Source organism: Bos grunniens, chromosome X (genome assembly GCF_055505025.1).
Source record: "Bos grunniens cultivar Pamir isolate PY7600 chromosome X, Bosgru_T2T1.0, whole genome shotgun sequence".
In the NCBI taxonomy this organism is placed as follows: domain Eukaryota; kingdom Metazoa; phylum Chordata; class Mammalia; order Artiodactyla; family Bovidae; genus Bos; species Bos grunniens.
In genome coordinates this window covers 63,823,037-63,967,215 of record NC_141194.1, presented here as the reverse complement: position 1 = coordinate 63,967,215, position 144,179 = coordinate 63,823,037, and the positions used below count along the sequence as shown (strand labels likewise).

The window sequence follows — 144,179 nt, the reverse complement described above, 5'->3', positions numbered from 1 at the left end:
ATTGGAGGGTCTCAGCCTCTGGATCTAGGAAGAGGTCACTGACATAAACAAAAGGTCTCCCATATACCATCTCATAAGGACTAAGACCAACCTGTTCCTTAGGGACAATATGGGTGCGGAGGAGAGCTATTGGTAAAGCCTCCTTCCATCCTAGGGAGGTCTCCTGGGTTATCTTTTTTATCGCTGATTTTAAGAATTGATTGGCTCTTTCTACTTTTCCTGAAGACTGAGGCCTCCAGGCACAATGGAGATAATAAGTAATGCCCAGTGCTTTCGAGACCCCTTGGGTGACCTTAGAAGTAAATGATGTCCCACTGTCACTTTGTAATGACCTGGGCAGACCAAATCTTGGCATGATTTCATGGAGCAGTTTTTTTACCACCTCCTCAGCATTCTCAGCCTGAGTGGGAAAGCCTTCAATCCATCCTGTGAATATATCTATCACGACTAATAGGTATTTATAACCCTTGAGAAACTGGCATCTGGGTGAAGTCCATCTGCCAGTCCTCTCCTGGGTAGGCCCCGTGTCGCTGGACAGGATGGGCCAGCTGGGGTCTTCGAGCTCCTTGGGGGTTGTTTAATTGGCAAGTGAGACAAGAGGAGACCACCTGTCTTATAGTTGTTTGGAAGCCTGTTCCTCTGAAGGACCTTTCTAGTAATCTTTGGACGGCCTTTTCTCCTAAATGAGTGGTGGCATGTAAGGAGTTAACCAACTTCCATTGGAGGTTCCCAGGCAGAAAAAGGAGTCCCTCCTTTTGGAACCACCCCATATGATCTTCTTGAAAGCCCTCACTCTTAGCTTTAAGAGTCTCACCTTCAGTATGTGAAGGAGTCTCTGGCAAATTAGTCTGTGGAACTAAGGTGGCAACCCCTATTAGGTCATGGTTCTGTAATGCTGCTCTCTTAGCTGCCTAATCAGTTGCTTGGTTTCCTCGTGCCACTTCCGTGCTCTCTTTTTGGTGTCCTTTACAATGGGAGACTGAAACCTCAGTGGGCAGATGGACTGCCTCCAAGAGTCGAAGAATCTGATCACCATATTAGATTGCGGACCCTCGGGTGGTCAAGTGGTCCCTTTCTTTCCAAATAGCAGCATGTGCATGTAGCACCAGAAAGGCATACTTGGAGTCAGTGTAAATGGCTATTCTTTTTCCTTTTCCCAGCTCTAAAGCTCAAGTCAGGGCTATGAGCTCAGCTAATTGGGCTGAAGTACCTGGTGGCAGAGGCTTAGCCTCTATGGTCTCAAAATTGGAGACTACTGCATACCCGGCTCTTCTTTTTCCATCCAAGATAAAGCTGCTTCCATCAGTGTGCCAGATTTCCTCAGGATTGGTCAGAGGATCTTCTGACAATCCCTCTCGGGGTTTTGTCCAGTGGTCCAAGGTTTCTAGACAAGAGTGAAAGGGGAGAGAGCCCTCGAGGGTAGGCAGGAGGGTGGCTGGGTTAAGAACTTCACAAGGCGATATACAGTGAGGCCTGGATTTTCCATCAGCATTACTTGATATTTGAGGATTCTTTGATCAGACATCCATAAATGGCCTCTCTGACTTAGGAGTTGTTTTACTCGGTGGCTGGTAAAAATAGTTAGTTTGCCCCCAAAGGAGAGTTTTAAAGCATTTTCTATCATGATTGCAATAGCTGCAAGATTTCGAAGGCAGAGGGGCCAGCCTCGGGCAGTTGGATCGAGCCTCTTGGATAAGTAAGCTACAGGCTGGGGCTCAGATCCCAACCTTTGAGTTAACACTCCCAAGGCTATTCCCTCTCTTTCAGGGACATAAAGTTAGAATGCTTTTTCTGGGTCTGGCAACCTCAAGGCAGGTGCCTGAGTTAAGGCCTGTTTTAGTGTAGCCTCTGCCTTCTTTTGAGGAGTTTCCCACATTAGTGGGATTGAATCATCTCCTTTTAAGCTTTCATATAAGGGCTGGGCAATTAGACCATAGTTGGGTATCCAGATTCTACAATACCCAGTTAGCCCCAGGAAAGCTCGCAATTGTTTTCGAGTCGTGGGGGAGGGCAACTGGAGGATTCCTTGTACCCGATCAGAGGACAGCCTCCTGGACCCGTGTGTAATCTGAACTCCCAGGTTAGTGACCTTTATCTTGACCATCTGTGCCTTAGCATGGGAGACTTTATATCCCCTTTCTGCCAAGAAGTTTAGAACCTGAACTGCATGTTGTTGGGCACTTTCTCATCTGGAGAGCAGATTAGTAGGTCATCTACGTATTGTGATATTTTCCCATTAGGTCCCAGGTCCAGATTTAGGAGGTCCCGGCTAAGGGCCTGTCCAAACAGGTGGGGGCTATCTCTGAATCCCTGAGGTAATACTGTCCAAGTCGTCTATTTGTGTTTTTCTCCTGGGGCCTCCCACTCAAAGGCAAAAAGATATTGGGATTCTTTAGCCAGTGGTATGCAAAAAAATGCATTTTTGAGATCCAAGACTGTAAACCACTTGGCACTGGGTGGGATTTCTTCCAAACTTACATAGGGGTTGGGTATGTGGGATGGAGGGGGACTACAGCTTCATCTATGATCCGGAGATCTTGAACCATTCACCAGGTTCCATCCTTTTTCTTTACTGAGAGGATTGGGGTGTTACATGGTGAACTATTAGTGGGGACCAATAGCCCACAAGCAAGGAATTCATTTATTAAAGGCTGTAGTCCCTCCCGAGCCTTTCTTTTGAGGGGATATTGTTTCTGGTTAGGAAACCGAGTGGGATCTCAGAGGACAATGATGACCGGTTCAGTTTGGTGGGCTCATCCAGGAATTCCCTAGTCCTACACCTGGGGGTTAATTTTGTCTTCCCATAGTTTTTGGTCCCTCTCTATTGAAGGTGTAATGGGTTCTTCAGTAGTAACCAGGAGCTGTAGAGCTCTAGGGGCTGAAAAACTCCCCATCACAAGGGTGGTCCCCAGTTTAGTGAGTATATCTCTTCCCAATAAGGGGGTAGGACACTCAGGGACCACCAGAAACTGGTGGGAAAATATTTGTCCATCCCAGCAACAAAGAAGTGCTTGGGTGAATCTTTTAGTAGTTGTTTTTTCCTTTAGCACTCAAAATGGTACAGGTTTGGGAGGAGAAGGCTCTGGAGTAGGAGATCAAGACAGAGTAGGTAGCCCCCGTGTCAACCAAGAAATTTTTGGGCCTACCTGCCACATCCAGTTGCACCCTTGGCTTCAGCCCCGTGATGGTTATCTGTGACAGGCGGCTGGCTGGAGTGGGCCGCTTCAGTCCTCTTGAACCATCGTGAGGGAAGGTTTGGTGCTTGACCTTGAGGCTCTTGGGTCCTGAGGGCAGAGTGCCACCCAATGTCCCAGTTGATGGCATTTGTGGCAAGCCATTTTAGGAGACTTGTCATGGTTTGGACACTCTTTGGCCCAATGCCCCGCCTGTCTACAGATTAGGCATTTGCCTAGTGCCTTGTCCTTCAAGGACTCAGGGTTTGCCATAGGGCTTCTCTGGAGGGTGGCCAGCATCTGGGCATGCCTTGTCTCTTCCTTTCTCTCCCTCTCCTGGGCCTTGGCCTCCTTCTCCTGTTCTCTGTTATAAAAGGTATTGGTGGCTGTCTGGACCATTTCTTCTAAAGAGGAAGTAGGGTCCTGCTGCTGTAGCTGTTGTAACTTAATTCTGATATCTGATGCACACTGGGACAGGAATTTGTCCTTTAAAATCACCTGTCCCTCATAAGAGTCTAAGTCCAGATTGGTAAACTTTTGGAGGGCCTCTTTTAGGCTTTCCAGAAAGACAATGGGGTTTTCATTGGGCCCCTGAGTTATTGCTGAGACTGGGCACAGTCCCACAAATAATAGGCTTCCTTCTGATTCCATGGGTGGACTTGCTTAGGGGTGAATCTTTCTGAAGCTTATCCTACTCAGAACTGTTGCAACCTGAGAGCCAGGTGTCGCCAGGTCAGGGTGCAGATCCCCAGGCAGGCTGAGGCATGACAGCCTCCTGAATCCCCGGGCAGGTCGAGGCGTGACGGCCTCCCGAGAATTGGGTCCCCGGGGAGGTCGAGGCGTGACGACCTCCTGGGACCCCTGGGGCTGGCGGATCCCCGAGCAGGTTGAGGCGTGACAACCTTTCGAGGACCAGATCCCTAGGCAGGTCAAGGCGTGATGACCTCCTGGGACCCCCAGACTGGAGTTTGGGCATCCCCAAGGTCTCCAGCATGACCACTGCTGGGTAGAATTAAGGGGTTTATAACTCATTGCTAGCTTGCCCACAGTGGATGGGAATAGATATCATGATGTAAGCTCATCCTACCTAGTACTGTTGCAACCTGAGAGCCAGGCGTCCCCGGGTCAGGGTGCAGATCCCCAGGCAGGCTGAGGCATGACAGCCTCCTGAATCCCTGGGCAGGTCGAGGCATGACGACCTCCTGGGACCCCTGGGACTGGCGGATCCCCGAGCAGGTTGAGGCGTGACAACCTTTCGAGGACCAGATCCCTAGGCAGGTCAAGGCGTGATGACCTCCTGGGACCCCCAGACTGGAGTTTGGGCATCCCCAAGGTCTCCAGCATGACCACTGCTGGGTAGAATTAAGGGGTTTATAACTCATTGCTAGCTTGCCCACAGTGGATGGGAATAGATATCATGATGTAAGCTCATCCTACCTAGTACTGTTGCAACCTGAGAGCCAGGCGTCCCCGGGTCAGGGTGCAGATCCCCAGGCAGGCTGAGGCATGACAGCCTCCTGAATCCCTGGGCAGGTCGAGGCATGACGACCTCCTGGGACCCCTGGGACTGGCGGATCCCCGAGCAGGTTGAGGCGTGACAACCTTTCGAGGACCAGATCCCTAGGCAGGTCAAGGCGTGATGACCTCCTGGGACCCCCAGACTGGAGTTTGGGCATCCCCAAGGTCTCCAGCGTGACCACTGCTGGGTAGAATTAAGGGGTTTGTAACTCATTGCTAGCTTGCCCACAGTGGACGGGAATAGATATCATGATGTAAGCTCATCCAACCTAGTACTGTTGCAACCTGAGAGCCAGGCGTCCCCAGGTCAGGGTGCAGATCCCCAGGCAGGCTGAGGCATGACAGCCTCCTAGAGATTGAATCCCCGGGCAGGTAGAGGTGTGACGGCCTCCCAAGAATTGGGTCCCTGGGGAGGTTGAGGCGTGACGACCTCCTGGGAACCCTGGGACTAGCGGATCCCAGAGCAGGTTGAGGCGTGACAACCTTTTGAGGACCAGATCCCTAGGCAGGTCAAGGCGTGATGACCTCCTGGGACCCCCAGACTGGAGTTGGGCATCCCCACGATCTCCAGTGTGACCAGTACTGGGTAGGATTAGGGGGTTGGATATTACACAGTATTTCCCTCCCAAGGCCAGCTCCAGAAGATTGTAGAGGCAACCTTGTGGGCCTGGATGGGGCTCAGGAAAAGAGCATGAAACAGGAAGGAAGGGGGGCAGAGCACAACCTTTGAAAGAATGACATAGCACAACGGTATAACGTAAACCAATTAAAATCAACTGGGTCCAAGCTGACAGGTCAAATTCAAGTAAACCTTAATCCCCAATCTATAAGCCAACAGACACACCCAGAGGTGGCAGGACAGCTTCAAGGCACTGTCAAAAGATGGAGGAGTGTGGGTGGTTCCCCAATGGCTGGGATGATCTTCCTACTCATTAGCATATGAATTCATCCCCCTCGCAAAACCTAGCCAGGCCGCATTCCATGGCCAGTACCCTGTAGAGTGGGCGCTTCTCTCTGAATCTTAATAAGTCCAATTCTTTACCTATCGCTTTGTCTCAAACTGAATTTTTGCAATGAGACATCAGAGCCTGAGCTTCATTAGGTCCTGAAGCTGGGCATCCTGGGTTTTGGTAGGGCTCAAGTCCTGGGAAAGAGAGCTGAAGGACAGGAGGAAAAAAAAAAAAGCAGTGGGAAAAACATGCCAAGGGATCCCCTTCATAGTGTGCGGGAAAATTTGCTAAATATCTGACCGGTGCTCACAGTTTTCATTGGTCTTATCCTTGGCACAAAGAAAAGTAAGGACAGAAGAACCCCCACCGGCTTGTGTAACATCTACTGGGGCTCAGCAGATAGCGCCTTTAGGACATGCTGAGGAGTAGCCTCTCCAGGGTCCCTCAATTGTGCCCACTGCTGCCCGCCTGTTCACGAGAGGTTCGAGGACACAAGAAATTAAAGATTGTAAAGGAATTAAGATTTTGTTAGGCATGTCCCTCCAGCCATAGGAGCGAGGACCTCCTACCTTAACCGGAGGTCTTCTGGAATCTGAGACTGAGTCGCGTGAGCTTTCTGCTGAGTTCATTTTTCACTGTCCCCGTTTCCAGCACGATGGGCCTTCCCCTGCACTGGGTTTTCTTCGCGTTCAGCTTCTACCACGGAAACTTCGCTGAGTTGGGCTCCTGCTGTGCTTGGCCTCTTCCGCGTGGAGGTTGTTTCAGCCAGGTTAAACCCGAGTCACAGCACCTAGATGTCAGACGACTGTATGCTCCTCTGTTTCTGTCTCATCACAACAAAGATTTGGAGTGACGGACATTAAAGCCCCCTAGGCGTGTCACAGCTCTCAGGTCTTGGACAGACCGTGTTATAGCTCTCATGGCTCAAATGGACCGTGTTATAGCTCTTAGACAAATCAGTGTTACAGCTCAGTGTTACTTACAGCTCTATTTTATATAAAAGATACCAGTAAAACCCATCTTCGAGGCGTGAGGGCACGTCAGTGCAAAAAGAAGAGCGCCCCAGCACGCGGGGGAGAGAGACAGAGAGAGCTAGCTTTGGCTCCTCTTTTTATATGTTTTTCTCTCCGTGGGCCTGTCCTATGTAAATTGGGCCAGCCAGGAGTGTTGTTTGTTTTACCTGAGGTCCTCACTCCGGTCTTCAGACCTTCCTTTGTTCTATTTTCATGGGCTTTTCCCTTCCTTGTCTTTTAGCCACCACCATTTTGGGCTCCTTTTCCCTATTCTACCTACCTAACAGTTCTATGAAGACCTACAAGACCTTTTAGAACTAACATCCAAAAAAGATGTCCTTTTCATTATACGGGACTGGAATGCAAAAGTAGGAAGTCAAGAAACACCTGGAGTAACAGGCAAATTTGGCCTTGGAATACAGAATGAAGCAGGGCAAATGCTAATAGAGCTTTGCCAAGAGAACACACTGGTCATAGCAAACACCCTCTTCCAAGAACACAAGAGAAGACTCTACACATGAACATTACCAGATGGTCAACACTGAAATCAGACTGATTATATTCTTTGCAGCCAAAGATGGAGAAGCTCTATACAGTCAGCAAAAACAAGACCAGGAGCCGACTGTGGCTCAGATCATGAACTCCTTATTGCCAAATTCAGACTGAAATTGAAGAAAGCAGGGAAAACCACTAGACCATTCAGGTATGACCTAAATCAAATCCCTTATGATTATACAGTGGAAGTGAGAAATAGATTTAAGGGACTAGATCTGATAGACAGAGTGCCTGATGAACTATGGATGGAGGTTCATGACATTGTACAGGAGACAGGGATCAAGACCATCCCCATGGAAAAGAAATGCAAAAAAGCAAAATGGCTGTCTGAGGAGGCCTTACAAATAGCTGTGAAAAGAAGAGAAGCAAAAAGCAAAGGAGAAAAGGAAAGATATAAGCATCTGAATGCAGAGTTCCAAAGAATAACAAGGAGAGATAAGAAAGCCTTCCTCAGGGATCAATGCAAAGAAATAGAGGAAAACAACAGAATGGGAAAGACTAGAGATCTCATCAAGAAAATTAGAGATACCAAGGGAACATCTCATGCAAAGATGGACTCGATAAAGGACAGAAATGGTATGGACCTAACAGAAGCAGTAGATATTAAGAAGAGGTGTCAAGAATACACAGAAGAACAAAACATATCTTCATGACCCAGATAATCACGATGGTGGATCACTACCTAGAGCCAGACATCCTGGAATGTAAAGTCAAGTGGGCCTTAGGAAGCATCACTACAAACAAAGCTAGTAGAGGTCAGGGAATTCCAGTTGAGCTATTTCAAATCCTGAAAGATGATGCTGTGAACGTGCTGCACTCAATATGCCAGCAAGTTTGGAAAACTCAGCAGTGGCCACAGGACTGGAAAAGGTCAGTTTTCATTCCAATCCCAAAGAAAGGCAATGCCAAAGAATGCTCAAACTTCCACACAATTGCACTCATCTCACACACTAGTAAAGTAATGCTGAAAATTCTCCAAGCCAGGCTTCAACAATATGTGAACCATGAACTTCCTGATGTTCAAGCTGGATTTAGAAAAGGCAGAGGAACCAGAGATCAAATTGCCAACATCTGTTGGATCATAGAAAAAGCAAGGGAATTCCAGAAAAACATCTATTTCTGCTTTATGGACTACGCCAAAGCCTTTGCCTGTGTGGATCACAATAAACTGTGGAAAATTCTGAAAGAGATGGGAATACCAGACCACCTGACCTGCCTCTTGAGAAACCTATATGCAGGTCAGGAAGCAAGAGTTAGAACTGGACATGGAACAACAGACTGGTTCCAAATAGGAAAAGGAGTACATCAAGGCTGTATATTGTCACCCTGCTTATGTAACTTATATGCAGAGTATATCATGAGAAACGCTGGGCTAGAAGAAGCACAAACTGGAATCAAGATTGCCGGGAGAAATATCAATAACCTCAGATATGCAGATGACACCACCCTTATGGCAGAAAGTGAAGAGGAATTAAAAAGCCTCTTGATGAAAGTGAAAGAGGAGAGTAAAAAAGTTGGCTTAAAGCTCAACATTCAGAAAACTAAGATCATGGCATGTGGTCCCATCACTTCATGGGAAATAGATGGGGAAACAGTGGAAACAGTGTCAGACTTTATTTTTTGGGGCTCCAAAATCACTGCATATGGTGACTGCAGCCATGAAATTAAAAGATGCTTACTCCTTGGAAGGAAAGTTATGACCAACCTAGATAGCATATTCAAAAGCAGAGACATTACTTTGTCAACAAAGGTCCGTCTAGTCAAGGCTATGGTTTTTCCAGTGATCATGTATGGATGTGAGATTTGGTCTGTGAAGAAAGCTGAGCGCCGAAGAATTGATGCTTTTGAACTGTGGTGTTGGAGAAGACTCTTGAGAGTCCTTTGGACTGCAAGGAGATCCAACCAGTTCATCCTAAAGGAGATCAGTCCTGGGTGTTCATTGGAAAGACTGATGCTGAAGCTGAAACTCCAGTACTTTGGCCACCTCATGCAAAGAGTTGACTCATTGGAAAAGACCCTGATGTTGGGAGAGACTGGGGGCAGGAGGAGAAGGGGATGATAGAGGATGAGATGGCTGGATGGCATCACCGACTCGATGGACATGAGTTTGGGTAAACTCCGGGAATTGGTGATGGACAAGGAGGCCTGGCGTGCTGCGATTCATGGGTCGCAAAGAGTTGGACACGACTGAGCAACTGAACTGAACTGAACTGAACTGAACTTCCCAGAACAAGACTTTAAGCACATCTATAAAACCCCTGGTGGCTCAGACGGTAAAGCATCTGTCTACAATGTGGGAGACCTGGGTTCGATCCCTGGGTTGGGAAGGTCCCCTGGAGAAGGAAATGGCAGTCCACTCTAGGACTATTGCTTGGTAAATCCCATGGACAGAGGAGCCTGGTAGGCTAGAGCCCATGGAGTCGCAGAGTCAGACACGACTGAGCGACTTCACTTAACTCACTCACTTAACTATAGTAGTGTAAGAACATCCAGCACTGAACAAGGTAAATTTCACATCTGGCATCCAGTATGGTTAGGACAACAATACTCCCCAATGCAATCTACAGGTCAATTTAATCTCTATCAAAATGCCAGTGGAAGTACTTTCCTGGTGGTCCAGTGGCTGAGACTCCCAGTTTCCACTACAAGGGGTGTGCGTTTGATCCCTGGTCAGGGAACTAAGATCTTGCATGCCACACAGTCAAAAAACAAACAAACAAACAACAAAAGAAAATACCAGTGGAGATTTTGCAGAAATAAAAAAAAAAAACTCACCCTGAAGTTCATATTGAATAGAATAGAAAAAGTCACCCTGAAATTCATATTGAATTAAATAGTGAAATTCATACTGAATGTCAGTATAGTTCAGTCACTTAGTCATGTCCGACTCTTTGTGACCCCATGGACTGTAGCACACCAGGCTTCCCTGTCCATCACCAACTCCCAGAGCTTACTCAAACTCATGTCTATCGCATCAGTGATGCCATTCAACCATCTCATCCTCTGTCGTCCCTTTCTCCTCCTGTCTTCAATCTTTCCCAGCAACAAGGTCTTTTCCAATGAGTCAGTTCTTTGCATCAGGTGGTCAAAGTATCGGAGCTTCAGCTTCAGCATCAGTCCTTCCAATGAATATTCAGGACTGATTTCCTTTAAGATTGACTAGTTTGATCTCCTTGCAGTCCAACGGACTCTCAAGAGTCTTCTCCAACACCACACTTCAAAAGCATCAATTCTTTGGTGCTCAGCTTTCTTTATAGTCCAATTCTCACATCCATACATGACTACTGAAAAACCATAGCTTTGACTAGATGGGCCTTAATATGCTGTCTAGGTTGGTCATAGCTTTTCTTCCAAGGAGCAAGCATTTTTTAATTTCATGGCTGCAGTCACCATCTGCAGTGATTTTGGAGCCCCCCAAAATAAAGTCTCTCATTGAATCTCAAGGAGCTCCCAAAGAGTGAAAATAATCTTGAAAATTAACAAACCTGGAGGTCTCACACTTCCTGGTTTCAAAATTCACTACAAAGCTATACAGGAATCAAAACATTGTGGCACTGTGTAAGGACAGACATAGACCAATGGAGCAGAGTAGAGAGCCCCCCAAACCCCTCACATATATGATCAGTTGATTTTTGACAAGGATGCCAAGACCATTTATTGGGAAAGGACAGTCTCATTAAGAAATAGTGTTGGTTTTCTCCCAGAGCTGGTTCCTCCCTGGGAAGATGACTTCAGGGGTGGCCACTCCCCTGTTCTCCATCCTCAGCTGAAGTTTGATGGAACAACTGGTTATTCACATACAAAAGAATGACATTAGACCCTTACCTTACACTATATACAAAAAGTAACTCAAAATGGATCAAATACCTAAATTATAAAACCCTTAGAAGCTAATAACAACAACAGCAAATTCAAAAATTGGTAAAGGACTGAAATAGGCATTTCTCTAAAGAAGATATAAAAATGGCCAACAAACACATGAGATTTTGCTCAACAGCACTACCCACAAGAGAAATGAAAATCCAAATAACAATGAGATACTACTTCACGTCCATTAGGAAGGCTAATATATATATATACACACATATATATATTTATGTATATATACACACACATATATATTTATGTATATATATATACACACATATATATTTATGTATATATATACACATATATATTTATGTATATATATACACACATATATATTTATATATGTGTGTGTGTGTGTGTGTGTATATATATATGAAACTAACAAGCATGGTTGAAAATGCGGAGAAATTAGAATCCTCATGCATTGCTGGTGGGAATGCAAAATTGTGCAGCTGCTATGGAAAATAGTTTGGCAGTTCCTCGAAAAGTTAAACATAGAATTACCATATGATCCAGAAATTCCATTCCTAGGTATACACTCAAATGAATTGGAAACAAGGACTGAAATAGATAACTTGTACACAAGTATTATTCACAGCATTATTCACAATAGCCAAAAGGTGGAAACAAACCACGTGTCCATCAGTAGAAGAATGGTTAGTAAGTAATATGCGATATATACATACAATGGAATATTTTTCAACCACAAGAAAAGAATGAAGTTCTGATACATGCTACAACATGGATGAATCTTGAAGACATTATGCCAAGTGAGAGAAGCCAGTCAAAACTGGAAAAATACTGTATGATTCCATTCATATGAAATACTTAAGAGTAGTTAAATTCATAGAGTCAAAAAGTAGAATAGAGGTAACTAGGGGCTAGGGGCAAGAGGGAATAGGGAGTTATTGCTGAATGGGTACAAAGTTTCTGTTTGGGTGATAAAGGGTGTCAGAAATAGTAGTGATGGAAGCACAACATTGTGAATGTAGTTAATGCCAGTCAACTATACACTTAAAATGGTTAAAACAGCAAATTTTATGTATGTTTACCACTATTTAAAATACACACACACACACACCACAGCACATCATAATGACATTGTTTACAACTGGTGATAAAGAAAAAATCTTAAAAGCAGCCAGAGAAAAAAATATATCTACAGAGAAATAAAGATAAAAATGACAACAGGTTTCTCGTGAGAAATATAAACTAGATGTAAACCAGCATTCAGCAGAGCAACACCTTTAAAGTACTGAAAGAAAAAAAAAATGTTGCTAACTTAAAGTTCTATGCTCAGGGACTATAAAGGGGTAGCATGAGGGCTTCCCTGGTGGCTCAGTGGTAAAGAATCTGCCTGCCAATGCAGGAGACACAGGTTCGATCCCTGATCTAGGAAGATTCCACATGCAGCGGAGCAACTTAAGTCTGAGCGCCATAACTACTGAGCCTGTGCTCTAGAGCCCAGGAGCGGCAACCACTGAAGTCCAAGCATCCTAGAGTTCTTGCTCCACAAGAGAAGCCACAGCAATGAGAAGCCAACTCACTGCAACAATAGAGTAGCCCCTGATTACCACAACTAAAGAAAAGCCCTCGGAGCAATGAAGACCCAGCACAGCCAAAAAAAAAAAAGTGGGGGGGGAGGGTAGCATGAGCCGTCTTGAGCTGGAACTGCTCTATATTTTGACAGTGGTGGTAGTGGCACAAAACTACATGTGTGAGTGGAGGAAGGAGAGGGTGGGACAAACTGAGAGAACAGCATTGACATATACACTACCACATGTAAAACAGCTAGTGGGAAATTGCTGTATAACACAGGGATCTCAGCCCTGTGCTCTGCAAGGACATAGAGGGGCTGGATGGGGGAGTGGGGAGGAAGGCTCAGAAGGGAGGGGAATATATGTATACTTATGGGTGATTCACACTGTTGTACAGCAGAAACTAACACAACACTGTTAAGCAATTATACTCCAATTAAAAGATAAATTTAAAAAAGAAAGCATTGGTTTGCATTTGCTAATCCCAAACTAGCAGATACAAACTAGTTTATACAGGATGGATAAACAGCAAGTCCTACTGTATAACACAGGGAACTATATTCAGTACCCTGCAATAAACCATAATGGAAAAGAATATAAAAAAGAACATATATGTGTATATCTGAATCACTTTGCTGTACAGCAGACATGAACAGAACATTGTAAATCAAGTATACCTCAATAAAATAAAAAGATTGGTAACTGTAAAACACATGTGATATTGCATAGAACTAAACACACATACAAACACATGCCCAGATGAGCATACGGAAAGCTGGTGCACTATGAAGGTTTATGGATCTATGTCAGTTTCCTGGTTGTGCAGTACACCATAGTTATGCAACATGTTACCACTGGGAGAAACTGCGTGAAGGGTGTTGGGATCTCTGTATTACTTTTTTTTTTTTTTAACAACTGTCTGTGAATCTATACTTACCTCAAATTAAGAAGTTAAAACAAAACCATATATTTAAAAACAAAGAAAGCAAAAAAAATTAAGTTAAAAAAAAAAGAAAAAAATCCCTAAACTGTACATTTATCCTCTCACCGTTTCTCATGGGTCATGAAACTGGGCACTGCTTACCTAAGTTCTACAGCTCAGGGTCTCTCACAAGGCTTTGATCAAAGTGTCAGCCAGGACTGTCTTCATCTCAAGATCTACTTTCACATTCACTCTGTGGTTGTTAGCAGGATTCAGTTCCTTGTGAGCTGTTGGACTGAGGGTCTCAGTTACTTGCCATTTTGGCCTCTCTGCGGGGAAGCTCACAACATGGCAGCTGGCTTCCTCAAAGCAAGCAAGCAACACAGTGCCAGCAAGACACAAGTCATGCCTTTTGTATTTCAGTCCTGGAAGCAACATCCCATCACCTTTGCTGTATTCTGTTAAGTCACAAGGTCCAGGCCACACTCAAGAGGAGGGGATTATACAAACGCATGAATACTAGGAGGAGAGGATCATTGGAAGCCATCAATGCTCCACAGTAGCCAAAGAAAATAATTTGAAGGATGAACAATAAGGTCATTTGACCCCTCAGATAAAATTAAGTGCATAGTAATTAAAAGTTTTATGGTGGTCTAGAAATAAACAAGAAGATTAAACAGAATGGAATAGAGTCCAGGAGACTCGAGCAAAAAATTGGAAAATTAAATGTCTATCAATAGGTTGTTAAAAAATAATGAGGAAAACTGGAGAAATCTGAAAAAGATTAGTGGGTTGTATTACTGTCAATATCCTGGTTGTGATACCATACTAGTTTAGCAAACTGTACAAGAGATCACTGTTATTTTTTACATTTACCTCAATGAAAACTTCAATTAAAAAAGAATGGCTGTGTGGCACAGCCAAAAAAAAAAATATGAATGAGGTGTGTGTATGTGTGTGGAGAGAGAGAGAGTGAGATACGTTCACAATATATTAAGTGTAAAAAGAAAGTATACCTTTCAGACTTGCCAGTGGTTAGGAATCCACCCGCCACTGCAGGGGACATAGGTTTGATCCCTGGTCTGGGAAGATTCCACATGCCAGGGGGCAACTAAGCCTGGGCACCACAACTACTGAAGCACGGGCTCCAGCCACAGGAGAAGTCAACGCAATGAGAAGCCGGCACACCACAACTAGAGAGTAGCCCCTGCTTGCTGCCCATGAATAGCAACAAAGACTCAGAGAAGCCAAAAATCAATGTATTTTTTAAAAAGTATACCTCTCATCTAACACACACACACATGACTTCTAGATCCTCACATCCCCCTTGAGATACTATCTCCCTTCTCTGCTCCCCTTAATAGCAAAACTCAAGTGTCTATTACTCACTGTTGCCACTTCTCTCTTAAAACAACTTTAACTAGGCTTTCGCTACCACTGCTGCATGGAAACGGTTCTTGTCAATAATACAGTTACCTTCATTTATTCAAATCCATTTTGCCTCAGTTCTCAGATAGCATCTTACTGGACCTCTGAGCAGCATTTTATATAGTTGATCATGACTTCCTTTTTTTCTAACTGAAGTATAGTTGATTTACAAAGTTGTGTTAGTTTCTACTATACAGCAACGTGTATATATACATATATATTTACACATACTCTTTTTCTTATTCTTTCCCATTATGGCTTATTATAAGATAGTGAATATAGTTTACTGTGCTATACGTCTTTGTTGTTTATCTATTTTATATATTGTAGTCTGTATCTGCTAATCTCAAACTCCTAATTTATCCCTCGCCCTCTTTCCCTTTTGGTAACTATAAATCTGTCCGTGAGTCTATTTCTGTTTTGTGAGTAAGTTTGTTTGCATCATTTTTTTAGATTCCACATATAAGTGATATCATGATATTCATTTTTCTCTGTCTGACCTGCATTATGTATTATGATAATCTCTAGATGACTTCCTTTTTAAAATTCTTTTCACTTGGCTTCTAGAAATTGTACTCCCACCTCCTAGTTTTCTTTTTACTTCACAGTCTGTTCCTTTTTGACTTCCTTTAATGAGTCCTCTGCATCTTTCTGGACTCTCTATTGTCAGAGGACCTCAAGATTCAGTCCTTTAACCACTTCTCTTCTTTGCATTCAATTCTCAGGCATCAATCTCTCCTAACTCTATGGCTTTAAATACCATCTACATAGTGATGATTCCCAGATGCATATCTCTAGCCCCAACCACTCCCTTCAACCCCAGACTCATAGATCCAATTTCTTGTTCATCTCCACTTGGGTGTCTAAATGGCATCTCACTGGGGAGGGAGGCTCAAGAGGGGTGGGACTATATACGCTTATAAGTCGCTTCAGCCAACTCTGTGCGACCCCATAGATGGCAGCCCACCAGGCTCCCCAGTCCCTGGGATTCTCCAGGCAAGAACACTGGAGTGGGCTGCCATTTCCTTCTCCAATGCATGAAAGTTTAAAGTGAAAGGGAAGTTGCTCAGTCATGTCCGACTCTTTGCGACCCCATGGACTGCCACCTACCAGGCTCCTCCGTCCATGGGATTTTCTAGGCAAGAGTACTGGAGTGGGTTGCCATTGCCTTCTCTGGGATTTTATTTATATATATATATATACACACACACACACATATATATAATTATGACTAAAGTGCATTGTTGTATGGTGGAAAGCAACACAACACTGTAAAGCAATTATCCCCTAATGAAAAAAGAAATAAATACAGAAGTTAAATTTAAAAATTAATGGCATCTCAACCTAATATGTCAAAGGGTGTTAGTTGCTCAGTTGTGTCTGACCCCATGGATTGGGGCCCGGCAGTCTCCTCCATCCATGGGATTTTCCAAGCAAGAATACTAGAATGGGTAGCCATTCCCTTCTCCAGGGGATCTTCCTGACCCAGGGATCAAACCCAGGTCTCCCTCATTGAAGGCAGACTCTTTACCATCTGAGCCACTAGAGAAGACTAATATGTCAAAAATGGAACTCTCTTTTCCCCTCCAAACCTTCTTTTACTTTAGTGTTCTCTACTTCACTAAATAGGATCTCTAGCCTTCCAGTCTCTTAGGCCTGGGAGTCACTCCTGCCTTCTTTCTTTCATACCTCACATCCAATCCATCAGCAAATCCTGTTGGTTCTATCTTCAGAACGCATCCCCACTCTAATCCTTTCTCACCATTTCCGTTACTACCAACCTCATCCAAGCTACCATCATCTCTTGCCTGGATTACTACAACTGCCTACTAACTAGTCTCCCTGCTTCTGCCATTGTCCCCCAATATTTACCACAAAGCTTAAAGTGAAAGTGAAAGTTGCTCAGTCAGGTTCGACTCTCTGCAACCCCATGGACTATACAGTTCATGGAATTCTCCAGGCCAGAATACTGGAATGGGTAGCCTTTCCATTCTCCAGAAATCCAAGATTCCTTTCCAACCCAGGAATTGAACTGGGGTCTCCTGCATTGCAGGCAGATTCACCAACTCAGCTATCAGGGAAGCCCAAAGCCTGAGAGATCCCTTTAAAAAATAAAAATAAAAATAAAAATCATGTCACTCCATGCCTATAATCTTCTAACAGCTTCCCATGCCACATGAACTTACATAATCTGGCACCTGGAAACCTCCCTGACTTCACCCCCTTCCACTCTCTCCCCGTGTTTACACTATAGCAGACATGATGGCCTCCTTGCTGTTCCTTTAACACGCCAAGCACCTCAACTATCTCAGTGTCCTTGTACTTGCTGTTCTCTCTGCCTGGGATGATCTTCCCCCAGATATCCACATGATTTATCTTTTCAGTTCATTAAGTTCTCTGCTCAAATATCACCCTCTCAGAAAGGCCTTCCCTGAACACTGTCTAAAATAGCAACTCACTCCCCTCCACACACACTCTCTCTCTATACCCTTACTTGACTTCAGTTTTTTCATAGTACTTATCACCACCCTCCATATACAGTCATCCCTTGGTATCCTGGGGGAGGGGATTGATTCCAGGACACCCTCTCCAACACCAAAATCCCCGGATGCTCGAGTCTTTTAATTGCATATAACCTATGCACATCCTTCCATATGTTTTAAGTCATCTCTAGATGATTTGTAATACCTGTGTGTGTACTCAGTCACTTCAGTCATGTCCGACTCTTTGCAACCCTTATGGACTGTAGCCTGCCAGGTTTCTCTGTCCATGGGATTCTCCAGGCAAGAATACTGGAGTGGGTTACCATTTCTTCCTCCAGGGGATCTTCCCAACCCAGGGATGGAGCCCACCTCTCCTTTGGCTCCTGCATTGAAGGCGGATTCTTTACCTGCTGAGCCACCTGGGAAGCCCGTTTGTGATACCTGGTACAATGTAATGCTATGTAAATAGTTGCCAGCATGTACCAAGTTCATGTATTGCTTTTGGAAACTCTGAAGTTTTCCCCTCAAATATTTTCAAGCCATGGTTGGTTAAATCCATGGATTTAACACCCGCAGATGTGGAGGGCCAACAGTATTTATTTATTGTCTCTCTCCCCTCAGGAAAAAAAGGGATTTTATTTTGTTCTGTGCTATATTCCCAGCACTGAGATCACAGCCTGGCAGAGTATTCACTCAATAAATATTTGTTGAATGAATAAATCAATTAATGATTTCTAGACTGAGTGACTTCACTTTCACTTTTCACTTTCATGCATTGGAGAAGGAAATGGCAATCCACTCCAGTGTTCTTGCCTGGAGAATCCCAAGGACGGGGGAGCCTGGTGGGCTGCCGTCTATGGGGTCGCACAGGGTCGGACACGACTGAAGCAACTTAGCAGCAGCAGCAGCAGCTCTTAGAATAGGAAGTAACTACATAATTAAATAAATGTATCTCTATACCCCAGGGCCCAGCCTAGTACCCTATACCTAGATGGTATCAACAAACTTTTGTTGAATAAATGAAAAAAGTCTATAAACATGCTATAAGTATTTTAAAAAATCTGATGATCCCATTTCTCCCTCTAGTTATTACTATTATTCTCCTTCCCTTCACAGCCTTCCAATGATCATTTCTTACCCTAAAACTTTTTTAAAATAGGTATTTTTATTTATTTGGCTGTGCCAGATTTCAGTTGCAGCACATGAGATCTTCAATCTTTATTTCAACTTGTGGGATCTTTTTTTTTTTTTTTTTTTTTAGTAGCAGCATGTGGGATCTAGTTCCCTGATCAGGGATGGAAACCCAGCCTCCTGCATTGGGGGTGCGGAGTCTTAGCCACTGGACTACCAGGGAAGTCCCAGCTTAAAATTTTTTTGAAACATATCACAAATACAAAACAATAGATACATATATATTCATATGATTTAATTATTTAAATCATATATATGAAGAATAATAAAATCATATATGTATGTGATTTAAAGAATAATAAAATGAATACCCATGTAACCCACCAATCAGCTTGAGAAACAGAACATTGCCTGAGATTTTTAAGCCCTCTGTATGCCCTTCTGCATTGCATTCTTCTCCTTCCCCGCAAGACAGAACTGCCCTGCAGGAATTTTGTTTTTCTTGATTGCTTTCTCACCTATGGTTTTGAGTTTTACATGGAATCATTCTGTATGAATTTTTTTGAACCTGACTTTTCTGTAGGATGTGTTTGTGGGATTTATCCATGTTGATATTGTAGCTGTAGTAAGTATTCATTTTCACCAATGTGTAGTTTTCCATTTTATGATTATACTGCAATTTATGAAGCCAAATATCCTGCTGAGGGACATTTGAATTGTTTCCAGCTTTTTGCTATTAAGATCACTGCTGTCATGAACACTCTTGAACTCTTGTACATGTTTTCTGGAACTTCAATGCAAGAATTTTTCTAGTGCTCATATCTACGAGTAGAGTTGCTGAGTCAGAGAGCATGATCATTTTCAGATATACTCAATGTCAAAATATATCCAAAGTGATTGTATTAATTGGATTTCCATTGCACAACCTCCTTTACTATGGTGATATTATCAGACTTTTTAAACATTTGTCAGTTTGATGGGTATAAAATGAATCTCTTTGTGGTTAAATTTTGAATTTCGCTGATTACTGATGAACTAGTTCATCTTTTCATTGTTTGTCATTCCTTATTTTTCTGTGAAATGCTTATTCATGTCTTTTGGTCAGTTTTCTATTGTGTGGCTTGTTTTTTTCTTATTGATATATGGTAGTTAAATATACATTTCATACATCCTATATATATATACATTTTACATATTCTTTATATATATATTCAGGAGAGTTATCCTTGAAGTTATCAATGAAGTTAGAATATTCTGTCACACCATACACAAAAATAAACTAAAAATGGCTTAGAAATTTAAATATAAGATATGACACAGACTTCCCCAGTGGTCCAGTGGTTACGACTCTGCCTTCCAAAGCAGGGGGCATGAGTTTGATCCCTGGTTGAGGAACTAAGATCCCACATGCTGTGGGGTGCAGCCAAAAAAAAAAAAATACATGCCACCATAAAACTCCTAGAAGAGGCCATAGACAAAATATTCTCTGACATAAATCATACCAATGTTTTCTTAGATCAGTCTCCCAAGACAATAGAAATAAAAGCAAAAATACACAAGTGGGACCTAATCAAACTAAAAAGCTTTTGCAGAGCAAAGGAAACCATTTACATAAAAAGATAATCCATGGAATGGGAGAAAATACTCTGCAAATGATGCAACCAACAAGGGCTTAATTTTCAAAATATACAAATAGCTCATACAACTCAATAACAACAACAACAAAATTCAATCCAAAAATGGGCAGAAGACCTAAACTGACATTTCTTCAAAGACGACATTTCTCTAACAGGCACATGAAAAGATGCTCAACATCACTAGTTATTAAGAAATGTAAATCAAAACTACCTTGAGGTATCACCTCACACCTGTCAGAGTGGCCATCATCAAAAAGTCTACAAATAAAATTCTGGAGAGGGTGTGGAAAAAAAGGAACCCTCTTACAATGTTGATGGGAATGTAAATTGGTGCAGTCACTATGGAAAACAATATGGTGGTTCCTTAAAAAACTAAAAATAGAGTTACCATATGATCCAGCAATCATACTTATGGGCAAATATCTGGAGAAAACTCTAATTTGCAAAGACACTTGCACCCCAATGTTCAGAGCAGCAGTATTTACAATAGCCAAGACATGGAAGCAACCTAGATTTCCATCAACAGATAAATGAATAAAGATGCAGCATATATATATATATATATATATATGTGTGTGTGTGTGTGTGTGTGTATACACATATACACACCCAGTGGAATATTACTCAGTGATTAAAAAAGAATGAAATGAAATGCCATTCACAGCAACATGGATGGGCCTAGAGATTATTATACTTTATGTACTAAGTCAGAAAAATATCATATGATACCACATATATGTAGAATTGAAAAAAAATGTTTCAAATGAACTTATTTACAAACCAGAAACAGATTCACAGACATACGGTTACCAAAGTGGAAAAGCGGGGGGGGGGGAGAATAGTTAAGATTTTGGGATTAACAGATACAAACTACTATATATAAAATAGATAAACAACAAAGTCCTACTGTAGAGCACAGGGAACTATGCTATATATCTTGTAATAAAGTATAATGGAAAAGAATCTAAAAAAGTACATATATATCCATTTATACATATATATTGTTATATATATATATCCAGTTATATACATATTCAGTTGTATAGATACATTCAGTTATATATAACTGAATCACTTTGCTGTACACCAGAAACTAAAACAACATTGTAAACCAACTATACTTCGATTTTTTAAAAAATTATGTCTTTGGATGAACAGAAGTTTGTCTTAACAATGTTAAATATATCAAACTTTTCTTTCATGGTTTGTGCTTCCTATGTTTTAAGAAATACTTCCTCATACCAAGGTTACAGAAATATTCTCTTATATTTTCTTGTAAAAAGTTGCAAAATTTTGCCTTGTACATCTAGGTCCTTAATCCATCCAGAATTGTTTTTTGCTTGAGGTATGAAGTAGTGATATCATTTCATTTTCTTTTTCCTATATAAATAAGCAACTGTTCCAAAGCTGTTCATCGAACAGTCCATCCTTTCCCTGCTAATCTGCAATGCCGCTTCTATCTTCTAGGCTCTCTTTTCTGTTCTATTGTCACATTGCTGATTCCTGTGTCAATTTCAAAATCTCTTAATTATTGCTTTATAATGCATTTTGATATATGAAAGTTCAGATTCACTCATCTTCTTTGTCTTTTTGGCTATTTTCAGTCTATTCCTCTTCCATACAAAGTTTAGAATTATTTTGTAAAGTTCTATGAAAAACCCTTATAGAATTTTGATGGAAATTGGAATCCATAAATCAATTTAGGACATCTTTACACATTTACAATATTGGATCTTCCTCTTCATGAATCTGGTGTCTATTTATTTAAGTCTTTAATATCTTTTAGTAAAATTTCATTATTTTCTTCATAAAGGTCTTAGAAACCTTTTATTTAAAATTATTCCTGGGCATCTTATTATTTTTGTTATTTTAAGTGGTATATATATATATATATATAAGAATTATATTTCTGTCCAATAATTATTTGAGTCAGTAAAAATCTAGTACTTCCTACTCCTACCACTCCAAATTGGCACTCTGCCAAATTCAATGGGTGCTTTTTAGTTCTTACTTGACTTCTTTTACACATTTGCTCACTGTTCTTTTGCAATCACCTTGCTGACTCCCCTACACACATTAAATATTGGATCTTTTCCCCAGAGTTCTGCCTTTGGCCCTGATCTCATTTCCATCATTTCATCTGCCATCAGTAGGCTAATGGAATGTGAGGGAATTGAAACTTTCCCTTTCCTATATCAAGATGCATTATAAAGCAATAATTAAGAGATTTTGAAATTGGCACAGGAATAGGAAAGTGTGACAAAAGAACAGAAAAGAGAGCTGCAATTCTGGATGCATTAAGGACTTAGTGTGCAAGGCAAAATTTTTCAACTTTTTATAAGAAAATATAAGAGACCATTTCTATAACCTTAGTATGGGGAAGGATTTCTTAGACAAAACATAGGAAGCACAAACCATAGAAGAAAAGTTTGATATATTTAACATTGTTAAAAGTCAAACTTCTGTTCATCAAAAGACATCATTTTTTAAAAATCGAAGTATAGTTGGTTTGCAATGTTGTTTTAGTTTCTGGTGTACAGCAAAGTGATTCAGTTATACATATAAATGAATATATATATAAAACAATACCTATATATGTATATATACATAACTGAATATATATGCATAACTGAATATATATATACTTACTCAGATCTTTTACATTATATTTTATTATAAGATTTTTAAAAATTAAAGTATATAGTTGTATTTCTTTCCAGAGTCTTTCTATACTTATTTTTTTAACAAAAAAATATGGTCATACTTAATTTTGTATACTGCTTGTCTCACTTGACATTGTAGCACAAACATTTTCCCACTGCCCCTGTCCATCTTGTGGCTGTATCTTAATTTAATTCCTTCTTGTTGAACACTCATGGTTTCCTTTTTTTTTTCACCATGCTGTGCAGCTTGTGAAATCTCAGTTCATCTCTGTTCATCAACCAGGGATTGAACCCAGGCCACAGCAGTAAAAGCCCAGAATCTTAATCACTAGACCAGTTTTTAATATTAAAAATAGAATGCTCCAATTTTTAATATTAAAAATAGAATGCTTCGATGAGCATTTTTTATATAAATCTTCGTGTTCATCTCTGATTATTTCCTTAAGATAATGTTTTTAAACTGGAGTTACTCGATGCAAGGAGAAGGCAATGGCACCCCACTCCGGTACTCCTGCCTGGAGAATCCCGTGGACGGAGGAGCCTGGAAGGCTGCAGTCCATGGGGTCGCTGAGGGTCGGACACGACTGAGCGACTTTACTTTCACTTTTCACTTTCATGCATTGGAGAAGGAAATGGCAACCCACTCCAGTGTTCTTGCCTGGAGAATCCCAGGGACGGGGGAGCCTGGTGGCTGCCGTCTATGGGGTCACACACAGTCGGACACGACTGAAGTGACTTAGCAGCAGCAGCAGCACTCAGTAAAAAGGGATGAAAATTCTTAAGGCTCATGGTGCAGTGTCAAATAGCTTTCAGCCAAATTGAACTAAGTTATACTCCCACACACAGTGTGTCAGGGCCTGCTTTATCATATCTTCATTATAACATTTTCTTTAAAGCAGTATTGTGTTCAAAAACATGGGTTTCAGAAACAGATAGTCCTGTATCCAAATCCTGGCTCTACCATTTATAAATATGTGACTTCAAAAGGTCACCTAATTATTCTGATCTTCAGTTTTCTCATCTGTAAAAATGAGTTTACTATCACCAACCCTGAGGGTTATTGTGAGGATTAAAGAAGTTAATGTATTAGGTTGAAACATATTAAATCACCAACATTCAATCCTTTTGACCTACAAAAATGTTTTTCCCATAGTTCAGTCTAATACATAAAATATGCTATCTGGCATATTATGTGATCAATAGATGATAGTTATTGAAATTATTATTACGGAAATAGGATAACAAAAATGAATGGCATCCTTACTAAGCGTTGCCCACCCCCCTACCTCCCTACCCTCCCACCCTCCCACTCCCCACACCCCAGCCTTAGAAGAAATAAGCAGAGATAAACTCCTAAAGAAAAACTTCTGGCCTTTTTGCAAAAGCAATAGAGGCTCCAAGAACAAAAGGGAAAATGGGAAAAAGAGACTAAAACTAGAGGGAAAGAGTGGGGAGACCACCTACCCTTTCCCAACTGGAAATATTTCTCGTCATTTACATTCAAATGTCCTTACTTTGTGAAAGATGGGAAAATACAAATTTCCTAAATTTGAAAAAGGGAAATGAGGAAACAAACTATATAAACAAGGAAGCTATAAACATAAAGAATATGTTCTGAGTCGATGTTTAGCTATTGCAAAACAGGGAGAAGGGAGAAATAGTGTAAGTCAATGTTTCTCAGACTTGGTCTCATAATAAGAATCACGTGGGATGCTTTAAAGCTTGTTTCCAAGCCCACATCCTAGTCAAACTGAACCATACTGTGGAGGAGGGGCTGGGAAACTTGTTAAACAAGCACCCCAGGGCATTATGATAATCAGACAAGTCTAGGAAACTGCTGTACAAATACCTGTAGCTTTCAAGAAGGCAATAACAAATTCATAATTAACTCCTGGGTGAAGAATAAGGAAGTGGTTGGTGGATAGTGTAGGTAATAGGTAATACTGGTAGTAATAAAATTAAGAGGAGTTGAGATGTAAGGAGTCTGGCAGAATTGCCTGTAGTTCTATAGCAATTATCTCAAATTGCAATTCTCTGCTATTCCTGAATGAATCCATTTTTCTGGTAAAATAACTGGCTGTTTTATTTTTAAGGTCAACACCTTCAGTGGACTTTCATACAAAGCAGCCTTTCCCAACTTCCCTTTTTTTTGAAAAGTAATATTCCTCTCCTTGGTTTCTGGTTTGCTATAGTTTGCATGTCCTTATTTACCATTCCTCTGCCACTCCTAAATAAACTCTTATTTCTGGTAAAAAAGAAAAAAGTAAGAAATCTATCACAGGTTCACAACTTCCTTGTTATTTCTCTCCATAGGAGGTGGAACTTCATTTCCCCTCACCTTGAGTGTGAACTAGACTTAGTAACTTGCTTCTAAGGAGCAGTATGTGGGAAAGAACTAGTAATTTTATAGTGGAGAAACCTGGCAGACAGTTCTTTAACCAAGTGATTGAGCTTTTACATCACTGATAAGTTATCTTGATATTCTGTGGACCACCTGGTATGACGTGACGAGAAATGCACGTCACTGCTGTGGCTTTCTTCCTCCACATGCATAACAGCAGGATAATGAGAAAAATATCAGACTAACCCAAATTGAAGGCCATTTTAGAAAATACTGGACCAGTACTTTTCCAAAGCATCAAGATCATAAAAGACAAGAAAAGACCAAGCAATTTTTACAGACTGAAGGAAACTAAAGAGACATAATTATTAACTGCAATGTGGTATCCTGGATTGGATCCTAGGAAAGAAAAAGAGCGTAAGTGAAAAAGCTAGTAAAATTTGAGTGGAGTCACTAGTTTGGTTAATAGAACTGTACCTATGCTAATTTCTTAGTTTTAATAAATGTACCAGAGTAAGATGTTAACATTAGAGGAAATCAGGTAAAGATATGGGGGGAACTCTCTGTACTATATTTGAAACTCTACTATTATTCCAAAGTTATTTTAACTTAAAACTATTGAAGAAAAAATATAATTTCTTATGTGGTACATGCTCAGTCGCTCAGTCATGTCCAATTCTTTGTGACCCCATGGACTATAGCCCTCCAGGTTCTTCTGTCCATGAAATTTTCCAGGCAAAAATACTGAAGTGGGTTGCTATTTTCTTCTCCAGGGGATTATCCCCACCCAGGGATCGAACCCATGTCTCCTGTGTTACAGGCAGATTCTTTACCTCTGAGCCACCAGGGAAGCCCTTATGTGGTTGGTACACATTTAATGGCTTTACTATTCTTTATATCTAATATATCCATTATATTATTTTTTTAAGTATAGTCGATTTACAATGTTGTGTTAATTTCTGCTTTACAGCCAAGTTATTCAGCTATAGAGATATATACATTCTTTTTAATATTCTTTTCCATTATGGTTTATCACAGGATACTGAATATAGTTCCCCATGCTATAAGTAGGACCTTTTTCATCCATTCTCTATATAATAGTTTGCATCTGCTAATCCCAAACTCGCAATCCATCTCTCCCCCACTCTCCATTATATTTTTATACACATGAACTATTTCATAATTTAAAAACCAATAAAGGAAAAATGTAAGGGGTCTAAAATAAGCCATCTGTGAAAGGGATATATGAAAAAAAAATTTAATAATTTTATTTGGCTGTGCTGGGTCTTCTGGATCTTTGTTGCTGTGCGGGCTTTTCTGTAGTTGCAGTGAGCAGGCGGCTACTCTAATTGCAGCATGCATGCTTCTCACTGCAGTGGCTTCTCTTGTTGCAAAGCGCAGGCTTCAGCAGTTGCCTCACTGCTCAATATCTGTGGTTCCCAGGCTCTAGAGCAACAGGCTCAGTAGTTGTGGCGCACAGGCTTAGCTGCTCCACAGCATGTGGGACCTTCCCAGATCAGGGATTTAACCTATGTCTCCTGCATTGGCAGGAGGATTTTTTTTTTTTTTTTTTACTACCGAGCCACCAGGGAAGTCCAGCATATAAAAAATTTTTAATACTACAGATTCAATAAAGTTGATTTGGGAAAAGCACAGGATGGACTGTTTCTGTAGGTAAGAACCTTTTATTTTAGCAAATATACTGAACTCCATCTGATGAAATGAGATACTAACAGAATAAAGATAGTCTGCAAGTCATCAGATAAGACAGTCCAAGGTAGAGGCCAAAGTTATCAATACTCTCCAGCACTGTGTAGGGGGATGTTCTGGTATCAGATCCATTCCTATACAGAAGATGGGTGCATGAGGTTATCAAGCTTGATCCCAGTCACTCAGATCGGCCCATGTAACAACCAGATTTGTTACCTGATTTGTTACCAGATTGCTTCCTGATGTGATGCAATAGGAAGCACACACCATCACTTATGAAACATCTTGTTCCTCCCTCTCCTTCGAAAATAAAAGTCTTTTGAACTTGACTAACTAAACCTCCTGGTCTAACTGCCCAGGATATATTAACAGGATATACAGGGAATAGGAGATTGTTGGGGGTGCAATCAGCCACACTGGAAGAAAGTGAGAGTGACTGGTTTTCTAAACAAATGCCATTTTTTTTTAAAGAGGTGGAACTGTTAACGCTTAGAAACAACTTAAAAGCCATGTGAGGGTTTTCCTGGTGGCTCAGTGGTAAAGAATTTGCCTGCCAATCCAGGAGACATGGGTTCGATCCCTGATCTAGGAAGATTCCATGTGCCATGGAACAACTAAGTGCCCAGGGATGGCAACTACTGAAGCCCATGTGCCCCAGAGCCCAGGCTCCACAATAAGAGAAGCCACTGTGATGAGAAGCCCAAGCACAGCAACAAAGAGTAACCCCAACTCACGGCAGCTAGAGAAAAGCCCGTGCAGCACAGAAGACCCACAAATAAATAAATTTATATATTAAAAAAGGCATGTGAGCCAAATACAATATTTGAATACTGACTTCAACAAGCCAAATGTATACCTTTTTTTGGTGACAAATGGGGACATTGGAACACAGGTGGGGTATCAGATAGTTTGGGGGGATTACTGTTATTTTTGATATATAATAAAGGTAGGGGAGTTCTTAAAGTTTTTATCCATAAGAGATGCATATTGGAGAATTTTCTGGCAAAATACAATATCTAGGATATGTTTTAAAATACTGCAGCACCCCTCCAGGGCTCCCTTGGTGGCTCAGACAGGAAGAATCTGCCTGCAATACAGGAGACCTGGGTTCAAGCCCTTGGTTGGGAAGATCCCCTGGAGAAGGAAATGGCAACACACTCCAGTATTCTTGCCTGGAAAATCCCATGGACAGAGGAGACTGGTGGGCTACAGTCCATGGGGTCACAAAGAGTTGGACATGACTGAACAACTAACACAAACACACACTAAGAACCTCTCCAAGAAAAGGAGGATTAGATGAAAGAAGACTGGCAAGATGTTGATAATTGTTATACTCCTCTTTCTACTTTTAGGTATGTTAGAAAATTTCCATAGTAAAAATTTAAAGGTAAAATCCAACTTACTGCCCTGGTTCTGATTGTCTCCTCACTGAGCAATATTCTTAATACAGTACCTTCTGATGCAGACTTGTCAACTAGTAGAGAACGTACTAATTAGCAAATATGAGTACTTACCTATTTGTTAAATTTCTCATTGCTGGTTGATAAATTAATAAATGTTTACATATTAGTTGGATTTAAGGTTTAGACACAGCTTCTGATTGGTGAGGCAGAGACCATGGGCTAGAATGAATGCTACCAGTAGTCAGCTCATTGGGTAGCCAATTGGTCTTCCTTGAGTGGACATATTACCTCCCAACAGTTCTACATTCACTGTTTTACCAACATGTCTTGCTTTCCTACTTGAACTGCAACACTGGTAGATGGTGATTTAGGAACTGATGAACTGTAGAATTAGAACAAGGGAAGGTCCACCTCTCTTCTTCTACTCATCATTATTATTTATAATAATAAAATAAGAGTTAAGAGTTAACATATACGTACTCTTGCCTGGAGAATCCCATGGACGGAGGAGCCTTGTAGGCTGCAGTCCATGGGGTCGCTAAGAGTTGGACACCACTGAGCGACTTCACTTTCACTTTTCACTTTCATGCATTGGAGGAGGAAATGGCAACCCACTCCAGTGTTCTTGCCTGGAGAATCCCAGGGATGGCGGGGCCTGGTGGGCTGCCGTCTATGGGGTTGCACAGAGTCGGACATGACTGAAGCGACTTAGCAGCAGCAGCAGACATTATTCAAAGCACTTCACAACGTATTTTTCATTTAATCTTTAGGATTATCCTTCTATCCTGCATTTACAAATGAGGAAACTAAGGCCCAGGCCCATTGCCTAAAGAGCCATATGAGTTTAACTTAAAAGCACTAGAACACGTTATCTTCATCTGAAAACAATGCTGAAGTCATCTGGTTTACTTTGTAAATCACATCCAGGAATGTCTCTCTATTATCTCGAGGCTCTGAAGAAGCATATCACAGAGACTCAGCAAGTAAATATCTCCCTGGCAAAACGCACAAGGGTAGTATATGTTGGAGAACAGAAGAGTTAATGGAAATTCAGTTATTATTGTGTAATGAGTACTGAGGGAAGGGGACAGGGCAGTATAGCCTCAATCTATCTGTATACTGAGAGACTGTCTTCTAAGTCTTGGGCACTATCTGTGGTAGGACATGACACCTAGGGAAAGTGCCAGGCTGTCCTCTTTACACAGCTTCCACTGAATCAAAAGCAGTTTAACTGCTTGAAATTTGAATAATTAAAAAAAAAAAGAAATTTGAATAATTAGAGGTTTGCATGGAAAAGCTTAGAATTTGTATGTTATAAAATGAAGAGCCCTTGAAACTAGAAATTAATTGACTAAACTGGTATGTAAAATGTGTATAAACTGAGTGGATGTATTACTGTGTAACTTACTTTGAAATAATAATTTAAAAAATCATCATGCTAGGATGGAGTTAAAGGGAACAACTTCTCATTTAGTTGCAAGAAATTTCTCATCTCACCTTTTATTGTTTGCCTTTTATATTTATTTATTTTTGTACTTTATTGTTCAGTTATACATTTTAATATGAAGGCAGTTGGATTTTAGTTTGGGTAAGTTGATCTGGTAGAGTAACCCTCAGCTTTTTTAAGAATTTATATTTTCTGGCAAATTCTGCCCAGTCTGATATTTACTGCTTACAGTTAGGAGAAGCCATACTTACTTGCTGACCTGAGAGTTAAATATGATAACTTATAGTTTGATTCTAAAGTAAAAAAAAAATGAAATCATAAGAGAAAATGAAATGAGAAGCAGAAGTTTTAAAACCCCAAGTTTTGGGAATTCCCTGGTGGTTCAGTGGTTAGGATTCAGTGTTTTCACTGCTGCTGCCCAAGTTCAATCCCTGGTGGGAGAATTAAGATTCTGCAAGCCTCATGGCCAAAAAAAGAAAAAACAAGTGTAAATTTTTATTTTAAACTTGAATTTCTGAAACACATCCAGAAACTTAGAAGAAAAGCTAAAATAATATTTAAATTACTAAAGATAGTGGTGAATAAATTCTTATGCTTTTTTCATATTTCCAATACTTTGGCTTTATTATAGTACTTGGAGCTATCTAGACCAGGGGTCCCCAACACTGGATCAGTAGTGGTCTGTGACCTGTTAGGAATTGGGCTGCACAGCAGGAGGTGAATGGCAGACAAGCAAGAAGAGCTTCATCTGTATTTACGGCTGCTCCCTATCGCTGACGTTACTGCCTGAGCTCCGCCTCCTGTTAGATCAATGACATTAGATTCTCATAGAAGCGTGAACCCTACAGTGAACTGTGCATGTGAGTGATCTAGGTTGCGTACTCCTTATAAGAATCATCCTGAAACCATCCCCCGACCCTGCCCTATTCCATGGACAATTTTTCTTCCATGAAACTGGTCCCTAGTGCCAAAAAGGTTGGGGACCCCTAGTCTAGAGCCATCAGGTATTTGTTTTACTTTAAATATATTTAGTGATTTGGCTGTGCTGGGTCTTAGTTACACATGTGGAATCTCAGTTTCCTGACCAGGGGTTGAATCCATGCCCCCTGCATTGGGAGCATGGAGTCTTAGCCACTGAACCACCAGGGAAGTCCCTTGTATTTTACTTTTATTTGACTGCGTCATTAAGAGTTGTTTATTTGAAATAAAGGAGAGTCAAGTACACTGAAATGTTGTTTTCTGACCCTGCCAGAAAGAGAGATGAAGTCAATACATGGTTCTGAAGCTTTCCCCTCTGTCGGTGTATATTCTTATCTAACAGTGACTCACCAAGGCACTGATTTTCAGCCAAGGGGATAATAAAACTGTAGGTGTAAGTGAAAGTAACTCTCCATGTGGGGGGAGAAGACTAACAGGGAATGGGAGTTTGAAAATGCCTCAAGCAATTCTAACAAGCCCTCCTCTCCAGAGTATTTCTACTTAGTCTGGAATATGACTAACTGGTGTTTGCAATTTCACATTAAGATCAAGATTTCACTTTAAGTAGCTAAAATAATTTAAACTGGTCTAAATGTGTGAACTACTGTCTATTCAGAAGAGATAATAACCACAGCTAATACTTACTGGGTGTGAACCATGTGCCAGGCACTGTGCTGAGCACTTCATCAGCACTATCTCATTTAACTATCACCACAACCTTAGGAAACTGAATGTTACTTAATTGCTAGTAAGCTGTGGAAGCCACACACACACACAAAAAAGACTGTATTTCAAACCACTACAAACACTATTTCTAAGACACTTGGATCTGAAATGTGGGATTTTGTTGAATTTTTTTTTCTTCCTTGTAGTCCACAAAGAAATTCTACTGGAATCTGGAGTTACAGCTGGCAATTAGAAAGTTGCAGGAAGTGAAATGACACGTAAATTTCCCTTAAGAGAATGAAAATGCATTGCCCCAATTTTTCTATTGTAAATTGGCTATCCAGCCTATAACTAGCTCATGATTTGCAACTTAGATACTTTTGGAGAGTAAATTACATGAAATCTCAGACTACACCTCTTTTTAGTTTCTTAACCAGGAGTCTAAGAAGCACCTGATATTATACACAAAACTTACGCACACACTGCTATATTTAAAATAACTGACAAGAACCTATAGTACAGCGCAGTGAACTCTGCTCAATATTCTGTAATAACCTAAATGGGAAAAGAATTTGAAAAAGGATACATATATATGTATAACTGGATCACTATGTTGCACACCTGAAACTAACACAACACTGTTAACATATTCCAATATAAAACTTTAAAAATTCTTTAAATAAAAAAACTTTATGCGTAGTCATATTTTTTGTGGAGGGAAAATTCAGTTTTTACCCTATTTTCAAAATTGTCCATACTCCAAAAACTGGGTAAGATCCATTGTTTTAACCATTGTTTGATAGAGAACAACGGAAAAAGGCTGAAAATTCCTTACTGATAAGAAATCAATTAGTTTTTTTTTTTTAATTTTTTATTTTTAAACTTTACATAATTGTAGTTTTAAGTTTACATATTGAGGCCTAGGAATTTTTGTAATGTATCAGTAATATTGGGAAAGCTTTATCAAATTATCTAAATCAGGGATTAGAGAAGGATGGGGCAGGGGGTTGGAACAAGTCTCCCTATCACTTGTTTTTTTGATTAAGTGATGTCCAACTCTTTGTGATCCCATGGACTGTAGCCTGCCAGGCTCCTCTGTCCACGGGATTTTCCAGGCAAGAATACTGGAGTGGGTTGCCATTTCCTTCTCCAGGAGATATTCCTGACCCAGGATCAAACCCATGTCTCCTGCATTGGCAGGCAGATTCTTTACCACTGAGCAACCAGGGAAGCCCACCTGGGAGGCTTTAAAAAAAAATTCTCCTTCTAGACTGGTGAGCTTCACCACTACATACCTAGGAGTTACCTCACACACCCCTCCCAAAATCTAGAACCTTTGTTTACTAATAAAAGTTTATCTTAGTTCAGTTCAGTTGCTCAGTCGTGTCCGACTCTCTGCGACCCCACGAATCAGAGCACGCCAGGCCTCCCTGTCCATCACGAACTCCCGGAGTTCACTCAAACTCATGTCCATCAAGTCGGTGATGCCATCCAGCCATCTCATCCTCTGTTGTCCCCTTCTCCTCCTGCCCCCAATCCCCCCCAGCATCAGGGTCTTTTCCAATGAGTCAACTCTTCGCATGAGGTGGCCAAAGTACTGGAGTTTCAGCTTCAGCATTAGTCCTTCCAATGAACACCCAAGACTGATCTCCTTTAGGATGGACTGGTGGGTCTCCTTGCAGTCCAAGGGACTCTCAAGAGTCTTCTCCAACACCACAGTTCAAAAGCATCAATTCTTCGGTGTTCAGCTTTCTTCACAGTCCAACTCTCACATCCATACATGACCACTGGAAAAACCACAGCCTTGACTAGACGGACCTTTGTTGGCAAAGTAATATCTCTGCTTTTCAATATGCTTTCTAGGTTGGTCGTAACTTTCCTTCCAAGGAGTAAGTGTCTTTTAATTTCATGGCTGCAATCACCATTTGCAGTGATTTTGGAGCCCCCCAAAATAAAGTCTGACACTGTTTCCACTGTTTCCCCATCTATTTCCCATGAAGTGATGGGACCAGATGCCATGATCTTCGTTTTCTGAATGTTGAGCTTTAAGCCAACTTTTTCACTCTCCACTTTCACTTTCATCAACAGGCTTTTTAGTTCCTCTTCACTTTCTGCCATAAGGGTGGTGTCATCTGCATATCTGAGGTTATTGATATTTCTCCTGGCAATCTTGATTCCAGCTTGTACCTCATCCAGCCCAGTGTTTCTCATGATGGACTCTGCATATAAGTTAAATAAGCAGGGCGACAATATACAGCCTTGATGTACTCCTTTTCCTATTTGGAACCAGTCTGTTGTTCCATGTCCAGTTCTAACTTGCTTCCTGACCTGCATATAGGTTTCTTAAGAGGCAGGTCAGGTGGTCTGGTATTCCCAGCTCTTTCAGAATTTTCCACAGTTTATTGTGATCCACACAGTCAAAGGCTTTGGCATAGTCCATAAAGCAGAAATAGATGTTTTTCTGGAATTCTCATGCTTTTGCGATGATCCAATGGATGTTGGCAATTTGATCTCTGGTTCCTCTGCCTTTTCTAAATCCAGCTTGAACATCAGGAAGTTCATGGTTCACATATTGTTGAAGCCTGGCTTGGAGAATTTTCAGCATTACTTTACTGGTGTGTGAGATGAGTGCAATTGTGTGGAAGTTTGAGCATTCTTTGGCATTGCCTTTCTTTGGGATTGGAATGAAAACTGACCTTTTCCAGTCCTGTGGCCACTGCTGAGTTTTCCAAATAAAAGCTTATCTTAACTCCCACTATATTTGAGGAAGAAACAAAGAAACAAAAAGACTGGTTTAAACTCTTGTCTTCAGGGTCATATGTGCCCAGCACTAAACTGATGTTATTTTCAAAGATAGGCAGACTGTCATAATTTGGCATAAAGAAATTTAGGAAGTGAGTTGTCTAAAATAAAGTTTCTAATATACTTTCTCCAGATACAGTTGTCAAAACTGAAGCAAAATGTATCTGGCACCCAACCAATCTTCACTTCTCATTGACAAATTCTTTTTCCTTTCTAAGTATTTAACTATTTCTCCAGTTTTGAGCATTTATTTGCTCCCAGGTTTCCCACATAACCATTTCCTCCCTTTAAAGTATTCTTGATTTCAAAAGAAGGAAGCATGCAAAAAGTGAGTAGTTTTGCAATCATTAATATGACATACCCTCTGCCTACTAAAATGTGATTTAATTCTGCTTATTCTGTTATTTGACCACTTTTAAAGATAACTGAGTCAAAAGTTTGGTTGATACAAGGTCTTATTTGTACTATGTAAGTGACAGAGTCACAAGGACAGGATATAATCGTACATTTCTGTTCTATAAATCAGGATGAATGGATATTTAAAAGCTGTAATATAGAGTTGATGGAAAAATACAGTACTTCGAGATCCCCAAATGTGGAAAATCCAAACCTATACAGGCAAAATTTTAAAGAAATGATTTTGAAAGTCTCACATCTATTTAAACCAACTTGCAGAATTTATAGTTTATATGTAATATAAACTGTCACTTTATGCATGACGTTTATAAATGATAGATTGAATGCATACCATTAAGGGTAATTTACTATTTTTAAAAAACCTTGACTATTAAGTTATTATGAACCAAAAAGCAAATTTGTAATACTATGTACCTGATAATTCAGTTTAGTTCAGTTTAGTTCAGTTCAGTCATTCAGTCATGTCCAACTCTTTGCAACCCTATGGACTACGGCACAACAGGCCTCCCTGTCCATCACCAACTCTCGCAGCCTACTCAAACTCATGTCCATCATGTCGGTGATGCCATTGAACCATCTCATCCTCTGTCGTCCCCTTCTCCTCCTGCCTTCAATCTTTCCCAGCATCAGGGTCTTTTTAAATTAGTCAGCTCTTCGCATCGGGTGGCCAAAGTATTGGAGTTTCAGCTTCAACATCAGTCCTTCCAATGAATATTCAGGACTGATTTCCTTTAGGATGGACTGGTTGGATCTCCTCGCAGTCCAAGGGATTCTCAAGAGTCTTCTCCAATACCACAGTTTAAAACCATCAATTCTTCGGTACTCAGCTTTCTTTATAGTCCAACTCTCACATGCATACATGACTACTGGAAAAACCACAGCCTTGACTGGATGCACCTTTGCTGGCAAAGTAATGTCTCTGCCTTTTTTTTTTTTGTCTCTGTTTTTTAATATGCTATCTAGGTTGGTCGTAACTTTTCATCCAGGGAGCAAGCGTCTTTTAATTTCATGGCTGCAGTTACCATCTGCAGTGATTTTGAAGGCCCCCAAAATAAAGTCTGTCACTGTTTCCATTTTTTCCCCATCTATTTGCCATGAAGTGATGGGGCTGGATGCCATGATCTTAGTTTTCTGAATGTTGAGTTTTAAGCCAACTTTTTCACTCTCTTCTTTCACTTTCATCAGGAGGCTCTTTAGTTCTTCTTCACTTTCTGCTATAAGGGTGGTGTCATCTGCATATCTGAGGTTATTGATATTTCTCCTGGCAATCTTGATTCCAGCTTGTACCTCATCCAGCCCAGTGTTTCTCATGATGGACTCTGCATATAAGTTAAATAAGCAGGGTGACAATATACAGCCTCGATGTACTCCTTTTCCTATTTGGAACCAGTCTGTTGTTCCATGTCCAGTTCTAACTCTTGCTTCCTGACCTGCATATAGGTTTCTCAAGAGGCAGGTCAGGTGGTCTGGTATTCCCATCTCTTTCAGAATTTTCCACGGTTTATTGTGATCCACACAGTCAAAGGCTTTGGCATAGTCCATAAAGCAGAAATAGATGTTTTTCTGGAATTCTTATGCTTTTTCGATGATCCAATGGATATTGGCAATTTGATCTCTGGTTCCTCTGCCTTTTCTAAATCCAGCTTGAATATCAGGAAGTTCATGGTTCACGTATTGTTGAAGCCTGGCTTGGAGAATTTTCAGCATTACTTTACTGGTGTGTGAGATGAGTGCAATTGTGTGGAAGTTTGAGTATTCTTTGGCATTGCCTTTCTTTGGGATTGGAATGAAAACTGACCTTTTCCAGTCCTGTGGCCACTGCTGAGTTTTCCAAATTTGCTGGCATATTGAGTGCAGCACTTTCACAGCATCATCTTTTAAGATTTGAAATAGCTCAACTGGAATTCCATTACCTCCACTAGCTTTGTTCATAGACACGCTTCCTAAGGGCCCACTTGACTTTACATTCCAGGATGTCTGGCTCTAGGTAAGTGATCACACCATTGTGATCATCTGGGTCATGAAGATCTTTTTTGTATAGTTCTGTGTATTCTGGCCACCTCTTCTTAATATCTTCTACTTCTGTTAGGTTCATATCATTTCTTTCCTTTATTGTGCCCATCTTTGCATGAAATATTCCCTTGGTATCTCCAATTTTCTTGAAGTGATCTCTATTCTTTCCCATTCTATTGTTTTCCTCTATTTCTTGCACTGATCACTGAGGAAGGCTTTCTTATCTCTCCAAGAGTTCTTGGAACTCTGCATTCAAATGGGTATATCTTTCCTTTTCTCCTTTGCTTTTTGCTTCTCTTCTTTTCACAGATATTTCTAAGGCCTCCTCAGACAGCCATTTTGCTTTTTCGCATTTCTTTTTCTTGGGGATGGTCTTGATCCCTGTCTCCTCTACAATGTCACAAACCTCCATCCATATTTCATCAGGCACTGTCTATCACATCTAGCCCCTTAAATCTATTTGTCACTTCCACTCTGTAATTGTAAGGGATTTGATTTAGGTCATACCTGAATGGTCTATTTCCCTACTTTCTTCAATTTAAGTCCGAATTTGGCAATAAGGAATTCGTGATCTGAGCCATAGTCAGCTCCTGGTCTTGTTTTTGCTGACTGTATAGTTTCTCCATCTTTGGCTGCAAAGAATATAATCAGTCTGATTTCGGTATTGACCATATGGTAATGTCCATGTGTAGGGTCTTCTCTTGTGTTGCTGGAAGAGGGTGTTTGCTGTGACCAGTGCGTTCTCTTGGCAAAACTCTATTAGCCTTTGCTCTGCTTCATTCTGTACTCTAAGGCCAAATTTGCCTGTTACTCCAGGTGTTTCTTAACTTCCTACTTTTGCATTCCAGTTCCCTATAATGTAAAGAACATCGTTTTTGGGTATTAATTCTAAAAGGTCTTGAAGGTCTTCATAGAACCGTTCAACTTCAGCTTCTTCAGCAGTACTGGTCAGGGAATAAACTTGGATTATCATGATATTGAATGGTTTGCCTTGGAAACAAAGAGATCATTTTGTTGTTTTTGAGACTACATCTAAGTACTGCATTTCCGACTCTCTTGTTGACTATGAAGGCTACTCCATTTCTTCTAAGGGTTTCTTGCCCACAGTAGTAGACATAATGGTAATCTGAGTTAAATTCACCCATTCTAGTCCATTTTAGTTTGCTGATTCCTAAAATGTCGACTTTTACTCTTGCCATCTCCTGTTTGACCACTTCCAATTTGCCTTGATTCGTGGACCTGACATTCCAGGTTCCTATGCAATATTGCTCTTTACAGCATCGGACCTTGCTTCCATCACCAGTCACATCCACAACTTGGTGTTGTTTTTGCTTTGGCTCCGTCCATTCATTCTTTCTGAAGTTATTTCTCCACTGATCTCCAGTAGCATACTGGGTACCTACCGACCTGGGGAGTTCATCTCTCAGTATCCTATCTTTTTGCCTTTTCATACTGTTCATGGGGTTCTCAAGGCAAGAATACTGAAGTGGTTTGCCATTCACTTCTCCAATATCCTGATAATTAAAAATTTGCAATTCTCTATTTTTTCTAAAGCGCTTATGTTTACCAAAGGATCATTGTGAATACTGTTACAAGGACTATGTGCATCAGAATTATAGGTATGCATATTAAAAATGCACATTTCAAGCCCAGGAATTTAAATTTACAATAAGCAACCCCTATTTCCATTGATGTAACACTTGTTTTAAAAACAGCTGATACAGAGGATAGCATTAATTTGGGAATGTTGCTGCTTATTTAACTTATATGCAGAGTTCATCATGCGAAATGCTGGGCTGGATGAATCACTAGATGGAATGAAGACTGCCGGGAGAAATATCAACAACCTCAGATATACAGACGACATCACTCTAATGGCAGAAAGTAAAGAAGAACTAAAGAGCCTCTTGTTGAAGGTAAAAGAGGAAAGTGAAAAAGCTGGCTTAAAACTGAACATTCAGAAAACTAAGAACATGGCATCTGGTCCCATCAGTTCATGGCAAATAGATGGGGATAAAGTGGAAACAGTGGCAGATTTTGTTTTCTTGGGATCCAAGTCACAAAATTGAAAGACACTTGCTCCCCAGAAGAAAAGCTATGACAAACCTAGCAACGTATTAAAAAGCAGAGACTTCACTTTGCTGACAAAGGTCCATCTAGTCAAAGGTATGGTTTCTCCAGCTGTCATGTATGGATGGGAGAGTTGGACCATAAAGAAAGCTGAGCACTGAAGAACTGATGCTTTTAAACTGTGGTGTTGGAGAAGACTCTTGAGAGTTTGTCCCTTGGATTGCAAGGAGATCAAATCAGTCAGTCCTAAAGGAAATCAGTCCTGAATATTCACTGGAAGGACTGATGCTGAAGCTGAAGCTCCAATACTTTGGCCACCTGATGCAAAGAGCTGACTTATGGAAAAGACCCTGATACTAGGAAAGATTGAAGGCAGGAGAAGGGGGCGACAGAGAGTATGAGATGGTTGGATGGCATCTCCAACATAATGGACATGAGTTTGAGCAAACTGGGAGATAGTGAAAGACAGAGAACCCTGGCATGCTACAGTCCCTGGGGTCACAAAAAGTCGTACATGACTTAGCGACTCAATGACAGGGAACTAAGATCTCTCAAGCCACGTGGTGTGGGGGAAAAATCACTTGGAAAGAAAAGAATCACTTGGGGTATCTGTAAAATATACAGACCACCAATCTTCCCTAGGCATTGTGACTCAAGAAGGTTGAACTGGGGCCTAGGAATCAGTGTTCCTGAAGCACATCAGTGATTTATCTTCAAAGTCAGGGGGGAATATTAGATTATTATATTCAGCAAATATTTGCAACATAATTCCTAAAACCCTGGAGTTGCCAAAGAAGCTTAACTAAACTACCAATAGGAAAAGATTGGCTATTTTTACACTGATATGGAGCTCATGTTTTGGAAACACAATCCTGAGGTCACCTTTTCAAGCTCAATTCTAGTCCCACTGAAAAATTTCCCACTACTTTCAGGATATAGACAAAACTTCTTACCAGGGTCTACAAATGCCCAGAGGTATGGTTTCCTTCTTAGCTGCTTCTCTATCCAATACTCATCTTTCTGGTCTTAAAGGTGACCCTTCTCCAGTCCAGTTTCCCCATTAGTAAAACAGGAATAGTAACACCTATCTCAGATGGTTCAGGATCAAATGAAATCAGGTAAGAGCTCTCTGTACAGAAGCTGGCAAAGTGAATGACAACAATTATTTAATCAAACCAAGCTCTGTTTCTACTTCTTCACATTGAGTTCTTCAACCCACCTGCCATCTGGTTTTTGTACCCACCATTACAAGGAAACTATTTTCACAAGGCTCACCAACTGCCAAGTTCAAATGACAAATTTCAGTCTTTATTTGATTGACCTTTCTGCAAGTAAGGGGGAGACAGAGGATGAGATGGTTGGATGACATTACTGACTCAATGGACATGAGTTTGAGCAAACTCTGGGAGATAGCGAAGGACAGGGAAGCCTGGTGTGCTGCAGTCCATTAGGTCACAAAGAGCTGGACACACCTTAGCAACTGAACAACAACAAAAACAGTGTATCCTGGTTTCCTCATACTTCTGGCCAGTCTTTCAAAGTAACTTTCTTGGTTCTTTCATTGCTTCCTTTTTCAGACTTTTAAAAAATATTTTATCACAGCAACACATGCTTATTTACACACCAATGACAGCTACTCAGCAAGGTCTTCCTTGACCATTAAATTAGAACCCTCACCCCAAACCCTCTCATATCACTTTGTCTTCAGAGTACTTCTCTCACTCTCATTCACTTATCTGTCTTCCTCTCCCACTAGATCCTGAACTCTATGAGGGAAGGGGGTATGTTTTATTCACTGCTATATTCAGAGCACCAACAATAATGCCTGGTACTCACTAGGCTCAATCAATGTTTCTTCACTAATTAACTGAAATATCCCTCACATTTAATCACCTGTAGATTTTACCTCCCCTCAATTCTCTCAAATCTTTGCCTGTTCTTGCATAAGAACAACTGACTCGTACTTTGCTTAAATGACTCACAACCATATCCAGTCCTATTCTATAGTCCATAGCCCAAACTGCTGCTAAAATTATCCAAATCCTTCAATAGATTCTTACTGCCTTTAGGATTAAGTCCAGATTCTTTTGCCTACAGAGCTCTCTGTGACCTTCGTGTGTGCTCAGTGGCTCAGTTGTGCCAGACTCTTTGCAACCCCATGGACTGTAGCCTGCCAAGCTCCTCTGTCCATGGGATTCTCCAGGCAAGAATACTGGAGTGGATTGCCATGTCCTCCTCCTGGGGATCTTCCTGATCCAGGGACCAAACCTGTGGGTTTCTTATGTCTCCTGCATTGACAGGCAGGCTCTTTATCACTAGCGCCACCTGGGAAGCCCGGTGGCTCAATAAATGCTGAATGAATGAATGAATACCATGTACCCATCCAATCTCCTAAACCAAAATTCTGGAAGTCATCTTCCATTTTTCCTTCTCCACTCCCAAATGCCAACTGGTCACCAAGTCCTGTTGATCTGTCCCCTAAATCTCTCTCAAATTCACCCCCTTCCTCCCTATCCTAATGCCACAGTCCTAGTTCAACTATATTTGCCACCCTCCAAACCATTCTCCACACTACCACTGGAATTTTTTTTTTAATTTTTATTACAAAAATAATATGTTCTTATAAAAATTCAAATACAGAAATAAAAGCACAGTGCCCCACCCAGTATACAAATAAACATATAGCCCCTTCCCTTCCAATCTCATTGCCTAGAGGTTATCACTGTCAATCATTTTGTGTAAATCCTTTCAGACTTTTTCCTTTGCATATACAAGTATATGTAAACACATATAAATATATACATGTGGTTTTATCATTTACAAAAATGGGATCACACTTGTTACACATGACTCTTCAATTTATTTCTTCATTCAATATACTGAGAATTTCTAAAACACAAATCATATTTTATCACTCCACTAGCACATTTCATTTCTAATTAATATAAAATTCACATTCATTAGCATCAATTCAAAGCTCTTGATGATATGCCTCCTGTCCATCTTTCAGTCTCACCTAGAGCCATTCCAGCATGGAGGGACTGGAACATAAACCACCTTAAATCCTTTCTGGAACAAGGCAGGTACAAACAAACAAACAAGGAACACACTCTGCTATTTGCCATTTCTGGAGTTTGGCCTTTTCATTTCATGTGACACTCTGCCTAGACTTTTCCATCTGGCAAGCTCCTACTGATTCTTCAACAGTCAGCTTAAAAAGTATGTCTAAGAAGACTTCCCTGACTTTTTCAGACATGACTGCTCCTCTATTTTCTCCTATGTTTTATACCTAGCTTAATTGCACTTATCTTACAGTACTGTAATGATTTATTAACATGTTTTGAATTTCCCTCCCCCTCCCCCAACTTAATGGTGAGATCTTTCAATAAAAGGAATGTGTCTTATTTAATTTTGCATCCCAAGGAGCTGATAGAACGCTTATCATGGAGCAGATGCTTAATAACAAATCTGTTGAGGATTTTATGATTCTAGGAACATTTACTGAGTACCTATTCTGCACAGAACCATATCCTAAGCATGAAAAGAAACAGAAGACACAGTCTTTGCCCTAAAGAACTTACCATTTCCCTACCATTTCCCCTGGGGGTGGGGGAAGGACAGAACACATTTACATGGCGACATATCATTTCTGACAAATATGCTGTTTCAAAGATTTATAATTTATTTGCCTCCAATCCACTTAGGAACAAGGCATTGTATAATCAAATAAATAATAAATAATGGGCAGTTCAGTTTGTCCATTAGGTTTATGGTTTTAGTGTGGCACAGAGTCCACCAGAACGCAATTCTCTGTCCCAACAGGGGGCTGTCAATGGTTACAGCCTGCAAATTAGAAAACTGAGGTGATATCATGCTTGGAAATTTTCTAATACATCAAGAGGACATAAAGTTATTAGCTATTTCATAATTTCTCTTCCTTCCCCAGGAACAAAATGATACCAAAAGCAATTAATAGAGTTAAGGAGAGTACTGCAGAAGGAGGAGAGTGCTCTCTTTTTGTTAGTGGTGGGGAAAGGGGGTTGCCTGGTTTTAAATCAAAGGGTGGCACTGCCCCAGAAAAATCAGAAGAGTTAATTTATTATCATTTACTTATTATTTTTTAAAAAGCTACAGTATTAATTAATTTGGTATTTTCAGGATCAGACACTGTAACAAATAAATATAAACAAATGGGGGAAAGGTGAGCCACCTAGGCTGGAGAACAGGGAAGGCGGACCAAGGAGGCCGAAAGGAAGCCTCATTCATCAGAGTCCAAGTCACTGTCCCCAGCAATGGAGTGGAAATCCTCACTGTCCTCCTCGTCCTCTGACAGCTGGACCTGGCTTAGTACGCTCGGCCCAGAGCGTTGCTCTTCCTCCTCATCTTCTTCCTCCTCTGATACCTCATACCCACCGATGCTGCTGAAGCTTGTGTCTTGGGTGTTCGACTTGGGATCAGGCTCCTCATAGCTCCCATAACTGAGAAAAGAAACATGTCATCTCTCAAGCTCGGACACCATCCTCTAGCTGACCAGTCCCGTTCTCAGTGCCACCAAGGGATCAGCCCATCTCACCTCCCCTGGCCACTAAAATGATGGCTCTGGACTATTCTACGGGTACCTGAGAGAAAAATGATCCTATTCTAAAACATCAACTTGCCAACTTCATATACGCAAGAATCTGAATGAAACTCCCCTACACCTGAACAACACACTGCTAGCTTACGTGACCATAAATGCTCTGATAAGCCTCGTAGGTTTGTCGACCACTTATAGCCTCACTCATCTACATATCCAATTAGTCAACAGTCCTAAAGATTCTACCTCTTCAATATATCTCACCTTTATCTCCATCTTTCCAGCCCTACTCTGCCTGCTCTGGCTTCATTCTTCGAGATCTCTGGCCTGCACCACTGCCATCAGTCTTCTTCCAGTCTTGCTCTCCCCAATTAATTTCTTCACATTTCTGCCAGAGTGCTCTTTATTTTTGTTTGTTTGTTTATTCTTAATTTTACTTAAAAAAAATCACACAAGTAATGCACGTTTACTGGTTTAAAAAAATTAGAATATACAGCAGAAAAAAAAGAAAAAAATCACCAATAACTCTACTACCCAGAGATAATCTTTCGGTAAATGACCTTCCAAATTTTTTTCTATGCCGTTTACTTTGATGCTTAAACATTTTTTTTTTAATTTACAAAATTGGAATGCTCTATATACTCTTCAGGAATCTGCTTTTTCACTAACGTTTATAATGAACATCTTTCCATGTCAATAAACATACATCGATAGCATCATTTTAACAGCTGTGTGGTATTCCACTGTGTGGCTGTAACATGATTTATTTCACAGTCTCTCACTAGAACATTTAACCTGTCTTCAATTATTCCACTATTAGAAACAATGCTGTGATGAACATCCTTGTACAAACATCTTGATGAAGGTTATTTTATTATTCCCATGGAATAACTCCCTAGATATGGAATTGGGAGGCCAAAGAGAATATACATTTTTTAAGCTTCTGATTTGTAAGATAAATTGCTATACCTCTCTCACCTACCCCATTTTTTCAATTTCTATTACCAACCAGTGGTTTCTGAACGTCCTTTTACGCATGTCTTTTCCAACACTGGGCATTATTATTCATTTTAATCTTTGCCCATCTGATAGGAAAAAAATTGCATTTGGTTGTTTTATTGCATTTCTTTGATTCTTAGGGAAGCTAAGTTTTCATAATTTATTGGCCATTTGCATTTCTTCTGTGAATTAATTCATGGCTTCTGCCCATCTTTCTTCTGGGGTACAGAGCAATCTTTTAAAATACAGATCTGATCATACTACTCTCATTCAATGTCTGCCCCAAATTCTCAGGCCCTTCATGATTTGGTCCTTACTTACCTACCTCTTTAAACTGTCTCTATTACACCAATCATGATGAAAAGCACCAACCACACTGAGCTACTTGTATTCTTGAGAAGTGTTTCATGTCTCTGTGTGTTCATATATGCTCTTCTTGGTCTCTGGAATGCCTTTCCCTTTCTTCTTCATTTAGCTAACTCCTACTCTGATTCAGCTCAGTTTCTCTAACCAGCTCCCCTACTCCACTCCTACCCAAGCCCCAGAAAAATCCTGTGGTTTCCTATCACAGCACTTTTCATGTTACACTGTGATCATCATCTGTTTGCCTGTTTTAGACTTCCCACTAAACTGAACTCCCTGAAGGAAGGGATAACATCCTAGTTGCTTTTGTATTTGTGACAAATATTTGCTCGATGAATTAAGGCTCTTAACTGCTTGCCTGATGTGTGCTTAGTCGCTCAGTCACGTCTGATTCTTTGTGACTCCATGAACTGTAGCCTGCCAGGCTCCTCTGTCCATTCTCCAGGCAAGAATACTGGAGTGGGCTGCCATGCCCTCCTCCAGGGGCTCTTGCCAACCCAGGGATTGAACCCCGGGTCTCCCTCATTGCAGGTGGATTCTTTACCGTCTGAGCCACCAGGCTTGCTGGTGGCTTGCTGGATACCTTTGGCTTAGATGTATCATATGTATCTTAACATATCCAAAGACAAATTCATTTTTTGCCTCCTTTCCCACTCCATCTAATACCTGTTTTCCCTCTTTCTTATGTCAGTGACATTCCCATTCATTACGTATCTAATCTCCTTACCTCTTAAATCCAAATGATCTATCCTCTAAACAGCTCTTAAATATGTCCCTTCCCTTTCCTCCACTCCTAACAGATCCTAGTTGAATTTCTTATTATTGCCCTGAAAGTGAAAGTGAAGGCTGCTCAGTCATGTCTGACTCTTTGTGACCCCATGGAGTCCATGGCATTCTCTAGGCCAGAATACTGGAGTGGTTAGCCTTTTCCTTCTCCAGGGGATCGTTCCAACCCAGGGATCGAACCCAGGTCTCCCACACTGCAGGAGGATTCTTTACCAACTGAGCCACAAGGGAAGCCCAAGAATAGTGGAATGGGTATCCTATCCCTTCTCCAGCGGATCTTCTGAACCCAGGAATTGAACCAGGGTCTCCTGCATTGCAGGTGAATTCTTTACCAACTGAGCTATCAGGGAAGCCCAATCATTGCCCTAGAGTTATTTAGCACATAAACTTGATGTTACTTTCTTTTCCTTAAAGTGATGATTCTCATTAACCATAATCCACATGTTTTAGCACGCCAGTTAAGGTCCTCTAACAACATAATCCCTTGCTGCTTCTAGAGTCACAACTCCCAACAACTTCCCTTTGGTCTGGAATTTCTTTGCTATATTTCTGTGCCTTTGAACATACTGTTTCACCTCTAAGAATCTCCTCACCTGCTGCCACTTATATACTTAGTAGACTTCTATTCATCCTGTAAGGCCCAGTTCAAATGTCCCCTCATTTGTGATACTCCCTGATTACTCCAAGCAGAGTGAGACACTTCCTCCTCCTCAGTGTGACTTGGCACTTTGTACTAAACTTATGCTATATAGCTCTTCTCACACTGTATTGCAATGATTTTGTATCAGTCTCTTCCACTAGACTGTGAGCTCCTCAAGGGCAGGATATGTCTTGCTCCTTTGTGTATCCCCAAGGGCCTAGCATAGTGCCTGGCCCTAGTAGGTGCTCAAGCAACGTTTGATGGATGAAAGTAATATGATGCTGGGCCCTCTGACATCATAGCTGAGCACTGATGCCACAGCCCCCGTACGTAGCATGTTGCTATCGATTACCTGATATTGCTATCCTCCAAACCACGAGAAGCCTCCCCACCGTCTCCCTCATAGGACATCATGCTTTCTTCATTTTCCATGCCCATCCTTGTGTTTTCTTGAAGCATGCGGGGCTGTTTGGGTCTTATCCCACCAGATCCTACATCCGAGTCACTTCCACTTTCACTCAGCTGGATAGCTATGAAAAGAGAAATCCTGAGATAAGCTTGACAGAATTAACATCTTTGGCTTAGTCTTCCAGAACTAGTTAATCCCATGCATCTACACAGGTATCTTGCCTGGACTCTCCACCTCAGAGGACTGCCTAGGGTCAACATTGACAAGATGTATAGTTTGGAAAATGAATTAAAAAACCATTTCAGTGCAATCTGGTTTTTTTCCCCTATCATCTCCTTCTATATTCTTCCCCTACCACTGCAATTAATTCACAAAACATCTCTTTTTCTTAATTTTCTTTCCCTTTTGCCACATATAACACATCTTTCTCATTTTTATCCAAGTATTCAAATCAAACTTGCTGCTTTGGCATTGCTTTTCTGACTATCATCTTTTTCTACCTATGCTGTATTTTTTCACCTCTTCTAAGACCAATGAATTTAATCATCCTATGAGTGAATGCTCAGCACCTTGAGGTCTATTAATGGGACTTCAATAAAAGAACAGCTTTTGGTAACAGCATATGTGGCCCAGAGCTTCCTCTGAGCCCTGAGTGTGCTATGGTGAGCTATGTACCAGAGAAAGGATTATCTCCTTCTTCATCACTCCCAGCATCTTCCTCATCATCTTCTCCTTCAGACATAAGCAAATCCTCATACAGGACACTGGCTTGAGGCTGTTGCACAGTTCCTTCCTCTTCATCTGCAAGATCACCATCTGCATCTTCACCTTCCTAAAGGAGACCAGTTGAGACCATTAACTGACCAACTAAGAGACCAGAAGCCACCACCAGCCGCCCCCTTGCTGCCTTACAAGATATAATTTTGGTGGATAGATTTGGTCAGCTGGTTCCAAGGATTAAAGTCATACTGGGCCTCACTATAGAGACCCTATGGTATTGCCTGGGGACTTGGCCTATCCTGTACTTCTGGGGCACCTACCATATAAAGGTATAATGAAACCATAAGCTTTCTGTAAGCATACTCACTGGGGCTGGTGTCTTAGGTTTCCCATCCTCCTCCTCATCATCATACCCTTCAATATCTACATCAGAGTCTTCCTCGCCCAGCCTACCTCGGCCCTGGTGCATCTGAGTAAGGAACACAAATAGTACATCATTGAGGGACATGCCGGTAGGAGGAGTTAACCAGGGGCTCTCACCCAGGACAGATGCTCCTCCCTGATATCCCGGCCAACCCCACAGCTAGTGGGGGCTGTTACACAGCTCAAAGCATGTGCATTTTCCCCCATTCATTCTTTGGAAATCACAGGTAGGGTAAAAATTAAACCCAAAGAATAGGAAGGTCCTTGGTCTGTTATTAGTATAGCATCACAAGGAGACTTCCTTCTAAACAAGCTTTTCCTAGCTTGTGTTGGACTCTTTGGGACAGAAAAACCCTCCTGGATTTTGCACTCGCCAGTGGAACCTTGACCGAGATCAGCTGATAAGATTTCTGGCTTCAGATCAGGAGTATCTGCTGATACCTCTAGAAAAGGCCAATTTAAAAAGCTTAATTTTAAAAACAACTTTGATAACACATGTACAGTTAAGGTAGCAGGGCAATTATTTTGAACTATGTCTCTGAATGCAGCTGGTCTTTCCAGTCAGGATACTCTGATGCCTCACACACTTTTCACACTTGTGTCTTAAGTTCTGCTGTGCCTGACTCTGCCCATCATGACAGAAGACAAGCCAGTCACGTGACCTGCCACCATCCCACCTTGAAATCACATTTCCAGGCTTTCACTCCCAGGGCCAAGGGGTCTGATCATCATCCTTGACACATGTCATATATCACCACCATTACTCACCCATCCCCTACCCCTAAGCATACTACCAATCTCACTAAGAGAAAAAGACTATCCTACCTGTGTCACCTGCTTTTCTGGAGTGGCAGTGGGAATATCCAGGACAGACATATTGCTCTCATCTTGAAATACAGAAGCATCTCGAGACATACTGAGGGATGTGTTGGTATCATACAAATCAGGAGGCTGTGGCACAAATCATACAACTTAGCTTCTATTTAGTAAAGGGAGTAAAAAATTCAGAGAACTCCCCTTTAGTGCATTCACTGAAGAAAAGGTCATGCACAACAATCCATTTAAGGAAAAAAAAAAACATAGTTTTGACACAGTTTTATGGGCAAGTTTTGGGGGCTCTCACAAATATTGCTCATTCTATCAAAGAGGCATCCGATGTATGTGATCAGAAGCCTGAAGCAGAAAAGCATCCAAGCTATGGGACAATTCTATGTCCTAATAGCCTCTCTGGTCAATAACCTAATTTCTTCTAAGTGTGGTCTTATTGCTTTTAGGCCCAGGGCTCCACACCACTGCTATTCTGACTGTTTTGGTGTAGAGACATCTAAAATGGGATAAAGAAATGTCAATTCCAACCAGAACATGGAAAGGGGTAATAGCTTATGAGCTCACTAGAGGATAATATGAGGCAAAATAGCATGGTGAAAAACCACGGACTTTGGAGTAAACTGCCCTAGGTTTGAGTCCTGGCTCCACCATTTGCTAGCTGAGTAACTTAAACAAATAACTTAATGTCTCTAAGTCTTAGTTTCAACTTTAAAACATGGATGGTAATGTCCACCTCACATGGTTGTTGGGAAAATTAAGAGATGTGTATACATGCTCCTTACCCCATGCCTGGCAGTCAAAAAATTATAGCTCCCTTCCCTCTTCCTTCTCCTAAAGTGAAGAGGGATTTAGCAAATGGACTATTCAGTGAAAGGAGGGTGTGCAAAGTAGCTTCAGTCGTGTCTGACTCTTTGAGATCCTACTCTGTCCCTAGGGATTCTCCAGGCAAGAATACTGGAGTTGGTTGCCATGCCCTCCTCCAGGGGATCTTCCTGATACAGGGACTGAACCCGAGTCTCTTGTGTCTCCTACATTGACAGGTGGGTTCTTAACCACTAGCACCACCTGGGAAAGGAGGGCAGGAGGGACTAAAAATTAACAGGCTAGCAAAGCCTGCTCATTTAGGAAAGGGCTCTCTAAAAAGTTGGCTGAGGGTAGAAATATCACACAGTTATTAAAAATGTCTTCAAAGACCATTTAATGAAATAAAATGCTCATAATATAATGTGAAGTGAAAACAAGACACAAAATAATAATGACCAATTTCACGTTATAAATGCACACACACGCACATTACAGATTTGAAGAAACACACCAAAATGTTCACAGTGGTTTGGTTCTTTCTCAGTGGTGGACTTGATTTTTAAGTAATTTATTTATTCTGTATGTTTCCCAATTTGTCACAATGAACATGTACTTTTATCAACAAAGAACCCACATATGTGTTACTTTGCTCTTGGTTTTGTTTTTAAAGCAAACAAACAAGGCTGAATGGGAACAGGGTTCTGGAGAAAGGAAAAACTGAATTCAAAAGGATTACAAGTGCAGATAAAGTAGTTGTGGAACAAAAGAAGAGGAAATTAGGGAATGAAACACTATGTGGAAAAATATAAAGCAAGCAATTTTAGAGAACATGTCAAGCTGAATGTATAGTGCAATATAAGCTGGGTAGAAATAGTTGAGTGAAAATACATTGATTACCACCCATTTAGAGGTGGCAGTAAAGTATGATTACTGTCATATTTCTACACAACAAAATTGTATTAAAAAGGCAAAGGCAAAGCACTCGCTCAGTCGTGTCCGACTCTTTGCGACCCCGTGGACTGTAGCCTACCAGGCTCCTCTGTCCGTGGGATTCTCCAGGCAAGAGTACTGGAGTAGGGTGCCATTGCCTTCTCTAGGAGATCTTCCCAACCCAGGGATTGAACCCGGGTCTCCCGCATTGCAGACAGACGCTTTACCGTCTGAGCCACCAGGGAAACTTACACACATTTTAATATTTAATAGCATTTGGGTTTGAGAGTAATATTAAGTAAGGACAATCACTCACATGCATCTTCCTCAGGTTCAGAGGTAATGAACTGGGCTTACTAAATGTGTATATATGAGTGAAGGCAATGATAAGAGAGTGAACTGGAATAATGAAGAGGCAATACCTACACCCTACTCTTACCAGGAGATCCTCTAACTGCACCAAACAGTTACTGCTCAGGAGGGAGCACAGTTGCCAGGTTTTCCTCAGCTATTTTTGAGACAGTATGGGAGGGGAAGGACTCACCACAGGGCTAGACTGATGCTGTCATAGACCAGAGCAAACCATGTGCCGCTCAGTAGTTAGACTCTCCTGAGGAATGATGGCTAAACTTTAACTTACCAGAAAGGGTCTGTGGAAGCTGTTGGGCCTATTAGCAAATAGGACCTTCCTGGGGAACATCACTCACCCAAGCCCCCTTGACCCAATCTGCCCACATACTCCTAGAGCTTTTCCTTGTTCTGGGCCTGGAGGAAGTATCTTAGGGCTCTTTGTATTTGGCCCCTCAGTGACCTAGGTTTTAGGGTAAAAGAGAGAGTAAAAGATAGATAGGGAGACTGTATGAATGAGATACAGACAGCAATTATCCAACAAAGATCACAAAGGCTGCATTTATTAGTTCAGAGTGAAACCTGAGCAGAATGAAAAAGTTTTCCAGTGGGAATTGGGAGAAACTTGTATTAGAATATTTGGTTAAATTCGAAAGAACCTCTGAGAACCCTGTAGATGACTTTCATACGCATAAGGAAATAAACATTTACTGAATGTCTACTGTGTGCTAGGCAAATGGCCTCATTTAATGTTTACAACAATCCTGAAAAGTACATTTTAGAGAAATGGAAACTGGATTAGAGGGGTCAACTTCCCAAGTTCACAAAGCTAGATAGCAGCAGAGCTAAGACTCAAAGCCAGGACTGTTTTATACCAAACTTCATGTATTTTCCACTTTACCACAGTGCCTCCAACAGTTATAGTCTGGTTAAGTCCTAGTCTTCAAATATGCTGGCCCTCTAAGAGTACAGTATAGATGAAATACTCTCAGTATATTCAAGGGTCAGATCAGAAAGACTAAAAATTTCTTATTAATCTTGCTCTCTAGTCTTTGACATGGAAATTTAAGAACATTATAAACATTACCTTCTTCATTTACAGGGAGAGAAAGTCAATCCAGGAAAATGGGTGACGTCTGAGCTACACTAAGATAATTCAGAGGGAATAATGTGGCCCATGTCTATACTCTTGGGATGTCACAGAACCCTAATGGGGCTTCCCAGGTGGTGCTAGTGGTAAAGAACCGCCTGGCAACACAGGAGATGTAGAGATGCGGGTTCGATACCTGGGTGAGAAAGATCCCCTGGAGGAGGAAATAGCCACCCACTCCAGTATTCCTGCCTGGAGAATCCCATGGATAGAAGAGCCTGGCGGGTTACAGTCCAAAGGTTCGCAAAGAGTTGGACACGACTAAAGCGACTTAGCACAGCATATACAGAACCCCAATGCTGGGGACAAAGGAACTCCAGGGATTCAAGAGGATGCCTTTGGCCATGGTAGTCAGGAGTCTGGTACTCCTAAATACTGCCTAAACGACTAAGACCCCACCCCATTCATACATCCCACGCCTGTCTCTTTTGGATCCAACAAGGCTACCAAGACCCATGGCCCTCACTCACCTTAGCCTTTGAGAAGACAAGAAAGCACACGAAAGGCATATGAAGAGGAAGGACAGAGAAGAAGGGTATCTCAGTAAATACATCTGTTAACATGCTCCCAATTTCCAAAATCAATAAGAAAACTGTAAGAGGAAGTTTCTAGTCCTCAGACTTACCTGAGGTGTGTAAGGCCCTGGGGTCATTGGGTCCAAGCTTTCTAATTCTGCTTCCTCCAAAGCTGCTTCTTTAGCTGTACAAATATCCTTCTCAAGTTGAGTCAAATGCTCATCATACTGAGGAAGAAAAGCAGTGAATTCATTCAACATGTGTTTTAGACATTGAGAAGCAAACAAAAATCCCTGTCTTCGTGGGAGGGAGGTTCAAGAGGGAGGGGACCATGTACATCTATGGCTAATTCATGTTGATGTATGGCAGAAATTAAACCAATATTATAAAGTAATCATCAGTCAATTAAAGATAAATATAATTTAAAAAGCTAAAAGATGAGCACAGAAAAATAAGTTTATAAAAACCACTTTCTGATGAACTTACTAAAGTGATGTCAGCCTGTGAAAAAAATCCCTGTCTTCATGAAGCTTGTATTCTCGTGGCAGGATACAAGGATACATATGGTAATAAAGTAAATAATTATACAGCTTATTAAAAACATTTAGTGCTGGGTAAGAAAATAAAGAAGGGAAGAATACAGACTGTGGGTTGAAGGCTGGGGTGGGATATTACATTTTAAAAAAGGATAGGCAGAGAAGGCCTCCCTCAGCCCTAGGGAACAAAAGGATTCCAAAAAGTTAGATCCTACAGGGACGTCCTCTTTTTCACTTACTTCAGTCAGTGTCTGGTAACAGACGTTCACAATCTCCTGAGCAGTCTTAGTATACTGACTTTCAGGCCCTATAAATGAAAAAAGAGAATGCCATTGCTTCAGCTCCAGAAATGCACTTTCTGTCATCAGCAGTGGTGTCCTCTTGTCCTAGGTCCAAAAAATCATGCTTCAGCTTTAACTTGGACTCTTGCTCTAATTTTGGAGGGGGGAAATTTCAAACACATACAAAACCAGAGGCACTAACATAATGAACTCCCATGTACCTCTTACCCATCTTTAACGATTATCAATAAATGGTCAATCCTGTTTCATTTACACACCAACTTTCACACTCTTCCCAAATTATTCTGAAGCAAATTCTACCATTTCATCCATAAATTGTTCACTATGTGTCTTAAAGGACTCTTTAAAAGAAATGAACATGGACGACTGTATAATGGTATGTCATTAAACATGTCATTAAACATGTCAAACCCATAAAATGTACAATACCCAGAGTGAACTCTAATGCAAACTATGGACTTTGGGTGCTAATGATGTAGATTCATCAGTTGCAACAAATGTATCCCTCTAGTGGGGGATGTGGATAACAGGGGAGGCTGTGCATGTGTAGGGATACAGGGTTCATGGGAATACTCTGTACCTTCTGTTCAATTTTGCTCTAACTGCTCTAAAAAATAAAACACAGTAACAACTATTAAAAAAAACAACTACTGAGGATTTCCCTGGTGGTCCAGCGGCTAAGACTCCATGTTCCCAAAGCATGGGGCCTGGGTTTGATCCCTGGTCGGGGAACTAGACCCACGTGCTGCAACAAAGAGCCTGCATGCCACAACTAAGACCCAGTGCAGCCAAATAAATAAATAAAATTTTTTTTAATTAAAAAAAAACCATATTACACCTAAGGTAGCTAACAATAATTCTTTAATATTATTAAATGGCCAGTCAACATTCACATTTCCCCAATTGTTTTATAAATGCTCTTTTACATTTGATTTTTTTTGGGGGGGAATTATAATCCAAATAAGGTCCACACACTGCATTTGACAGATGTGTCTCTTTAAGATAGTTAACCTATTGGGTGATTCTTAACCAAACTACACAGTTCCCCATATAGATTTTGTTATAAGTTGTAAATTGGTGGCTTGCAGGTCAATCAGTTTTATTTGGCTCACAAAAAATCAGTTCAGGTGGTGATCAGTTTGTGATGTGAAGAAATACCAAATTATTGTATTATATACCTGGAACTGTATGTATATATTATATATATATATATACATATATATACAGTTATATATATGTTATATACAGCGTAATATATATGTGTCTATATATATACATATATATAATATATTGTTGTAGGTCAATTATACTTCAATTTAAAAATCACTTCAGTCTGTGAAAATGGATTGAGCTGTGTACTCATACACTTCTGTATGTAAATTACACCTCAATTAAAAGCTTAAAAAGAGCTTAATTAGTTGGCAACATTTATCAATCAAGAGATTTCATATAAAAACCCAAATGTCTGGCTTCTCTCAAAAAATTAAAAGGTGGCAACACACGGTCAGCATTCTCGTGAAGCACCAATGGGCTGGATCTGAGTAGCATCTGCCCCTTTTAGATAAGGCATGTGTTTCACACAGTTCCTACCAGGTCTGCTTGTTTATGCCTGGAGCCTGAAAGCATCTGAGTTGTTATTCCCAACTTAACTGAGTTGTTAAGTGCTTTATAATATTCTTTAATATACTAATTATTCACCTCCTCATTTGTAAAATATTTTTGAGTACCTCTAGGTGCCAGGCATAATACACAGACATGAGTAAGATACAGACGATATCCTCAAGAAGCTTATGGTCTTAGCACAGTGTATGTGTTAGTCACTCAGTCGTGTCCAACTCTTTGCAACCCCATGGACTGTCACCCTGCCAGGCTCCTCTATCAATGGAATTCTCCAGGAGATCTTCCCAAGCCAGGGATCAAACCCAGGTCTCCTGAAATGAAGACAGATTCTTTACTGTCTGAGCTACCAGGGAGCCCAGTGAGACAGACTATAAACAAATGAGGTGATACAACGCAGTGAAAAAATACATAAGAGGGTTTAGTAGAGGCATAGAGGAGGAAGTGACCGATGCTGGGATGGAAGAGGGAAAGAAGAATTAGGAAAGGCTTCATAGAGGAGGTGATCCTTGAATTAAACCTACTATTTATCAGGATGTAAAGTATAAAAAATATACCCCATGTGACATTTTTGTGCCATAACTACATAACTACTCTGAGTATTGTTATTAAGCTATTCTTCCCTGGTGGCTCAGCTGGTAAAGAATATGCTTGCAATGAGGAAGACCCAGGTTCGATCCCTGGATTGGGAAGATCCCCTGGAGAATGAAATGGCAACCCACTCCAGTATTCTTGCCTGGAGAATCCCATGGACAGAAGTGCATGGTGGGCTACAGTTCACAGAGTTGCAAAGAGCTGGACATGACTGAGCGACTAACACTTTATACTTTTTATACAAACAAATAAGTTCATTTCAGATTAAATTTTTCACAAGCAAAGGTCCATCTATTCTTCATAAAAGATGTAAAATAAAGTTGTGTCCTCACACAAGCTGCCAGGGCCAAACCAGAAGGAAAACTTAAGTCAACTAAAAGATATTCAGGACATAAAGACAGCCAGAGCTGGCTCACAGTCAGGAACAGTTTTGAGAGATAGGCGTCCACAGCTGAAGTTTCTGAGTTCTAATCTCCTAAAGCCACCAGGAGGTTGGTCCTCAAAGTACTGATGGAGACAGACGGCAAAAGTTATCATATAAGGTTTCATGCTGATTAGAAATGCATGATGCTAGAGAAAATAGGCTGCATACAAGTCACAGTCTTCCTTTACTGAGCAAGTACATCAGCAGCTTATGGCAGTATCCTGGCTCATACACCTACAAGAACCTGACTCATCGCTAAAATTCCAGCCTACAGATTAAGAATTCAGCTCTTCAGTTCTGAAACTGAAACATAAACCAACCCTTTCAATATCTCAATCTTCTCATTTATAATGCAGGGGAAAATTAATTTTATACATTTGCAAAGTTTTCTCCCTTAAACCATTTTACCAATATTGTAAAGTAAAATAATAATAATAATATTTTTAAAAAGATGTGTCTTCATTCCCCATTTTCTTTGCAACACATAACTCTAAAGAAATATCCACTAATAATACTCCAGAATATAAAAAATATACTTATTTATATAGCAAATACAATTCTCTATGTGTTTTGATTACTAGCTGTGTCTGTTCTCAGTTTTTGACAGTCCATGCTCTCAGGAGTTACAAGTGTTTCAGCTACTTAACTCTACATATATGAAAAGTAACACTGAAGTATTTTTTTAATGTGTTTTTTTTGGTATCCTTTTATTGTAACCTTTTATTTTGTATTGGTGTATAGCCAATTAGCAATATTGTGATAGTTTCAGGTGAACACTGAAGGGACCCAGTCATACATATACATGTATCCATTCTCCCCCAAACTTCCCTCCCATCCAAGCTGCCACGTAACATTGAGCAGAGCTCCACAGCACTGAAGTATTTTTGATGAAAGATGGTGGCGGAGTTGGCAAACCACTGTTAACACCACTGAAAAAGGATAAAAATACCCAGATATCTATACCTATACCAGAAATTCTTGAATGGGGTGGTAATGAGAGATCCATGAACCCCCTGAAACTGCAAACAGAATTTTGTATGTAATATGTATTTTTTTGAGTAGAAGATCCACGCTTTTCCATCAGATTCTCAAAGGGGTCCATAACCACCTCCATAAAACTAAAAATTGTGCTCTATATTCTGCAGTAATCAGGTGCTTACTAAAAGTAGGATGATCAGCTTTAGGTTTCACAGCTAAGGAAGAAAAGAGTCATCCAGTGAAAAGACATACACAGACAACAAGGCCTCTGTGGGAATAATAAAGAAGCTGGGGCTATTGTGGGGGAGAAGAGAGTAAATAGAAACTAAGTTTCAATTTCCCAGTCCCTAAAGAATTACTATACAGAAAATCAGAATTTAGAATAATTTCTGGAATGGCATGAAAATGAATATGAAAGATAAGGCTGTCTATGAATTACCACTGTGCCTTACAAGAGAACAAGTGACCCATTTGCAAAAAAGAAATGTTTTTGTTTGCAAAAATGAAAATTTTTGTTTTTCTTCTCTCCTTATTTAGTAAATCATGGCAAAGCAGCTGCAAATGTAAAAAAAATATATTTATATTTATACTTTGCCTCATTCATAAGGACTGGCAGTGGCCTACAGAATCATATGTAATTCAAATTCAAATATCCCTAAATAGTGATAATTTCAGTGACAGCTTTGGAAAGTTGATACTTTACTAAAATCAAAGAAAATTCCTTTTTTCATTTCTAAGTTAATTTCGCTCTTTAGTAATGTCAGGAGAAGAAAGGAAAGCTACAAGCTTTGTAGTTCTAGTAGTGAGACAGCAAACAAGTATTAATGCTATCTAAAAGGTTTCAGAGAAAAAATAGCATTAAAATTAAAAAATAAAATCTCAGTAGCAGTAGAAAGCTTTAAAAAAATCAGTGCCAGATTTAATATACATATAGACACTCACATATTTTTTATTGAGGCATAGTTGATTTATATCAGTTTCAAGTGTACAACATAGTAATTCAAAATTTTTATACATTATATTCCCTTTAGTTATAAAATACTGGCTAATATTCCCTGTGCTATACAATATATCCTTGTACCTTTTTTATACATAGTAGAAGCCACAGTATTTGTTTAATTGAAGTATAGTTGATTTACAGCATTGTGATAGTTTTAGGTATACAGCAAAGTGATTCATTTATTTATATACATTCTTTTTCAGGTTCTTTTTCATTATTGGTTTTTATAAGATATTGAATATATTAATAGTTTCCGATATTTAGCTATTTTACATATAGCAATGTGTATCAATTTCAAACACCTAATTTACCCTTCTTCCACCTTTCCCCTTTGGTAATTGTAAGTTTGTTTTCTTTATTCAATGTTTTATTTATTTATTGACTGCACTGAGTCTTTGCTGCTGCGAGAGGCTTTCTCTATTCATGGTGCATGGGCTTCTCGTTGTGGTGGGTTCTTTATTGCAGAGCACAGGGTCCAGAGCATGCAGCCTCGGTAGTTGTGGTGCACAGGCTTAGTTGCCCCATGGCATGTAGGATCTTCCTGGACCAGGGATTGAACTCGTGTGCCCTGCATTGGCAGGCTGATTCTTAACCATTGGGCTACCAGGGAAGCCCTGTAAGTTTGTTTTCTATGTCTGTGAGTCTATTCTATTTTGTAAATAAGTTCTTTTGTATCACTTTAGATTTCACATAAAGTAGTATCATAAGATTCTTTTTTATGGTTGAGTGATATTCCATTGTGCGTGTGTGTGTGCATTCTTTTTTTATTCATTCATCTGTTGATGGACATTTCGGTTGCTTCCATATCTTGGCTGTTGTAAACAGTGCTACTATAAACACTGGGGTGCATATATCTTTTTGAATTAGAGTTTTCACCTTTTCCAGACAAATGCCTAGGAGTACAACTGCTGGATCATATGGTAACTCTATTCTTATTTATTTTTTCTTTTTTTTAAAAAAAAATTTTATTGGAGTATAGCTGCTTTACAATGTTGTGTTAGTTTCTGCTGTACAACAAAATGAATCAGCTATATGTATACATATATGTCCTCTTTTTTGTATTTCCTTCCCATTTAAGGTCACCACTGAACATTGAGTAGAATTCCCTGTGCTATACAGGTTCTCATTAGTTATTTTATACATAGCATCAATACTATATATATGTCAATCCCAATCTCCCAATTCATCCCACCTCGCCCTTCCCCCCATTCCTCTCTGGTATCCATGTTTGTTCTCTAAGTCTGTGTTTCTATTTCTGCTTTGCAAACAGGTTTATTTTTAGTTTTTAAGGAATCTCCATACTGTTATCCATAATCAGTAGCCACAGCAGTTTTAAAACAAAGTAGAAATTCAATTTTTTTCTGAAGCATTCATAATGCTATACAGTTCATTCTTTTGCCTTTTTGAGTCATATAGAAACAGAATTTACTTAAACAATATCACATACTTAGATGAATGAAAAATTGTCCATAACAATGTCAGGTGAAAACTGTATAACCAAATATATGCTTTCATTTGTTAAAAAAAAAAAATACATGGTATGTATAAAAAAGGCCCAGATACTTCACACCAAACCCAATGGTACTCTGGAGAACAGGATGGGTAAAGGGGAAGGACAGGGAGATTTTTCTTTTTCACTTTATACAATTTTATATGGTTTGATTTTTTTAATGCGCATGTAACTTTTTACGATGGAAAATTTCAGTTTAAGTTATATACTTGAATTTTACAGACACAATTTGGCAAAGACTTTAAAACACTGATAATCCCAGAGTTGGAGAGGTTGTAGGGAAACAGACATTCTCCTTCACTGTCATTTTTATTATAAACAGGTACAACCCTCTTAGAATACAATTTTAGAACATCTATCAAAATTTCCTACAAATGTACAAGGATATCAATTATGATACAAATATACATGCTATGGAATACATTAAAAAGAATGATAGAGATTTCTATGTACCAACAATAAGACAGGATCAGTAAAGATGTTAATTTTCTCTAAATTGATCTATAGGTTTAACTCAATTCCTATTAAAATTCCAGCAAGACTTTTTTTTTATAGATATAGACAAAATACTTCTAAAATTTATGTGGAAAGGCAAAAGAACACAATTTATAAAAAGAATAAAGTGAGAGGAATCACTCTACCTGATGTTAACACTTACAGTAGCTTAGCTACAGTAATCACGGCAGTATGCAGAGGGATAGGTCAGTGGAACAAAATAAACCCAGAAACAGACCCATGCACTTAGCTGATTTTTCACAAAGACGCTCAGAACAATTTACTGAAGTAAGAATAGTCTTCTCAACAAACAGTAATGGAACAGTAGAACATCCATTGGCAAAAAGAAAACAAACCTCAAGCTAAATCTCATATTGTATATAAATTCAAAATGGATCATGGATTTAAATGTACAACACTAAAACTATAAACTTTTAGAAAAGAAAATATAAAAGGGCTTTCCTGGTGGCTCAGAGGTAAATAATCCACCTGCCAATGCAGGAGACACGGGTTCGATCCCCAATCTGGGAAGATCCCACATGCTGCAGAGCAGCTAAGCCCATGTACCGCAACTACTGAGCCTGTGCTCTCGAGTCTGGGAACCCCAACTACAGAGCCCATGTGCTGCAACTACTGAAGCCCAAGAGCCCCAGAGCCTTTTGCTCTGCAACAAGAGAAGCCACCGCAATGAGAAGCTTGCACACTGCAACTAGAGAGCTGCCCCCACTAGCCACAACTAGAGAAAAGCTTGCACAGCAATGAAGACCTAGCAGAGCCAGAAATAAATAAGTAAATAAATAATAAAATTTTTTTAAAAAAGAAAATATAAGACAAAACCTTTGTGATCCTGGGTAAAGCAACAACTCCTTAGAGACGTACCAAGAGTACAATGCAAAAAGAAAGACCTGATAAATTGGATTTCACCAAAATTAAGCATTTCTGTTCTCCCAAAAATACTGTCCAAAGACTGAAAAGATACAGACTAGAAAAATTCTTTGTAAATCACATATCTAATAAAGGAAGCATACCTAGAATACATAAAGAAACCTTAAAACTCATTAATCATAAGAAAACAATGCAATTAAAACTGGGGCAGGACTTCTCTTGTGGCTCAGTGGTAAAGAATCCACCTGCCAATGCAGGAGACATGTGTTTGATCCCAAGTCCCAGAAGATCTCACATGCAGTGGAGCAACTAAGCCAATACACCATAACTACTGAGCCCACGTGCTGAAACTAAAGAAGCCCACACACTCCAGAGCCTGTGCTCCACAAGAGAAGCCACCACAATGAGAAGCCTGCACACCACAACTAGACAGTGGCCCCCACTCGCCATCACTGGAGAAAAGCCTGAGCAGCAACAAAGACCCAGTACAGCCAAAAAAAAAAAACCTGGGGCAAAGAAACAGACACTTCACTGAAGAAAATACATGGGTGGTAAATATGCACATGAAAAGATATTTAATATCAATAGCCATTAGGGGAATGCAAAGTAAAAACACAATGAAAAAGATGAACAGATACAATTTATTTAAATAGTGGTAATACTAATACTGCAGAGAAACTGTATGATTAGTTCATTGCTGGAGAAAATGCAAAATGGTACAGGCATTCTGGAAAAGAGTATAGCAGTTTCTCACGGAACTACACATATATCTACCACCTCATTCTTGGGCATTTATCTCAGAGAAAGGACAATTTACATTCATACAAAATCTTATACACGAATGTTCATACCAGCTTTATTCACAATGGCAAAATATTGGAGAACTGAGTATCTTTCAATGACTGAACGGCTGAACAAACTTCTGGTACGATGAACACTACTCAACAACTTAAAACATGAACTACTGACACATACAATAAATTGAATTGATCTCGAGAATTATGCTTAGTGAAAAAAAAGTCAATCTCAAAAATATTGTACTATTCTTTGTATAAGATGCTCAAGTATCAAAAGTACAGAGATGGAGAACAGCTAGGTGGTTGCCAGGGAACAAGGAGAAAGGTGTGTGCACGTGGAGGGACAGGAATACAAAAGGTATCATCAGGGAGTTCTTCTGTGATGACAGACCAGTTCTAAACCTTGATTGTGGTGGTTAGGTGATGGCATAAAACTGCATAAAAAATACACATGCACAGATGAATATAGATTTTTTTCAAGGTGCAAACTGAATAAGGTCTGTAATCTAGTTAATGATAATGCATCAATTTCCTGATTTTGATATTGAACCACAGCTATCTAAGATGTTGCCACTGGAGGAAGGTACATAAAGGGTATACAGGTCTCTATAGACTATTTTTGTAATTTCTTGAGTCTAAAATTATTTCAAAATAGAAGCTTAAAAAAAGAGGATCAGGATATATTCATGAACAAAGAGAGCAAATTACAGAATAATTATCTATAAAAATGTCCACTGTTGCCAAAAGAAAAAAAAAGACAAAAAGTTAAAAACTAATGTGTAATTATTTACCATGTTTTGAGTCAAGTACAGAAAAAAGTATAAAAGGATATACACCAAACTGTTACCTCTAGGGAATAAAACCATAGAAATAGGAGTGTGCGGGTAGAAAGAAGCTTTTCTCTTCTTTTTCAGGAGAAGGAAAGATTTATTACTTGCAGCAAGTAAGAACACTAGGGATCTTTCCCAAAGCAGTGTCTCCGGAAGTGTTAATATTTAATTCTATCTATTTCTCTATCATTTGACTTTTTTTATAAGAAGTATGAATTATTAAAGAAGTCTGTTGTTTAGTCGCTCAGTCATTCCAGCTCTTCATGACCCCATGGACCATCCACCAGGCTCCTCTGTCCATGGGATTTTCCAGGCAAGAATACTGGAGTGGGTTGCCATTTCCCTCTCCAATTAAAGAGGTCTATCTGACAAAAATGCAAATGATAGGTGAGAAGTCTAGGCTGGGATATTGGCCAGGTGACTATTTATTGTAATAATTTAGGCAAAATATAATGAGGGTTTTAGTGATATGCTGGAAGTCAGGGATTTATTCAACAGGAAGAATCAAAAATAACTGTGAGGTTTCCAGCTGCTACTCAGTGATGCTCAGTTCAGTCGCTCAGTCGTGTCTGACTCTTTGCAACCCCATGGACTGCAGCACGCCAGGCTTCCCTGTGATCACCAACTCACCCAAACTCATGTCCATCGGTCGGTGATGCCATCCAGCCATCTCATCCTCTGTCATCCTCTTCTCCTCCTGCCCACAATCTCTCCCAGCATCAGAGTCTTTTCCAATGAGTCAACTCTTCGCATGAGGTGGCCAAAGTATTGGAGTTTCAGCTTTAGCATCAGTCCTTCCAATGAACACCTAGGACTGATCTCCTTTAGAATGGACTGGTTGGATGTCCTTGCAGTCCAAGGGACTCTCAAGAGTCTTCTCCAACACCACAGTTCAAAAGCATCAATTCTTCGGCGCTCAGCTTTCTTTATAGTCCAACTCTCGCATTCATACACGACCACTGGAAAAACCACAGCCTCGACTAGATGGACCTTTGTTGGCAAAGTAATCGCTCTGCTTTTTAATATGCTGTCTAGGTTGGTCATAACTTTACTTCCAAGGAGCAAGGGTCTTTTAATTTCATGGCTGCAGTCACCATCTGCAGTGATTTTGGAGCCCAGAAAAATAAAGTCAGCCAATGTTTCCATTGTTTCCCCATCCATTTGCCATGAAGTGATGGGACCAGATGCCATGATCTTAGTTTTCTGAATGTTGAGCTTTAAGCCAACTTTGTCACTCTCCTCTTTCACTTTCATCAAGAGGCTTTTTAGTTCCTCTTCACTTTCTGCCGTAAGGGTGGTGTCATCTGCATATCTGAGGTTATTGATATTTCTCCCGGCAAGATGCTAGTAACCCATTAAATCCAGACTGGAAACAGTAAAGGAGTGAGTCCAGTAAAGGACAGAGGGAGAAAGTTGGAATAGAGAAGGATAGTAGAATATTCAGATTGAAGCATGTTTCAAGTTCCACTGGGACATCCAAGAGGGAATGTTCAGCAGGTGGTTGGGATATATATAGATCTTTGCCCAGAATAGAGTTGAGAGTCATCAGAAAGAGGTGGTGGTTAAACTTGTAGTAACAGGCAGAATAACATTCAGTAAAGGAGACTGAAAAGTAATGGTCTAAGAGGTAAGAGGCAAGTAAGAGCTGAAAGTTGTCATGAAGCCAATCATACTATAATTTCAAGGAAGAAATGCTCAATGATGTCAAAGAGTGGGGTGAGGTAAAGATAAGGACTGAAAAGTGCCCACTATACCTGGCAATTATGTGATCCTGTTCATTTGGTATGCTTGGCAGGGTAGAAACTAGATTAAAGCTGAGTGAGACATGAATGGCAGGTAAAGAATAGGAGAGACACATTACATGTTCATTAAAAAAGAAAAAAGAAATTCTGACCCATGCTACAACATGGATGGTTGAACCTTGGAAGCATTATGCAAAGTGAAATAAAAGCCAGATACAAAAGGACAAATATTCTATTTATTGTATGAGTCTACTCATATGAGGTACCTAGAAGAGGCAAATTCATTGAAAGAAAGTAGAATAGAGTTTACTAAGAACTGGGGGAATGGGAGAATGGGGATACTGAGTTTCTGTTTGGGATAAAGAAATGGTTCTGGGAACCGATAGTGGTGATGGCTGCACAACATTATGAATGTACTTAATGCCAGTGAACTGTAAACTTAAAAATGGTTGAAAAGGTAAATTTTTATTTCATGTATATTTTACCACAATAAAAACAAAAAGTCAGCTATGAAAAGAATGGATGGCAGCAAGGGGCTGAAGTGATATCAAAAGAGATTTTATTCTCTTTAATGATGTGAGACTCAACCTCTACGTAGGAATACTTATACCTTGGCCCCAATTCAAGGAAAGTTATTAACAGAAAAAAAGAACCTTAATATTTATTAATGGCCAAACTTACAGACTTAGAAACTAGTATACAAAAATACTTTAAGCATTATATTAACCTGTTAACAATACTATTCTTCAAACTGATTGAAACCTTTAGATTTAATAACCACTTTGCAGGAGGGGAGCACATGTACAACAGTAGCAAAACTTTTAAATTAGCCAGGAATAAACTCAACAACAAAAAAAGTAGATGCTCAATAGCAATAAAAACTATAAAATATATAGAAATAAACAAAAGATGCCTAGAAATTATACAACATAACCTAAAAGTCTTTATTGACAAAGGTAAAAGAACATGCGAATAAATGAAGAAACATGAGCTTCTAGATGGAGAAACATATTACAAAGATACACATTGTCTTCAAATTAATCCATAAATTAAAATAAGATTTCAAAATTATCTGTCACTGACAAGTTAGAATTTAACAAAAATGATCCTAGAGTTTATTTAGGCTAATAGAGGAAAGATAGTCACATCAGAGGAATTTAAAATTATAAAGTCTGAATGATAATCAGAGACACTATCTGGTGATAATAGTACAGATTAGATAAACAAATAAATAAAACGGAAAGCTCCAAACTAGGTTAAAGAATATATAAGAATCTACTACATGATAAAGGTAGCATTTTGTACTAATGTACAAAAGGACAGACCATTCCATAAGTACAACTTGGACACTTTGGCTAATTCTTTGGAAGAGAAAATAAGTTAGATATTTACCTTATATCTTAGATTCTATTTTTAAAAATCAGTAAATGTTTAAATACTATACATATTAGAAGAAAATATAGTTAGCTATCTCAGAGTAGGGAAGGTCTTTTAAACAATTATACAGAAATCTAAACAGCAAAGACTGATAAATATAACTACATAAAAATGAAATTTCTATGTCAGAAAATACAGTAAACCTAAAGACCTTCTTGGGCACAATAGAGTAACTGCTATTGAATTAGTCTTCCCACTGTAACCAGAAAACTGCAAAAAAACAAATGAAACAACTGTTTCCAACCAGGAAGTATAGGACTGTCATTCTTGAGAGAAAGGAAATAAAGGAAGTAAGCCCTACAATTGTCCTTGGCTTTCTGCTGAATCCAACACAAGCACAGCAGTCTGACTAAGCCATAGAAACAGATACTGGAGTCTGAAGAGGCTAGAACAGTTAGAAATTGCAGGACAGAACTGGAGAGGTGGGAACTCCACAAGACAATCTAAGATCTGCAGAAAAGCTCTCTTAAATCTTCAGCTGAATGCTAAGCTGCACATGTGTATATGATGAGCTCCATAAAAGAGTCCTATACACAGAACTATTAGAGATCACACAGGGTTGGGAGTTACTCAAACAAAAGTGTAGAAAAAACTTCCCTGGAGATTTTTTGGGTAAATTTATTGTTTTATCTAATCTAGATTGTAGGGTCCTGCTGAGCATTCTAAAACTTCAGGCACTGAGATTTTATGATGTGTGATCTACTTATCATAGGTAAGATGGCTTCTTATTAATTTTTGGTTTGAAGAACACTGGAGGAGGAACTTGTTAGGAAATTCTTTGGGAAAAGGGGTTTCATCACGAATAGTTTGGCATCATCTATTGGTACAGACTATGCGGGCATGCGTGCATGCTCAGTCACGTCCAACTCTCTGCAGTCCCATTGACTGTAGTCCGCCAGGCTCCTCTGTTCATGGGATTCTCCAGGCAAGGATATTGGGAGTGGGTTGCCATGCCCTCCTCCAGGGGATCTTCCCAACCCAAGGATCAAACTTGTGTCTCCTGTCTCCTGCATTGGCAGGTGGATTCTTTACCACTGAGCCACCTGGGAAGCCCACAGACTATGCAGTTTATCTTAAATTTAATCAAACATTAAGTATTAAGGCCTCTGCCAACTACTTTATGGTTTTGCTAAGACTGGTATAAAGTTTGGGTTGTGTTTTTCAGACAGGATTTCTTTATCTATATCATTCTCACTGACATGGAATGTTATGTGACTTTTAAGACTATTGCGAATAGTTCTAATCCCAAGTTTTGGGTTTCTCTGATTATTAATATTCCTTCAAATGTAATCTGAACATGAACAGAGGCTCTGCAATTGATTTAGCACCTATGTGGTAGGTGAACAGACCTAGAGGCTTGAACACTAGTGTGCAGTCTATCACCACCTCTAGTACAAGACCTGAGTCCTCCAACGTGTACTGCATACTTCTGGGTGAAGTATTACTTATCTTTCACTTGTTGCCCAATGACCCTAACCTTAGTGCTAAGCATTCTAGCTATGTACAACTTAGCTCATATGTTACATACATGATAATCAAAGTATGTAAAATGCTATAGAAATATGCCATATGCAGAATGATATGTGTGAAGAATTTGAATGGAAAGGGTCAAAATAATGTTAATCAGAGATACCATTCTACTAACTTTGCTAGAAAATTTTTTTGAAATAAAAATGTTAAAGCAGGGAATAGATTCCACATGGACTTTATTACTATTAATTAGAAATAGAGGCAGGTTCATATCTGGCCAGACCAACACAGTTTCAAATAAAAGTATTATTTTGTATATAGTACCTGATGGTAGGAAACATCTCATATGTGCCTTCAACTCCATAATGGATATCCTTTTAGCACAAAACAAAGATCACATTTCTTATCTCATGACACCACTAACCCTTTCTGCCCTATTCAGAGGTTTCTTATACTCTCACCCACTGATTAAGGATGAGGGGAAGACAGCCTTCTAGGCTGTCTACTGCTGCTACCAAATTATTATTTACTTCCCCTTGGGGAAAAAAAATTCCTCCTACTTTTAGGCTTGTTCTCTACCATGCCAGAGGTTGAAAACGAGCTGCCTTGGAGCTAGATTGGGCCGGCAGATAGATGTTTTTATTTGGCTTTCAGAGTTCAATCCACACTTGGCCCACCTCAACTCATTTACATTACTAGCCTGGCCCCTATAGGCCACTTGAGTTTGAGATCTCTGCTCTTCAGTTTTACTCGCCATCATTAACCAACTCACATTACCAAGGACTTACACACCTGGCACAATCTTCTTGGCTCCAAATCCCTCTCCACTATGATGGGTTACTCTAATGTTCATATGTACCACCTATCCAAAATCCTTGTAAATCTTCATGCCAATGGTTTGCACCTCCATTCCAGCCAAACATATCCATGGCTATATCTAGAATGCTGTCTTTACTGCTAACTGTTAAGCAGATTTTACTGCTTAACCTCTGAAAGTTTCAATTCCAATATCCTACATTTCCTTATCTCAGCCTTGTATCTGTCCAGTCTCTTCATTCTCTCTCTGATCCAAAGGAAACTTGCATCCCCATTAAATCCTGTCTCTATCAGGCCTCTCCTAACTTTAGTTCAAAAACTAAGGCAATGTACAGCAGTATACCAAAGTAAGCTATAGGACTGCTGTTATTTATCTTTCTTCATCAGGAGGTGGGGGTGGGGGGATTTAAAATAACTTGGTAAGAAATTTGAAACATGTTAAACTATAAACAGATTTTCCCTAATACAAAATTTGTATTAATTCAAACCTTTATCTACATTTCTCTTCAAATTCTCTCTCCCACCACCTCACTCATTCTTAGCAAAAGGCCCTATTTGCTATTTTGCAGAGAAAATGAGAGGCTACTGGGCAGAAACATTCTCAATGTTTATATTCCCATTCTCACAGGGATCTTATCTCATATTCTTTATTTTCTTCTCTTTCATCTATACAAAGATACCCTCTGTCCAACTGACTCATCCCTTCTAACACACTGATTAGAGTCTTCCTTCTTCCCTTCTTAGGCAAATTTCAGCCTCCACTTTTTAAATTCTCATTCACTCATATCCTCTGTAGTCTGGCTTTTGATTCTACCACTGTACTAAACTAGCTCTTCTAATGACCATTCTCTTTGGTCTTCTCTGTAGCACTTGATCTGCTGGCCATTTTCCTATTCTCTTGGTTTCTAGAGCATTACTCTCTTCTGGTTTTCCTTTTTTTCATCCTGGTCACTCCCCAGTATTCTCCACCCTATCCCTTAAATGCTGGTTTGGTATCTGTCAAATATATTCTCATCCTACATTCTCTCTTAACAGTGGTTCTTAACCTTTTTGGGTCACATATAACTTTGATAATCTGATAAAGCTATGGTCTTTCTACCCAGAAAAACATACAAGTGTATTTCAGCTATAGCATCAGAGGGTTCAAGGAATGTACCTGACTCCCTATTTGAACTCATCCACTTATATTTTTATATGCTGATGATTTGAAAAAATATCCATATATACAAACAGTACAGACTTCTCTTCTGAGCTCTGGACCTCTATTATCTACTCAAAGTCTTTACTTGGATATCCTACCTCAATACAACACAGCCCAAATTGAACTCTACCACTTTTCCTCCAAAACTACTCCTCCTTTATTTCCTATTATAGTCAGCCCTCTGTATCCATCCATGGGTTCCACAATGATGGAATCATTGGGCAAAAACATTTGTGAAAAAAATTTCAGAAAGTTCCAAATTGCAAAACTTGATTTTTCTGCACACTGGAAACTATTTACATTGTATTTATAACTATTTACATAGCATTTACATTGTATAGGTATCGTAAGTAATCTAGAGATGATTTAAAGTAATCTAGAGAATGTGTGACAGTTAGATGCAGATACTATGCCATTTTACAAGTGACTTGAGCATCTACAGATTTGGTATTCCTGGGAGTTGTGGACATCGAGGGACAACTATATTAGTCAATGATACCACCAGTTTGCCCAAGTCAGAATTCTGAATGTCATCTGACTTATCCGCCCTTCTAAAAACCAGATTTTTTAAATTAACAAAAGTACTTCATGCTCAATTAAAAAAATTCAAACATCTAAGTACAAAAAAGCATAAAGTGAAGATTATCCTCCACCTCTCCCTTTAGTAATTCTTCCTTATGACAACAATTGAACTAGTGACTGAGCCCTTTAGATGGGCTCTTCAGTTCATCATTACTACTGAGCCCATTTCACTCATTTATGTTACCTGTCTGGCCTCCATAGGATCTAAATGTACAAATCCTTCTGTATATACTGTTGAGTGATCTAGTTTTCATCAATACATATCTTGGATATATTTGGGTATCAGCATATACAAGATACAGCTTTATTTGTTAGCTAATCTACCATTCTGATGGCTAAACAGTATTCTATCATATAGATGTACCATAGTTTAACTATTAATAATTTCTTATTGTTGGATATTTTAGAATGCTGTTTCCTTAATTACAAAGTTGCAATTACAAACATATGTACATTTGCACATATGCCTTTGCAAACTTGTATGAAATATTCCTTTGAGATGAACTTGCTTAGTCAAAGGGAATACACATTTATAGTCCTCTAAAAAGTTTGTACCAATTTCTGTTTTCACCAAAAGAACAGGAGTACTTGGCATCATTTTTAATTCTCTCTGTCCTTTACCTTGGAGAAGGCGATGGCACCCCACTCCAGTACTCTTGCCTGGAAAATCCCATGGACGGAGGAGCCTGGTAGAGTGCAGTCCATGGGGTCGCAAAGAGTCGGACATGACTGAGCGACTTCATTTTCACTTTTCACTTTCATGCATTGGAGAAGGAAATGGCAACCCACTCCAGTGTTCTTGCCTGGGGAATCCCAGGGACAGGGGAGCCTGGTGGGCTGCCATCCATGGCATCGCACAGAGTCGGACACGACTGAAGTGACTTAGCAGTAGTCCTTTACCTATACCCTCAATTTCTAGCCATTTATGAAGGTTATCAATTCTACTTCCTCAATATCTCTACCATCTATCCCCATCTTTCCATTTTTATCGCTTCGTAACTTAGTTCAAGCTCTCAGTGCTTTAACTTGGATGGTTGTCAATAGTTTCTTTATTGGTGATTTGTCCTTTTAAAGGCTTAGTAAGACATACTAGGTGCCTTTCATGATTTGGGCCCACCTAACTTCATTGGATGCTGGGAGGGATTGGGGGCAGGAGGAGAAGGGGACGACAGAGAATGAGATGGCTGGATGGCATCACTGACTCGATGGACGTGACTCTGAGTGAACTCCGGGAGTTGGTGATGGACAGGGAGGCCTGGCGTGCTGCGATTCATGGGGTCGCAAAGAGTCGGACACGACTGAGCGACTGATCTAATCTGAACTTCATTGGAAGGATTGATGCTAAAGCTGAAACTCCCAATACTTTGGCCACCTGATGCGAAGAGCTGACTCACTGGAAAAGACCCTGATGCTGGGAGGGATTGGGGGCAGGAGGAGAAGGGGACGACAGAGGATGACATGGCTGGATGGCATCACTGACTCGATGGACAGGAGTTTGAATAGACTCTGGAAGTTGGTGATGGACAGGGAGACCTGGCGTGCTGTGATGCATGGGGTCACAGAGTCGGACACGACTGAACGACTGAACTGAACTGAACTTTAAAAACTCCTTTATTAACACCAAAACTAGCTCCCACTCTGCACCACAGCCAAACTCAACTGTTTGCACTTCCCTGTCCAAGGTGCTCTCATCTTTCTAGCATTTGCACTCTCTATCTGGAACTTCTTCCCTACCTTTCTCCACTTGACTATCTGCTCAGCACAGCAGGTGCTCAATAAAGAATTAGCTGCAATAATCATCATCCTTTAAATTTTAGCTCAAAAACGACCTCCTCTTGAAAGAGTTTCCTGCTTTCCATACCAGTAGAAAACTTGGAAAACTATAAAAGATGAACATGAAGATAATCCTAACCTTACATCTCAGAAATAACCACTATTACCATCATTTTTTTTTAATGTATGTATCTTTTCATAAAAAGCATAACTGAGATGAAATTAAAGTTATGTGTTTTACTTTTCTCACTTAACATTCTAAGCACTCTTGTCATTAGTTTTTTTAGAATAAGCTTTCAATCTTTATACAATAATCTATCATGCAGGTGGCACACTAACTAGTCATTCCCTTTACATTAACCGTTCCAAAGTTATTTCTCATTAATATAAATGACATTTTTGTGAATAGTTTTTTCTGTATCTCTGATTAGGACAGATTATCTTACTACATGCTAAGCACTTACACTCATTATTTCCTGTAATCCTCACAATAGCCATCTGAGGAGGGTATTATTATTTCCCCCATTTTACAGATGAGAAAGCAGAGTCTAAGTTGCTTGTCCAAAGTCATACTGCTATGAAGTGGGGCGGGGGGGGCAATATTCAAATTCAAGTCTACCTGACTATAAGATCTGTTCACTTAACTATTTTTAAGTCACAGTGCTATCAAAGAGCTTTCTAGAAATGTCTCATAATTTTATACTGCATATGTAAGAGTACCTACCTCACTAGCATTTTGAATACTTCCATTAAAAAGGAAACCAAGCTCATCTAATAGGCAAAAAACAGATGGTTTATCTGCTTCAATTTTTATTTCTTTGATTACCAGATACAACCGAATATTTATTCATTTTCATTTTGCATTTGATTTTTGTCTTGTGATCTGTCTACTGCCCTCTGCTCATTCCAATTACCATCTTCTGGGTTTTTCTCCTTATTGCCTTACCTAAGCTCCTCATAAACCTGCCCTCTATCTTAAGGCAGCTATCCCCAGGCCAAGCATCATCTCTGTAACATTCCTGCTAGCTTATTACTTGTTATATTCATTTTAAGACACCTGTGAGGCTGCTAACTTCTATTACCAGAATTTGGGCTGATTAGCTTTAGGTATTTTCAGGGAACAATAATGGAAAGATAAATGACCTGCATTTCCACTTTACAATCAGCAATAAGAAGGATACAAGGGACAAAGTAGATTCTTTTAACCCAACCTAGATGGAATAAACTAGAAGGCTCATCTCATCTCCTACCACTTCTCTTAATGAAATATATAGGTTCTAGCCAAGTACAGTTCCCTGAACTTGCCCTGTTCTTTCATTCCTCCATGATATTCTATCCTCTATACCCAGAATATCCATTTTCTCATCTGTCTTTCCAGTTGTCCCCTCCTTCACCTCCTCCTCCTAATTCTCTGTCCCTTCTGATGAACTTAACAGCCACACTACTTGGGCTGCTGAATACTGTAGGAGAAAAGTCATATAGACATGTAGATTTTTAGTTGAGACCTCAGTATGCTAGGCAATGCTCTTAAATTCCCTTAGCTCCCTCTTCTTTTTTGCTTCACAAGCTACGTGGGATTGTCATTTTACCGCTTAATTCTTTCAGCGTTCTTCCATTTAGGATAAAGTAAAGGAAATCAGTTCTGAATATTCATTGGAAAGACTGATGCTGAAGCTGAAGCTCCAATACTTTAGCCATCTGATGCCAAGAAGCTGACTCACTGGAAAAGACCCTGATGCTGGGCAAGACTGAAGGCAGGAGGAAAAGGGGACAACAGATGGTGAGATGGTTGGATGGCATCACCAACTCAATGGACATGAGTTTGAGAAGCTCTGCGAGTTGGTGATGGACAGGGAAGCCTGGCGTGCTACAGTCCATGGGGTCGCAAACAGTCAAATATGACTGAGCGACTGAACTGAAAAACTTTTTTTTTTTTTTTGCTGTACCATGTGGCATGTGGTATCTTAATTCCCTGACCAGGGACTGAACCCCTGCCCCCTGCATTAGAAGTGTGGAGTCTTAACCACTGGACCACCAGAGAAGTCCCTGAAAAACTCTTAAGTATGGCATATGGCATACACTAGGTCCTCTTATGGAGAAGGCAATGGCAACCCACTCCTATACTCTTGCCTGGAAAATCCCATGGATGGAGGAGCCTGATAGGCTGCAGTCCATGGGGTCGCTAAGAGTCGGGCACGACTGAGCGACTTCACTTTCACTTTTCACTTTCATGCACTGGAGAAGGAAATGGCAACCCACTCCAGTATTCTTGCCTGGAGAATCCCAGGGACAGAGGAGCCTATTGGGCTGCTATCTGCGGGGTCGCACAGAGTCGGACATGACTGAAGCGACTTAGCAGCAGCAGCAGCAGGTCTTCTTATGATTTGACATCTACTTCTCTACATATAACCAGTCATTCACTACATTTAACTCTACACTTAACTGCAACCCCAATAACTCATTTCTTGAACCCAAGATGTAATTTCAGGCTTCTGTGCCTTCACATATGCTATTCTCTCTGCCTATAATGCTGTCTCCTCCACATCCTTTGCTTAGTAAACTCCACTGATCCTTTAGAACTCAGCTTAAGAAAATTCTATTATAGGAAGCTTCCTCTCATCCCACTCTGATTAAGATATTTTGTTTCTGCTTTACTTTGGCACTCTGTGCATGCATCTAGCATTACAACAAGTTCTGTGATTTTTCTTTTGTTTTCCCAACTAAACTATAGCCAATTTGGGGGCAGAGAACATATCTAATTTGATTTTATACCTGTAATATCTATCAGTGCCAGCACATACTAGGTGCTCAATAGATGTTTATTTAACAAGTAAGTTGTTCAAAACTGAAATTTATTAACTTGTTTACAAAGCCTTCCTAACCCTTAGGTGAAGGTGCTCCTTCATCTCCTCTAGGGCACTCTGTACATCCTTCTAATATAGTCCCTGATAAGCTGCATTTTAACTGTTTCTCTTCACTGACTGGACTGTGAATTACATGAGGACAGTGATGTCTTTCCCATCAGTAGACGGGAGTAGCTAGCACAGAACCTGACACATATCATTCAATCAGTTCATATACTGAGCAGGAATTCCATGCTCTGAGGAAGCACACGATTGTCTATGTTAACACATTTCCCTAAGTTCCATCAAAGGGCCTGGGGAATAGGTAAGCTTTCACAACTCATGGAAAGTAGTGATGGCCCAAAGTGACATCCATATGATTTTTATTCTCATTTCATTTGTCTGTGCTTTTGAAGTTTAGAAAATAAATGTACATTGCTTTGTCATCATTAAACATTATTAGCAAACTTTACAGAACACACTAAAATATGTCTTTTTAAAAAAATGCAGTTAAGTCATTTGATTGACTCTGCTGACTATCACAGCTCAAGCCTGCTTTATGCACTTAACTTTTAATAATGCTAACTAATGTTGGGTGGATATACTGATGGAAAGAGAAAAAAAGGAGAAATACTCACCATTGTATTTAACACTGTTGGCCAGAATAAGGTTGACATCGTCTAGAAAGCTCTCCCGGCTCTGATACTTGTGCTTGGAGATATTCTGTGATTAAAAGAAATCAAGGGACTCAGATACACATATAAAGTTACTTGCTTCCAAAAAGATATTTTAGACCAAATCACTCACTTTACGTATGGTCTCTAAATCCATTGGACTGACAATTACTTTGTAATAATCTGGAACAAACTTCTTATTAACTGGGTGATGAAACGGCCAAGACTTGTAAAAAGAAAGCATGAGAAATTAAATGGAAACCATTCTTTATACCAGAGCTTCTCAACCTTCACTGCGTCATAATGTTAAGACCCTGACAAAAGCTATGGACCCTTTTCCCAGAAAGACACATAATCATACAAAACTTTGCATATAATTTAAGGGGTTCACGGATTCTTTTAAGAGTTCATGTGCCCTGACAGGGTAAGGACCCCTGCTCTATATTCACAATTAAAATCTCGCATCCCCTAGTCCCATTGCAGAGGGTTCACAGCATTATTGCATACACAACATATGCCTATAACACAAAAGGAAACTCAGTTCAGAATTCCCTAGGGAAGATCATTATAACAAAATGATATAGAGACCCAACATGGTAGCCCTGTCATAAAGTTGCAAAAGGGAAAAACTGAAACAAAAGACAACAAATGCTGGGTAATTATCAAACTCTCCTTTGTTAAGAAGCACCTCTAAATCCAAAGCCTCCCATATTACCTGGCATCCTAATTTCTCTCCTGAGCTACTCAGAAGCATTAAATACTGAATGTCAACAACAGGAATAAAGACCCTCTCTATATCACAGATTCCTGGCCTCTTTGATTTCAATGATAATGCACTCATATAGCAAAAAGGTTTCTTTTTAAAATTATATACCAGTTTGAAAAAAAGAAAAAAATTACATACCAGTTTGAATTGACAAACACCACACTCCAGACTCCCCAGTGATACACACACATGCAGACACTCTTTTGTCCTTTTCTTTCCTTTGTACTATCTTCACAATATTCAACATACAGACCACTTACATCTGGAACTGCCATCATTTTCTGGGTGACAATGTTGTCCAGAATAAAAGAAAATGCCACTTGGTCATCATCATCCAGCAAGGGGTTGATTGCTTTCTCTAAACGAGCCAATTTATCTTCTTTCTGACATGAAACAAAGCAAAGGAAACATAAAGGCTTTCCTGAGGTATAATCATCATAGAGTATTAAGGACAATTAATATTTCTCTTGTCCTAAAAAGTCTAACTTTGAATTGTAAACTCATCTGTTCCAGACAAAAATTCAGATAAGAAATAATACTCCAGTAAAAGGATCAAAAGAGATATGTCAACCATTCTTATAGGTATTCTATCTTCTAGTCTTGTAGATCATCAAAAATATACACCCTTGGGCAACAACAGCTTAGTTCCCACAACAAAAACATCTTCACCAAATTAAGTTTTAATATCACACTGTTTTTGCTGTAAAACTATCACTGAAAACACTGAACACATTATTGTTGATTAGTAACTTTTATACAAGGGAATCTAACCCAATAAATTCATTTTAGACTACACTACGAAAAAGTCTGTATATCAATTGCTCCATGTCTTAACCCACTAAAAATCTTCTTAAAAATTATTTTTGGCTGCACTGGGTCTCTGTTGCTGTGCATGGGCTTCTCATTGCAATGGCTTCTCCTGTTGTGGAGCACGGGCTCTAGAGCTTGGGCTCAGCAGCTGAGGTACACAGGCTTAGTTGCCCTGTGGCATGTGGAATCTTCCCCCTCTAGGGATCGAACCTGTGTCCCCTGCATTGACAGTTGGATTCTTAACCACTGGACCACCAGGGAAGACCATGCCTTTTGTTTAAGTTTTTTTTTTTTTTTTTTTTAGCCTTTCTAAGTGGGTATGAAGTATTAACTGGTTTAACTGGTTTAAATTTTTATTTCCACAATGATCAACCAAACTTATAATCTTTTCATGTTTATTGGCCATTTGGCAATCTTCTTTTATGAAATTTCTACTTCAATATTAACATCATCACATTTATATTTTTTAGGCCTGTACAGCTGCCATATTTTGTTGTTGTTAAGAAGATAAAATACAGATTATCTTTTAAAAATTAAAATTTATCCCTGCCAAAACAGTCTCTTAGCTTCAGCTGGCTTTCCAGGAAGTCAATTTCCTTAGCCCTTTCTAAAGTGTTATGTGGATTTTAGATTTTAATCCTAGCTCTACTATTTAACAGCCACGATGCCCAAGACAAGTTAGTTTCTCCTATGGACCTCAGTTTTTCCATCAACAAAAGGGAGGTAATTAGACTATATGATTTCTAAGGTCCCTTCCAGACTCTAATGTACAAAAGACCTGCTTCTCCCTCATTTCTCTAATCTTCTGTTACATTCCCTACTTCCTCAATTCTGGTACCTGCCAGCTTCAAATTCTACCGCCTTTCTCTCATTTTAAATGTCTTACCTCTTTAAGTTTTTCATCACAGAGATCCAGCATTGATTGAGAGATCTGGGTCAGTGAGTGCTTTGGCCCTAGATTACAGAGAAACAAACAGGAAGAGATGAGACCACGGACACAGGAGGCAAGAGTACCAACACCTTTCCAGACTTGCACCAACCTAGCTGCTGAGTCAGACAGATGTTCAGTCTTACCTCTATTTTTCAGTGCCTAACACATACCAGATGAATAATATGGATGAATACACTAATTTTAATTCTCTCCCTTATTGTGTATATCCACACACAGCAGACTACCTTTGATACTGCTGCCTTTAATACCTTGAAAATAATACTATGGATAGGGAAATGACAATTTATTTAAGGATGACTAAGGAGATCATCTTTAGCATTCAAAATTTGTGACTGCAATTTTCATTTGCAGAACTCATGGTTTGTGATGTCTGCCCAACACATGGCTAATCCAAAGCCTTTGTCAGAAAACAATCTCCATCCTAGCTCAGACTACTACTTTAGTTTCCCTGAAGTCCCTAACAAGAGTTTCACAAAATCCTCCAACTATCACCTACATTCCCTGCTTATGGCTACCCTAGTTTAAGCTCATCATAGGGATAGTCAAAACATTTTCTTCTAAACAGTAATTCTATTTCCTTGCAGTATCCTTTGTTTATCTTCCTGTCAGTTCTTTCAAAGTAAGTGCTCCCCAGAGCCTAAACCTTAGCTCTATTCTCAACTACTTATTAATTAATTAGCTGGCATTTATTTGTTCATTCAGCAATTTTTTAATGACTGTGATATGTTCAATGATGAGATTAAAGGGAAAATAAGACACAAGTCCTACCTTAGAGAGTTCTTGGTTTAGTCAAAGAAAATGACATGAAAATAAATTGCTATACAACAAGGTATAAGTGCTGGAAGTATCTATGAGTGAAATGATATGATATCTGGAAATATAAATAATGAACAAGACTGGCCATATGCTGGTAAGTCCTGAACTGGGTGAATAGGTGTACTGAAGTTTATTTACCTTCTCTCTACTTCTGTATATGCCTAACAATTTCCATAATAAAAGTTTTTAAAAAGTGAGTGTAAGTGCAAATAGAGGAATATACTGATTACTATGAACTGTGGAGGGTTTGCAACAGTTTTAAAACAATTAAATCTGAGTACCAGGAAAGGCTTGTTGTGACTGATACTTGAGCAATGTCATTAATGAAGAGAAGTCCACCAGGTAGATAGTATTGTAGAAAAACATTCCAGAGGGAAGAAGAAGTGTGCAAAAACATTTAACTAAGCAAATTCATGGAAACATGAAGCAACACATTTCACAACAGGAATCACAAGTAGTTCTGTACAACTGGAATACAGGTACGTGTGAGGAAGAGAAACCAGAAATGGAACTTGGAAAGGCTGGACGGGACATATTACAGTGGTCTAATAGGAGATACAAAGGCACTGAAGATTTTAAGCTAGAGAGTAATTTTTCAAACTTGTATATCAGAAAAAAATACCCTGTCAACAGTATGAAGAACTAAGGCAAGCAGCAGAGAGAAAGTCTGGAAGCAACTGCAAGAGGTCAAAGAAGAGATGACAAGGGCTTCAACTAAGACAGTTGCAATGGAGACCAAAAGGAAGGGAATTTGTTCTACCAAAATTTAGAAGGTACAATTTATGGAACTTAGTGATCTATGAGTGCGGGAGAGGGAGAGTGAATCAACGATGACTCATATTTCTAGGTTGTATAACTGGAAGGATAGTAATACCACTGATGGTGGTATCATTACTATTATCATCATTTGGGTATAAGGAAAAAAGAAGATTGAGCTAGAGGGGGATGTAAGGAGAAAATCATTTCCAAATTTTTACTAACATTGCCCCTAAATGACCCACAGGTACCTCAAGCTCTGCATTTTCAATGTCAGCTCTTAGCTACCCATTTTTTTTTACGCAATTATGCTTGCCAACTTAAATGATAGTTGGACCTAACAAATTTATTCTTCCTTTGTATGTGTCTGGTACTCTGCTAGGCCCTTGGAATACAAAGATGAATGGTCTCTCTAGGAGGTCACAAAGTGGTAGGAAAATCAAATATATAATCAATTATATGTAACATAATAAGAGCTATAAAAGTTGATTTAATTGTGCTAAGGGGCACAGATGATTGAAAAATGGGTACCGTGAGCAATGTGAATACATCTTCATGAAGCGAGGATATGAGCTAGGCTGGAAATATGAATGGAAAGAGAATAAAGGGCATTCCTTACAAAGGGCAAAGACTGTGCAAAGGAATGAAGACATGGGATAGGATATTTAGTGAAATACAATGCTGAGTGTGGCAGGAATCTATATCTATAGTAGGTATGGGAGCCAGTCATTGGAAATGAGACTAGATAAACGGGTCAGGGCTGCTTGTGAAAGGTATTAAAATCTAGGTACAACTATTGTCGCATGCGTACAGGTGAAAAAACGGAAAAGGTTATAAGATGCTAAATAAGTCATCTAAGGTAATTCAATTATTAAGTGCCATGGTTAATCTGTACCCTTCCTTAATCTCTATACTTCGAGATGAATCTGTGCTCAAGGATACAACTGGAAATCAGAAAATTTTATCCTTTACATGGGCAAAAGCTGTATGTACTATATCTTGAACTCTTTAAGACTCAGAAAACAGATTTCTTCCTCCTTATATTTTCAGTTTTTGAGCAAAGCAGAAATATAACAGCCCCTATAACGTATTTGTAGATCAAATCAAAGACAAATACAGTCACAAGCACATACTCTGTGGGGGTTCCATCCACAGCAAATGCCTCTTCTATTTACCTAGGCTCACTTCTTCCTCCCATACTCCCCATCCAATTGTTTCAACAGATAGACTCCAAATTCTCCAGAGGATACATTAAAAAGTGGGAATAAAAAGCAGCAATATCTATTAAATGACTAAAAACACACGTTACCTGATTTTCATAACCCTCAAATTCACTAATACATTGTAGGTCCTTTTGATCAGTCCAATCTACTTTGAATTTAGGACTAGTAAGGAATTAAGTAAGGATCTGAAAGGTCACCTTTGCAGTCAAAGACAGGTGATTCTTACCATTGTAGGTTGCACTATTTTTCACAATTAGCTCCAAATGCTCCCTGAACTCTTCCCGAGATGGGTAGAGGCGTTTACGCACATTTTCACGGAGTGTCTGTAAGTCCATTGGCCGGGTGATGATCTTGTAGTAGTCCTTTACGACCTTTGCATTGACTGGAGTGTGGAAAGGGTATGTCTGTGCAAACAAGAGCCAGCACCATCCATGAGCAAAGAACATTTGCCATAACCAATTCCTCAAGACTCTCTCACATCTTACCTGTCTCTATCTGGCCATCAATTCTCAAAGGAATCTCTCTAGATGGAGCAGGTCTGACTGTTTCCTCTACTAACTGTTAAAAAATAAATAAAAAACTATATCCCAAAGAATAAGGAGTTTGAGGTTCTTATGATCTCTGTTCATTTCCAAGGCAAACCACTCAATATCACAGTAATCCAAGTCTATGAGCCAACCAGTAGTGCTGAAGAAGCTGAAGTTGAACGGTTCTATGAAGACCTAAAAGACCTTTTAGAACTAACACCCAAAAAAGATGTCCTTTTCATTATAGGGGACTGGAATGCAAAAGTAGGAAGTCAAGAAACACCTGGAGTAACAGGCAAATTTGGCCTTGGAATACGGAATGAAGCAGGGCAAAGGCTAATAGAGTTTTGCCAAGAAAATGCACTGGTCATAGCAAACACCCTCTTCCAACAACACAAGAGAAGACTCTACACATGGACATCACCATATGGTCAACACCAAAATCAGATTGGTTATATTCTTTGCAGCCAAAGATGGAGAAGCTCTATACAGTCAGCAAAAACAAGACCAGGACCTGACTGTGGCTCAGATCATGAACTCCTTATTGCCAAATTCAGACTTAAATTGAAGAAAGTAGGGAAAACCACTAGACCATTCAGATATGACCTAAATCAAATCCCTTATGATTATACAGTGGAAGTAAGAAATAGATTTAAGGGCCTAGATCTGATAGATAGAGTGCCTGATGAACTATGGACGGAGGTTCATGACATTGTACAGGAGACAGGGATCAAGACCATCCCCATGGAAAAGAAATGCAAAAAAGCAAAATGGCTGTCTGAGGAGGCCTTACAAATAGCTGTGAAAAGAAGAGAAGCAAAAAGCAAAGGAGAAAAGGAAAGATATAAGCATTTAAATGCAGAGTTCCAAAGAATAGCAAGAAGAGTAAGAAAGCCTTCCTCAGCGATCAATGCAAAGAAATAGAGGAAAACAACAGAATGGGAAAGACTAGAGATCTCATCAAGAAAATTAGAGACACCAAGGGAACATTTCATGCAAAGATGGGCTTGATAAAGGACAGAAACGGTATGGACCTAACAGAAGCAGAAGATATTAAGAAGAGGTGTCAAGAATACACAGAAGAACTGTACAAAAAAGATCTTCATGACCCAGATAATCACGATGGTGTGATCACTCACCTAGAGCCAGACATCCTGGAATGCAAAGTCAAGTGGGCCTCAAAGTGCTGCACTCAGTATGCCAGCAAATTTGGAAAACTCAGCAGTGGCCACAGGACTGGAAAAGGTCAGTTTTCATTCCAATCCCAAAGAAAGGCAATGCCAAAGAATGCTCAAACTACCACACAATTGCACTCATCTCACACACTAGTAAAGTAATGCTCAAAATTCTCCAAGCCAGGCTTCAGCAATACGTGAACCATGAACTTCCTGATGTTCAAGCTGATTTTAGGAAAGGCAGAGGAACCAGAGACCAAATTGCCAACATCCGCTGGATCATCGAAAAAGCAAGAGAGTTCCAAAAAACCATCTATTTCTGCTTTACTGACTATGCCAAAGCCTTTGACTGTGTGGATCACAATAAACTGTGGAAAATTCTGAAAGAGATGGGAATACCAGACCACCTGACCTGCCTCTTGAGAAATTTGTATGCAGGTCAGGAAGCAACAGTTAGAACTGGACATGGAACAACAGACTGGTTCCAAATAGGAAAAGGAGTACATGAAGGTTGTATTGTCACCTTGCTTATTTAACTTATATGCAGAGTACATCATGAGAGACGCTGGGTTGGAAGAAGCACAAGCTGGAATCAAGATTGCCGGAAGAAATATCAATAACCTCAGATATGCAGATGACATCACCCTTATGGCAGAAAGTGAAGAGGAACTAAAAAGCCTCTTGATGAAAGTGAAAGAGGAGAGTGAAAAAGTTGGCTTAAAGCTCAACATTCAGAAAACGAAGATCATGGCATCTGGTCCCATCACTTCATGGGAAATAGATGGGGAAACAGTGGAAACATTGGCTGACTTTATATTTTTGGGCTCCAAAATCACTGCAGATGGTGACTGCAGCCATGAAATTAAAAGATGCTTACTCCTTGGAAGGAACGTTATGACCAACCTAGATAGCATATTCAAAACCAGAGACATTACTTTGCCAACAAAGGTCCGTCTAATCAAGGCTATGGTTTTTCCAGTGGTCATGTATGGATGTGAGAGTTGGACTGTGAAGAAGGCTGAGCGCCGAAGAATTGATGCTTTTGAACTGTGGTGTTGGAGAAGACTCTTGAGAGTCCCTTGGACTGCAAGGAGATCCCACCAGTCCATTCTGAAGATCAGCCCTGGGATTTCTTTGGAAGGAATGACGCTAAAGCTGAAACTCCAGTACTTTGGCCACCTCATGCAAAGAGTTGACTCACTGGAAAAGACTCTGATGATGAGAGGGATTGGGGGCAGGAGGAGAAGGGGATGGCAGAGAATGAGATGGCTGGATGGCATCACTGACTCGATGGACGTGAGTCTGAGTGAACTCCAGGAGTTGGTGATGGACAGGGAGGCGTGGCGTGCTGCGATTCATGGGGTCGCAAAGAGTCAGACACGACTGAGCAACTGAACTGAACTCAACTGAGGACTATACTGCCCTCTATCTGAAATCAGACAGAACAAAGGGCCTTGCAATCCATACTGCAGACCTGAATGCGGTGAACTCACATTCGGAAGATCTCTCATGTCATTGATGATAGACTCCAAAATGGATGACAATGTCACCATGGGGTCTGTCCGGCGCCGGTGAATGGACTTATGAGGTCTCTAAGGAGAAACAAAATATCAGAATGCTTCTTTAAATTAAAGAAAGAATACATTTGGAAACCTTGTAATGAGCAGTACATGTAATTCTCAGGGCAACGCCACAGTGAGAATTTAAGGCTGTATCAGGGCCACGGCTTAGAGGACTGGGGGAGTTAATGAGAATCCCATCTGGTCAGAAAGCAGCAATGCAGATACTCACATTCAGATAGTCACAGTGAACAGTAGTTCCAACTCGCCGTTTCTTCTTGGGAGGAAGTTGCTGCTTAGGGAATTTGAGAACCAGAGATTTTCTGCGAACCTCATCTGCACTGTAATAATCACAACACTTTCATAGCATGCAGTCCGTATTTCTAGCCCCCAGAAAAAAATCAACCACAAAGAAAAAGCCCAAAGTACCCGAGCATGAGTCTGGGGGGTAAAAAGCCAAACTAAATGCCAGACATCCACATCCTAAGGCTCAGATTGGGCAAGACCTCATAGTATCTCCAAATTAATAAAGAACTAGGCAAGCCACAAGTTCACCTCAGTTTCCTACTTAGAAGATAAAGGAACTAGGCTAAAGGAATTTCAAAAATCTTTCTATCTCGAACATTCTATCTCAGGATAAAAGGGCTAGGAAATTTAACTTATTCAGAATAGAAACAAGGGAAGAAATTAAAGCTTGTTTGAAAAGAAAAACTAGGGACTTCCTTAATGGTCCAGTGGTTAGGACTCCATGCTTTCACTACAGGAGGCATGGGTTCAATCCTTGGTTGGGGAACTAGGATCCCGGATGCCACACGGAGTGGCCGAAAAGAAGAGAAAAAACTAGTTTGAGTTTCCCTCAATTATTAAAAGCCCAACTACCTACTTCCCTTTAATCATATATCAAGATACTATATTTTCTTTTTCTAAGGTGCTTCAAAACATTACTATAGATGTTGATAAATTAACTAGGAAAAAACTCTCAAATCTAAACAGAATAAATGAGTATAATTACATATTAAATTAAAAATTCATACTCAAAAAATAAATATATTTTGAATGTAATACCCTGACTGTACAACGTCAGTGGCATATAATCCAAGGACAACAAATTACAGAAAATATCTTGAATCTACTTTACATGTTTGTTGTTGGTAGTAGTATGTGTGCTCAGTTGCTCAGTCATGTCTGACTCTTTGCGACCCCATGAACCGTAGCCTGCTAGGCTGCTCTGTGCATGGGATTTTCCAAGCAAGAATACTGGAGTAGGTTGCCATTTCCTTCTCCAAATTCTCAAATTATGTTGCACATATCACAGGATGGGCAAATGTATAAATACACTGATGCTGGGAACCAAACAGGATATAAATATAAAACAGAAAAAGAATAAAACTTAATGATGTACAAATAGAGGTGATATAATGTTTTCATTTTTTTAGTTAAATCAAGAACCTAAAAAGTGTAAGCTAAAAGTAAAATGCAAACTATAGCTAAAAAACAGAAAAAGACAAAGAATCTATAGATATAATTTGTATTGGAAGTATTGAATGAGGTTGTGACTTACAATATTTATATATTTCCTAGTTCTATCTACTAAGAACCTAGAAGCAGTGACATCTCAGTGCCAGTGAGCATACCTAACACCTAGATATTGGTTCCAAAATACTATTCCCCAATAAAAGGAACCAGGACTCTCTGAGAAAGGGCTGATTCTGGGTCTGGGACAGAGAAATTTCAAGGAAAGCCTGACATCTAGTGCCAGAAAGCAAAGAAGTTTGCAAAATTTATAGGTTCATTTCAAAAGGACACAGGTTCTGGCTTGAAGGGATCAAATCTGGGACAATCTGGGCATTCAAATTAATAATGATGTTAACAAATTTTAATATAGTTTACAAAAGGAAGAATTTCAGAATCCATAGTAATATTCAAAAAAAGAGGGAGAAGTCCCGCTTTACAGAATGTCAGTTAGTATAAAGAATGATAGAATTAGCAAAAAAAAAAAAAACAACTAATTTCTAAGAATGATAGAATTAGAAAAACAATTAAGCAACCCTCTATGTAATAACTGAGTTAGGTAATGATCATCAATGGATGTTAAAACTATTGAGAGAAATATTGTAAGAGAACAGGATATTCACCCACAAATTAATTACAATGGGAAAAAAATATCTTTATTATAGAGGAATCTGAGTATTACCACTTTAATGAAATGATCAAAATACTGAGGAAACCTGACATCATATGCTTTTCATGTGGTGCAGTAAATGCATAATATTACTTCTGCTGTAATCTTGCCAAATATAATCAATACAAAAACAGACATATCTAGAATGTGGAATATTTTATGAGACCATTGACCTGGACTCTTCAAAAAATTCAATGTCATGAAAAACAACATGGGGAAGACAGTTTTACATTAAGACAGATTCAAAATACTTAATGTTTGAACTGGAACTGGATCCTGAATGGAAGTAGGGTGTAGGCAATAAATAATATTGAGACAACTGGGGAAATTTGAATAAGGACTGAATATTAGATACTACTGAATTAATGTTAAATTTCTTAGGTGTAGTATCATGTTTGTGCATGCTAGGTCACTTCAGTCATGTCTGACTCTTTGTGACCCCATGGACTACAGCCTGCCAGGCTCTACTATCTATGGGATTTTCCAGGCAAGAATATTGGAATGGGTTGTCATTTCCTTCTCCAAGTATCATGCTTGTTATGTCCTTATTCTTTGGAGATGTGTGCTAAAGAATTTGAGAGCAATGTCATGATGCCTACAACTTCCAAATGTTTCAGCAAAAAAGAAAATGTTTTAGATGTATAAAGATGAAACAAATGTGACAAATGTTAATGGTTGGTGAATTTAGAGAAAAAACATACTATATTATTACTTCAGCTTTTCTGTAGGTTTGCAATTTTCAAACTAAAAAGTTGGGGGTCATAAAAAAATAAATAAAATAAAATGCCTGGAAAAAAAAAGTTGGGAGGATTTTTTTTTAATTTAAAAACTTTTCTCATTGTACAGCAGAAACCAATACAACATTGTAAAAAATGAATTAAAAAAAATAAAAACTTTTCTACTTGATTATCAAATTCTCTGACGACAAGGGCTAGGTAAGTATAAGTATAGTCTGTCTCCTCAATCTTTTTGGCTGGTCCATTATCAGAACATCTGAGATCAGGAACCTTACAGATATTACAAGTGCCTGGAATTAGAACAGGAAGAGCATCTACTATATACCAGGTACTGTACTACTTGCTTTATATAGTCTCCTTCATTTTATCTTCATAGTTACCCTTGAAAGGGTGATTTTATTTTGTAAATAAGGAAACTAAGACTCAGAAAAGTTGAACAGCATGCCCAAGGGCAAGTAGGTGGTGGAGCCTAATGAGTGCTTTACAAGACTGTAATTTCCATTACTGGCAACAATTACTGAGGAAAGTCCATTAAAGTTCCTGTGTCCTCAGTTCCACTTCAGAGAATACATCACATCCACCCCTGCCCCCCACCAATATCACCAACCTCCAACAGATCTCTCCTACCGCTCTTACCTCTCAATTAGCTGTTTCCCTAGGACAATCTTGGTCCCTTCAACCTTGATAAGTTCCTCATTATCATTATGAATGACTGTCTTTTCCAACTCCTCCTCCTGCTCCTCTGTCATGGCAACAGGGTTGGAAGGGGGAGCATTTGTTTGATAATAAAGAGGGCAGAATTTGTTTGTTCTCATGTGCCCAATGGCACCACAAGCCCCACATTTCAGCTGTAAAAGGAAAAGTATCAACATGTCAGAGGTAAGCAGGCTTCTCATGTTAGCTTTAAGAAATAACACAGAAGGCAGAAGAGAAACAAAGGCAGGCCCAGAACTTTTATTCTCACACACCTTTCAACCAGAAGCCACCGAACGAAAGTATATGTATGGAAGTGACACGTTAAAAACAAAATGAAATCCAGAGACTGAACATTACTTTAAAAATCAAGTGAGGAAGAAAAGGCAGAGGATTTTTAACCCAACTTAAGTTGTAAACTATGAAAACATTAAAAATGCAGAAGAAAGGCTATTGAAAGCCCAAGGTTGCATTCAGCAGCACAGGTAGCCAGAATGAGTATATTCTCAGTCTCAAGGAAAAGGCTTAATAATACTAAGTCTCTTGAAATTCCCTGGCAGTCAGTGGTTAGGACTCTGTGTTCTCACTGCAGAGGGCCTGGGTTCAATCCCTGGTCAGGGAACTAAGATCCCACAGGCAGTGAGTGCAGTGCAGCCAAAAAAAAAAAAAACACTCCACACACAAAACAGCCAAAACAACAACAAAACAAGTCTCCATCTTAGTTGTGCAATTGCCCTCACTGTCATCTGTAAAATGGAATCAATACTGTATCATATAATATCACATACAAGAAACATTAGAATACTTAATGAGCTCAGTACATGTTAATAGTTCACATTTGTTGAGAATTTTACCAGGTATAAAGTGCTTCCCATGTATTACATTCCTTAATACAATACCACTGTGATATAGGTATCATTTTAAAGAAGAAAAAACAGGTTGGAGAGGCTATGGTCACAGTTACTAAATGGCAGAACAAGAACCTGAACCCAGATTCTCTGTTTCCAAGTCCACGGCTCTTTCCACTGAACCACAGTTGCCCCATTTTGTGCTGCACGTTACATTGCACAGTGATACCTAAACTATGCAAAGCAACCTGTATTGTATGTTTTCTCAGTCACTGCTTTTAACACATGCAATTTAAAAACAAGATGTGTCTACATATGTACATAAATATACATGTCAAAAAAATCCACCACACCTGTCTCAACTCACAGAAAATATTTTCAATGGATGAAGCATAAAATGACACCCAATGACACCAAATTAAATCTGGTATTGTCAGTTCCAGTTGTAATAGCATTTATAACACCAAAGTGGCCACATCAGTTCAAACTAGCTTTCCATAATACTGCCTTCATTCCCAGTAAGGGAGGATGCCAAAAGCTAAGGGAAAAGGTATGCTTTCTTTCTCTGCTTTGTTAGTTATGATCATATTACACTATACTTACTTTTAGGTCAGGACGCTCCTTCATTTTTTTGGGCTTCTTCTCAGGAGGACCCTTAAGCTTCTCCTTTTCCTGGTTTCGCTTAAGTCGTCTCAGTTGCTCTTGAATCCTCCGCCGTTCTTTTCGCATCTCTTCTCGATGTTGTTCATCAAAAAGGGCAAATTTTCGACTATATAAAGGGGAAAAAAATTCACGGATCCATAAGCGAACTTAAAACCAAGAAGACTGTCCTGATAGCAAACATCTCAGAACTAAAGTAATACTAAAACAAAAGGGGCTACATTGTATTCCTACTTACCCTGCTCATCAGTCTTCCATGTGCAGAGGGGTACCTCTCTCAGAATGAGGAGCCCTGAGGAGTCCCTAAGATTTTTGCCAACCAACCAACAAAAACACAAAGGACCCAGCAAACTGGGGATTCTCCCTGTGATCTGGCTCTGTTCAAACCCAAAGTTCTAAAGGCAAGATGGTTCGCAGTTAACACAGATTTCCAGGGACAACTGTGCAGAATCTTGTCACTAAAATTCAAGTATCCATCCTCACCCACTTCCCCATCATTATCATTCTCCTTATCACACTGGCAAGTGGGGAGTCAAACTCACATGAATTCCTCGTCTTTTGTGGTCCGTATGCGCACATAGGCATCAATGACAGCTGGCTTTCGGACCGTCTCACAGCGAACATATTCTTTCCCCTCCTCATCTCGAAACGTGCGATAAATCTTGAGACAACGGCCAGTGGCAGAAGAATTAAGGCTTGTCACAGAAGCAGTGTCATCATCTCTGTGATTGTTTCCTGATGCTGCTGAGCCTGCTGCTGCAAGGAGAAAAAGATTTCCACACAGTCCCCCTACCACCTAAATGGCTATTTTCTTAGGGTTGAGTGGAGACCCCAAAACTCAACATGCCACAGAACTATTGTTCTATAGAAAGCATCAAAGTCACCACCAGCCCCAAGGATACACTAGTTGTCCTTTCCTGACTTCATTTTATCACTGTCAATGTTCCCATTTTTATAAGTACAGAAAGTTCTGAGAGGATCTCAAAGAAACACGTTTGTCATATGGAGGACAGCAGAGCAATAGCTGTATTCTGATTTCTTTGAACCAATGCACAAAAGGAAAGTCCAAGTAGGAAGTACTTGATGATCACACTATAGAAAAGCACCCAAGCACTGGGGATGACGGGGGTGGGGGCTAGGGTGCGGCAGGCAGAAATGACACCACAGAAAAACTCCAGGGTCTTAAGGCCTAGAGTATGCTTCTCAAACTTTAATATGAATGAACAGGAATCATCTGAGGATCATGTTAAAATACAGATTCTAATTCAGTAGGTTTGGAGTGAAACCTGATACTGCATTTCTAACAAGCTTCCATATGATGTAGACATTGCTGGTCCAAGACCACATTCAAGGAAAGGCTTTATCATATTTTTACAAAGTAGTCAGAACAACCGAATCACACAAAGCTTTTACAAAGGGAAAACAAAGGAAAGACTACTGTGAGTGTAGTCATTTAAAGCGTTCATCTTCAGCCTTTATCCTCTCTCAGTATCTACATCCAAGTTCTCAATTGCCTGTTTGACATCTATACTGGGGAGTGTCATAAGGACCTCAAAATCCACATATTATACCTTTCCTTCTTAAACCTGCTTCTTTTTCTGAAATGTACTACCCTAATCAAGGGTACCACCATCTTTACAGCAAGCCAGAGTGAAACCTTAACTTTGATCTCTCTCCTTTTTTCATTCCCAATGACCACATCTCAAACCAGTTCAGGCCTTCCTCATCCCCACCCTCAATTTATGCAATTTAGGGTTGGTGAGTTTAAACTCTTTTTAGAATCCAAGACTCCTCTGAGAATCTTCCAAAAGCCATGGATCTTCTCCTCAGAAAAAGTACACCTGTACAGACTTCTACATGTGATTTCAGAGGGTTCATGAACAACCCCCAAATTCATCCACGGATTTTGTATTAAAAACTCTTACCCTCTAGGATGAATGCCCAGAAAGCTCAAGTGATGTAGAGCACTGATAGCCCTGGTTTGGCCAGGCCTGATACAAACAAAGGCAGTAGCAGACTGGCAGCATCTCTTCAATTTGTGCCCCACAGACACACCTAGAGTCCAGTTTGCAGAATCTCTCTAATTCATCTATGGGCTTTTCTATACTCATGTCCTACTTCTCCTGCCTCCATCTTTATCTTAGTTATCAGTGAGCAGTTATTTACAATTTTTTGATCTTTCTTTTTTTTGTCTGTGTATCTGTAAAGTCACTACCCTTACCCAGTATCATCCTCTGTAGTTCCTTCCGTTCCTGCTCCTCCCGTTCACGTGACAGCTGAGAGCTGGTTTTCTTATTCTGCAACATGTTCTCTATGTTTTTTCCCATTTCCTCAAAGTCACTGTCTTCAGCTGAGCTGCTGTCTGTGTCAGTTGATAAGATTTCAGTTGATGATAAAACCCTAAAAAGACAAAATAATGTTAAATTAAAAAGGAGGGGAAACATAAGTTTTAAAAAAAGCTGAAAAAACAATTTTAGTTTAGGCAAGAGTAGGAAATTGAGAAATCAACCTTAAAAGAGAAATATTCAAAATCCACTAAAACATGGAACCCTGAACAGAAAAGCTCTACAAGTTTTCCTAGAAATTTAGTCAACGAGGCAAGTTCAAAATATGAAATAGTATAGCAACTCTTTCAGAATTCTTGGAAAAAGCCTGAGAAACAACAAATCAGCATAGTAGTCATTTTTTATAGGGCATTATCATCCTCTAAACACTAAGCCTCCAAAAAACTCCCACAATCCCCTATTACCACTGTAATGGCTGCCAGGCTCAAGCAGGCCACAAGATTTGCCATGGAACCTAGCACTTCTCGCCACTGAAAACCTCTGCCAGGCCTGGATGGGAGTGGAGTTTGGGGAAGAATGGATACATGTATATGTATGGCTGAGTCCTTTTGCTGTTCACCTGAAACTATCACAACATTGTTAATTAGCTATATCCCAATACAAAATTTAAAAAAGCAAAAAAACAGAACAAAAAAAAACAAAAAAACAAAAACTTTGCCTATTGTTTTGAAGGGAGTAGGTACCACAGCACTATCATGAATAGATATCACCTGAAATCTCAGATACCTGACCACCTAGTCACATTTTTAGGTGACCTTCTCTCCCCTACAAAATAATGTCTGAGATCCCCTCCCCTTTCCAGCTTAGATCTTCTGCAGTACTAAAACAACACACTTGTTCTGCAGGTCAAAGATGCGCTGACATTCCTCTTTGTAACGCTCTTGATGCTCAGCCACAGAAAACCTTGATCCACGGGCAAATTTACTCATGGGTCCCTCTCCAGAGCGGGCTTGTTCTGTTGACATTGTGCGTACTACATCGATCACTTCCCAGCGGGACAACTTCTTAATCTACGAGAGACACACACACAAATCATTTGGAGATTTCAAAGGAAAAAACCAGTGCACATGGTTAGAAATCATATATGAAACGAGTCGCCAGTCCAGGTTCGATGCATGATACTGGATGCTTGGGGCTGGTGCACTGGGACGACCCAGAGGGATGATATGGGGAGGAGGAGGGAGGAGGGTTCAGGATGGGGAACACATGTATACCTGTGGCGGATTCATTTTGATATATGGCAAAACCAATACAATATTGTAAAGTTATAAAATAAAAAAAAAAACTAACCATATCAGAAAAAAAAATAAAAATATAACTGAAGAGAAATCAGAAAAAAAAAAAAAAATCACCCAAAGCAGGTTAGACAGAAAGCTTTGAGAAAGCTAACTCCTGAAGAAGTCTCTAAGATTCAGTCTACCACAACCTAAATGACAAAATCCTCCAGATAGTTCTTAATATCTGCCTCTAAGCTTTCCCCTCTCTATAAAGAGCCCCAGGGAGCCTCTAAGTTTTTCTCTTCCATGCCCACCTCTTCCTCAGGCACACCAAATTTACGGAGAAGTTGCTTGGCATTTTTCAGTGAAAGGCGACGGAGGTCTGCGTCTGTTCCTGTCACTGTCTTCTTCACTGGCTGAGGCTCCTTATCATCCTACCTCAGAAACAAAACAAGAAAGAATCCTAGTAAGCTGAACTCTTTATAGTAGGCACCTAAGATATACTGTTAACATTTCCATGGCTTCCCAGATCCCCATCCATTCATCTCCATTCTTTAACCTCTATTTCTTCCTCCCCTGATTTTTCACCTTCCAGATATTCAGTCTCACCTTCTGCTGTGTTGGTTTGTTTGGAATCTTCACATAGGAGAATCCTTCACCACACCCTGTGGGATCTGCCACCCCAGTCACCTCCAGGAGACACTTGCCCTTCATGGCAGCAATGAAAGCCCGTGTGGTGTTCCAAGGAGCAGTGCGAACCTGAAGTATGAAAAAGATTCAGGGGGTGGTGAAAAACATTTGCTCTATGTCTAGCCACACTTAGAAGGTGGGGATAATAACAATAATGTACAATCTGATGCTTTCTTAAACTGTTCACAGAGATCAATAGCTACATAAAGCTGCCCAGGACACAGCCTGTTCTTTTCTATGGTACTTAAATCATGATAATAAGTAAGAGGCCAAAGTCTCAGTCAGTGTAAGTAGGAATATGTGGAAAAGTGGTACTGCCCTCTTCAGCTCCATATCACTTGGGTTTGACTGAGAGTTCTCAAAGACAGTGTTGTCCTCACCCTCATGATTTTCAAAGAGTTAAGTTAGACTGATGACCACATTTGATTGTCTAATTGCTCAAATACCTTCTTTAAAATGACCCATATACATACTTTCCCAATTAGATGATAAACATGCTCTACAAAGTACTGGCCCCAGTCTCAGTAGCAATAAACCAAAGTGTATTCCACCTCTGCCACAGGTTTGGTCAAAAAGACCTGTCCTCTCCTAGAACCCTAAATGGTGTTTATTGATCACATAAAATAAGCAGGCAATTAAGAAAAGGGGAATGTGCTTGTCTAAACAGACCAGAAAAGGTATATGTAATTAGCTTAGCTATAAAGTGGCCAATTCTCTATTCGAGATTCAATCTTGAAGGCCGTTCAAAAGAATCTTTCATTTCGGAAATTCTGACATCCACTCATTGTTCACTCCAACCTCAAAAGTACAGTACATACAACAATGATTCTTTACTCACTCTGCCTGACCTCACTGACAAGCATTCACTCATTTAACAAATATTTATTGAATATCTACACATCAAGCACTACTTTCTCAAGGGCCTAATGTCAGTGAGGGAGAGACAAATAAACCAACCAAATTCAATACTGCCATGATAGGAAAGTAAAAAGTGCTATATGTATACAAAGAAGGAAAGGATGGTGATCCAATCTGAATGAAGGGTGGGAGTGAGGGCAAGAGTCAGGGAAAGCTTCCAAAAGAATATAACTTGCAGATGAAGGTCAGATGATAGAGGAGGGGAGAGGAAAATATTCTAGGCAGAGGGAATAACAGTTGCAAAATCCTAGAAAGCAGCAGAAATAAATTTAGGGAACTGAATGAACTTTAGTATGTTTGGAGCTTAAGAGTATAAGATGGTCAGTGACAGATGAGAGGAGATGAGAGCTATATTACAAGACCAAAATCACACAGAGCCTTGTGAATCATGTTACGGATTACTTCCTAAAACAAATGAGGACCCATAGGAAGTCCTTGAGCAAGAGTGATATGATCAAACTTTTGTTTTAAAAGATCAATTAATTTTTTGACAAACGGTACTAGAATAACTGGACATTCATATGCAAAAAGATGAACCTTACTCTAAACATCTTGCACCCTAAACAAAAATTAACTCAAAATGGATCTAAACCTAAAATCTAAAACAATAAAACTTTTAGAAGAAAATAATAAATCTTTGCAACTTTGAATTAGATAAAATTTTTGACCTGACACAAAATCCGTAAGCATCAAAGGAGAAGGTTTACAAGTTAGACTTCTGCTCTTCATAAGACACTGCTAAGATAATTAAAAGACAAGCCTTAGATTGGGAGAAAATCTTTGTAAATCATATACCTGATAAAGGACTGGGACCCAGAATATATAAAGAACTCTCAAAATTCAAGAAGAAAACAAGTAACTAATTAAAAATAAGAATGGGCAAGAGATAAATAGATCCTCAACCAAAGAAGATTACTGGATGATAAGCACATAGAAAGATGCTCAACATCTTTAGCTATTTGGGAATGCAAATTAAAACTGCAATGACACACCCACTATAGTTGGGCAATAATATAATAAATGGAAAATAACAAGTGTCGACAAGGATGTGGAAAAACTGGAATGCTCATACACTGCTAGTAGGAATGTAAATGGTGTAGCCACTGTGGAAAAGTCTGGTAGTTCCTCCAAAGGTAAAACAGAGCTACCATACAATCCAGCAATTCCACTTCTAAATATTTACCCAAGGAAAGAAAAAAGAAACATATGTCCATATAAAGATTTATACATGGATATTCATAGGAGTTTTATTCACAATAGCCAAAATCTGGGAACAACCAAAATGTCCTTCAACAGGTGATTAACAAACTGTGGTACATCCATACTATGCAATATTATACAGCAATAAGAGTGAAAGTGAAAGTGAAGTCGCTCAGTCGTGTCCGGCTCTTTGCGACCCCATGGATTGTAGCCTACCAGGCTCCTCCCTCCATGGGATTCTTCAGGCAAGAGTACTGGAGTGGGTTGCCATTTCCTTCTCCAGGGGATCTTCCCAATCCAGGGATCGAACCCGGGCCTCCTGCATTCCAGGCAGACGCTTTAACCTCTGAGCCACCAGGGAAGCCCAGCTTTAATACACACAACCACCTGGATGAATCTCAGCATAATTAGAGTGAAGAACACAGACAAGAAAGAATGTACACTTTTAACAAATGGTACTGGGAAAACAGAATACTCACACACAAAATAATAAAGATGAACCTTTACACCATATACAAAAATTAATTCAAAATGAGTCAAAGACTGAAATGTAAGAACTAAAAATGTAAAACTCTTAGAAGAAGAAAAAAAAACAGAGAAAAAGCTTCCTGACGCTGGATTTGGCAGTGATTTCTTAGATGTGGAACCAAGAGCATAGGGACAAAAGTAAAATTAGGTAAACTGGACTAGACTACATCAAAATGTAAAATTTCTCTGCATCAAAGCACATGACAAAGTGAAAGGCAACCTACACAATGAGAGAAAATATTTGTATAACATACACCTGAAAAGATGTTAACATCTAGAATATGTAACTCCTACAACTAACTCAATCACAAAAACCAAACAACCCAATTCAAAAATGAGCAAAGGACTTGAATACACATTTCTCAAAATAAGACATACAAACTGCCAACAAGCACATGAAAAGATTCTATCAGGGAAATGCAAATTGAAACACCACCAAGATACTACCTCACACCCATTGAGATGAGTACTTTTCAAAAAAAACAATAAATAACAAATGCTGCTTAAAGTGTGAGAAAACTGGAACCCTTATACATCATTGACAAGATGTAAAACAGTGCAGATGCTTTGGAAAACATTATGGAGGCTCCTCGAAACACTGAAAATAGAACCACCATATGATCCAGTAATTCCATTTCTGGGTAGATATGCAAAAGAATTGAAAGCAGGGTCTTGAAGAGATATTTGCATGCCCTTGTTCACAGCAGCACTATTTACAACAGCCAAGATGTGGAAATAATACAAATGTCCATCAACGGACAAATGGATAACCAAAACAATATTCCATGGTTTGTGTGTGTGTACATATATACCAGAGAATATTACTCAGCGTAAAAGAGGAAAGAAATTCTGATATATGCTACAACATGAATGAGTATTAAGAATATTATGCCAAATGAAATAAATCAGTGACATAAAAACAAATACTGTATGATTCCACTTAGGCGAAGTACCTAGAGTAGTAAAATTCATAGGGACACAAAGTAGAATGGTGGTTGCAGGGGGTTGGGGGAGGGAAAAAGGGGGAATTACTATTTAATGAGTAATCAAGTTTCAGTTTTGCAAGATGAAAAGAGTTCTGGAAATTGGCTGAATAGTGTGAATGTACTTTAACACCATTGACTATACACATAAAGGTTTGATGATAAATTTTATGTTACGTGTATTTTACCACAATTAAAAAAAGAATACATAATATAACTGTATGATTCCATTTATCTAAAACACTAAAAAATACAAACTAATCTGTGACAGAAAGCAGATCAATGGGTGTCAGGGGACAGGGAGAGTTAGAGAGAAAGGAGGAGAGGGGAGAAAGGGATTTTAAAGAGGCACAAACTTGTGGAGGTGACAGATACACTCATTATCTTGTCATGACAATTTCACAGGTATAAACATGCATCAAAACGCACCAAATAGTACCCTTTAAACATGTGCCATTTACTGTATGTCAATCATCTCAATAAGCCTGTTTTTTTTTAAGGATAAATGGGATGTACTAATAAAGATTAAAATCTCACCTCATCATCAATCTTCATCTGGAAATCTTCCTCATTTTCCTCTTCTGGAGCAAAAAAGGACTTCTCACCATAGCCAGCATCCTGGAAGAGGACAAATCCGTGTGTAAGTCAATCGATAAATTGGAAAATGCAAAGCACAAGTTTCACCAAATACCAAGCACAGAACACCAATGCACAGTTTTGCATAGAGAATGGAGTCTGTAAAGTCTTAGGTATACCTATCACCACCCTACACCCTTAAGCTAACATATGTGGATAGTTCGGGCCCATGAGGAAGCTGAATAGAGATGCTCATTAACTCAGTGGGACACAACTGTGCTGTCCCACCCCAGCTAGATCTTTCCTATTTTGGCCTAATAAGGACATTATCCTTCTCCAAACCACATGTCCAGCACCATCAGCATCTCTGCCCACCTGGAAGGCTATGGAAAACAACTAAGAAGCACTTTCCTTGCTTATACACCTGTCTTACAAAGAATAGAGATTAAAGCCATCACCCAAATGAATGAGCAACCATTTTCAAAGCAAAACAATATTCCCCAAGTCCCTCACTAAGCCTTCCCACTGGTATTTATCTACAATGTAGTTTACCCCAGAACTGGTATTCATGAAGTACCTTATACAGTTTGACTTTTGAAATAATTAGTAATAATCTAGTATGCATCATTCCTAAGCTAGTGAGGAAAGTTCTTCACCCTCATCTCTCTGAAAAACACCCACAGGCATAGGTGGTGCCTAAAAGGAAAGTGTTCACCTTCAGTCGCTGCTCTGCAGCTATCATGCTGTAATAAGCACAGCATTGCTCTGGAGACACCATAGCCCTGATCTCCTCTTCAGTTGGTAAACGAAAATCAGACTTCAGAACCCACCAGTTTGAATCCATGCCTAGAACAGATAAGAGAAAATGAGACCATTCGGAACTCCAAAGGCCCTTTCATTGCCATTAACAGGGATACCAAACCAAGACTGAACCAGGCAATGTCCCAGAAGGTATCAGGCTTAGCCAGTTTGAATGTCTGGCCAAGAAAAGTCCTGCTGCTAGGTTTCCTACATCTAAGACATCAACAATCAAACTGAATTTCCTGACTGGCAAAATTAAATTACCAATCAGAGCCTCCATAATCAGAAGATTTGCTACCTCCTTTTGATGACTTCAATTTTTTTTCTATTTTATTAGTTGTATGCTTATCCTTTAACTGGAAGCCTTAATCCTTTCTTGGAAAGAGGCAGAGAAACATAATCAGTCAACTGAGGACCTGTGCGTTTGAAGTCAGCGCAGAGCTTTAGCCTCTTCCGAATGCTGCTTTCTGAGTGAGAAGGAAAGGCTTTTTTTATATCTTCCATTCGGATCCGTCGTGGGCGATCTTTACTCTTCCAGAACAGGCGATAAATAAAAACCTGCTCAACATACCAAATTTTTTTTATTTGGCAAAATAAGGATAAAATTCCTCACCAGGGTCCCTTCCCCTGCTAAGCCCATAATATGTTTTATCTTCCCTGATATGACCCCAAATCCAAATATCCTTTTATGTACATCCAGACCCCCTCCGTATCCTCTCATTCTTACCTGGAGAAAGTCTCGAATATGAGTATTGGCCCTTTTGGAGTTGGGCCCAGGAACTTCAAACAAAGGGCACTGCTGGCCAACCACAAAAATATCCACTAATTCCCGAATATAGTAACCTTGTCTTGTGCGAATAATAAGGAAGTCAGTTTCTGGCATCTTATGAAGATAAATTGGAGCACGAAAAAGGTTGTTCTCAAATGCCTAACAAAAATAAAAACACAAAAGTAATATAAGAGAAGCCCTGGAAATTTAGTAAACTCATGAGAATGGAAAATCAAGCTTGGTGGCTCTCCATCCCCATTATGCCATCTAAGGTCTATTGAGTAACATAAATTAAAATATGGAATATCAAATGGGATTAGACAGATAATTTTTTACCCATTGGTCACCTTTAAGAGTCAGTAGTGGGGAAACTATAGGATTTGACACTATAGATGACACTGGCTGTGCTAGCTCACTGTATGATGTCAGATAAGTTACTTAATATCTATGAGCTCAATTTTCCTCATCTACAAAATGGAGATACTTAAAACTCCTATACTCACAGGATTACTATGAAGATTACATCTGAAAATCACTTTATAATCTAAAAAGTACCATACTGCTTATCTTAGATCCCAGCAGAGCCCCTGACATAATATGTGAAATCAAAACATTTGTTAAGTAAATTAATTTAAAAAACAACTAATGAATTAGAAACTATGCTTAAAAAAGACAAACTAAAGATGCAGGACAGAAACATTTGAGCTTGTTTAAGTGGCAGCCGGATGAGGATCAAACTGTCATTAAGAACCTGTCGTTAAGATTCTAAAGAAAGACTTCTCAAAAAAATACGAAAAGTAGACAGAAAGAGGGAGGATCCAATACGTAGGTGTGGAAAGAAAATTCTAAATGTGGAAAAAGAGTCACAGGGGAAGATGAAAAAGGATATCTGAGAGACTACAAAAGTAGCCACAAAAGGGTAGGAACTGGTAGAAAACTTCCACAGAAAGTTATAGGGACAGGAACTCTAGCAACAGTATGAAGGTGATACTCAAAATCTGGTGGAAATGGACTATAGATGCAAAGGATTAAAAAAAATGTGCTTTGTAGATGCTTTAAGAGAATAAGCAATAGAAACAATGGGATAAACTAGGTATAAGAACAGTTAAATTGGTTAAGATTGCCAAGGGAAATAAACTGGGGAGGGGGTGAGGGGGAAACAAGGTAGTAGAGTGCTAAAGATTTCCTCACATCATTCGTGGACCTCTATACCTTCCCTTAACAAAGTATGTAAAAGCTAGGTTACCAGAAGGCATTTCTATACCCATCAGAACAGAGAGGGGAAAAACCATTTCACTATAGCTGGGGTGTAGTTCAATACTCAAAACACACCAATCTTACACATACAAATTAAACATTCATAAATTAACTATAGTAAATTATTAATCCAGTTGACTTCCCTATGCTACCCAGATGTTTTTGGACTTCTTACCACCATGTATTTCCAAAAGACTATTTAAAATTTAACTTATAGAATAACCTAATAAGGAGCCAGTTTTAATAAAAAGATGCAAAAACAGATTTTTGGATTATAATAATTTTTAGCTTTTATTGTTCTTTCCCATACTTTAGTTAAACAGTGTCTCAATCAAACAGAATTGGTTCTTTCTGGGCTGACTAGCTCATCTGTCAATTTCCTTAGGAAAAAGTTATAGCAGGAAATAATTCCTCACCTGCAGCAATTGTCCAGGATGGAGTGAGCCTAGAAAAGGAGATGTATGGCAGTAAACAGTTTCTCCATATTTACAATCTGGGGCTCCAGGATCTTTTCCGGGTTTCTATAAGGAATGCAACAGACCCAGTTACTATCCCAGAACATAATCAATAAGCCTAAATAAAACATTCCATGAGCATAGCATTCTACTAATACTACTAACTGCAAAACAGATACCATTCCTTTCTCCCAATAAATTTCTAGTATTAAAAAAATATATGTATGTTCACATATGGCTGCTGAATATTTAACTACAATTATTTATTAACAACAAAGATTTTTCTGAGAAGACTCACCCGCTTATAGTAGTTTTTTATCTTGGTTGCCATGCCAACTTGCATCATTAATGGTCCGTTTTCCTCACTATATTCTGCAAGAATAAGATCTCCATCTTTGCCTGTGAGGTCCTGAGGTGTGCGCATGAAAAACATCTCTCCACCACCTGAAGCTTGCCTCTCTTGTTCTCTCATCTGCCGAGAACAAGGAGAATACAGTACAGCTACTGACAGGACAATAATTACATACAGTGATATTGTTCACTGAGACATCAAAAACTTTACTTGCTTTTTTTTCCTATTTTATTGCAAAAATGTTTATGCATAAAGTCAAAACTATGAACACTTATTATCCCACCACTTATATATTACTTTATATTTTACCATATTTGTTTTAGCTATAACTATCAATAGATTTTGCTGAAACCTTTTTCCTTTTTTTCTTTTTGGCTAAGCTGGGTCTTGGTTGCTGTACACAGGCTTTCTCTAGCTACAGTGAGTGGGGACTACTCCTTCACTGTGGTGTGTGGGCTTCTCATTGTGGGTGACTTCTCTTGTTGCAGAACACTGGCCCTAGAACATGCAGGCTTCAGTAGTTGTGCACAGGCTTAGCAACTCTGTGGGATATGGTATCTTTCCAGACCAGGGATTCAACCCATGTCCCCTGCATTGGCAGGTGGATTCTTAACTACTGGACCATCAGGGTAGTCCATGAACCATTTTTTAAAGTTGAAGTTATCATGACATTTTACTTTATTTTCACATGCCATGCATCTCCCAAGAATAAGGACATTCTCCTAAATAACCACAATAATATTTTATCACTTCTAAGAAAATAGACGATTTCCTAAAAGCATCTAATATCCAGTCCATCTCCCCCATTTGTATTCCAATGCCTTTTATAGCTCTTTTTTTTTTCCTAACCAAGATTCAATCATACCTTTGCCTTCTTTTTGATGTGCTTTAGCAAGGGCTGGACTGAGTGGGGACCTGGCTGAGATAGTGCCCCAAAAGAGTACTTCTTCAGAGGTGGGCGATGGAACTGCCGGAGTTTGATGGGCCCCATGTGGGTAGGAAAGAAGGGCTGCCGTAATTCCACAGCAGGAATTGAATGCTAAGATAGAAATATAAGGGTTCAAATTGAACTCCAGTCAAAGAAAGATTTACTCATGTCTACACCAAAACAAAGGAGTGGTTCACATTCACCACAGAAAAAAAAACACTACTTTTACCTGAATAATATTTCCTCCAAAGGTGCCTCGAAGACCCTGTTGCTTAGGGTAGTAATATTCATCATTGGAGAGATTCCATGGATCTTTCACTTCTGGTTGAGACATGTTCTAATGACAGGTTATCAAATAAACCTTAGTCAGACTACCCTTCTTCATTACCTTTCTTTGTTCTTCTAAACACCAAATCCCTTTTCCCTTCACAGACCTGCTGTGGTTCCTCCTTGATGACTCCTGTTTTCCCTAACAGAATTCGACTCTTCTTCAGAGATGATTCCTTCTTACTCTCCTTGGAGGGAGAGTTAGAAGTAGCCTCTTCCTTCTCATCTGGAATTTCTAAGGAGGAAACAAGTCACCCTGGAGTTGTTATCCCTGAAGATTCAACTTTCCTACTGACACCTTTGCAATTCCTAACCAGATTTTCATCTCCCCCAAGACCACTTCTAGTCCAACCAATCAAACTATACTCCTGACATCTCCAAGGTACTACTTTCCAACATTTCTACATTATGAGTTTTCCCTAAAACAATACACAATATTAGAAACTGAGAGCCACAACTTTGCTGTCTCAAACTGCTATCTAGAAGCTTCCAGTCTTGACCTTCCCAACCCTTCTGATTTCCTCTTGCCCGCTGACATTAGGACAGCAAGCTATCAGTTATGGGGAAGGAACACTGACCCAGCCAGTACCATACCCAAAATGAGGTTCTCATCATTGGGATCAAGTGTCAAAATAGGAGGCTCCAAGAACCGGGGCATGGCCTGAGCATCCCAAATGATATTGTCCTCCCAACGTCCATATACCAGCTCCTCATTGTCAATGGGAAAAATGGAGTACCAAGGCTTGTCATCATCCAGCGTTGCTGCAAAACCTAGTCAAAACAGGAGGAAAGAATAAACAAAACATTTCATGCTCCCTTCAATTCTAGCAAAGGGAAAAGGAGTAAACGCTAGTAGTTACTCATGTAGCTACTGAAAAAGAACCTATTGGAAACAATGTATTTCTCACTGTTAAAAAATGTTGCAGACAACAAATGTTCACTGCAGTATTTTTTATAATAGTCAAAATTTAAACAACCAAATATTTAACATAGGACTGATTAAACAAATTATGGTAATAATACGATAAGATATGCTAACAATAAATGTAACAAAGTATATTTAAAATACAATAGTAACTAAAAATTATGAAGATATCCATATATGACTACTATGTAACCAATAGTGTTTCTAGATAGAATGGAAGGAAAAAAGAAAAAAATTATTTGTTATATTTAAAAAATAAGACATTTTTGGTTTTCCACTGAATTACAAAAGAAATCCAGATTAAGACAAGAAAATTTGGAAAAGACAGAAAAGATATAAAGAAAACTGCACAGCTATCTGTGATCTTACAAACTAGAAAGAACCACTGTGAATCTCATGGTATTTTCCCTTTCAGGAAATTTTCTGTTTATATAGTGTGCATATCTAGGCTTTTTTTTTCCATTTAAAATGAGTTTCCCATGTCATTAAACATTTTTATGAAGAATTTTAAATGACATAAAATAACATTAAGTAAAAAGCACAACACATAGAACTGTACCTCTAGGAATAAGCTCAGCTACATACACATACAGGATAGAACACTGAAAGCATAGTACACCAAAAAGGTAGAGCTGATAGTCTCTAGAATTACCAGTTATTTTTGATACTGCATTGTATTTTCAAAGTTTTCTACATTAAGCATAGCATACCTTTTTTTGTGTGTGCATGTGTATTTAAGGAGGGAAAAAGCAAATTCTAGAATGATAAAGGGGCCTTTGGAAACAAAAGTAGACTATAAAGATAAAAGCATTATTATATCTCAGAAATATTTTTAACTTTAAAGTACTTTTCACATTTTTTTAATGAGAAATCAGAGTCCATCCTAGCTCATTAACAGTGTAAAAAAACTACGGACTAGAATCAGGGCTCAGATCTAAAACATTTCACTGTCCCTCGGCAGCAAAGATCACAGCTAAGCTTACTTAAGATGACTGAGGTGAAGGGCAGGGTGCTGGACACAGTGGGCACATATGCAAACCTTGTTGAACATTGTAAGCCATGGCATTCCTAGTCATGCTGGAAGGAAGCCAGCCTGCCAGGCTAGCACGCTGTGGTTTTGTCCCTTTGTGTTTAACATCCTCCCCATCCCAGATGATATCATCTTCCCAATGCAGCTGTGTCACCATCAGGAAGTTTTCATCAGCCAGAAGATCGGTGCCACTGCTTTCCTCAGGTATCCTGTATTCCTACAGAAGTAGGGGAAGAACAACAAATCCCTGAATGGTCACTGGTCAGAGTTCCCATTTCAAATCCCACAGCAGATAAATCAGATACATCAAATGTGGTCCTGACTTGAGAGACACACACCTGATAATGAAGGAATACCTGCCTCCTCCCACTCCTAGTCTGGCACAACACTCATTTCACAAACAAGAATCCTTGCAATAGGGCCAAGTTGCCAGGGCGATATACCACACCAAACAAAAGGTTTAGACACCTCAATCTCCCACCAAAGAAACCCTACTCAGTGTCTCCCCAATTGAAAAGTAAAGTAATACTGATAGGGCTCTGGGCACAGTGATTCCTTTCTTACATACCGTGTTGCTTACATCCGCCATTCTACATTTCATCACAGGTTCCTGTTCCATCTTTCTTAGTTTGAAGCCATAGTCAAACCCACTGCCATCTTCAGGGACACCCAGCATATCATACCACAGTCGAGCAGGCCCATAACGCCACTCAGCCACTCTTGGTTTGGTGTCTGTCACTTTATCTGTATCTCCAGTTGACTGGGAAAACTTGGATTCCACAGGTGCCATCATTGTGATCTGTAACAGAACAAAGTAGAAGGGGAGGTAGACATCCTGATCCCAGATGCCCTAAGGCTATAGGGAGTTAATGGGCAGGAGGGGGAACTTAGAGAATCCATAAGGACTGAGGTTAAAATGCAAACAATGGAGGTGTATCATGTCACACTCTGCCTATCATTCAACTTTCCTATTCACCAGTATATCACCATCTGCCTGCCCAAAATACTTCTCTATTACAACAGGGAAGGGATAGCTACTGGGACTGAAATCATGACTACTTAATGATAATAGGCACAGGACACTAAGGTGTTACTTTCAATTTAGACCTAAGCTAGGAAGAACTCATTTGTTGCCCTCCTGGGTCTTAATTCCAGATCTCTATTTTGCCTACTTCATCATCAGAGAGACACTGCTCTGGAGGTGGTGGTGGGGCATAGTCATAGTTCCACAAAGATTTCTGGTTGACTTCTGATTCTACTGAGCACTCCGTCTCCTGGATCTGCTCTTCCTGTATCAGTTCACGGTGTTTCTTCTTCCTCTTTCTCCGAGCACTGCGCCAAACAGATGGGACATTCTTTCCTGGTCCAAAAAGACGTAGGAAGCGTAACACCTAGAACACAAAACATGTTTCTATGTAAGAGACCCAATGTCAGATAAGACGACAGTAGCTCTGAGCTAGAACTCCTTTGAGAAGTCTACTCAACTGTGAGGGAGGGATCAAGAAATGCCGAACTCAGATTTACAACACCAACCAAGAAAGTAAAGTATTCCTTAATAATTTGGACTAGTTCTTTTAAGAGGGAAAGGACAATTCCTAATGAGAACTATATAAATCACATGTATTAATATGATCAAGGCATAAAACTTAAAAAAAGACCCAATACAATATCACTGAATAAGGAAACCTTTACTTTCTGCTCATTCTATATTCAATATCTCAACAAAACTCAGTATTTACAAGAGGGCAGTGGTTTGGAATGCAGGCATTCTCCACCAAAAGTACCTTCCCAGGACGAAATTCTGGGAAAAGTTCCGTGACACTCGGCAACAGCTTGGTGGCATCGTGCTGCATAATCCCAGCCAATGGTAGGGTCAGCTTTCCATCCTCAGATTCTGTCTGTGCTGCTTCCTGAGGTCCCATCTCAGATTCTGAGTCAGAGGAACTACTGAAGTCCACTTTCTCTGAGGCCAAAGAGGAAGGGGCAATGATGGAGGGCAAGATGATGCCTTCTCCATCTTCAGACACTGCAACAAGGAAGAGAAACCCCTTTGGCATGTAACTGTGAGCATATTTCCTCAAATTCAGCCAACACCCACTCTAGGCTTAAGCATGGCTCAATGGCAGGGGATACAGTTCTAAGCACCCAGATTACTAGGTATGCAACCCGGAAAACTCATTCCAACGCATTATCTCCCACCATCCACAACTCACCTTGTACCTGGTACCCTGGGGTTGTGATGAGAGAAAACAAACACTATTACTACATTTACTACTTTCTATATTAGGTTAAAGAAATGTGACCAATAGAAAAATTACATAACACTTTTAAACCAATCAGGCCTTTTCATGCCCGATTCAGGAACCCATAAACTGGAAACATTTAAGCCCACAGGGTAACCATGAAATTATTTAGCATAAAACAAGATCTAAGACACAAAGTTACCAAATGCTATTTAGCCTGCAGACTAAAAAGGAAAGGGCTTAAAACTCTACTAGGAGACATGTAGGTTGACATAAGCCTCAAAACACTAGAGATCAAAGACACTGCTCTTCCCCAACCTTCTAGCCTAGAACAGGATGACTTACCACAGTTGCAGACATAGGAATAGGTGAGATAAGTCCCTGACTTTGAAATCTCTGAATCTGACAGCTGGCTGTAAATGATTTATACCCATTCTAGGTACCTTCTCATTTAATCATTTTTTTAAAGAGAATCATCTAGACAGGTAGTTTCCAAATACCAGTACAGATCAGTTGCATCAGAAATTACTTGAGGAAATTCTGTGAAATCCCTGGGCTCTACCCCAGATCTTCTGGATCAGATAGATTCTCCAGGAGTGAGAGCCAGAAACCTGCAATTTTTTGAAGACTTGAGGTGCCTATGATGGGCAGTCAGATTTGAGAACCACATCAACCTAAACTACTTTTTCTTGAGCCCATGTTAAAATACTGTTGTCAAATGTTTTAAATTTTACCTTTAACACTGAAATTTTAAAATTGTATGAATTGCTTATAGAAGTTGTATCATTTCCTAGCGGCTTAATCTGAATAGCCCCCTATGAGCATGCCAAAAATCTGGACCAGAAATAGAACTTGCTCCTTAGATAAAAGTAAGTAAGTCTCTACTTACCACCAGCAATTGCATCCTGGTCCTTATCCTTTTTCACTGGTCCTGGAGGTGGAGGTGGAGGAGGCATCAACTTGCAATCAATGTCTTCACAATCAGCATCATAGTCATCCTCATCATAATCTAATAAAACCAAGAAAGTGAGTTCAATATCCAGAATGACACACAACAACCTTGAGCTCCTTTGTCACTCAATATTTTAAAGCATCATATGAAGAACTATGCAGATTCCTTGAGAACACACAAGAGGTACAGCTTCTGCCTTCAGAAAGAGATGACAATGTATCGCCAAATGCTGTAACACTATGTATATCTCATACAGGAATTTAGGGAGCCCCCAAGAACTGTTTATTAATAAAACCTCTGCTCTTTCTTCTGGTCAAACACTGTTTCTTTTCAACCTGCTCAACCTCATAATTAAATTTAACAATCTTCTTTCTCTGTCAGTTTAAAACTGGACTTTCTTCTCACCTTCCAAGTCTTTGACACTTTTTCTGTCTGACTTCTGTAGCCTGTTATTCCTTCCACTAACCTTCAACCACTGAATTCTTCATTCCCTTTCTCAAGAATCGTCTTTATCTAGACTAAATCCAAACCTCTATGTCTTGCCCTGACTTAGCCCCTCTACAATTGTACTGCATGTTCTGCTGCCTAAAGAGGTTTTCCATTCAGCTATTCAACAATTATACTTCACTATCACACTGAAATATCCTTCAACTCTTTTAAATTCCCTTTTGTTACTATCAATACCACCTCCATCCTCATTTTCCCAGCTTATGATTTTAGCCTCCTGTCTCCTTCATCAATCTCTTACACCCAACACATCTTTTCCAATAAATCATTAATAGCAGTCATTAGGCAACTTCTATTCATTGAGCTCCAGGTATTATGTGCCAGGTATTTTTAGTTATCTATAATCCTCCCAGTAACGCTACAAAGCAGAAATTATTCTGAGCTACAGAAGTTAAGTGACTTCCTTAGGGTCATATAATTTTAAGTGACAAAGTCAGAATTTAAGCCTAGTTTAACAACAGTGTCTTTCCAACACACTTTCTCACTTACCAAGTCCTACTGATGTTTTATCAGGAACTCTAAAGTCTGACCCTGCCTATCATTTTCCACAACTGTCACCCTACTCTAGACCTTGGTAACTTTTGGTAACTTTACATCTAGCTCACAAAAACAGTCTCTCAGTTAGTTGGCCTCTTTAACCTTTTCCTTTATTATTTTCGGCTGCACTGAGTGTGATGCTTTGTGTGGGCCTTCTCTAGTTGCAGCACACGGGCTTATCACTGTGGTAGCTTTTCTCATCCTGAAGCAGGCTCTAGGCATGCAGGCCCCAGAGAAAGACGGCTTCAATAGCTGTGGCATGTGGGCTTACTTGCCCCAAGGCATGTGGGATCTTAGTTCCCTGACTGGGGATCAAACCCATGTTCCCTGAATTGGCAGGTGGATTCTTCATTGCTGAACCACCAGGGAAGTCCCCCTCTACCCTTTTCCTAATCAAAATCCCAAAGCAACAAGTATCCATTTTCATTTTCATTTAGGAAGGGAAGACAAGCAACATTTAAGGAGCTCCTACCATGACACTGTTCTATGTAGGTGATTTCATACCATGTGATAATGAACTTAAATTCCCACCAAAGTCTTATTAATGAGGTAAATATTAACACACATAAGCAGACAAGAAAATTGAGGGATTATTACAGCATGAAACTCCAAGTAATGTGTACATAAAGGTGCTGTCTAACTGCTTCATGGGCGACTTCCCTGGTGGTACGGTGGTTAAGAAACCTGCCTTCCTAGATCAGAAGATTCAATATAGTGAAAATGAGTATACTACCCAAAGCAATCTATAGATTCAATGCAATCCCTATCAAGCTACCATTGGTATTTTTCACAGAACTAGATCAAATAATTTCACAATTTGAATGGAAATACAAAAAAACTCGAATAGCCAAAGCAATCTTGAGAAAGAAGAATGGAACTGGAGGAATCAACCTGCCTGACTTCAGCTCTGATTTTCAGGGAATGTTATAATTTTCAGATTTGGATTTGTTGTCATGGCTAGGGATAGTAAGGAAGAAGCTAGATACGGGGTTCTTAATTGGATTGTATGAATTGACTTCCTGGAAAAGGAGGACGCTATATTTGATAGTGTTGGTGCTCTGGAAGCTCATTTCCAAGTTATCTTGTCTTCTGAGGGTGCCTTCATCTATGCCCTTAGCTTCCTCCTTCCCTGGCATTGGCCCCTTCACACAGCTTGATTTACAAGGGTGTTTCTTTGGAATAATTAGAAGTAGGTATAAGGCATTCTAGAGGCTTCATGGAGGTGAATTTTGAAAGATAAGGTTTGACAGAGAGGAGCAGCAGGAGCAGCATGACATTTTGGTTTGGTAACATGGCTTCGTAAAGGTTTGGAGATAGAAATAAGTAGTATGAAGGTAATTGGCCAGCAGATTTTCTTTTTTTTTTTGGTATTTATTTTATTTATTTATTTTTAGCTGTATCAGGTCTTAGTTGTGGTGCATAGGCTTAGTTGCTCTGTGGCATGTGGGATCTTAGTTCCCTGACCAGGGCTTGAACCCACTTCCCTGCATTGAAAGGTGGATTCTATGGTGCATGGACTTATTTCTGGATTTTCTGTCCTGATCCATTGATCTATATTTTTATTTTTGTGCTGGTACCATACTATATTGATGACTGTAGCTCTGTAGTATATAGTCTGAAGTCAGGGAGTCTGATTTCTCCAGCTCCCTTTTTCTTTTTCAAGATTCCTTTAGCTATTCAGGGTCTTTAATGTCTCCATACAAATTGTGAGATTTGTTTAGCATTCGTTTATTTTGCCTTTTCCAAATGATAATAATATCCCTGAAAGTAAAGCTTGTATTTTCTGTTTTTCTAAGTTACTTCTTGTGTATACAGTGTAGTTTATCTCTTTATATAAGAAGCACCCAGGGACTTCCCTGGTGGTCCAGTGGCAAAGACTCTGTGCTCCCAATTTAGGGGGCCCAGGTTTGATCCCTGGTTAGGGAACTAGATCCTACGTGCTGCAACTAAATATCAACTAAAAATCTTGCATGCTTCAACAAAGACTGAAGATCTCAAGTGCTGCAACTAAGATCTGGCAGTCAAATAAGTAAATAAAAATAAATATATTAAAAAAAGAAGCACTCAAATCCATTAACTGACTCTGAAGAAACTTAAGTTCAGCTATTTACCAAGGTTTTACTTACATTTCTCCACAAGCTGAAATCTAATTCAAAGAAATGGATAATGAATAAACAATGAACAACTTCATACAAAAGTCCCAAGATGGTATAGGGCAGTGGAAAGAATGAACTATGACCAGAATGGAGCTCCTCAAAAATCAGAAAATGGATTTTATTATCTTTGTACAATACTATTTCAGTTTATAGTATATAATGGGTGCTCAATGTTTAATAAACTGAAATGTTTAATTAGTCAAGGCCTGCCACTAGCTAATTATAGAACTTTTAATAAAGTTTCACATTTTATTAAAGTTCTCTGAAGTTCAAGTCTATCTATGATGAGGTTAAGAATAAATAATCACTAAAACCCCTTCGAGCTCTAACATTCTGATTCTATAATGTAGCACCTTATACCAGGAAGGAAAACCAATGTTGTGAGCATGCATTAAGTGCACTGTGTTAACATACAGGTAGTGAGTGATCAACAGAAGCTGAACCAATAAATACATGTGCTCATTTATATATGAACTGGATACTTAATTTTTCTTGAATTCCTTGAGGGCAAAGACTGAGTTCAAATAGCATCTAAATTAGTACTGTGAACCCCACAGGAACTCAAATACCAGATGATAAGGAGGAAAGCATTATCATTCTTATTTGGCATTCACCAAGAATTTGGGACTAACCAGTATAAGGAATAAAAGCCTAAGTATAAAAATGCTGCCCCAGAACACAAAAAAGGATAGCAGCTACTTGGAACTGAGCTGACAAAGGGAGAGAAGCAAAGACATAAAAAGCAGGTACAATGACAGAAAGCTTGGATAAAAACAAACTGAACTACACAGCAAGAAAATATACTAGGGGCTTCCCTGGTAGTCCAGTGGTTAAGAATCCATCTGCCAACCCAGGGGACTCAAGTTGAATCCCTGGTCTGGAAAGATTCCATATGCCTCAGAGCAACTAAGCCTGTGTGCCACAACTACTGAGCCCTTGCTCTAGAGCCCGTGAGCCACAATTATTGAGCCCATGCACCACAACTACTGAAGCCTGTGACTAGAGCCTGTGTTCTGCAACAGGAGAAGCCACCACAATGAGAAGCTGGTGCACCATAACTAAGAGTAGCCACTGTTGACCACAACCAAAGAAAGTATGCAGCAACGAAGATGCAGCACAGACAAAAAATAATAAATAAATAAATCTTTTTTGAAAAAAAAGAAAAAAAAGTACTAGAATGCTCTTATTGATGGCACTGACGAATCACCTGCATGGCAAAGAGGCTGCAAGCTCCCCATTGTCTGCTGGTATCTTCGGCTTTCATCTTCTGCTACCTCGTTGATGTCTGAATAGTCAACAGCATCTTCTGTACTCCTGACCCATCCTATAAATAAAAGTGGGGGGGTAGATCTAAATAAAGTGCCAGGAACTCTCACTCCCTTAGATAATTCCCACTGAAAAGTACATGTACAGTAAGTGGCTAGCTTCCTCCCCCACCATACTCCCCATGACCCAGACTTCACCTTCATCATTTACCAGGGCAGCATCAGTACCAGTCAATTCTTCATTTGCTGTGAGTTCAGTTATCAGGCTGCCCAGCCCCAAAGCCCCCAAGCCTGCCAAGTGCTTCTTACACTCCTGAAAAAGGGACAGCACCAGAGTCAAAAACAATAACTAAACCTAAGTTTCCCACACCACAAGGTTTACTTCCAGATCCACAACAAAGTTTAAACCCATATAAATGACTCCACAGCATGCTAAAAGAAGCATCACATTTGAGAACTGTGAAGTACATCTTCGACGTCCACATTGATCAGATATAACACATCATATTCAATTTCATCACCATCCTTTAAAGTAACGTAAGGAAAAATTATTCAAGGAACCACCACCAAGACTAAATTAAATAGCATATCAGTGAATAAAGTCTAAGAAAACAGGTAATTCCGACTAGAGAAAACAAATCAAGAACTTTATTGTTATCTTTACTGTGTGTTGCAGCGAAGGAGGAATACTGGTCAGTATTTTCTCCTTGAGAAAATGAACTTTAAATGAAGATAGGTTTAAGAGTCGACTGGGCACAGGAAACAATTTCATGAATGTCAGTGAATGGTGGAAAAACTATGTAAGCAAGTGTGCACTGGGACCAGAAGAGGCCTGCAATGGATGGTCTTAACACTGGCTGTTTTAAGAACTGGGGCCCGAACCACAGGATTTGGTGCCGGTCTGCCCTCTCGCTCTAGCTAATTAGAGCCATCTCCAGTCAGTGATGTCAAAAATGCAGACAGTTTCAAGAATCTCCAAGGTTCTCATAGCAACGATTTGAAAGTAATCTCAGTAGCTTAGGCTATTTTTCCGCCAAAGCCACCCATCTCAGCGCCACTTGGCTTACCGTTCACCTCTTGTCCCCACCCTCGCCCAGAACTGAGCCCCCTCACTCTCTTGCTAGTAGATTGTTACTACACAACCTACTAGCAAGGCAACCGCTTCTCTCTTCGCGTACGTTAAGTGCGCCCTCTCACTAAGGGAGGGCCACATCTTCCTCTCTTCTAGTTTCCTAAGCACTCTCAACTCTCCAAGCATCCTAAACTCTGCTCACGCCACCTTTTCCTCAGCCGATATACCCTCTAGCTCTATGCCCACGCCCACCCCCTCACATCGTCCAAGACGCTTTCTCCCTCCAACTGCCCGGCTCCATTGATGTTGCCGAAAAGGAAACCAGCTAAAGAAAATGGGCCGCCTCCAGCGGAATCTTCATCGCTATCCGTGTCTGACATGATGGCGGCGGCGGCAGCGCTGCCTCAGCGGCTACAGGAGGCTAAACGGCACTGTCTTGTCCCATAGCCCGGAAATAAAAACCATTCGCCCAGAAGTAATTCACTGAGTTCCTGGCTACGATAAGCTCCCACCGGAAGCCGAATAAGGAACCGGAAAGACCGCCCGTCCTATGAGAAAAGGAGAATTGGTAACACTACGTTACTAAGGGCTTTTGATTGGACAATACGCGATCAGGAGGCTGGATCTGTGAAAAACCGTTGGTCGAAGAGACTGTTTGGCCCCTCCCCCCTCTGCTAATCTGCGCAGGCGCTGTCTCAGTACCTTGGGGAAGAGCGACGGATCTTCCTCCAATCAGAAGGCGATTCGTGGATCACGTGACCCACTTCCTCGTTGCCACGGAAATGAGCGTTAGAACCGTTTCTTCGGTTCTGTGGGCTTCTGGGATGGCTCTAGTGGTAAAGAATGTTCTGACTGCAATGCAGAGACACAGGAAACGTGGGTTCGATCCCCGGGTTGGGAAGATTCCCTGGAGGAGGAAACGGTAACCCGCTCCAGTATACTTGCCTGGAATGAACAGAAGAGGCTGGCGGGATACAGCCCATAGAATTTGCAGAGTCGGGCACGACTGAGCACGCACGTTCACGTTCTTCCCGTCTGCTCTGTTGGCGCCTTTATTGCACCGTCCCAAAGAGAAACTGGCTGTGTATCGCACTGTGCCGAAGGCACTAGTGCAAGTTAGTTGTTTTGAATTGACATTCCCTTATAAAAATAGATTTCCTTCCCTCCTTTTTTGGAAAAAAAGATGGTAAGAGATGAGAAAAATGAACAGCCGAACCTTCACCTAGATTCACGATTTTAATATTTTGCTAGTTTTTTTTTTCTCCTGAACCATTTGAATGTGGGTTACAGATACTGTGATTCTTCACCCCTAAAAATAGTCTTCCCTAGTGGCTCAGACGGTAAAGAGTCTGCCTACAATGCGGAAGACCAGGTTTTGATCCCTGGGTCGGGAAGGTTCCCCTGGAGAAAGGAACAGTAACCCACTCCAGTATTCTTGCCTGGAAAATCTCATAGATGGAGAAGCCTGGTGGATCCCAATCCATGGGCTTGCAGAGTCGGACTTGACTGAGTGACTAACACTTTTCTACATAGTTCAGTTCAGTTTAGTTGCTCAGTCGTGTCCGACTCTTTGCGACCCCATCACAGCACGCCAGGCCTCCCTGTCCATCACCAACTCCCGGAGTTCACTCAAACTCATGTCCTTAGAGTTGGTAATGCCATCCAGCCATCTCATCCTCTGTCATTAACCATAATACTATTAGCACATCTTTAAAACTTAACGTTAAGTCAATATCATTTAACATAAAATCCACATTTAAATTTCCTCAGTTGTCTTAACTGGAGCATTTTACATTTCAATCCGAGATCAACTCAAGGTTCATGCATTGCATTAATCTTTAGCCTCTGAATTCAGAATCCACCAGTATTTTTCTTTGTATTGCATGACACTACCTATTTGAAAGAATCCAGGGAAATTGTCTTGAAAATATGCTATACTATGAATTCATGTAGTCTTTTCTTCCAAGTGATTCTGGTTAAATATCTTACTGGCTATCAGAAGGCACAATGTCAGGTTGTCCCAATGTTGATAATGCTAAACTTGAGCACTTCAAGAAAGTGGTGCCCAACAGATCTCTCCATTGCAATGGGACATTTTGCCTTTTGTAATTAGTAAATAATCTATGGGGGTGATACTTTGAAATCGTATGAACGTTCTGTTCCCCATTGTCCTTACACCCAAAGGTTGTAGCATCTGTCGATGATCCTTTCCTGAATCAATTATATTAGGAGAGTGTTCAGGCAGTTGGAACACAGTTGTTAGAGAATTTCCAGACAAAGCATTTATGAAGGGAGTGAGTTTATTAAGAACAAAGAGAGATAAAAGTGGGCACTATGAGTGAAGCAGGCCGACCTCCTGACAGAGACCAAGGAGAGTTGACGGTGTTCATGGGTTAATAACCAATTTATATAGCCTTAAGACAAAATTCTGGCTGGAAGGTTGATGTTAGGTGATTGGCTGGGATGCTATAGGGTATTTACTGGAGTGGGCATCTTTGCTTAATTGGGAGTCAGGAAGCTTGTTACTGATGATCAGGGGGCTTTTGGCAAGGTTACAAAGGGGCTCAGTCAGCTTCAGAGGTGACTGGTTCTGGGCTCTGCTTCTGAGGCCTTGGTGCAAGGCCTCATACCTATGGCCTAGGGCAGGATTCAGCATTCCCCCCTTCTTATTAATGGGCCAGATCTTTGGCCCCTTAACACCCTGCTCATGTCTAACTACCTGCCTATCTCCGCGGGACATGGGGACACAGGTCATTGGGAAAAGGGGTGGAGACTGCTCTGGCTTCTTCCTGCTGGACAGGGGCATCATGGGGTCTGGGTCCTGATGCCCACTCTCTGTCAGGGTGCACATATGGAGGAAGATGAGAGTCCATGGAATGACAAGACCACTTGTTCCAACATAATCCATATGTCAGCCAGCTTATATCCTTGTAGTACCATCTGGAGATTTATTTACCATTTTTTAGAAGAAACAAACTTAACAGGAAGTTAGAGATACATAGCCCCAAGATGAATAGAAGTAGAAAAGCTGCTAAGGGGCCTAGAAGAGGGGCTAGCCAGGAGAACCAGGGCTAGATGTTGGCTTGTGATGTTGGTATTTCTCTAGGTATGAGAAGATGCAAGAATTTGGGCTCATGAAAATCTTTTCTTGAAAATATATAACAATCTGAGGCCTGTTCTGCCAGTTTTCCCCAGAGCACAGAATGCCTCATTCATGATTTCTACCCTGAACTCCTTTGAGGGGGTGTTGAAAGTCAGCAACTGGAGTGGCTCCTGATTTACTCTTTGTAGAGGCAGATGGCAAGTGCCAGTTTTCAGTTGGCAGGGCCCCTTCATTGCCTTAAATTTGACCACTGGTTTAGGGGCATTTTATGATCATTTTGTCCCACGTTGCTAGGAAGGCACATTCCCAAGTCTAGTGAAGACATTTTGATTGGCCACTCAATGTTCTGTTACTGGACTAAGCCATGAAAGTAGCAAAAGTCCTGGACCTTATCTGTGTTACTAATGGTCTGTTACAGTCCAGGAAAATACTCCCTCTTGTTACTTCTTCCCATCTAGAGTTACATTATTACAATCATTGATTTCATATGGAACTATGTATCATTATTTTATTAGAGGCTCAGTCACACATTTGGTAATGTAAGAGAATAGTCTTATAAAACTGGCAATATAGAAAATAATATAGTTTGCAGTAATAGTAAGTTCACAAGTAAGAATTAAAGAACTTTTTTTAGGTGTAGTCCAGTATATACCATGTGGTCTGACTTAGTCTGATGTTAATCTGCTGGTTGTAGATCATGAAGCATCTGAGTTTTATCTTGTAACAGTATAACATAACAGCAAGGGACTAAATGAGAAGTGAATTTTCAGTAAACACAGACCTTAACTAACAAAACTAGAATTTAATATTCAGTGAAATATTTTTTTTTCTAAAATTATTCCCATTTTTTTTAAACACAGCCAAAACTAATTTGTTTTTAAAAGAAATTTGGTCCATTGACTACAGATGCCACAGGCCTGTCATCAGTTTTTGTCGAGGTGGAGTTTTTTCTTCTAGAGGTCCCCACTATACTTTGAGATGTCTATATTTGTCAGGAGACAATCTTTTTATTTACCTGATAAATCTATTCAGAACTCAAGTGTCTCCAATTTCTAGAGGGCCAAGGCAGAGAGAAAAGAAAAATGTTTTAATTTTACCCACAGGTGTAGATTACCAAATTGTTTTAAACCATAAGTAGCTTGAGGAGAAAAGCTTCTTGATATCTGAAACAAAGATCAGAAGCTAGTAATATGTCAGACAAAAAGTCATGAATTGTAATCATATTTAGCAGTTTATTTAATCCCATGTAATTAGTTTTCCTTCTGTTGTCCTTGCCTAATGATTGAGGTTGATAGTGACAGTGATAGTTTTCAGAAGTTTGAAAAGTTTTTGTTAATGATGATATGATTTGTCCAGTGAAGTGTGTGCCTTGATCACTGGAGATTGTAGAAAGTATACCCAAAGTGCAAAGCACATTTTTAAACATTTTTTCCTCTTTTGTGAGAGCATTAACCCCGAAGTTAGGAAAGACTTTATCCCATCAAATATAAGTGAGGTATGTCAGGGAGCCAGGAAAAGCCAAGCGGATTTCCCATAACTCTGATTTACGGCCATTGTTTATCCATTTTAAATTCCCTAATTTAGCAGTCGATGAGGGATTAATTTTTGTAGAAGTGGAATGAGCTTTGTCTATGTGTGCCATAGTCTTCATAGATCATTGTGAAATAATAGTTTACCAAAGTAACAAAAGATTTTAAAAACAAATATAAATCACTTAAAGGCAAGGGAATTTACATAGTCTGTTATCAAAAAGCTGCATTCTAAGAAAACTTTATTCATTTAACAAGGAGAGAAACCAAATTCCAGTTTGGTACCAGCTTATATTCACTGTGAAATAATAGTTATTCACTTAGGCACAGTAACAATAAAAGATTTCAAAGGCAGTTTAATGTCTTAAGAAACTTGTACCATGCACAAAACTCTCTTCTCGGGGTCCACTTCTCACAAAACTTTCTTTCACTTTCTGTATTTATCACTTTATTTGCCCATTCAGAGAACAGCCACCAGTAAGTTCAGACTTACTTCCTTTTTCCCTTCAGTCAGTTCAGTTCAGTCGCTCAGTCGTGTCCGACTCTGCAACACCACGAACTGCACCATGCCAGGCTTCCCTGTCCATCACCAACTCCCAGAGTTTACTCAAACTCATGTCCATTGAGTCAGTGATGCCATTCAACCATCTCATCCTCTGTCATTCCCTTCTCCCACCTTCAGTCTTTCCCAACATCAGGGTCTTTTCAAATGAGTCAGTTTTCAGCATCAGTCCTTCCAATGAATATTCAGGACTGATTTCCTTTAGGATGGACTGGGTGGATCTCCTTGCTGTCCGAGGGACTCGCAAGAGTCTTCTCCAACACCACAGTTCAAAACCATCAATTCTTCGGCACTCAGCTTTTTTTATAGTCCAACTCTCACATCCATACATGACTACTGGATAAACCATAGCTTTGACTAGATGGACCTTTGTTGGCAAAGTAATGTCTCTGCTTTTTAATATGCTGTCTAGGTTAGTCATAACTTTTCTTCCAGGGAGCAAGCATCTTTTAATTTCATGGCTGCAGTCACCATCTGCAGTGATTTTGAAGCCCCCCAAAATAAAGTCTGTCACTGTTTCCATTGTTTCCCCATCTATTTGCCATGAAGTGATAGGACGAGATGCCATGATCTTCGTTTTCTGAATGTTGAGCTTTAAGCCAACTTTTTCACTCCTCTCTCACTTTCATCAAGAGGCTTTTTAGTTCCTCTTCACTTTCTGCCATAAGTGTGATGTCATCTGCATATCTGAGGTTATTGATATTTCTCCCGGCAATCTTGATTCTAGCTTGTGTTTCTTCCAGTCCAGCATTTCTCATGATGTACTCTGCATGTAAGTTAAATAAGCAGGGTGACAATATACAGCCTTGATGTATTCCTTTCCTGATTTGGAACAAGTCTGTTACTCCATGTCCAGTTCTAACTGTTGCTTCCTGACCTTCATACAGATTTCTCAGGAGGCAGGTCAGGTGGTCTGGTATTCACATCTCTTTCAGAATTTTCCATACTTTGTTGTGATCCACACAGTCAAAGGCTTTGGCGTAGTCAATAAAGCAGAAGTAGATATTTGTCTGGAACTCTCTCGCTTTTTCTATGATCCAACAGATGTTGGCAATTTGATCTCTGGTTCCTCTGCCTTTTCTAAATCCAGCTTGAACATCTGGAAGTTCACAGTTCATGTTCTGTTGAAGCCTGGCTTGGAGAATTTTGAGCATTACTTTGGTAGCATGTGGGATGAGTGCAATTGTGCGGTAGTTTGAGCATTCTTTGGCATTGCCCTTCTTTGGTATTGAAATGAAAACTGACCTTTTCCAGTCCTGTGGCCACTGCTGAGTTTTCCAAATTTGCTGGCATGTTGAGTGCAGCACTTTCACAGCATCATCTTTTAAGACTTGAAATAGCTCAACTGGAATTCCATCACTTCCACTAGCTTTGTTCGTAGTGATGCTTCCTAAGGCCCACTTGACTTTGCATTCCAGGATGTCTGGCTCTAGGTAACTGATCACACCATCCTGATTATCTGGGTCGTGATGATCTTTTTTGTATAGCTCTTTTGTGTATTCTTGCCGCCTCCTAATATCTTCTGCTTCTGTTAGGTCCATACCATTTCTGTCTTTTAGTGTGCCCATCTTTGCATGAAATGTTCCCTTGGTATCTCTAATTTTCTTGAAGAGATCTCTAGTCTTTCCCATTCTATTGTCTTCCTCTATTTCTTTGCACTGATCATGGAGGAAGGCTTTATCTCTCCTTGCTATTCTTTGCAACTCTGCATTCAAATGGGTATATCTTTCCTTTTATCCTTTGTCTTTAGCTTATCTTTTCTCAGCTATTTGTAAGGCCTCCTCAGACAAGCATTTTGCCTTTGCATTTCTTTTTCTTGTGGATGGTCTTGATCCCTGCCTCCTATACAATGTCACAAACCTCTGTCCATAGTTTTTCAGGCACTCTATCATATCTAATCCCTTTAATCTATTTGTCACTTCCACTGTATAATTGTAAGGGATTTGATTTAGGTCATACCTGAATGGTCTAGTGGTTTTCCCTACTTTCTTAAATTTAAGTCTGAATTTGGCAATAAAGAGTTCATGATCTGAGCCACAGTCAGCTCCCAGTCTTGTTTTTGCTGACTATATAGAGCTTCTCTATCTTTGGCTACAAAGAATATAATCAATATGATTTCAGTATTGACCATCTGGTGATGTCCATGTGTAGAGTATTCTCTTGTGTTGCTGGAAGAGGGTGTTTGCTATGACCAGTGCGTTCTCTTGGCAAAACTATTAGCCTTTGCCCTGCTTGATTTTCCCTTAATAGAATGAAATTCCATTCATTATACCTTTTTCTTAAAAATACACATCATACTTTCCTTCAGCAACCATGAATTCTCCTTTATATCATCATTTTGTAGATTGGTAAACATAAATCACCCAAAGCTCTTACATTATTTGCATTTTCTTTCCTTAAAAGTTTCTTCACAGTGAGTTCTTAAGATACATCTATATTAATCACATTAACAAATGTTAATACCAGGTATTAATTTAATAGTGAATATTTCCCAGTTCACATGAATCTGAAATTCATTTAGTTTCATTTTTCTTGAATTTAGAATTATTTTATTTATAAGCACTTACTTGTCTTTAGGCCAATTAAATAGAGCTCATTGACAAAATAACCTCAGCCGTATTATTCAAAGACAGACACACACTGAGACATACATAAATCTGGACTGAGATCTCACAGTTTCGCTTCAGATTTAAAATGTCTCTTTGCCCTTTTTTCTCCTTGGCTTGAAGTTCTACTAATTTGCTCACAGCTGGAGTCTCAGGCAGAGTGGGCTCTGTTTCTCAAGGACATGATAGGCGTTAACCTCAGGTTTTTTTTCCTAGGCATGTTTCTGTTTTCTCAGGTAGGGTCAAAGCTCTAAAAAAAAAAAAAGGTATTTTAATAAGCCAGCTTTTTCCTAATTAATTGCACATACAAAAAGAACCAGTTTTATAATTTCAAAAAGATTTCATTTTAACCAGTTTTTTCCCCGGGTCTAAAGAATATCATGGCCATCCAGTGTCAAAAATGTCATCTCTCCTTTTTGTAGTCATAGTTTCATAGCTAAATTTAAATTAGAATTCTCAAATTGGCTCTGATGACAGGGGCAGACTGACTGATAAGATGGTGTCCCCGCAGGGACTCTTTTCTCTGGGGAGGTGGGATCTTAGTTTGATCAGAAGATTCTGAAGGAGTAAGAGAACTTGAAGGATTAGGGGAAGCTTGTTTCTTTTCCCACTTTCTTCTCCCCCGCCCACCCCCACCCCTAGAGATAGGAGGAGTTAGAAAGGGATTCTTTAGAATGTTAGGAGAATTTTTTCCTGGCTTTTGATTTTAGGAGAAAGTCCTGAGCTAGGAGATCTGATGGAGAGGGAAAGACAGAGGGGGAATGAGGGGATAGGGCAGCAACAGAAAGACATGTGGCATGAATCCCTTAGGTCCAGATTCTGACTGAGTACCATAAAGGTTTGAGCATAAGGAACAGCAAAAGAGGTCAAGGTGGAGCATTATGTTATAATTTAAGCGTGCCATTCAGAGGCCATTTTTCTTGCTTCCCCAATTTGTACTGGCTCCAAGTTTTGTTGCAAAAGAATGTGAGCCTTTTCTTTTTTAGGATTTTCGGGTCAAATTTTTTCCAGGTCCTAAGAACACAACCCAGAGGTGAGTCTGAAGGTGGTTCTTGAGACATACCTGAGCCCATTCTTGGAATGGGGGTACTGAGAGTTCACCGGCCACAGAAAGAGTCCTGCATGTCCCAATGAACCCTCTGCATGCAACAAGGCACCATGTGGCTAATGGCCAACTGTCCTAACAATTGTGTCTGATAGTTAGAGGTGACCCCTGAACATGTGACAGAGAGTGGCACAAAACCCTGTGGCTAGGAACAAGCCTAGGCACAAACAGTGTGAAAATGCACGTGGTGACTAGGGCCAGAAAGGACAGAAAAGACTTTCCCGGAACCAACAGTGACTCACCTTTTAGCAATTCCCTGAAACATGGAAGGCACTCTCTAGGATGATTCAGAGGTTGCTCCTAGGTTCCTGTAAATTAATCCTGACAGAGAGAAGAAAGTGAGAGACAGAGAAAACAGGCTGAGGAATCCACCTTATAGTCCTGCCAGGAAGGCGGTGGCCTGGGGAATGGGCTGTGTTTTGCTTGAACCAATACGTGCCTAATGTGGTGCATAGAAATGGTCTTGCTGAGGGCAGATGCTCTGGTAGCCTGGTCTGTTCTATGACCCCCTTATCCTGCCATGGGAGTCTTTTCTAGTGGCTTTTAAGTGCCTGACCTGTGCCTGCACAGTTTTATTGGCCTGGTCCTCAGCTCAAGGGAGAAGGAGGAAAAAGGAAAAGAGAGCCCTCACCCACTTGGGTGGTAGCTACTGGGGTACTGTGGGCAGTGGAGCGTTTGGAACACACCAGAGAGTAATTCTGGCAGAGTTCTTTAATTGCTTCCACAGCCACTTGCCTGTTGGCAGAGGGCTCAAGGCAAAAGAAAAGAAAGAGGAAAGGAGAGTGGGGGCTCTCTCACGGGGACAGCAGTCCCTGTACGGGCCACCAAATGTTGAGACAGTCCAAGTGCGGGTTGGAAAAGAATTTCAGAAGGGAGTGAATTTATTAACAAAGAACAGAGATAAAGTGGGCACTGCAAGTGAAGCAGGCAGACCTCCTGACAGACCAGGGAGAGTTGACGGTTTTTTCATAGGTTAATAGCCAATTTGTACAGATAGCCTCAAGACAAAATTCCTGCTAGAAGATTGACGTTAGGTGATTGATTGGAACACTATAGAGTATTTACTGGAGTGGGCATCTTTGCTTAACTGGGAGTCAGAAAGCTTGTTAGTGATGATCAGGGGGCTCTTGGCAAGGTTACAAAGGGGTTCAGTCAGCTTTGGAGGTGACCTTGATTCTGGGCTCTGCTGTGGCCTGGGGCAGGACTCAACAGAGAGTGCGAGTGCCAAAGGGTGATTTTTCTAATTCTTAATTCCTTCTACATTTATTAATCAGACTTACTCAGTAAAGCAGAACTTTCCCTTTTCTTACCTCCTTTCTTGCATTTTTATTTTAATGTGTTACAGTCTAACACCATCATGTTCCTTTTTTGATCCTCAAACTGTTCCAAATTTGTCACTCTGGCTCCTGTGTCCTTTGGACATGACTCCATTAGTCTTTGAGCACTTCTTTGCTTTTTGACACAAGATGTTCCAGGATCACTCTGCATTCCCTGTCCTGGACCTGGTACACGTTATTTGTCCAAGGAGCCCTGGTTCCTTTTAGTGGGGAATGGTGTTTAGAAACTGGGGCATCATCGCTTTTAGGCCCTTTCAGTGGAGAGAGCTAAAAAAAAAAAATGACTTTATAATAATACCTTCAATTCAAATCTAACACCACAGGGTCCTCCCTTGTCTTCCCCCATTTCATATTTGTATCTTGCTTCTCTTACAATGAAAACTCTGGTCCCCAACACCAATATATATATATATATATATATACATACTCTTCAGAATTATAAGACCAATACCACTACCAAAAATTAGCCTAAGTAAAGTTCAGAAGTTCTTTGCAGTCTTCTGTCCTTAGACTATATCCTATTAAGGATATACAGTGTACTATGCTTAAAAATTACGTGAATCAGGGCCTTCCCTGGCAGTCCAGTGGTTAAGACTCCATGCTTCCACTGCAGGGGGCACAGGTGCAATCCTGGTCAGGGAAGTAAGATCCCACATGCCTTGCATCCTGGCCAGAAATAGGAAAGAAATTTTTTTAAATTACATGAATCATTTTTTTTCCTCTGTGGAGTTTTTTCCATTTATATTCAAGTTTAGGATTTGCTTTTATCATCCTTTTTAGTAAAAATGATACATTATTTTTAAAATATGTAAACTTTCATGTGGATCAAAGTCAAAACTATATAAAAAGCTATTGCCAGACAAGTCTTGCTCCCATGCCCTGTGCCCCATTGCCACCCACTCCCTGTAAGTACCCATTTTCATTAATTTCTTATTTATCCTTCCTGTTTTTTTTTTTTTTCAGTTGAAGTATAATTGACACTAACACATTAGTTTCAGGTGTACAGCATAATTCACTATTTATACTTTCTGTGTTTCTTTCGGCAAATATATGCAAATGAGTGTATATATTCTTTTTTTTTGTTAAACACAAAAGATAGCATACTACATATATTCTTTTCACCTTGCTTCTTTTTTCACTTACTAATATAGTCTGGAAACCACACTGTACCACTTAATAGCACTCTTCCTCGGTTTTTTTATGTCTATGTATTACTTCATTGTATGAATATTCCGTGGAATTTTTCTTTTTCAGAGACAAATGTTGGTCTGGTTCAGAACAAGAGAGGAAAACAGAAAATAAACCCAGGAGGAGACTGGAATATTTTAATAGTAGTTGTATTTCTAGACCAGATGACAAGTCTGCCAAAACCTGCATGTAGCTGAAATGCATTTTGGTAATGAAAAGTTAATAGAATACTATTGCCTAACTAATAAGACAAAAAAGCAAAGTGGAATGCTTTTTAATGTATCTTATATAGTCTCTTGAATCTTGTGCTTATGGAAAAGCAGGTTCAATGAGGTAGAGACTTGTAGAATGTGGAAGGGGATTTCAGTTACTATAAATATTAAAGATGCCATTCTTGACTCAAAATGTGATTTGCATTAATTTACTATATGACTTTATTTTTCTGGGCTCCAAAATCACTGCAGATGGTGATTGCATCCATGAAATTAAAAGACGCTTGCTCCTTGGAAGGAAAGTTATGACCAACCTAGACAGCATATTAAAAAGCAGAGACATTACTTTGTCAACAAAGGTCCGTCTAGTCAAGGCTATGGTTTTTCCAATGGTCATGTATGGATGTGAGAGTTGGACTATAAAGAAGGCTGAGAGCCGAAAAATTGATGCTTTTGAACTGTGGTGTTGGAGAAGACTCTTGAGAGTCTGTTGGACTGCAAGGAGATCCAACCAGTCCATCATAAAGGAGATCAGTCCTGGGTGTTCATTGGAAGGACTGATGTTGAAGCTGAAACTCCAATACTTTGGCTACCTGATGCAAAGAGCTGACTCATTTGAAAAGACCCTGATGCTGGGAAAGATTGAGGGCAGGAGGAGAAAGGGATGACAGAGAATGAGACGGTTGGATGGCATCACCAGCTCAATGGACATGGGTTTGGGTGGACTCCAGGAGTTGGTGATGGACAGGGAGGCCTGGCATGCTGCAGTTCATGGGGTTGCAAAGAGTAGGACACTACTGAGTGACTGAACTGAACTGAACTATATGACCCAGCAATTCCACTCCCAGGTATACACCCGAGACAGTGGAAAACACACCCACACAAAACCTATATGAAGGTTCACAGCAGCATTATTTGTAACAGCCAAAGGGTAGAAACAATCCAAACGTCCCTCAACTATGAGTAGATAAAATATGGTGTACCCCATACAGTAGAATATTATTCAGTAATAAAAAGAAATGACTACCCATATTTGCTACAAAATGGATGAAACTTGAGAAGATTTTGCTAAATGAAAGAAGAGTTTCAAGTGGCCACATATTTGATTCCATTTATATGAAAGGCTGGGGATGGGAACGGGATTAACCACATGAGTGATCTCTTTGCAGTGATGGAAATGTTGTCAAACTGAATTTTGGTAATGGTTGCATGACTCAGTAACTTTACTCAAAATTGTTACATTGTACAGTTAAAATGGGTGAATTGTACAGTATGTAAATTATACCTCAATAAAGTGGCTTTTAAAAACAAAAAACATGGTTTTGCTCTTCCTGTGCACTTACTAGTATACCAGCATTATTTACAGTTGCCAGCCAAGATTAGGTATTTTGGTGGGAGGAGGGAGGGTCAAACCCGTGCCCTCAGTAGTGAAAGCACAGTCTTAACCACTGGACCACCAGGGAATTCCTTAGTTCATTTTTAAAACAAACAGGAGGAGATTTTCCTGAGCTAAGTGGAAGAGGCAAAAGACATTAAATGCAGAATCTTTCCTACCCCTGGCACAGTCAAGCCTGTAACACAATAAGAGCTTGAGAACTGTTTACTGAATGTCATGTAATAAGTGAGAAAAATCACCAACAGGCAACTCACTGGTCTGTCATTATTGAAAACCAGGATATGAAGCTAAATCCTGGAGATGAATAGGTGAGGGGTGGGCAGGAACTAGAGAATCAGTGTTAGCAGGACAGACAATTCCTTATGCTGATTATTTGATGTAGAAAAATAAGTACAGTTACACATAGGCACCATGTGCAATATGACAGTTACAGTTATTTCTTCTTTTGCAAGCTGAAAAGCATTTAGAAACCATTCACTTTCCCTGGTGGCTCAGACGGTAAAGAATCCACCTGCCAAGGCAGGAGACCCGGGTTCAATCCCTGGGCTGGGAACATCCCCTGGAGAAGGGCATGGCAACCCATTCCAGTATTCTTGTCTGGAGAATTCTATGGACAGAGGAGCCTGGTGGGCTACAGTCCATGGGGTTGCAGAATTGGACAAGATAGCAATTAACACACACACAAGACAAAGGGGTGGTGGTGAGGAATTGCTTGGATTTTTAGAAAACAACAGACCCAGTAAAATCAGAAAAGTTTATTAGCATTCCTTGTGAAAAATTTAAAAGTGATATTAGCAGTTAGTCTTCATACAAATTACATATAAAAACCAAGATGTCAGTGTATACTTAAGACTATTAAATCAGAGCAAAACAAAACCATTCACTCAGACTTGTGGATCACACCTCCATTTATTAGAGAACACAAGTTTGCCCAAACCAAACCCAGGCTTACATTTGTGAATTTGACAGGCAAAAGAGGAGCAGGAGGCACTATTAAATTAAAAGCTAATTTAAAAGATTTCAGTAGCTAAATAGAAAGTTCCCAGAGACCCAGATGACAGCCATGTGTCTAGCCCCTTTCAACCATAAAGTCCTGTGAGCACCCAAGGTGGCATCAATCAGAACATCGTGAGACTGGAATACACTTCCATTTGACTGTCTTTGGAAAAACCCAGTAACTTTACACAAGGGCAGTGGGCCCAGTGCCCAGAAGCCAGTTGACTTCCACAGTGGCCACATTACGATAATAGCCCCACTTTCCAAAGTGCAATGCCAAAGAATGCTCAAACTACCGCACAACTGCACTCATCTCACACGCTAGTAAAGTAATGCTCAAAATTCTCCAAGCCAGGCTTCAGCAATATGTGAACCGTGAACTTCCTGATGTTCAAGCTGGTTTTAGAAAAGGCAGAGGAACCAGAGATCAAATTGCCAACATCCGCTGGATCATCGAAAAAGCAAGAGAGTTCCAGAAAAACATCTATTTCTGCTTTATTGACTATGCCAAAGCCTTTGACTGTGTGGATCACAATAAACTGTGGGAAATTCTGAAAGAGATGGGAATATCAGACCACCTGACCTGCCTCTTGAGAAATCTGTATGCAGGTCAGGAAGCAAGAGTTAGAACTGGACATGGAACAACAGACTGGTTCCAAATAGGAAAAGGAGTACATCAAGGCTGTATATTGTCACCCTGCTTATGTAACTTATATGCAGAGTACCTCATGAGAAACGCTGGACTGGAAGAAGCACAAGGTGGAATCAAGACTGCCTGGAGAAATATAAATAACCTCATTTATGAAGATGACACCACCCTTATGGCAGAAAGTGAAGAGGAACTAAAAAGGCTGTTGATGAAAGTGAAAGAGGAGAGTGGAAAAGTTGGCTTAAAGCTCAACATTCAGAAAACGAAGATCATGGCATCTGGTCCCATCACTTCCTGGGAAATAGATGGGAAAACAGTGGAAACAGTGTCAGACTTTATTTTGGGGGGCTCCAAAATCACTGCAAATGGTGACTGCAGCCATGAAATTAAAAGACGCTTACTCCTTGGAAGGAAAGTTATGACCAACCTAGATAGCATATTCAAAAGCAGAGACATTACTTTGCCAACAAAGGTTCGTCTAGTCAAGGCTATGGTTTTTCCTGTGGTCATGTATGGATGTGAGAGTTGGACTGTGAAGAAGGCTGAGCGCCGAAGAATTGATGCTTTTGAACTGTAGTGTTGGAGAAGACTCTTGAGAGTCCCTTGGACTGCAAGGAGATCCAACCAGTCCATTCTGAAGGAGATCAGCCCTGGGATTTCTTTGGAAGGAATGATGCTAAAGCTGAAACTCCAGTACTTTGGCCACCTCATGCGAAGAGTTGACTCATTGGAAGAAACTCTGATGCTGGGAGGGATTGGGGGCAAGAGGAGAAGGGGACGACAGAGGATGAGATGGCTGGATGGCATCACTGACTCAATGGATGTGAGTCCCAGTGAAGTCCGGGAGTTGGTGATGGACAGGGAGGCCTGGCGTGCTGCGATTCATGGGGTCGCAAAGAGCTGGACACGACTGAGCGACTGAACTGATCTGATTGAGCCTTAGCTGAGGAGGGCCACATTCACCCTCTTCAAGTTAACACACTGCTCATACAGAATCCCTGCCAGCCTCAGGAGACCCTGAGTTGCACATTGGAAAATAGACACAGTACATTGGAAATGAGAAGGCAAGTGCTGGACAACAGTATTCATCCTGGATCCTCCACAGCTTCAGACAATTAACATTGTAGACATACACACCAATGGAATATTGCGTGAAGTGGCGAGTACAGTGATGAAGGAAAAAGAAAAAGCACTTTAGTGCACTGTGAGGGAAAAGGGAAACCAGAAGAAAAGGAGGAAGAACAGAGTATTTATACAACCTTTTATGTTCTATCAATACTTGATATTTGCTTGACCTCCAGGTTCCAGATTCTCAAAGAGTAGAGTTAACAGATTTAGCAAATAAAAATACAGGATGCTCCATTAACTTTGAATCTCAGATAAACAGAAAATAATTTTTTAGTGTTAAGCATGTCCCAGATATTACAAGGTACACACTTACACTAAAAAATTGGTTAAAAAAATTATTTTATCTGGCAACCCTGTCCAGGAAGTTCAGTCAGCTTGAGGTTACTCTGATCTTATCCTGTCAAAGAGCAACAGCAAGACAATCACAGAGCAAAGCACAGGCACTTCACTCACCCCAAGGGGAGGTATGAGATCCTTTTAGCTCCATTTCCCAAACTCTCAAAAATCCCATGCTATTCTGGCAGGATGAGAGGACATGTGCATGGTGAAGTTGCTGATCACTATCTGTCAGGTAGAGAAGTTTTCCTTCCATATCAAATGAAGGTCAAAAATACAGCTAGGGGAAGGATCAGCAGGTCCACGGGGAGACAGAAGTCAACTCATCTCGCCCCAGAGCAGACTGAGGAAAACCAACAAAACTGCCACAAGGGTGAGGACAGCCCCTTCGGCCTGGAAACCCAACATACTCCAACACTCTTGAAGCAAACTCAAAAGGCACACAGGGATGAACACACACAAACAGGGAGACATACAGAGGAGGAACAGGAAAAGAGCAGAGTAGCCTTTGTAATGGCTCAGAGGAATGACAACAGAAGAGAAGTCTCAGAGGGAATCACAGAACCCCTTGAGGGTGACTGGCAGGACATCTTACTTGTTTGGTTGTTTCATTGGTTTCATTTAGAGGGTTAATCTTCAGTGGTCTTTCCTTACAGTGGAAGGGTGATGTGAGAAGAAAGGGCCACACAGAAGCCTCAGAGACACAGTTTTTCACTTCACAGGGCCCAGAATGCTAGCAGAATCAGAAAGCAAATCTGAACATCAGATCCCACAGACAATGTACTGTTATGACTAAGTGCCAAACCCACCTCCTGAGGATTGGAAGAGGAATCAGTAACAAGGCCATGGCCGGTAAACATTCCTTTCAAAGGCACAGAGAAGGAAACATCACAAAGAATAGGACCACGTTACGCTTTTTTAAGTCTCCACCATGGGAATACCCAGTCCCCAGTAACCCAGCATCTCTGAAACTGTGTTCCCAGAGATGTTAATAGGTGCTGCATGGGACCAAAAAACAAAAGGTCAGTGAAATAAGTTTGGGAAATATTGCATACTTATTAAAAGTTATAAAACTTCCTGCAGTAAAAGAAACTATTTGGCATTATTTAAATCAATGATTCTTGCCTTATTTGACCACAGAACCATTTTTTGTTTTAGGTAACAAGCAGACTTATTAAGAGAGAAACACACTCCACAGATGGAGTGAGTGTGAGCCATCTCAAAAGGCCAGAGGCCCATAGAACGCTTTTAAGAAACATCTGTTACGATCTCACAGAACTCTAGAAATGCTGCTTAACCATTATTGCAAAAATGTCTCATCTCAAGAATGGAAAGAATATGTCAACACTGGGAACACCCAGGAATCACACCTAAAATGGTTTCCAAAAATTAGTATATCAGAAAGCTTCAGGTAATGATTTGAAAACAGAGAACCCTGTCCTTCTGTGAGGTACTAGCTCAATGGTAAATACATCCAGGAAAGCTGAAATTAGATTTCAAACAGTCAAGCAAAAGCCTACAAAGAACAGTACTAGGCTGATCTGCTTAGTTGTGGCCTGGCCAGTGCCGAAAAGAACACCTGGTGACGTCTCCTCTCATCACTTTGACAGGAGAGGCACACACTCTCTCACTCTCAAACTTTCTCTAAAAGGTTCAGACTGAATTTCAAAGCAGTCAAGCACAAACTAGCCTCTCTTCATTCCTCCAAAAGCCAAATAACCTGGAGCCTAGGGTTTCTAGGAGAAGAGATAAGTGGCTCACACTGGCAATGCTAAATGCTGTCAAGGGAATTTCCCCTTTTTTCTCTGTGGGTGCAGTCCCCAACCAGCATCCCAAAAGCTATAAGAGGACACACTTTTTGGTGTTCTTCTTTGTGGCAGGGTAAAGCACAGCCCGGATGGCTTCCAAAAATACCTCACGGACCCCATCATGCATCAGGGCTGAACATTCCAGATATTTCACAGCCCCCACTTGCTTAGCCAGGGAAGTGCCTTGCTGAGGACTTGTGGGCACTAGGCTCTGTTCCTTTAGCTTCTTCACTGTCTCAAGGTCACTTCGCAGGTCCCTCTTGGTGCCTACCAGCAAAACAGGTACATTGGGGCAATGATGGGACACCTCGGGGTACCACTTATGCCTCACATTGGCATAAGAAGATGGGTTGCCAATGGAAAAGCAAATGACGAAGATATTGGTCTGGGGGTAGGAGAGTGTTCTCAGTCGGTCATACTCTTCTTGGCCAGCTGTGTCCCACAGGTTCAGGATGACAATCTGGCCATCCACAGATGTCTGGGCACTATAGTTGTCAAAGACAGTGGGGATATACTCCTCAGGAAAGGCATTTGTTGTGTAACTGATGAGGAGGCAGGTCTTACCTACAGCCCCATCTCCCACAACCACACATTTGATCGTCTGCATTCTTCCCTTGGAGTCCTATGTATAAGAGAGAAGGAAAGAATGTTCATAGACGTTTGGTTAATCTAGGGAGCCTAAGCTATATAAACATTTCTCTCTGATAAGAAAGGAGGTAAGGCCCTCCCCCCACCCACTACCTGGCCTCCTGACACCACAGAAGCTGGGAAAGGTTGTATGGGGCAAGAGTTCTTACCATGGAGTCCACGGCCTGCTAGAAGATAGGCTTCAGAAGATTCTAGAAGCCACCTCTGCAGTTGTGCACAATATTATGTGTATGTGCATAGGTAAATTTTTCTGGAAAGAAGATCCAAAACTGTCATCAGACACAAAAAGGACTGTGAGCCCCACAAGATTAAAAACTATTATATACAAAGGTTACAATATTGTCATAAGGCCTCACATACACTGTATCAAAGCTACTAAAATATTATAGATACTAAATAAATGTTAACTAATTTTTAAAAACTGATGTAGAAAGAAGAAACCTTTGTTTCCCAAAGTTGAAACAAAAGGAAAGACAGCTCTCACTTCAGATCTGTGGCTACAGTCTCAGCAAAGATACACTCTGTTCCTGAAAAACTGTTGTTTGTTATTGTTCACTCACTCAGTCATGTCTGACTCTTTGCGACCCCATGGACTGCAGCACGCCAGGCTTCCCTGCTGCTGCTGCTACTGCTAAGTCACTTCAGTCATGTCCGACTCTGTGTGACCCCACAGACGGCAGCCCACCAGGCTCCCCCGTCCATGGGATTCTCCAGGCAAGAACACTGGAGTGGGTTGCCATTTCCTTCTCCAATGCATGAAAGTGAAAAGTGAAAGTGAAGTCGCTCAGTCGTGTCCGACTCTCAGCGACCCCATGGACTGCAGCCTTCCAGGCTCCTCCATCCATGGGATTTTCCAGGCAAGAGTACTGGAGTGGGGTGCCATTGCCTTCTCCACAGGCTTCCCTATCCTTCACCATCTCCAGGAGTTTGCTCAAACTCATGTCCATCAATGATATCTAACCATCTCATCCTCTGTTACCTCCTTCTCCTCCCACCTTCAATCTTTCCCAGCATCAGGGTCTTTTCCAATGAGTCAGCTCTTCACATCAGGTGGCTGAAGTATTGGAGCTTCAGCTTCAGCATCAGTCCTTCCAATGAAAATTCAGGGGTGATTTCCTTTAGGATTGATGGGTTTGATCTCCTTACAGTCCAAGGGACTCTCAAGAGTCTTCTCCAGCACCACAATTCAAAAGCACTAATTCTTCAGCGCTCAGCCTTCTTTATGGTCCAACTCTCACAACTGTACATGACTACTGCAAAAACCATAGTGGCATCAAAATACTGGAGAGAAAAGTAGGCCAGTCAGATTCAGCCATATAGAGAAGTGGCTAAGAGTGCAGACTCTGAAGTCAGATCACCTGGAATCGAAAACCAGTCCTCTCTTCCTAAGCTCTGTGAACTTGGGCAAGTTTTTAACCTGAAGCTTAAATGAAAGAATGCATGTGCTGTACTCATTAGTGCCTGCCACATAGGAAGTACTCATTAAAGTGTTAGAAGCTATTATGACTTCACAAAAATTACTATTCTGGGGAAGGCAAAAGTTCTATAATGTGATTACAATGCTAGACAAACCCTTCTGCCTCATCCCTTTTGTCCTTATCTGAGTAAAACTACAGTTTATAACACCACTATATTCTTGTCCATTTCTTCATGAATCGAGTACTTGCGAGTTAATGATGAAACACAGATGATCTCCAAGGAACGTGTTTACTATGAGCTCCCATGTTCCCAGGTGGTGCTAGTGTTAATGAACCCACCTGCCAGTGCAGGAGACGTAGCAGATGTGGGTTCGACCCCTGGGTTGGGAATATACCCTGGAGGAGGGCATGGCAAGCCCTCTAGTATTCTTGCCTAGACAATCTCATGGACAGAAGAGCCTGGCGGGCAACAGTCTGTAGGGTCGCAAAGAGTCAGACATGACTGAAGCGACTTAGCATGCACACATCCATGTTTACACCCCCATATTCATATCCAGTCAATGTCCTGCTGTGTCAGTGCCCCCATAGCACTCCATTTTCTTTAGCTTCTTAACTACTGCCCTAATTTCATACTTGATCCTCATTGCATTAACTTCAAGTATCAGAACATGGAGGAAAGGGGATACATTATCATATGTATTTGATCACAGGAAAAAAAATTGAGAATCAGTTTCTCACCTTGGGAATTCAGAGGAATAGATACATCCTCCATCCTGTTGTCTTATTAGGCCCATATCATAGCCAAAAACTAAACCAAACCAAACACTTCATTTTGGGTCAAGGTAAAGAAAACTTAGCTTCCCTGATGGTTTAGAGGGTAAAGCATCTGCCTGCAATGCAGGAGACCCGGGTTCAATCCCTGAGTCGGGAAGATCCCCTGGAGAAGGCAATGGCAACCCACTCCAGTATTCTTGCCTGGAAAATCCCATGGATGGAGGAGCCTGGTAGGCTATAGTCCATGGGGTCGCAAAGAGTCGGACATGACTGAGCAAATTCACTTTCCTTTAAAGAAAAGTTGGCCCTCTCAGTATGCTTTGCACAGGCCCACTAGGAATAGCTTTCTGCTCACACAGCCAATTCTGACCAGTGAGGTATTCCCCCTAGAAGTCTTCCTTTCCTTGGCACAGGTCCCACAGCTAAAAGTCCAGAGCCTAGTAGGCAACCATCCCAGAGTATTCACTGACCATCAGCTCTGTCTTTTTCCATCTAGGAACAGACATGAGGATCAAACATACAAAGTCAATGGAAATAATTTGGCCACCTGATGTGAAGAGCAAACTCATTAGAAAAGGCCCTGATGCTGGGAAAGACTGAAGGCAAAAGAAGGGGACAACAAAAGATGAGATGGTTGGATAGCATCACCAACTCAATGGACATGAATTTGAGCAAACTCTAGGAGATAGTGGGACAGGGAAGCCTGGCGTGCTACAGTCCATGGGGTTGTGAAGAGCTGGACACTTAGCAACTGAATAACAACAGTAGAAATAGGGCAAAGTCACCACCGCATTCCTTGAAAATAAACTTCCTTGGCTTTCCCAGTTTGGATTAATTTCTTTTGCATCTGAATGCAATTACTGCCTGTATGACTCATCTTCCCAGCCTCCTCTAGGTACCATTCAGAGTGACTGCTTTAAGGACAACAGTGCATCTGATGGGGAGGGGGGGGTTGGTGGCTACTGAACCAGAGAAAAACTCTGAGGCACAAAGACCACTTTGCACCCTAAGTTTAGCTCCTCATCTCTGTAACTAGGAAAAGTCAACTACACTCTTTTCTACTAGTTTACATCTACCAGTACTCCTGGTATCTATAATAAAATGATCTGCAGATAGGCACTCAAGTCACTGACGGCAGGCCTAGATGATGAAATGTACCTAGAACATCGCAGGTCTGAACAAAACAAAACATAATCACCTGGTGCAAACTCTCAATGAAAGGGAGGGGTTCAGCAAAAGGAGGGAGGTGCTTTGTACAGCTGATTCATTTATCCAGCCCACATATTCATTATAGGATTTTCTCTACTTGTGTGTATATTTGAACTTCTCCATAGTCAACAAGTTTAAAAATAATATTAAAAAATATAATTCAAGAGAAATGAAGATAGGATCTCAAAAAGATAATTTCACATCCATGTTCATTGCATCATTATTCACAATAGCTAAGAGGTGGAAGCAACCTAAATGTACATCGATGGATAACATATAAAGAAATACACACACACACACACACACACACACATACATACATAGATCAGCCTTCAAAAGGAAAGGAAATCTTTTCATACACTACAACATGGATGAACCTTGAGGACATTATGCTAAGTGAAGTAAAGTCACAAAAAGCCAAATATTGCATGATTTCACTTATATGAAGTATCCAGAATACTCAAACTCATAGAAAGTAGAATAGTAGTTGCCAGGGGCTGGGGGAAGGGGAAATAGGGAGCTGTTTAAGGGGTATAGAGTTTCAATTTTTCAGGATGAAAAAATTTTAAAGATCTGTTGCACAAAAATGTGCATATAGTTAATGTACACTTTAAAATGGTTAAAAATACTGAAAATAAAAACAATGCTTTTTAAAGGGCTGGGATCTCTGAGATAAGGCTAGGAGTTACAAGAGAAAGGCAAATATTCTGTTTATCACTGTTAGGAGAAAAGCTTGTTTCTTTCAGCTCCAGCATCCAGCACAATGGTTTCTCCCTACAGACAGATTTCCTCTCATCACCACCACTATCCACCCACTCTCCCTGGTACTACTATGCACAATGTACTGCTAGGAGGGACTCAAAATAGGGTTAAAAACAACAAATGATGATAGAAGCTTATAGTTTTATGGTAAAGGCAGGACTTTTATAAAAAGGTAAACAATAATACACAGTAATGCATGGCCCAGAGGAAATAGTTGCTATGAGGAAGCAAGTGGAAAATAAAAACTGAGAGCCTGTTATAGGCATTGTGTAAAATACTTTCACATATCTTATTTAAGCTTCATAGTAGCACTGTGAAGTAGATACCAGCTCAGTTCAGAGATCAAGTATGCCTCTAGGATTGGAAACTGAAAGTGGCCTCAGTCTGCAGAGACCAACATCTCAGAAGGCACTCACTTTTAACCTTGGAATTATGGTTTCTTCTAAATCTTCCAATCTCATCTGACAAAGCATCCTTCTTCAGATGTACACTGCTCAGCAGTCAATTTTCTCCTAGGTTAGACACACAACATAAAAGACACAGTAAGGACAAAAATGCAGTTCAAAGTATTACTATTTCTAGCACATTCTCCCCCAAGTCTCCCCCTTTCTAGAAGTCTAATCCACTTTAAATCACTCTGCAACTTTCTGAAACAAAACAATTCAGAAGACCCTCATTTTTATTTATTACTTTCTGCAACTTAGTTATCTAAGTCCAGGAAGCTTTTTCACGTTTAAGAGCGATTCTTTTGGTTCAAGTGCAAAGACAACTTCGAGAATCTCGGGGACGAAGGAAGCCATGTGAACACTCCCCAACTTGGATCCAGGGGAGACTATCCTGTGCCTGGAAACTTAAACCAGAGACGCAATTGTAGTGACCCATCCATAGCCACCACAAGCCCGCTCGGCATTTCCTTCGCAGCCTTTCCACCAGGGGTACTTGGTTCTGGAACTTTGGTTGGACTCGTGATCCTGGGACAGATAAGTGCCTAACGTCGGCTTCCCAATAGGAAGGGCAGGCTCAATCTCCCCCGAATATATACAATTCATCTCATTCTCAAATCCCTTCCATCCAAGGAAGTGGATCACTAAGGCAACCGTCCTGGAGATGGGGAGACTCAATGAGAAAACAGCGAACAAGGGGCCCGCCTAGCGGGTGGTTCTCGATAAGGATTACCTGGCAAAGCGGTCGTCTTCCAGCGCCGTTCAACCGCAGCTCACATAGCCTCCCAGGTTTCTCGTGGCTGAGCGAACAAGGCGGGATCCGGGCATCATTCCGGCAGCGACCGAGTCCCACCCCTGTCGTCAGACGCAGTCTCCACCCTGTGCCCTGAGACCTGCTGGGAAATGGAGTTCTAGCGCCCTCTGCGTGGTCTGCAAGCCACTGGCTTTTAAACTACACTTTTGGGTAATCAAGGATCACTGTGATGTGGACCCCAATACCAGTTCCTCGGTTCAGAAGTCCCCAAGTTTCACATTTCCTGTGGCAAAATGAGACCACTTTCTCCTCCGCAGACCCGTGTTTTCTCAAGACAAATATTAACATAAAGAGGCAATCAGGGAATTGAAAAAGTGTTAGGAAAAATGGAAGCAGTAAAAGAAAATGTGGTAGTGAATTAAGGCAGCTGTCACCATATATAAGTTTGTATTTTCTAGAGTTTTATATAAATGAAATCATAAACTATAGACTCTTTTTTTAACAGCTTTATTGAGATATAAATTCACATACCATACAGCTCACTCATTTTTTTGTAGCCACGCATTCTGGGAAACAAACTCACTCAGAAGGACAATGCAGATAGTGGAGTGCAGTTTGTTACACCATGGGGCCCAAGGCAGAGTCTCCTCTTAGCCAAGGACCAGTTTTTGTGAAAACCTTATATACCTTAAGTGTATGTGCTCAAACCCACCTCCCCAAATTCCTTGAAACTAGTCTGGACAAGGTAAAAGAGAGATATGATCAAAGTTAACCCATGATTCATCTGTCATAAGCCTAGATAGTTAAACAGTGGACATTTATCAATAGGCCTATGGTCATACCCCTATAAGCATAATGGGACTTATGACTTTGTTCCTGTTCCGTTACAGAGATAATTAGTATATTCTTTTAGGTGATGGAGCATCTAGGTACAAGTCCTGAGGCTCCTTCATCCAGGGGGTCTGGTTTTCCATTGGTATGTCGTTTCCATAGATACTGGGCATATAGCTCAAAGTCCACAGTCCGGCCCAAGATGGAATCCTGCTTTCAAGATGGAGCCTGTTCTGTCTGTTTCCTCCTTCAATTTAAATTGTACAATTAGATAGTTTTTGATATACTACATTATTAATTTTTTTAAACTGTAGTAAATATATATAACACAAAATTTGCCACTTTAAAGTGTACAATCCAGTGGCATTTGGTACATTCACAATGTGTGCAACCATCAGGATTGTCTATTTCTGAAACTTTTTTGTCACGATGTCAGGGAGTTTGTAATTTCCTCCATTCTGTCTCATTGCAACAAAAATTTGAAGTGACGGACAGACCAGCCCTTAGATGGACCAGTGTTACAGCTCTCAGATGGACTAGTGTTACAGTTCCATGTTACAACTCAGTTTTATTTAGAAAGTAAAGGAAAAATACATCCTCAAGGCATGAGGGCATGCCTACCCAAAAGACTCCAAGAGAAGAGAGGCCCCTGGCCCAGTTTTGGCTCCTCTTTTTATATGTTTTTTCTCCTCCCCCTGGGCCTGCCCTATGTAAATTGGGCTAGCCAGAAGTGCTGTTTGTTTTACCTGAGGTCCTCACTCCGGTCCTTGGACCTTGCTTTGTTCTATTTTCCCAGGCTTTTCCCTTCCTTATCTTTTAGCCACCGCCATTCTGGACTCCTTTTTCCTATTTTAACTACCTAACAACTCCAAACAGAAACTCTTTACCCACTAAGCAATAGCTTCTCATTCCCCTCTTCCCACAGCCCTGGTAAGTCATCCTATAATCTACTTTCTCTCTCCATGGATTGAACTTTTCTGGCTGCTATTTATCTACTGATGGACATTTGGGTCATTTCCAAATTTGACTATTGTGAATAATGCTGCGATAAACATTGGCATGCTGAAAGAAGCTGAACAGTTCTATTAAGACCTACAAGATCTTCTAGAACTAACACCAAAAAAGATGTCCTTTTCATCATAGGGGACTGGAATGAACAAGTAGGACATCAAGAGATACCTGGAGTAACAGGCAAGTTTGGCCTTGGAGTATAAAATGAAGCACAGCAAAGGCTAATGAGTTTTGCCAAGAGAATGCACTGGTCTAGTAAACACCCTCTTCCAACAACACAAGAGATGACTATACACATGGATGTCACCAGATGATCAATACTGAAATCAGATTGATTATATTCATTGCAGCTGAAGATAAAGAAGCTCTATACAGTCAGCAAAAACAAGACTGGTAGCTGACTGTGGCTCAGATCATGAACTCCTTATTGTTAAATTCAGACTTAAATTGCATAAAGTAGGGAAAACCACTAGGCCATTTAAGTATGATCTAAATCAAATCCCTTACAATTATACAGTGGAAGTGACAAATAGACTCACAGGATTAGAGCTGATAAACAGAGTGCCTGAAGAACTATGGATGGAGGTTCGTAACATTGTACAGGAGGCAGTGATCAAAACCATACCCAAGAAAAAGAAAAAAAAAAGAAAAATGATTGTCTGAGGAGGCCTTACAAATAGCTGAGGAAAGAAGAGAAGCAAGAGGCAAAGAAGAAAAGGAAAGATACACCCATCTGAATGAGAATTCCAAAGAATAGCAAGGAGAGATAAGAAAGCCTTCCTAAGTGAACAATGCAAAGAAATAGGGGAAAACAATAGAATGGGAAAGACTAGAGATCTCATCAAGAAAATTAGAGATACCAAGGGAATATTTCACAATAAAGGACAGAAACGGTATAGACCTAACAGAAGCAGAAGATGTAAAGAGGTGCCAAGAATACAAAAAAGGTCTTAATGACCCAGATAACCATGATGGTGTGATCACTGACCTAGAGCCAGACATCCTGGAGTGTGGAGACTAGGGGGCCTTAGAAAACATCACTACGAACAAAGCTAGTGGAGGTGATGGAATGCCAGTTGAGCTATTTCAAATCCTAAAAGATGATGCTGTGAAAGTGCTGCACTCAATATGCCAGCAAATTTGGAAAACTCAGCAATGGCACAAGACTGGAAAAGGTCAGTTTTCATTCCAATTCCAAAGAAGGGCAATACCAAAGAATGTTCAAACTACCACACAATTGCACTCATTTCACCTGCTAGCAAAGTAATTCTCAAAATCGTTCAAGCAAGGCTTCAACAGTACGTGAACTGAGAACTTCCAGATATACATGGTGGATTTAGAAAAGGCAGAGAAACCAGGGATCAAATTGCCAACATCTACTGGATCATTTAAAAAGCTAGAGAATTCCAGAAAAACATCTATCTCTGCTTCACTGTCTATGCTAAAGCCTTTGATTGGGTGGATCACAACCAACTGTGGAAAATTTTTCAAGAGATGTGAATACCAGATCATCAGACCTACCTCCTGCAAAACCTTTATGCTGATGAAGAAGCAACAGTTAGAACTGGACATGGAACAACGGACTGGATCCAAACTGGGAAAGGAGTACATCAAGGCTGTATAGTGTCACCCTGCTTATTTACCTTATATGCAGAGTACATCATGCGAAATGCCAGGCTGGATGAAGCACAAGCTAGAATCAAGATTGCCAGGAGAAATACCAATAACCTCTGATATGCAGATGACAGCACCCTTGTGGCATAAATCTGAGAAGAACTAATAGCCTCTTGATGAAAGTGAAAGAGGAGAGTGAAAATGTTGGCTTAAAACTCAACATTCAAGAAACTAAGGCCATGGCATCCGGTCCCATCACTTCATGGCAAATAGATGGAGAAACAATGGAAACAGTGACAGACTTTATTTTGGGGGGCTTCAAAATCACTGCAGATGGTGACTGCAGCCATGAAATTAGAAGATTGGGAAGAAAAGCCATAAAATTAAAAGACTTGGAAGAAAAGCTATAACCAACCTAGACAGCATATTAAAAAACAAAGACATTACTTTGCTGACAAAGGTCTGTCTAGTCAAACCTATGCTTTTTCCAGTAGTGATGTATGGATGTGAAAGTTGGACCATAAACAAGGCTGAGCGTCAAAGAATTGATGCTTTTGAACTGTGGTGCTGGAGAAGACTCTTGAGAGTCCGTTGGACTGCAATGAGTTCAAACCAGTCTATCCTAAAGGAAATCAACCCTGAATATTCATTGGAAAGACTGATGCTGAAGCTCTGGTACCTCTGGTACTTTGGCCACCTGATGCAAGGAGCAAATTCATTGGAAAAGACCCTGATGCTGGGAAATATGGAAGGCAGGAGGAGAAGGGGGCGACTTAGGATGAGATGGTTGGATGGCATCACCGACTCAATGGACATGAGTTTGAGCACGCTCTGGGAAATGGCGAAGGACAGGGAAGCCTGGTGTGGTGCAGTCCATGGGGTCACAAAGAGTTGGACACGACTGAGCAACTGAACAACAACAAACATTGGCATACAAGAATATGGTTTTGTTGATTTTCTCTATTGTTTTTGTTTTCTATCTCACTGATTTACACTTTGATCTTCATTATTTTTGTTAATTTGAGTTTTATTTGCTCTTCTTTTTACTGAGTTGAAAGCTGAAGTTATTGTTTTGAGACCTTCTTCTGTTCTGATACAGGTGTTTAGTGCTTGAAATTTACCCCCTAACTATTGCTTTAGCAGAATGTCATCAGTTCAAAATATGTTCTTACTTTTTTGATTTCTTCTTTCTCCCATGTGTTATTTCAGTTCAGTTCAGTTCATTCGCTCAGTCATGTCCGACTCTTTGTGATGCTATGGACTTAGCATGCCAGGTTTCCCTGTCCATCACCAACTCCCAGAGCTTGCTCAAACTCATCTCCATCGAGTTGGTGATGCCATTCAACCATCTCATTTTCTGTCGTCACCTTCTCCTGCCTTCAATCTTCCCCAGCATCAGGGTCTTTTCTAAGGAGTCAGTTCTTCACATCAGGTGGCCAAAGTATTGGAGTTTCAGCTTCAACATCAGTTCTTCCAATGAATATTCAGGACTAATTTCCTTTAGGATTGACTGGTTTGATCTCCTTTCAGTCTAATGGACTCTAAAGAGTCTTCTCCAACACCACAGTTCAAAAGCATCAATTCTTCAGTGCTCAGTCCTCTTTATGGTCCAACTCTCACATCCATTCATGACTACTGGAAAAACCATAGCCTTGACTGGATGGACCTTTGTTGGCAAAGTAATGTCTCTGCTTTTTAATACACTGTCTAGGTTGGTCATAGTTTTACTCCCAAGGAGCAAGGGTCTTTTAATTTCATGGCTGCAGTCACCATCTGCAGTGATTTTGGGGCCCCCCAAAAATAAAGTCTGTCACTGTTTCCATTGTTTCCCCATCTATTTGCCATGAAGTGATGGGACCGGATGCCATGGTCTTAGTTTCTTGAATGTTGAGTTTTAAGCCAACATTTTCACTCTCGTCTTTCACTTTCATCAAGAGGCTCTTTAGTTCTTCTTAGATTTATGCCACAAGGGTGCTGTCATCTGCATATCAGAGGTTACTGGTATTCCTCCAGGCAATCTTGATTCTAGCTTGTGCTTCATCCAGCCTGGCATTTCGCATGATGTACTTCAGCATATAAGGTAAATAAGCAGGGTGACTCTATATAGCCTTGACATAATCCTTTCCCAGTTTGGAACCAGTCTGTTGTTCCATGTCTGGTTTTAACTGTTGCTTGACCTGCATACAGGTTTCTCAGCAGGCAGGTTAGGTGGTCTGGTATTTCCATCTCTTGAAGAATTTTCCACAGTTGGTTGTGATCCACTCAGTCAGTCTTTGGCATAGTCAATAAAGCAGAAGTAGATGTTTTCCTGGAACTCTCTTGCTTTATTTATGATCCAAAGGATGTTGGCAATTTGATCTCTGGTTCCTCTGCTTTTTAAATCCAGCTTGAACATCTGGAAGTTCTCAGTTCACGTACTGTTGAAGCCTGACTTGGAGAATTTTGAGCATTACTTTGCTAGCGTGTGTGTGAGATGAGTGCAATTGTGTGCTAGTGTGAGCATTCTTTGGCATTGCCTTTCTTAGGGACTGGAAGGAAAACTGACCTTTTCCAGTCCTGTGGCCACTGCTGAGTTTTCCAAATTTGCTGGCATATTGAGTGCAGCACTTTCACAGCATCATCTTTCAGGATTTGAAAGAGCTCAAATGGCATTCCATCACCTCCACTAGCTTTGTTTGTAGTGATGCTTCCTAAGGCCCACTTGACTTCACATTCCAGGATGTCTGGCTCTAGGTGAGTGATCACACCATCATGGCTATCTGGGTTATGTAGATCTTTTTTGTATAGGTCTTCTGTGTATTCTTGCCACCTCTTCTTAATATCTTCTGCTTCTGTTATGTCCAATACCATTTCTGTCCTTTATTGTGCCCATCTTTGCAAGAAATATTCCCTTGGTATCTCTAATTTTCTTGAAGAGATCTCGAGTCTTTCCCATTCTCTTTTTTTCCTCTATTTCTTTGCTTTGATTACTGTGTTATCTAGAAGTGGATTGTTTATTTACAAATATTTGAGGATTTTCCAGAGATCTTTGTTTTTTTTTTTTTGATCTTTCTGTTTTTAGTAGGTAATTTCAATTCCATTATTCATATTTTGTGTGACTTGAATCCTTTCAAATTCATTGAGACTTGTTTTGTGGACTATAACATAGCCTATCCTAGTAAATATTCTATGTACACTTGAAATACATATTCTATGTTCACTTGTGTGAAGTTGCTCAGTCATGTCTGACTCTTTGTGACCCCATGGACTGTAGCCCACCAGGCTCCTCTATCCATGGGATTCTCCAGGCAAGAATACTGGAGTGGATTGCCATTTCCTTCTCCAGGGGATTTTCCCAACCCAGGGATCAAACCCTGGTCTCCTGTATTGCAAGCAGATGCTTTATCCTCTGAGCCACCAGGGAAGCCTTCACATCCTGGTAAATATTCTATGTACACTTGAAAAGAATGTGTATTTGGTAGAGTGTTCTATAAATATCAACCAGGTCAATTTGGTTGATCATTGTTGTTTGCTCTACTATATCCTTGCTGATTTTATGCCTACTCCATCAATTATTAAGAGGAGAGTATTGAAATATCTGATTAGAACTGTGGATTTGTCTATTTCTCCTTGCAAGTTTATCAGTTTTTGATTCGTGTATTTTGTAGCTCCTATATTAGAGGCACAAACGTTAGAGTTATGTCTCTTCATTCATTAATTTTCCAGAGAAGGCAATGGCACCCCACTCCAGTACTCTTGCCTGGAAAATCCCATGGACGGAGGAGCCTGGTAGGCTGCAGTCCATGGGGTCGCTAGACTGAGTGACTTCACTTTCACTTTTCACTTTCATGCATTGGAGAAGGAAATGGCAACCCACTCCAGTGTTCTTGCCTGAAGAATCCCAGGGACAGAGGAGCCTGGTGGGCTGCCGCAGTCTATGGGGTCGCACAGAGTTGGACACTATTGAAGCAACTTATTAGCAGCAGCAGCAGCATTCATTGATTCCTTTGTCATTACAAAATCACTTTCTTTATTCCTGGTATCTTTGCTCTGAAACTTACTTTGTCCAATATTAATATAGCTCCTGCAGCTTTCTTTTGACTAGTGTTATCATGATACATCTTTTTTTATATACTTTTAACCTATTTGTATCTTTGTATTAAGAATATTTCTTGTAGGCAGCGTATGATTGGGTCTTATTTTTTTACCCAGTCTGATCATCTTTACCCTGAAACTGGGGTCTTTAGGTCATGTACATTTAACGATTGCTGATATGATTAGGTTTGAGTCTGTCATCTTGCTATTTTTTTCATTCCCCC

General features: G+C 40.1%; 3 protein-coding genes and 1 non-coding gene across 21 annotated transcripts in view; all 4 read right to left on the bottom strand.

Moving 5' to 3' along the window:
* LOC147340597 (uncharacterized) overlaps nucleotides 1-4,467 on the bottom strand; it is a 5,641-nt gene extending 1,174 nt beyond the window's left edge. Inside the window, exons 1-2 of one of the 2 annotated variants that reach the window (XM_086390039.1) lie at nucleotides 3,147-4,467; nucleotides 1,264-1,384 (exon numbers count right to left, since the gene is read on the bottom strand). In XM_086390039.1, coding sequence (XP_086246165.1) covers nucleotides 1,264-1,384; nucleotides 3,147-3,324 — 299 coding nt within the window. In that variant the 5' untranslated portion in view covers nucleotides 3,325-4,467. Of the gene's footprint in view, nucleotides 1-1,210; nucleotides 1,385-3,146 lie in introns of both variants that reach the window. The other variant, XM_086390038.1, reaches the window with a different exon arrangement.
* Nucleotides 4,468-32,455: 27,988 nt separating this feature from the next.
* On the bottom strand, nucleotides 32,456-113,143 carry TAF1 (TATA-box binding protein associated factor 1). 17 transcript variants are annotated; one of them, XM_086390028.1, is made up of 39 exons: nucleotides 112,723-113,143; nucleotides 111,589-111,703; nucleotides 111,333-111,449; nucleotides 106,863-106,982; nucleotides 105,515-105,693; nucleotides 104,903-105,121; nucleotides 104,299-104,529; nucleotides 103,740-103,947; nucleotides 102,370-102,546; nucleotides 101,883-102,010; nucleotides 101,678-101,785; nucleotides 101,386-101,559; nucleotides 100,467-100,640; nucleotides 100,130-100,234; nucleotides 98,415-98,615; nucleotides 98,104-98,245; nucleotides 97,602-97,732; nucleotides 96,848-96,928; nucleotides 92,601-92,750; nucleotides 92,306-92,425; nucleotides 91,609-91,784; nucleotides 90,651-90,829; nucleotides 88,972-89,185; nucleotides 88,373-88,538; nucleotides 86,865-87,076; nucleotides 83,542-83,650; nucleotides 83,244-83,342; nucleotides 80,275-80,452; nucleotides 77,188-77,255; nucleotides 75,752-75,874; nucleotides 74,859-74,951; nucleotides 74,690-74,774; nucleotides 52,995-53,062; nucleotides 52,330-52,446; nucleotides 48,470-48,595; nucleotides 47,589-47,690; nucleotides 47,177-47,333; nucleotides 46,445-46,622; nucleotides 32,456-34,181 (listed from the first exon to the last, which is right to left on the bottom strand). In XM_086390028.1, the coding sequence occupies exons 1-39, from the start codon at nucleotides 112,840-112,842 to the stop codon at nucleotides 34,172-34,174; spliced, it is 5,460 nt and encodes a 1,819-aa protein (XP_086246154.1). In that variant the 5' UTR covers nucleotides 112,843-113,143; the 3' UTR covers nucleotides 32,456-34,171. The 17 variants fall into 17 exon arrangements, with proteins under 17 accessions (XP_086246154.1, XP_086246155.1, XP_086246153.1 ...); XM_086390027.1 differs by having other exon boundaries at nucleotides 34,144-34,181; nucleotides 105,515-105,756; XM_086390020.1 differs by lacking the exon at nucleotides 32,456-34,181 and adding an exon at nucleotides 41,566-43,206 and having other exon boundaries at nucleotides 105,515-105,756.
* Nucleotides 95,089-95,160, bottom strand: TRNAS-GGA (transfer RNA serine (anticodon GGA)). Its single transcript has one exon. It is a non-coding gene; the product is annotated as a tRNA-Ser (tRNA).
* Nucleotides 113,144-117,319: 4,176 nt separating the features above from the next.
* LOC147340594 (rho-related GTP-binding protein RhoG-like) lies at nucleotides 117,320-136,549 on the bottom strand. Its single transcript, XM_086390018.1, has 5 exons — nucleotides 136,405-136,549; nucleotides 135,645-135,740; nucleotides 131,215-131,315; nucleotides 121,610-131,039; nucleotides 117,320-120,512 (listed from the first exon to the last, which is right to left on the bottom strand). Exons 3-4 carry the CDS (start codon nucleotides 131,215-131,217, stop codon nucleotides 130,449-130,451), a joined length of 594 nt encoding a protein of 197 aa, XP_086246144.1. The 5' UTR covers nucleotides 131,218-131,315; nucleotides 135,645-135,740; nucleotides 136,405-136,549; the 3' UTR covers nucleotides 117,320-120,512; nucleotides 121,610-130,448.
* Between the last annotated feature and the right edge of the window lie 7,630 nt (nucleotides 136,550-144,179).

Bases quoted from the DNA above. Each gene is read 5' to 3' on its own strand.
- TAF1 (XM_086390020.1), bottom strand. From the start codon at position 112,842: ATGTCAGACACGGATAGCGATGAAGATTCCGCTGGAGGCGGCCCATTT. The intron at 105,122-105,514 runs GTACTTTTGGTG...TTTGTGTTCTAG, and splicing joins CAGAATTTCGTCCTGGGAAG to GTGTTACGCTTCCTACGTCT. The intron at 91,785-92,305 runs GTGGGCATGGAA...TGTCTCTCGTAG, and splicing joins TTGGTGTGCCTGAGGAAGAG to ATTAAGAAGTTGTCCCGCTG.